This window comes from Vanellus vanellus (genome assembly GCF_965231255.1).
Source record: "Vanellus vanellus genome assembly, chromosome: 2".
Taxonomy (NCBI): domain Eukaryota; kingdom Metazoa; phylum Chordata; class Aves; order Charadriiformes; family Charadriidae; genus Vanellus; species Vanellus vanellus.
The window spans coordinates 155,678,462-155,794,389 of NC_138906.1; the positions used below are offsets into that span (position 1 = coordinate 155,678,462).

A 115,928-nucleotide genomic window follows, 5' to 3' on the forward strand; every position below is an offset into this window, starting at 1 on the left:
AGGCCTGACGCTGCCGGCAGAAACTGCCAGGACAGCACAGTAGCTGAAGGACACCCGATACCCATGACTGTCACAGCCATCTCCTACCATCTGTGGGGAAGCCTGGGCTGGCTGGGCAGAGGAAGGGAAAGGCAGAAAAAGACATCCTAGTGTTGGGGGTGAAAAGGGACAAAACATATTGGGAGAACAGAGCTTTGGAGATGCCAAAGGGAATTTTCCCTTCTTGTTCTCTCTGTTGTGGGGCTTGGGGGGAGGAGACCATCCTTGTGATCTGTAGTCTATTGTCCATGCTCTGTTTCAGTTATACCACACTAGTCCAACATACAAGGGACATTAAAAAATTAAAGCCTATTTAGATGCATTGAATTTAGGTGGTTAAACACAAATGACCTGAGTAATGAATCCTTTTGGACTTGGCAACCAGCTGAGGTTGGGACCCTTCAGGTTGATTTCTTTAAGAGAGGACTTAGATTGTGGCATCAAGCGATTCTTTAGTACAATCCTGTCGTTTACAAAGAATGTACAAAAAATACTGTTTCCCTGAGCAGCGAAAGGAATCCCATTGTTTTGGCTATCCAAGAGGTATTTAAGGGCTTCTTACATTTATACTGAATGAAGGGCCATCAGCTCGAAAGGAGTTGCACCCAGTTTTGTAGCTGTGACCCTTTCCCTCTGTCCCACCCCAGAGCAGTGACCTTGTTTCGAGTTTGCCTGTTGTCTCTACTGCCACCTTAGCTGTGCAGCCTCAGCACGGAAAGAGAGGAAAGCAAGTATTTACAGGTGACAGCAACTTAATTATCTACAAACTGTTGTTTCATCGGGACATTTCTTCTCACCCCCTCATAGTGCCATATTTAGATCCACAGGATGTTTTTTATTTTCTCAGCCAAAATTTCTTTTGGGGATGCAAAGAGAGCCTTTGAGGAATGACTTTCCTGGCCCAAGCCACACACTTAGGCTGCACGAAGCAGCTATTGTCCCCATCTTCCAGATCCAATCATGGTCACCTGCTGCAGGTACCAGACCCCAGCCACAAGCTCATACTGTTACCTGCAATATTATTCTTTCTCCAAAGATGGCTGAAACAAGCCATATTTTCTCTTTATACAACTTATGAAATCTTTGAAATGAAAGTATTACACCCAACATTCTTCACTGATGCTGGTATAGATGGACCAGGCTGCCTTTGGCCTCTTCCCACCATCCTACGCAGGTCTGAGGCTGTGCTGACATACCAAACTCTGGACTGGAACCACTGAAAGGGTGGCAATTAGTTACAGCCCCTGCAGCTGCAATCAGATTTTCTCTGTCCCAGCTTTGGTAGCCCTGACACTGAATTTGGGGCAGGGCTGATCCCCCAGCCCTTCTGCTGCTGCCACAACACGAGTTCCTCACCACCATCCTGTCCCAGCTCCAGTAACACCCACCAGCCCTTGGCCCATTCCCTGTTCTGCCATGGCCAGAAAACTTTTTCAAGCTGTCACATTCATCAACAGCACCAGGCACGTAAAGCTAATAAGACTGGAAAAGGTTTTTCTGCAAGGGGAAATATACAGCAATAAGTAAGCAAATACTCTGTAGATAGTAACTTCTACCTTGAAATTCACTTTATTCTCTTTGTCCTTTCTATCGCTATTTGTCATGAGTGCTAGTGCTTCCTGAGGCACCAAGATCCTGCCTCAAGGACTTGCACTTAAATAGGGCAGTTTGAAGCAATTCTGCAGAGCTAAGCTGCTGGAGGAAAGTCATTGAAAACACAGGGTGTGGGATGGAGTGTCCCTGGGCTGTATTCCTCCCTCTGCTTTGTTATGCTGTTTGCAAAGTGCTGAGGGAAGTCTTCAAATCCTGTCCCAGGTTTGCACGGGGCTCTCCGTAAAACATGGAGTGATTCCCTGTGGAGCCCGTTTGGAAATGTCTTGCCTGCACTGACTCTGACAACTTTTGCTACAGCATGGACAGAGCAGTAGAATCTTCCTTTCTACAGGTCCACACATTTCCCCCTTGCAAACTACCTATGTCTGGCAGAAGAATGACCTGGTGAGTTGGTGTGTGTGTAAACACAAGCATATGGACCTGTCTGGGTGCATCTCCTCATGGGTTATTCCTGGCTAAGCACACATGTGGCCAGGCAGCCTAGGAAGGATGCCCTGCCTTGTCCCCAAAGCTACCTGCACTTCAACATGTGCCAATACAAAGCCAGAAGCTTGAAATTCGGTGCTAGATCAAAAAGCCTGTATGAACAAAGTGGTATTACCCAGGACAGATAATATATCCCAAGTTCTTTGAGCACCACAGGGATGAGAGGAAGGACCTTGGCTGAACATGCTATTTGACAACAAGCAACAAGAAATAAAGAGCTGTAAAGAGAATAAAATGAGAAATCACAGTGATGGGGTTGGGAGGTAGCTGTTGTGGAAGGGAGGGTTTCAGGAGAAGAACGGCAGGAACAACTCCGGCCATGTTCCACAAATGGTGTGCAGGTTTCTACAACAGATGGACATGGGAGGGAAAAATAAGGTTATATTCAAGGATGAGTTCCAAAGAACTCCTCAAAAAAAAAAAAAAAAAAACCAACCAAAAAAAAAAAAAAAAAAGAGAAAGCCAGTGAAGAGTCAAGTGACAGCAAAGCCAGACATTCTTCCAAAACTAGAAGGCTTTCTGGTTAAAATCTTTAAATAGACAAAAATACACGGAAATAGAAGATTGGAGGGTGCAAGTCCAGAAACACACATAAAATTGTGCAGTATTTTTGTAGATACAAGGTCAATATTTAAGGCTTCTGTATTGGGTGTCGGTGCCCAGGCGCTGGCAGTGGGGGCTGCAGGGCGGCCTCTGTGAGGAGAGGCCGGGGCTGCCCTGTGCCAGACACAGCTGGTTCCAAACGACCCACCGCTGGGCCCCGCAGCCAAGGTGGTGGCCCTTCTGGTAAAACATATTGAAGAAAGGGTAAAAATGGCTGTGCAGGTAGTAAGGAGTGAGGGAAAAATTGTGAGAAACAGCCCTGCGAACACCATGGTTGTGAAGAAGGAGGGGAGGAGGTGCTCCAGGCCCATGCAGCCCGTGGAAGAGACCTCAGTGGAGTGGGTTTATCCTGAAGGACCGCAGCCCATGGGAAGGGCCCACAGTGGGGCAGGGAGACGTGAGAGGAGTACAGAGCAGCAGAGGGGGGCTGTTACAGACGGATCATAACCCCCCATGCCACCAGGGGTGGTGGGGAGGAGGTGGAGGAGTCAGGAATGAAGGAGTCAAGTTGAGCCTGGGAAAAGGGACAGGCGGGGGAAAGGTGCTGGTTTAATTTTTGTCTTTGCTTCTCACTATCAAAATCTATTTTACTCAACCCATGAGCTTTTCCATCTTATTTTCTCCCCCTGTCCTGTTGAGGAAGGGGAGTGGTAGAGCAGCTGGGTGGGCATCTGGCAGCCAGCCAAGGTCAACCCACCACAGCTTCCTGTTAAAAATCTCTACAAGATATGAAATTAGATAAATAAAGGAGAACACTTATAGATTAAACTTTTGAGGTACTTTCCAATAAAAGGAATGGAAGGAGAGCATGAAGTCTCTCACAGAAATGAAAAGAGAGTGGCTGGACAGGAATTGTATTTGAAGAGGAGGCATCTGAGGACACAATTTATCTCCCAGTCACGGATGTAGGGAAGGTCCATCTGCAATAGGAGAAAAACTCTGTCTGGCTCAGGGCAAGAAGACAGGAGCTGAGCTTAACATCACCTGCTATTATTTTATATTTTCAATCTCTTTTCATCCAGTTTTTCATGTACGGCACTAGCAACTGGAACTTCTAAGCAATGGAATTTAAACAGTACAGAACAGCAAAATAGTTCTCCAATGCTGATAGAGCCTATATGTGTTTGTTTAAATATTTACATTTCTTTGTGTATCAAAGTGACAGTGCCCCTGTTCTCCTTTACTCTAAATGCATGGAGTGCACACAGTTTCATGGGTTTTAAGACAAAGAAAGCCTGTGAGATCACTTGGTCTAACACCCTGCAAACATAGTCGTCATTTCACCCGGTGATGAGTCCGCGGGAGTGTGCATCCCAGCTGGGCTGGCACAGGCGGCATGGGGAAAGAGGCACTGGGAGGTTCAAAAGCCCCCATCCAGCAAGATGCAGTGGAGGTCAAGGATTCCTTCAGCTTTGCAAGCACATGAAAACCAGTTTGTGTTACTGGTGTGTCAGCAATAACAGGTTTTGCTCAGTTTCCGTAAGTGACCCATTAAATTGGTGAAGCGCCATAGATGAGCACTTACAATAGCACATGGGAATTTGGAGAAGGTGGTGATAGCCCCAGTGCTGCCAGAAAGAGTCTCATGCCACCATCTTTCATTCATCTCTCGCAAATATTCATTACCTCCATTTCCAGTTCAACTGATGTGAAAGGATTACATTTGGCTCCCTTGGGTAAAGGCTGCTTGCGAGCATTGTTATTAACAGCTACAACTTTCAAGAATGATGCTAACATATTGTTGGCTATCTGGCATTCAAACTCGGCTGGCATCCTTTATGAATAATTGGAAACCTATCTGCTGCAGTGACTTCAAACTCATAGTTTAACCATCATGTTACATCCTCTGAAATAAAGCAAGATTGTGTACAAAAAACATTGCTACACAAATGGAGTACTGTTTTGTTTTTTTAACATCCTATACAGGCCTGCTAGGAGGGAATATTTCTACAGCCTTGAACTTCATGAGAAGCTCTTTCTTAATCTAAAAATGTCTGTAGCTGTCCCTGAATAGTTCAGCAGGTCACCTGGGGGTAGCCACTGTTAAGGGCTTTTTCTTTGAGGTACAGGCAGCCTCCCGCTCCCTCTCCCTACCCACCAGGTCCTACTCTGCCGGCCCCCAGCCCACCTCCCCACTGCACGTCCAGCGAGGAGGGATGGGGCACTCCTCTAAGCTGCTGACAGAGCTTCGACACTACTCTGGTGACGCAGTCTTTCCAACGACGGGACCATCACCTGCTTTGCAACAGAAATGCTCTATTTTTGAATCCGACAAGTCAGTGCCCCGCTTCAACGTGCAGAGCTCAGCGTTTCCCTCCCAGATGTGGTGGCAAAAAGGAGCAGCCTGCGGAGCACTGGCGCACACTGACAGGAAGCTTGCATAGATCAGTAGTAATTAGAAGCAAATCACAATTAAAATCTAAGCAAATCACAAGCAAAAGAGAATCAAAAGAGGGACCCAGTGATTAATACTTCAAAATCAGAGTAATCAAAACCATTATGAGTCCAACCATATGGAGGGGAACTACAAGGCATGCACTGTTTTATTAACTCCTTATCAACTCTAATCAGCACTTTACATTTGTGGCACAAGGAGTTATGAAAAAAATTACAGATCCTGGAGGTGTTACTGCCCTGATTAAAGAAATTCATATGTTTCCTTTGGAGAAAAAGGCTTAGGTAGAGGTGCCTGTAATAGGAACCTTATTTAAACAGATCGACTTTAAGCCCAAGAGTTTTTCAGTGAAGCTCCAGACATTGGAAATTTTAATATAAATCAAAAGCCAAGTGATGTGGGAGTTTTAAACTCATAATTACATATTTGCATAATATTAATATTGTAGGAGGTAAACACAAACAGAAAACAAGATACTTTGCTTGTGTCTGTGCTGGATGCCAATTTTAACATTGCTATAAGGTAATTATATATGAAAGGCAGCTTATATCAAAAAGGTTGAGAGAAGGCATCTTCAGAAGACAAAACAAGCTATAAGAGATCTACTATGATTTTTTAAATACACTTTCTTCTCTGTGCATTAAATAATACTTTCTACTTATGAATCAGAGCACTTCCAACATCACCCCTGAATGCACATTGAAAAGACTCCCCACTTGCCAAATCCCAATCCAAGTTGCACTTGGCAAAAACACATTCATGCTACTTCATAGCCTGACTTTGCTTGTAATTATATTTATTTAAGACTGCTTCAACAAGCCAGAAAAACACACAGGACGGAAGGGGAGGGAAGATGCTCCTACCGTACCAGCGGGTCTTTTTTCTCCATGGCTGAAGTTTGACGTGGAACCTTCGCTTTGCCCTGGCCCCGGCAGTGGCTCCTGGCAGATGTGCTTGCCCGGGGAGATTGCGGGCTGCCTTGACCCTGGGCCGGCTCCTGGGGCGCTGCCTGGCCACCCTGGGCCTGGGATCCCAATGCCGCGCGGCTGAAGTCAGGGTGCCAGCTGTCCCGGCGGGACAATGGCTCCATTGGGAGATAGCTGGGGGACAAAGGCACTGCTTTCAGGAATGATTTTATATGCACACATGTGACCTTTGACTGAAATGACTCTATGGAAAGCGTCCCTGTCCTGAAGATCTGCTTTCAAATGCAGCAGTCTGAGGCGCTTGCTTAATTTGTCTTTTTTTTTTTTTTTTTTTTTTTAGCCACAGATGCCTCAGGAGAGGTCACGTGCAGATAACAAGGTGATGCTGAGCTCCTTCTGATCATTTTATAGAGCTATTCCTATAATGGATAGGATTATTTTCTTCACTTTCAAAGGTCTTCACCAGAACCTACTAACTGGAGTGTTTTTAACTCCTTTTAGCAATTTAACTACAAAACCAGAATACCCTAACTTTCAATCCCATGTCCTGAGCCAGTCTATGAGCTGTTGCCAAGCTCAGGCCACCTTTGCTAGAGCGCATGTAGTTTTAAATTTATGCATCCGGGTAAGAACAGCAGAGCTGGGGATTTTTGACGGATTGGAGGGACTATTTATTTATTTATTTGTTTTTTATAAATTCATTGTAAATGTGATGTTTAAATATTTTCAAGGCTTCCTACTTGACTGGATGTAAAATAGAAGCTGTTAATATGTAGCATATATGAAATCCAACTATCTCTATAGATAGGCAGGAGGTTGTGGCGGGGGGGAGATGAAATTTATCACCCTTACATGGGGATACTGTAGCAAACGCTGCAGCTATGGTGGGTCAAAGGAACATCCTTCATAGCGATTCTTTGTTAAGGTTATAGGGAAGGTTAATAGCAGTGTGCCTTTTTAAGGTTAGCCAACATTTTCCTTTGTAAGATCTTGATTTTTGCTGTTTATTACCCCGACAAACTAACATTTGCACTGACTACTTTTGTGCTGGAAAGAGTGGGGTTTTTTAATCTGTTTTTTAATTTAAGGGAAAATATACCAACTATTTTTGAGAATAAAACAAAAGATAAATACTTTGCTGTACTACTGATGTTATGTCTTTTCCATAAACAGATCTCGGGCTTCAATACCCTGGAGCAACAGATTGGGTTTCAGGGACCAGGGAAGAATGGCCTTTGTTAAGTGAATACAGTCATCAATCCCTATCAAATTCCAGACAGATTTTGTCAAGTTACAAATCTTTAAGAGATCTTTGTGTATGCTCAGCACTTTGTGCAACTTGCTCACACTTAACAGCTGAGCTCTCCGAAGATCATCTTCTCCGGGTGTCTTTGAGCCCCTTACAGACCATGGGTCACACCGTAGCTTTATTTCAAGGGAAAGGAGTTTTAAAAGGTGCTCACAGTCACAACGGGATCCAGTAGTGGGGTCATGTCCGTCAGTCTGTCATACACCCCCCTACACACACACCAGCACAGCTGCACACAGAGCCCACATCTCTGCGGTAAAAAGTGTGTGTTTGTGCATGCTGGGGAAGGAGATTCCTTGTCCTGAAATAAATCCTGCACCATCCCCCAGACAAAATTAAACCCCACCGTGAAGTCTCCCCACAGACTCCATCCTCCCTGCTCCCTACAGCCCCCTCCCTCACAATCAGTCCTTCAAGAGAAGGAACACTGAACAGGAGGATAAAATCAAAGCTTTGAGGAGCTGCTGCACAGGCGGTGGGTCCTGTACCGCAAATGAAACAGGGCTGCTGTTGGAAAAGACAGCACAGAGTTTATGATAACGCACAGAGACCATAAGATCAGGCAGATTTCAAGTGTTTGATTTAGAAATCTTAAAATACAATGTCAGTATTTTTGCATGTCAGGTCAAATAATTTTAGATACAAATCCAGTTAGAGTTATATAAGTACTAAATGCAAGCAATTTTTTTTTTTTTAATAAATATTCTGCAATACCTAGAAGCAAAATATCTGAGCATCTTAACACAAGGGAGCAAAAAAGGTACCAAAGAAGAAGAAACAAATTCGCAAACTCACAGAAGGTCTCCCCACCTCACAGCAGGCTGTTCCCAGCATTGTGCTCCCTAGCACTTGTTTGAATTCCATTTAAAAGAAGATGCTTCTCGCTTCCCTTAGAAGCTCATGTGCAGCCTGCCGCGCTGTTGACAATTCTTCATCCTTTGATCCCCATCTGACTTTAATGTAATTTTTCAATTTTTTCATTTCAGCTTATCACTTCTAATTATTTGTTGCCCCAGGAAAATACATTCATTCTACAGCAGAGGGGCTTAGACTCATTGTTAGAAGTGCTCTTCTGGATAAAGACATGTTTACATAACAAAATAAACGCTTTCTCCACATTTACAGAGTTCATATATTACCTGTATTTGGAGACAAGCACAAGCTTCCCCACTTAGTCTTGATTCAGCATGGTTTGGAGGAACTAGCATGATTTAGTATTTCTCAATAAATTCATTGCAATGTAAAAATATTTTGGTAGATCTTTACCCCTGTTTAACACCACAGCATTCTTGGTCAATGGCTATTGACTTCTTTGAGTCATACTCAAAGTTAAAATAAATCTTAGTCAACTGTCTCTCACTCTGTATAAACAAACCCAGGCTATCTAGCAAAACAGACGCTGCTGTCTCTAGATGTCATGGGGAGCAGTAGGTATTGCTTTAGATAATCATTCATCAGAATTAACGCGCACCAACGAGCACAGGTCAGGCAGGGGCAGTGGCCCACAGCAGGGCACGGTCAGAGGAGCACACGGTGCAGCAAGTGGAAGCCAGTGCCCATCTTTCAGAGCCCAAAAGGCACAGGAAGGGCTTTAGGGATGGATTTTATATGTATAAATCTAAACAGGTAGTTAAGACCCCTAAGGGGGGGTCTGTGCAGTGCCACCACCATGCTTTTACAGACTGTGGCTGTCACTGCATTTTACCAAGCATCCTCTCCCTGCGGCGTATCTCCAGTGGGCTCCGGCCAGAGCCGTCGGATCTGCTTTCTGGTCTTGGCTTTAGGCAGCAGCGAGGCAGAAGCTGAGGGCAGGGCTGGCGATGCGCAGAAATACAGCTGCTGCGCTTAGGGCATTGCCAGCTGTGGCAGGCAGCTACTTCCCATTCGAAGGAACAGCTCGGCTGGACAGACAGTGGATTGCAAGTCTTGGATAAGGAATTAAAAATCCAACAACGTCCTATTTTGATCATGTAAAACATCCAGTCTAATGAAAACCAAACTGACAAGTTTCCAGATACCCTATGTTCAGAAATTGGTACTCAGGAATTTGATTTTACAACAAATGCATTGTTGTAAATGAGGAGAGGAGAAGACTTACTGAGGGGCATAGTTTCACGCTTTCATATGTAGCACAGGCCAGGCTATACCGGAAGGTTAATGAAAACTATAAAAAGTATTCTTTCTTTTTCAATATTCAGTATTTAAGGAGATGATAGTGGGTTAGAATGAACCTCTGCAGCCACATAGGAGAAAAGATTATACAGGCTCAGCTTTAAGGCAGCTGTTCTCCTCATCAGAATCAGAAATCTGAACATCTCTTGACCTTGTGCAATCAGAGGGAGTAGCTATATACCTAAATCAGGCCTCATATCGAGCACCTATATATGGATTTCCGGAGCTAACATTAAGATCCTATTTTTAAAAGCTGTGTTTACAGATGCCCCAGCCTGCTAGAAATAAAGACCTTTTGAACATTACTCCTTTTAATCCCTTCATTTTCTGCATTCATTTTTAAACAGTATTGTTGCAAGTACATTCATCCAAAAATTATACTGGCCGTTAAATACGTCATGGGTAGTACAGCACTAAAATCTACCAAAAAAACAGCACTTCAAAAAAAATTGCACTGTAGATAGTCACGAATAAAAGATGATTGTGACTTACAAGAAATATACAACCACTCCTCCTGTTAATCTGTTCCATATTTTATGATTGAGCGTGAATTACAGTTGAAAAATATCCCGAGGGATTACTTAGTATACCGCCTAATCCAACCATCCACCCCCTGCAAAGTACAACCTCATGCGGTTTTGCTTCATTAGGAGTTTCTCTGCAGCTCCAATGTCCCGGCTCGGTTTCACCTCCTGCAAACAGGTCTGAGCATGAAGAAATGGCTTCTGTGGCCGGAGCTGTGCAGAAATATGTAATTCTGTACAAGCATAATTGCACGAGCTGAGCTAATGGAAAAAACATACTTTGGCTGGTTACCTTCTAGGCATGGCTGGAGTTACCCCTTCTGCAATCTGAATGGATGATGTGGTCTTGTATCTCTGGCTTTGCTTTGACATATTTTCCTTTTCTTAACCCTTAGTTTACAGTATTTGGGCTGGATAACAGTTTTGCTCAAACTCCAAAGGTTTACCACTTCTGTTCAACAACACTTTTCCTGCCATTAAATGTTTTATTTCCAATAGACTTTGGACACCAACGGGGATGTTATGGTATCCTTTATCCTCAGTTTATACAAAAACCTATTTTCAGTTTGAAAAATCATCAGATTCAGAACTTCTAAAGAGCCTTCACCAAAAAATTAATCCTCCACCTCTCCTGAGCTCTGTTGACCACAGTATACCAGGCTACGAGCAGCTATAAGATAGCAGCTTTACAAACCTGCACCAGCAGGATCCACATCCTTGAGGGCATCTGCCAGGGGGAGCTGGGGATGGAAGAGAAATGGCCATAAACTGGAGTTGTGGGTAAACGTGCACGGGAAGAAGAAGCGTGGATATATGAAGAGTCATAAAGATCTTAACTAAAGCCCAGTTCTCCCTGACCAGCATGAAGAGCCTCTGCATGGGCTGAAGGTTTCCACTGAGAGAGCATGAACTTGCTGAGACAGCTTAAAGCTGTATCACTCAGGCCATCGTGTAGGGTACTCCAGATCCTGGATAAGGCCAGGAAAGGGCCATAGGGGAGAGCAGAGTATTAGCAGCATCACACAAAATCCTGCTCCTTGGCTTGAGGGCTGACACCATGGCCCCTTTATCTACTTTCCATATCACTAAAACATTGCTTTTTACACCTCCTATCCTTCTCTTCTCCTACTGGTTTTCTTGCCCAAAGCCAATCCCTACACCCTATCCCAAACAACATCTCTGTAATCTAACACAGATACAGCTCCACCTCATTTTGAAGTTCTAAGTCTTCTACAATATATACAAGTTATGTCGAATTCCATATTGTCAACAAAATGTACACATTTCTTAAATGAAATAGTAACTCACATATTGTAACTAGGGAGCAAATTAATAAAATCCTTCAAGAAACTTGGTATATAGATGCCCCGAAAGTGAACACCACAAATCTCAAGGCTGCTCTTACCTGCTACAGAAAATCCAGTGTTGAAATCTGGCTGGCTGGCTGGCTTGAAAAGACATATTCCAATATATATAACAAAATATATGTAGATAACATTAAAAAAAAAAAAAAGGATGAACCAAAATGATAGCTACAGTCTCCCCACAAATTATACCCTGTTCACTAAAATGCAATGCACCAGATGACAACACTGATCCATAGGTGAGAGTAACCAACAAACACAGCCACAAATACAGCCAACATATCCTGGAGAACTGAGAAGCCAAGAAACTCCAGAAAAGTTTCTTTCTGCATGACAACTTCCACGGGGTCCCACTGCAGGACAGGGGTTGGACACACAGATGGATTTGCAGGTCATACAGTAAGACCAGCCTTTGAAGCACGCTGAGGAATTCCAACCACCCACCAGTCGCTGTGCCAGCAAGAAGCTGTTGGTCCAACAGCCATGGCATGACTTGGGTTGTCCATGCAGCAGTTGCAATTCAAGACCAGCAGATTGACCACCATTACTGTAGTGCCTGGATTTTCATCTTCCTGAAAAGAAAGTTATAATCTGGAGGGAACACAAACATTTCAATCTATTGGGGGTCAGGGAAATTGATCAATTTTTTTTTGAAGAAAAAAAAAAAATAATTTCATATCTCTTATTGTCTACAATTGGGGTATAAAAGCTACTTTGAGTGAATGAACAACTCATCCTTGCATTTTGAGTGAAGCCCATACAAAATCCATTGCGAAAGGAAGCCAGAAGCCCAAATGCAACGTGGATTACGGCCTTCTGAGTGCTAGACTGATCACGGTGACAGCTGCTGCTGCATCGAAACACACTCAATTCTGGGGAAAAAACTGAGAGCAAACTGGCCCCTTCAGTTTCGGACGCTGCAGAGAGGAGCCGCTGTGCAGTGAAGGGTTTTGGGCTACACAAATGATGTTCGACTTGAATTTTACATATGACTATTTGAGACTTCTAAAACGACTCCAGTTTGTTCGCAAAGCTCAGTTTATATTCCTGCTTATAATTTATCTTCTGCTTTTGATTCCTCACAACATCTGTGTCCTTTTTCCAGACCCCCCTGCATGGTTTTATTCACTAAAGCTTTCAGAGTTTTGTTTTTGTTCTAACATTTTTGCCTTCTAAGTTGTTTTTATTATGATGTACACCACACTGAGTGCTCTGGCAGCCTGCGAGGGATGTTTTCTAAGAAGAATAAATTATGGGCATTAATAAAACAAAGCACAGAGCTTTTGAACATTTGGTTTCAACGTGGAAGGATTCTCTTTCATATGACAATCATGTTGAGGATTTATTTCTAGGGGGACTTTTTCTGTTATTAAGATCTAACAAAGCAGTATTTTACTGAAGGCTTTTTGTTTTTTTCCTTGCCTGCTCTGTCATGGATATTGCAAAGCTCTTCTGCTGTTTCTCATTTCGCTGCAAGGTACCTATGTGCATATGAAAGGTACACTGTGCAGGGTTTGCTTTCAAGTTTTCAGTTAAGTGGGGGGAGGGAGGGTTTGGGGGTTTTGTTTGAGCTTCTTTTGTGGAGAGGGATTAAGGTAAGGATACGGAAACCAGGGGCAAAGTAGTTCTTTAAAATAAATCCAGATCTCCCCTCTGTAAACACATGCCAACCAAATATACAAATTACGGCAAATTGGTTGGTTGTGTTCACAACTGGGTTAGTGCTAAAAAACGAGCACTATAAGCATGAGTTACAACATTTATTTGGACCTCCTTGAAAAGTCTTCCTTTCAGTAGGCTCAATCCTGCAACATAAGCAATTTAGCTCTCATGAGTAGTCCCATTGACTAAAAGCGGGGCCTGGATTTACAGGGTCACCTAAACCAACAGAAGAGTTTTGAATGCAACATTTTCCCATAAGTCACTTCCCATTATACCCTTTTGCCACCTGGACTCCATCTCCTTAAATCTGCTTTATTGGTCCCATATGCCGTTATTCAGCGAAGTGCTCGAGCTTTGATGGAATGGAAGGGACGTAAGCGAGCACCAAACGGCTTTCCTGAACGGGTGCTGCAGCCGCACTCCCAATTAATGCCTCCTTTCATATAGCTGCGTCCCCGCACTACACGCAGGGAACAGCCTCCCGCTTGTAGTTCCCAAACACGCTGCCTTTCTCTTCCAAACCCTCTCGCAAAATCCACTGCGTCCCAGCTGCCTCCAGCTCGCAGCTTTGCGCCGTTGTCCTTTACAGGATGGAGGCCTTTCGCTAAGTACCATTTAGCGCTCAACACCAGCAAGTGCCTAAATTCCCACGGGGTTCGATCCCTGCTGGTTCCCAGGAGTGGGGTGTCACCCTGTCACCCGCAGCCCAGCGGGTCTGAGGGCTGGCAGCCCCCAGCTGACACCGCTGTCCTCTCCTTCTACCATCTCTGACCCTCACTTGGTCCCCAGGGGATTTAATTTAGGTCCCCAAAAGGCACAAAACACATTCCCCCCCCCCCCCCCCCCCCCCGGTTTTGGTTAGATTTGGTTCCTGGCTATTTAGCAAGCTGACTCACCCCATCAAGGTGAGCCTCTGGCTGATGCATGGGAATCCCCAGAAGTGGAGTGGGAGGAGGACAGGAGTTCAGCAGTACTGGATTAACTAATTGTAGAATCATTCCCTAGTTGGGAAAGAGACAGCAGCAGCTCCATATGTACTTCGCAGCTCCATATATACTTCCCGTAGTCTATCTCCATGCACCTTCTCCTTTATGTCTGCATTTTACAATACAAAAATATGAGAAAATATGTTAGTGTAGACTTCCTGAACACAATGGCAATTTTTGCGCCTAGATGGATTTTCAGCAGCATCTAAGTATATATCAAAGCTGGTATATGTTAGCTATATACCTACTTTTAAGTTAAAGACACAAACAGTTTGATTACATCATACTGATCAAAAAGTGGGGGGTGGAAACCGTAAACTTTGCAATGTTTGACTTGAACTCAAGTGAAAACATCTGAAGGCTTTTATGGGTGTTTGTATTTCTCAGTGACAGGAATCAAGGTAAAAATGATATGATTGTTCCTTTTTATCACTTTCCAGCCACGGTACAAAACCAGGAATCCGTTAATTACTTCGGACACCGATGGGGTCATATTGGCAGCAATGAGGAGCTCTGAGCCTTTTCCTTGTAACCGCTGTCATGAAAAGCCCCCGTGTGTTTCCTTCCTCGCCACACATCTCACAAAGAGATTTACGGCTGTGTTTTAACCACGCGTCAATGAGCCATTCAAGATTTACAGCAGCAAATTTGGAGACTTATATCTGTGACAGAATTTTCCCACTGATAGGCCATAATTTATAATAAGTGCTTGCATATTTAATTAGCTGTATGATGTGATGAAATACTGCAGAACGGTACCTAAACGAAGGAGGCAAGTCAATGGCACTGTCTCCCTTCCTAGGAGGGTGAAGAGTAAGCGGGACCTGAGGAATGAGATCAGATTTCTTAGCTGTGCCATGCTGCTCACAAGCAGCAGCAAAGTAAGTGTATAGAAATACCAAGAAATGGATGTTTATTTGCATGCCCTGAGGTTTTGCTTTAGTTCTTGCAGGATCTCTTACCATCAATGCTACTTCTGTCAATTCGTTTTCAACCAGACTCCCAAACTTCCCAGCAGAGACAAGGACCTATACAGTGAATTTAAGCTGGTGATGGTGTTGACTTGTTTAGCCACCTTCTACTAAACAAAGGGTTCGAAAGACATTTCTCCAGGTTTTTCTTCTTCCCCTTTCTTTTTTTTTTTTAATTTGCAGTCCACACGCACAGCACAGGACAGGGGGTCTGTGAGGCTGGAATAGAGAGAGGCGATCGGCTTGTGAGAGGACACCAAGGAAGAGGCCTGGGGCAGGTGAGAGCTGAACAACCATATTCTCTTTACACGATGTCTCTCGGCACTGTTTCTTGACAGCTCTTAGCCACTTTCACGACAGGCACTCTGGGGACTGGGACAGCACGGCAAGGAGTCCCTGCCGTAGGTCTAAGCAATACAATTTCCTGTTACAGAGATGCAGTTTTTTCTCAGGTCTTCTCCCAGCTGATTCCTTCTCAGTCGATGAAAGCTCAAATCCAGCTAAGGTGGCGTCAGCTCCTCCCTCTCATTTTTTGGCATGAGCCCAAAGCATCTTCCTCCATGTTTCAAATATCAAAGCTTTCATCAGGGCTGTGAGCATTTCCAGTTTAAGTTGTTGTAACCTCTTCTGCAACATATCCATGCAGCCAAAAGAGCATATACAACCCAAACACCACAGCAACTCGCCAAATTGTGTTCAGCTGAGTTTCCCACTTCCATTTGGAGTTTGCTATTGTGGATCACAATATTGAAATCAGCATATGTCAGACAATTAATTAAGAGCTGTTGAGCTGACTCAAAAAAAACTCCAAAAAGCTCTCCATCACAACCTAATTTCAGATTAGATTTCTCTGGTTCATCTCTAAGGATCAGTAACTCCATTCCTCCGGGTCCTTTATTCTTAGTACCAGTGTTGATATTCTTATCACCCCTTTTGGCTCAAAAGGTGGAAACACCTCCAGGCTCAGCCTGCTATGTCTCTTATTATCATCCCACCTGTAAATTCATTACTTGAGAGAGAGAAACATTTTACAGAACAATCCTAGGGAAGCCTGACCCAAATTAGCAGCTGACAGCACCCGTCTTTCTTCCACTTTCTTTTCTTGCTCCATTGACAGTCATTTCCATATAATGTTTAGGATATAAACACCTTGGAGCAAACCCCACATTTTACCTTTTACAAAGCGCTCACAACACCTTCAGAAAACATGTAATCGCTACAGAAGTAGAATTTTGCTATTTGAACTATCAGTCCTCACACACCTTCCAGGAGACCAATATGAATTTCAAAAGTAAAATTAAGCACAAAATATACTTTAAAAGACAGCCTACATTTTAAAGGATTTGCAGAGCACAATCCCATCCTTGTTTCTTTCTCAAGTTACCTGTAAGACACTCAGGAATTCTTGAAGCACAACAAAAAGCCAACTTAGGTATAAACACAACACATGCATAGCAGAAATAAAACAAGTAACCCATTTTTAAAAGTAAGTATTGGAGCACGTACTCTCCAACAGAGTTTCACTGCTCTATTAATTCAGCTCATTCTTTACCAATAGGTAAAAGCAGCGGGATCAATGCGGAACTGTGCAAATAAATACAAAGAGCAATAATATAACTTGCAAAGGGTTCCAAGAAGGTGTCGCCTCTCTCTCGCAAAGCAACAGTCTTCTCTCTCTGATCCCTTATGCTTTCGCCATTCATCTAAGGTTGGAAGTAAGACGAAATTGTTAAATCAGAAGCTGGGGAGCACGCCAGGCTTCCAAGCCCGGGCTGTGAAAGGCCCCCTCTGTCCATTGCAGAGTTTTATGGGGACTGCAGACAGCAGATCTGAGGCAGCCTTTCAGGCCTGCCTTTATCAGTCAAATCTCCTCTTGCGCTCCGGAGGAGCCCCCTGGAGCGGCTTCAGCCCCCCTGGTCGTGCTGGCACGAGGGGGCTCGGCGCTGCGCACCCCCCGCCAGCCGGACTCGGGGCTGCCAGACTTTCCCTTCGCACAGCCAGTTGGCTCTCAAGCAGCACCAGCCTCTCTCTGCTCGCAGAACTTCGCTTTCTTACACCAGTTTCGACGTATGGAAAAATAAGATACCTGTCAGGAGAAGAAATTAAGCCCCTTTCAGCTTTATTACATTCTTTCCATTTTATAGGTAGGCTGTTTCTGTCTTGTTTGCTTTGCAAAAGACATTACAATAATAATTAACCAGTGGAAAGAGTTTGCTTTTGATTCCTTTGGATGAATTGCCTTAGAGAGACTGTGTCTGAAGTAGAAGAGATTAGTACTCTATTTACTAACACGCCACGGGCTCAGTGACAGAAGGGGGGAGTAATCCCTCAAAAAGGGCTGTTTGTTATAAAACCCACCACAAGTAATCAATATACCCCAAAAGAGCAAAGGCAGCGATGGAGCAAACCCTTAATGTGAACCAGACCGAAGAACATGAAACAATCAGCCTGATGGGTGAAGTAGTGATTTGGCAAATGTTCTGACGCTCCTTGCCATGGGATTTCCGGACAGTCATGGTGAAAGTAAGTAAACACGCCTCATCAGAAATAACATTAGCAACAGGCACAGCAGTAACACACAGCTGGGCCGTTCATTCAGAAAAGAGATTCCTTCCTCTACCTGACACTAAATCTTACCCTCCGCGTGGTGCTACAAAGCAATTTGGATACGAACCTTATGCGGGGTTCACTTCCATCAAAATACTTTTGAGCTGGAAGAGCAACAACGGGATGGGGGAGTTCACACCTCATGACCAAACTGAGTGGTTGCCTGAATGAATCCGTATCCATTACTAATGTTTGAGGAAACAATCCAGGAGCTGGTGCTTTCTGGCTCCTAATCTCATGCTTTATCCATTACACAAAGAAATTCTGTGTTTCAGCGGCAGGATTACCTGGGCCTTTCTGGGGAGTTTTAAGCCAAATCCATTTCCTCACCTGGAAAACAAGAATAAGAGGGTTAACGCATGTAAAGGATTTAAAACGTTCACAGTGAAAATGCTAATTGCTATTCTCCATGTAGAAACTGAATCTTGATTTTTTTGTTTATATTTCATTTAAGGAACTCCTCCCATCCCTGGGGAGCACGAACTGTGCAGAATGGAGAGCAGCAGAAAAGGGATGTCTCATTTTGTCAAGAGAGAGAGGGAATCAGTCCCTGCAGGAGAAGGGATATAATACATAAAATCACTTTATAAATCTCCAGCTCCAGAGCTACTAATCCAGGATTCCTTCAATGTCTTCAAACTCAGAAGATCTTCTAATGCCCAGCCCCTCTCTCTGATTAGCTGCGAAGAGATGTGAGCTTTTTAGGGGACACCAAACTTGGGGGGAATTTGAGACAATCCCCTAGACTGGAAATCAACAGCAACAATTGTATACAAAGGTTTGGATTTTTGGATAAAACATCAGAGCCCATGGGGAACATTCATGCATTAAAGTCAGCGTTTGATTCCAAAATTTGACATCTCCAAGATGCTAGAGAGCTTTCCAGAAAACAAGGCCATCACTCAAAGTGTGACAGGGGCTTCTAACTGTTACAACATCATCTCAAACAGGCATTAACACTAAGCTTTAAACACTGAATGCTGAGGCTTGATGCAGCTCCAGGAAAGTGCTTTGCTAAGCTTCAGAGAGGATGTGCTAAATTTGGAACGTTGTCCAAAGAGAAAACCAATTATTTTCACCAGAAGTCCATCTAATGTTTTGCAACGCCCTTAAAGCAGGCAGATATAACAAGGGATGGCAAGTAGCCACTGACGTGAATTACATTTCATCCCAGCTCCAAGGTCGCTTGTCAAATACAAATAGCGATCAAATACTGAGAAGACACATGCTGTTCAACACGCAGCACCAGGCTGAAGGGGGCTTGCAGTACGGCTGAGGGACAGCCTCCTGCCTTCTACAGAAGGAGCTCCCAGCTGGTTGTGTGTTTGCTACTGAGGACCTGATCAAGACAGTGACCAATTTTGTGTTGCAGAAGACACCAGTGTAGGCCAACATTTCTCCTGCACTTTTTAGTATATTCATAACTCTGCAACAACCAGCTTTAGCATGCTTTTAGAGGTATCAGCGTGGTCACCAAAATGCAAAATACATCACCCAAAATGTACTCCAAGTCACTCAAAGCAGGGTAGATTCCCACTCCCACCGGAGTATGTCCTCTGGCAAGACACTGATTCACAGCTCTGCTGCTCTGACTCCACTGTCTCCTGTTTAATCAGGTGCTTTCTGCACAGCTCCTGATGCTGTAAGACCTTTGTTTCAAACTACATCATCCACAGCAACGAGCCAATGTTCTTACAGCACCATCCATCTGCTTCCCCACACCAAAACCACACTGCAAACCAAGTCAGGGAGCTGGTTCCCAATCAGAAGTTTTGAGCCAGATTGCTCTCAGTCCGATCCATTTTGCAATGCTAAATGCTGCTGAGAAGAAAGGGGCACAGTATCCCACCCTTGCTGTTCATACACTGCAGGACCAGCTGAATCTTCCAGGTGCTGCCAGTGACACCATCAGCAACACAGAGCAGCCCAGTATAGTCACCGCATACAGATTCCTGACTTCTTTATGGAGCATCATTCAAAACTGTTCTCTGGACAAGATGATCAAGAGATGTCCTTGCAGTAGAATCATAGAATCATAGAATTGTCTAGGTTGGAAGAGACCCTTGGGATCATCGAGTCCAACCATCTACCCTACTCTACAAAGTTCTCCCCTACACCATATCCCCCAACACCACATCTAAACGTCTCTTAAACACATCCAGGGATGGTGACTCAACCACCTCCCTGGGCAGTCTATTCCAATGCCCGACCACTCTTTCTGTGAAAAATTCTTTCCTAATGTTCAGTCTAAATCTGCCCTGTTGGAGTTTGAAGCCATTCCCTCTTGTTCTGTCATTAATTACCTATGAGAAGAGACCAGCACCAACCTCTCTACAGTGTCCTTTCAAATAGTTGTAGAGAGTGATGAGGTCTCCCCTCAGCCTTCTCCTCCTCCTCAAACTAAACAGTCCCAGCTCCTTCAACGGCTCTTCATATGATTTGTCTGCTAGGCCCTTCACCAGCTTCGTTGCCCTCCTCTGCACTCGTTCCAGCACCTCGATACCTCTCTTGTATTGAGGTGCCCAAAACTGGACACAATACTCGAGGTGTGGCCTCACCAGTGCTGAGTACAGGGGCACAATCACCTCCCTACTTCTGCTGGCCACGCTATTTCTAATACAAGCCAGGATGCCGTTGGCTTTCTTGGGCAGTAGTGCCCAAGCAGTTTCCATAATATTGTGACAACGCTTCTTTGAGGCAAAGGCAGCATTATCGCTATTTTCAGATGAGACATTAACAAATTATTTCCACTAATTTTAAGAGCCTGCCTTAACACTTCAAGAATCCCAGTTTCTAGAATTCACAGCATTATACAGCACTACTACGACAGTCTGTAACAGGCACTACCAGAGACTTGCTGTACTGGATGTGTGCAGCACAGACCCCTCTTATCTCCAGCTGAAGCCATGAAGACTCAGCAGTTCTCCTGATCAGAGTTGTGCATCTCAAGCTGAGTGATGAACAGAGAAGTTAAAAATTACCTTTTCTGAAAATTATAGCTGGAATGACCTGGCAGCATCCCATAATAATCTGTCTATGGAGACACAGAAACAGGATTCAGCCCTCCAGAACAAGATTGAGCTGATCTGAGCATGACCTGATTCCATCTGCAGCCCCATTCCCCACTCAGGACACTGCTTTGAGAGCGTCTCATGATACTTTGATGCCAAGGAGCTGAGTAAAGTTGCCCAGATGGTCTTATCTCCACTTGGATTGCAACCTTAATCATATTTTCCAAAGAGAATACTTTGTGTGTGTTGTCTTTTTTTTTTTTGAAAAAAAAGATTTAATTCGAAGAAGAGGAATTCCTAGTGTATCCATGATGTGATGCATGTTGACTTCTTTTGTGGTTCAACAGCAGCACTGGAAAACATTGGGCTTGCACAAGGTAAGAGACTGGCAACTAAGAGCTGTTGTAGATTGCCATACTTCTGGTAAGTGATACCTGCAGAAGAATAAAGCACACATTTTAGCTAACAGCTATGAAACCTGTTGCCCAGGAGCACTGAGACTCCTGAATCTCTGGTTACAGCCCAACTTCTGGAGGGGATTGTCGTTCAAAGGGATTGTGTCTTGTCGTTTTTGCCCACTGTCCCTCAATGCCCAGCTTCTCCTCCTTGTTGTTGTTCCCTCTCAGATCTTCCTTTGACTTTGTTCTCTGTCACTGGTTCCTTGTTCCAGTCCTTGATCCATTCACTTTGTCCCCTCACTCCCTGGGCTAGCTTAACTTTCTATTTTGTGTTTGACTCACCTTCATCGGGGGTCGGTCTAAACCACCAGCCTCCACTCTGGAACGGCTGAGCTGGAAGCACCCGTTCCCTGCTGCTGCCTCTGCTCTGGGGGCAACGATTCTGTGAACTGTTTCAGCCCTGCATCAAAGTGATAAGTCTCATAGAAATTCACAGGGCTTCAATTTCGCCATGCTGGAGCCTCTTCTGGAAATCAGGCAAAGACCTCTAAAGCACGTGGATGGTTTGGCCAATTCTACCTCTCATGTCTACTGAAAACTGCAAGTCTTTTCATTATTTCAGGCAGATGTTAGTGGATGATTCAGGGAGCAGATACACATAGTTGCCAGCCATGGAGCTGAAGAAGTCTAAGAGAGAGTCCAAGAGATGATAAAGTTGAGCAGAACTGAGAGTTATCCAAAGCTTGTAGCTTGCACTCAGCTCCCCTGGGAACACACAACACACACTGAGCAATGGATTCCAAAATATTAAGAAATAAGATAGCGTGTAAGAAAAATAAGGATCTCCTGTTGAATTAAGGAGTTAGGTCATTAATGCTTGTTCATATTACATTACTCACACTTGAGAGACAAATAACTATCTGTTGCCTCACTAACCCACATATTTATTTGAACAAATATTTCCCAAGAAGTAGAGAGAGAGAGAACCATTTCAACAGAAAAGTTCTATATTATGGTCTTATCATAACAAGCCACTTCACAGTACGCTGATGTGTATCGTATACAAGCATCCATTGTAAAAAGCTATTAAGTGTATCTCATTTTATGGTGCTGACATGTTCGTTCATTCACAGAGGTCATTAGCTCACAACGGGGCCTCTCATTTCCATATGCCCTACTGAGGTTTTGCTAACCTTAATATGAGCATTATTACCGCCAAAGGACATGATTGGTGCCATATAAAGTCAATTTATATAAAAACCCTGCAATCATTCAAAACAAATTTTATATGAAAAAGAAAAATCTAGTCTCTGAATGGAAAGGACATAGTATGTGATTAGCTCAACTTAACATGCTTAATATGTCTAACAGAAGGCTAAACTTTTAAAAAGAAAAATATACCCAATCCTAAAGAAAACTACCTATTTTCCTCTCAGGTGAAAATGCTGCTCAGCTGCCTGTTTTCAGGCCAGCCTGTAAACACGGTACGGGAGGCGAGCTGTGTGCCGAGGTGAATTGCTGCTTATGTTTTGACCAAACAAGTCGGTTCTTGCCGCTGGAGCGCCAGTGTGACCCTCAGCCCAGCAGGCAGAGCCCTGCCAGGCAGCCGCACTGCCCGCTCTCCCCGATGGCTTCCACCGCGCCGGTGCTGTGCCGGCCAGGCAAGGACAGAACGTTATCCATCCCAGCAGTAGAAAAGACATAGGAGAAAGTCAAAACCTCTGAAAAAATAAAACAACAAACTATGGGAGGAGACAGCCACTCACCCACAAGCATACACATACAGTTTTAACCATCTCTGTAATTGTCTCAAGGGCAACAAAGATTATTTGGTGGCACGGACCGATACCTTCTGCATGAATACACTTCCATCTCCTGGTTCTGCTCCTCATCCCAATGGGGTTTGAAACCTCAACATCCTGAGCAGCTCATGTCTGAAGCTGCAGAAAAGAAAAAAAAAATAGTAGAGGAAAAGAAAATGGGGGGAAGGAAAAGGGGAGACACAAGAGCAAAGGGAGGGGGGCATGGAGAAGAGAAAGAGCCTGAGAACTGATGGGGTGCAAGGTGGCCCTTGTCTGTGCAGCGAATTCAGTTTGCGAGAGCTACACATCAGTTCCCCTTCCAGTCTCTTGCCTTCCCCAGCCTGGCAAGGTGCTGGTACAGCATGAGCAGGTGCACGAAATGTCCCGAACAACTCACCGAAACAGCAGATGTGGCCGATGAACAGACTGGTCACCGCGCAGGAGCGGTTGGAGAAAAGGTCCTGGCGGTTATGACCGCAGCTCGGGAGAGCTGAAGTATTTCTTGTCTATTTTATCCTGCCTCCCAGAAAGGGCAGAGAAGTCATTTACATGCAAATAGAGGACTTGAGCTGTAATTTGAAGGAAGAGAGGGATGTTGCCTTGACAGAGAGGAACTCTGCAGATGCAAAAAAAACCCAAACCAAATCCTGAATGATACCGGGATCCAAAAGGCTGGGACAGCCACATCCCTCCAATCAATGTCGAAGCCCCAAGAATATTAGGTACTAGACATGCAACAACTCACCACCTGGACCTTCTTTTAACAGTATAAGGCATTATGGATGCCTTACACTAATTCATTTTTACTCTAAATAAGAGTTTCAAAAAAATGCCCTAAGATTTACAGCTTTCCTGTTTTTCCATAGTAGACAGGGAACTGTCAGGAGTTGCTTCAGGAGCCCAGCGTGTGGAGCAGGATCATCCCAGCCTGAAAGTCTGCCCAGACTGAATCTTTCCGTCATCCTTAGGTGAACCCTCCATCATATTTAAGCACAAGAAAGGCAGATGAATGAGAAAAAACAGCAGTCAAACTGGGGAAGCTGGAAGGGCTCTCAACGGCCTGGTAATATCTGCTCCAACTGGTGACACTGATTACCTAAAATTGGTCCAGACTCTAGGGACAGGTACAAATCACTGGCTCAACTCAGAACCACAACCAGAAATAATTATTGATAAAACTATAGCTCCTCTGTGCACAAAGGCCAATTCCCAACTGTATTTCTGTGCAGCCCAAGTACACATTACGTACGTAATTATAGAACGGGTAAATCAGGCTCCAAGTATATTTGATTTTTGTAAAACAACTGTAAATCATATATTTAGAAGCTTTCCCTATTCATAGCATAAAACATTAAAGGAAAATTAAAAGAGAAAATCCAAGCTCTTAGTTTCAGGTAGATGATAGCTATTCAGTCACGATAAATTGCTGGACTCTGGAAAAGAAATGGAGCTCTTGCTATGTTCTCAATTAACGCTAAGGAATACAGCACTCAAGGACAACAGTAAAAAATTAAGCAGCTTTTATATGTTACACACACTATCAGTGTCTTGTTTTCATTTTATAAATGCATTTTACTCCAACCAAATTGTTGAACTTTTATTGAAAAAAACTGAATTCAACTGCCCTCTCCTCACTATTGTATTTCGATTTTCAGATCTCCTACGTTACAGCAGCAGTCAATAACCGATTCCTTGAAGTCTCTTCTAAATTCTCTTATAATTGCACTCTCTCTTCCATGAAGAGACATACAAAAAAGCTTTGTTCTCTCTCTGTGTCTTGTCCTAACTTGTAAGTGCTGTGTGTTTGATTAAGTGCCCGGAAGATTTTCAGTGCTGTAAAAACAAACCTCTATTTTTAAAAATCTGACTCTTAAAATTAAAGCAATTGAAAGTGTTCAATATTTTGAGATTTGTCAAGTACTCAATAACAAACACATGAACTCCAACATTTTAAAATGACCGCATCCTTTGATAAGAGCATTTGAGATAGAGAAACATTTTCTATACATACTGCTCCAAACACAAGAAAAAGAAAGAAAGATGCCTGCACAGACTCTGGAACTGTAAGACGTTCATAAGGGACAAGGAACATCTATGGCTGGAGCAGAAATAAGCTGTAGTAGCCTGCTGGCCACCCAGCTGGGAACAGACGATGAAAAACCAAGACGAGAGGCTCAAATCAGCGCAGGGCATCATCCTGCTCCAAAGCAGCTTAAACCCTCTGCTTTGGTGAATGTCTTTGAGTGATCTGCCTTTCTTGAAGCTTGGACATCTCTCAGATGACTGTTACATCAATAAGATGGACTAAGAAGGTAAAGGAATAATGGAGGGAAACAAGCGAAGATGGCAGCAGCTCCATGGGTGAGTCCAAAATACCTAAAAGCAGTAGAAACTGCCTTAGGAAGGTGAGCGATAGAACTGACGGAACACCTTTAATCTCCCCAAGTCTCTCTTCACTGTGGTGACAGATCATCTCAGTCCCTCCTCTTCCTTCTTCCCTACTTCCAGTTGTTCCTTCTTCCCTACCTCCAGTTTTTCAGTGTACAGAAAAATTAGGAATTGACTAAAACTAGCAAAACAATGGTGCACTGTCAAGAACTTTCATATCAACTCGAAAAGCTGTACTCAAATATTTCCAATACTGCTAAAACCCTTCTTCCCACATATACTTCAATTCCACTCCTGGGTGGGAGATGAGCTACAGAAAGACCAAAGTCTTTTCTATAATGCCAAAGTTTAAGGCATTAAAAACCTGGGAAGATTTAAGAAAATAAGTTAGGAGCTGAGCCGAACCAGTAGCGTAAGGGAAAACAGGTCCAGGACTGCTTCTACACGGGCCGTAGCTGGGCGCTGCAGGAAGACTGTGGCAGCCTTTCCGTTGCTCCCACGGTGTCCCCTGGGGTCCCGCGCTGGAGCCCACAGCCAGGCAGACCCAGTGAGGGTTGGCACAAGCCCTTCCAGCACCCACGAGAAACAGAGGGTTACTCACATGGACTCAAACAGCTTTTAAATCGAGAGCGAGTTTGAGTCATCCCTCTTTTTCCTGGAAAGGTGAAGAACAGATAACTTCCAGAAGAGGGTTTTTTTTTCCCTGAAATAAGTTTTTGAAAAGAGGAAAAGTCAATCAGGTCTTGAAAAGTGCTTTCATTCCTAATATGCTTTCAAACTTTTTCCTACTTTTTAGGGCATATTTTCACTGAGAAGTTTTATCAGTTTACAGATTTTACAGTATGATTTATATATAAAAATATAGGAAGATTTAGAAAATGAAAAGCGCGTTTTCAGAATGAAATGCTTCATAACAGCACTATTCTGAATTTCAATTCTGTGGGTAAAAGTAAAATAGAATAGTATACATAAAAAAAAGAATAAAAATAATTAAAAAACCTTATTTGACCTGAAATGACCTTTGAAGTAATTTTGGAAGAGTGTTTCTTTTGCCCGTTATTGTTGAGACTGTTCCTTTTTTATTTTTAACAGAGCAAAGAAGAAAACAACTGCCAGTCATGTAAGCTCATCTCACCCCAGCCTTCCAAAATTTCCAAAATTAATCCGATTTAAAACATTCGCTCAAGCGATTCACAACAAAATCAAGACTCCCAAAGAGGCACAGATGTAAAAACTTGCATTCCCCCTATCGCATTGTTTCCTCGGCGTGAAGCCGCAAGGAGCAGTGGAGCCAAACGAACCGGCGTCTGCGGCCGAAGCGGGTTTTGTCGCTGCTCGCACCAACCTCCCTCCCTCTGCCCCCTCCACCCTCGGCTCCACCAGCCGCGCATCAGCCTCGCTGCCTCCGCAGCCTCTGCCCCCCCAGGTTTCGGCTCGCTAAGGCAGCAAGAACGAGCCCGGTCTTATTCACAGGTTGGAGAGCTGAATGGAGCCCCAGAAGAGCCCGGTTAGCACCCATAAAATCCAGCGTGGGACTGCGGGGTCAGGGGCCGGGGCGAGGAATAACTGCTTGCGGCAGCGGTGGCAAGCTGTTCGATCAGCCCCAAGCGTACGCCCCTGCAGTTTCACTTTTACTCAGAAATGAAAAGAAATCTAGCTAAATACGCTTTCAATTGCCGCCGTCACTTTACGATGTTTACCACAAAAATATTCACGTTTTTCTTCCCAAGCACCGCACTAGGCGAAGTATGCCTCAATAAAATACAAAGTCTTTCCAATGAAATCCTGACTCATCTACATCAACAAAGGTTACTAACATTGTAGATTTATCTGGATAAAAATAATAATGAAAGAAAACCTTGGAAATGCGTTTAGCAAAACTATATTTAGGGTATCGGGTGACTACGGGGTAACACAGGCTTTATATATTAGCTGCCATGACTTAGTGTGTATGCAAACACTCATATATTATTATTGCCATTTAAGTTATAAAAGCAGGAAACAATATATATTTTAAGAATAATATATCGGTTTATGCATATATACAAATATATAAAAGTAATAAAATCTCATGCAAAACTTATATTTACCATGTATATTTTAAGGGATTCTATGCAATACTGATGCTGCATTAAAAATCAGGTTCCTAATTTTCTGTGACCTAACTGTCTTAAGGAACAGAGAACATTGGCATGCCTGGAAATACCTTGTATTAAAATTTACATATATTATACGATTTCTGTGAATATGAAGTCGACTAAAACTAAATAGCTTTTATATCCTAAAAAGGCAAACAGTGTAAGGATACCTTGCAATCATTGATGCGAACCCTAACGCCAGCTGGAGTACTTCACGGGACAGCATGATTTCGGCTAGAAGGACAGCACCAGCTTACCCAGCAACTCAGAGCAGCTGCGTCCTGCTGTCCTTCCTCCGCAGCACCGGGACAGACTGACGGGGCCCGGCAGTGAACCGATGAAAGCTGAAGGGCACGCTCACTCAGACACCTAAGGAAAGAAGCTACATCCTAATTAGAGACTTGAGCACATCTACAAATCTGAGATGCAGCAGTTACTCCGTGGACACTTTATTCTATTATTATGCTGAGAAATAAACTGAAAAGAAAAGCATGATAAATGAAGAATCTGCATTGAAAATGCATATAGGTCTTTTGATGTTGCATATTTGCCCTACCTTTATGTGTCTTATAATGTACAAAATAAAGGGATTCATGTTAAAAACTGAGATGTCAAAATAAATTCTGCAGACTCTGACCTGTGTGCATTTTTAACAATGTATACATTTCTATGTGTAATGCACATTTGCCAGTATTTGGATACCACCCCACCTAGAGCAATTATTTCTCCTTTTGTTTCAAGGACAGTGCACTATACACCAGAAGTTTTAACTAAAAATCAGAACCCAGACCACAACCAACAGCACAGTTACAGTCAGCCTACGAGGTTTGAAGCTGGCAAGAATAAAGAGCTTAATCCACTGTCCAATACAAAGTTTTAACTTGATGTCAGGCTATAACTTCGAAATAGTCATCGATTTTTCAGTAGAAGAAAAACCCAAACTAAACTGCCATTGGTGCAAGGGCCTCTGTTTCCTAAGCCTCCCACACGTGCCCATCACATCCAGGGAGCCACCGCTGTAATTTCACCGACAAAAATGGAAGATCAAAGAAACCAGGAAAAAGAACTCAAGCAGTAATGTCCCCGCACTGTGGCAGGGCAGAGCATCCCATAAACATCCCCTGCAGAGGTCTGCCGATCTGCTGCTTAAAAACCTACAAGAAAAGAACTGTCACATCATCATTAGGTGCCTGGTAGAATATTTTCCATCTTAACGTTCAACAAAAATATCTTTTCTTGCAAATAAAGCTAATCCGCTCCTTCCCACAGGAAATATCAAGAACAATTGATAAACATTTCTTGTAGCAAACTTTTAAATACCAGAAGGGAGAATTCCTTCTTCGGACTTCATTTGTTCTAGACCAGGAATACTCAGTTCCCCTTGTTTTTTTTTTAATTACATGCAATGTCATCTATTGTTTCCATTTGGGGGAATTTGCCCATCTATTTCTTAAAATACGTTGCCCAAAATCACTGGCACTTTCCCATCTTATATAAAATTTTTCTGCCAACCCTTAGGTGACTTTTGCTTTTTGCAATAGTATCGAGCACCTCCTGTCCATGTAGTATCACCTGTGGACTTCAAACTGACTGTATTCCAGCAAACACATTAAAGGATATTCTGAACCAGGACCATGAAATCACCTCAAAAACTCCACTGGAAAAATATTTTTAATTTTTTTTTTTTCCCCTCTGATTTTCTATTAATGGTGTATTTGCTGTATTTCCTTAGCTTATATTTAATAGTTCACTTAAAGTCATACAGCCAAACATATGATGGCAGAATTACCGTGTTACTGCTCTGCCTCAGTTCTGTGTCTGTATCACTAAACAATACGTTTCCCCTCAGCGTCAGAGTGTAAATCCACATCTCCAAAAGTCGAAACTCCACCAGCCTAAATTATCCATGAGCTCATTTTTAAAACATAAACGCATCTGCCTTCGCTCTCCCAAACAATGCCAGCTTTCATTGCTTATTAGCCCAGGTCTCCCACAAACACCTTTGGCAGTGTTACCTCACTCCTTAGCCAAGGGAAAAACACCTAAAAATATTTCCATCGAGCTGTTACTATGGCCTCCCAACTCTCCTAGTGATTCACAGTCCACGATGCTAACGTAAGAGCTTGCCGGCTCCAGAGAGGTGGCGAACTGAGCCGCACACATGGCCGGTGTACCCAACACATGCCCAGCCCCTGCTTCTACCCACACTTAGCTGTTTTCCTGTTCCTGTTGCACCTTCAGCTCATCTAAGCTGTATGAGCTTGCAGTCATTGTAGAGAGGAAACAAATCCCACCAAGGTGGGCTTCACCGAACACGAAGAGCTGCTGGCGTGGGAGCAGACGGGCACCGCATCCCACAGGGAGAGAGGCTGTGATGCTGCTCAGGTCCATCACATCCAACTCCAGCCCAAACATCTTAACATGTGCTCTGAGTACAATGATGAGCACAACTATTAGTACAACAGTATTAAAGGGATATGGTATTTGAATAACAAAATAAGTATAGGTGTATTACAAAACACCCGAGTCTACCATCTTTCCATTCTACAGGTAATTTGTTATTACAAAAACTACAGGATTCAACAGCAGGTATATAATATAAAAGTATTTATTAACTTTCATGAAATAGAATATGGCTTAAAAAAGTCTTCTTGTGTCCCTGCTGAACTTTCTCTCTTTGCCCTAAGAAGGAGAATCAGTCTCTCATGGGAATTTGGGAAAAAAATTTTAAAAATGTTTAACCCAAATACAACCTCTTCTAGAAAGCTGAATGTGAAGTGAACTCTGGGCAACAAAAGTCAACCCGTGCATGGAAATAAAATCCCTGCTTCTCCACACAAATAAAGAAAACCCATAAAAAGTGGCAGAGATGATTTTTCTCTATTATCAAAACTTCTAAAAACTTAAGTTTTTAAATAAAAAAAATGCTGGGTGTAAATAGTAGACTGCATAAAACACAGCTGAAGAAATTTAAATGTATCCATCATTTAAAGTCCCAGACCCAGGCTAATCTACTGATGTATTTCTCCTGTGGATTCATGAGCTGATCATATAGAACACTTCAAAAAAAACCACCCCTCAGTAGGAGGAAATGTATATTTTGCTATCTTTCAATTTTTAAGCTTTTCAAAAATATTTTTAACGAAGCCGTCTTTCAAAAGCATATTCCAATGTCAAGCTTGAAGAAAAAATTCTGCCTCTGTCAAAATAATTTGCAAACTTTATTGGGTTTTTAAAAGCCTGATTACAGGACATAACATGCATTAAGCATTTTGCTAAAATTCCAAAAACATAATTGCAGAATGTCATTATATTCAAAGGGTCATGTTCATAATAAATACCTGCAGCTTAAAAGCAGCTTGGAATTTTTTTAAGAGTTTTAGTATCTGAAAAAGGCAAATGTTCTATATACTGTTCTTAAAATTCTGACGTTACATTGCAATGGTTAAAGCAAGAAACAGCTCAACTGAAGACTACAGAAAATCCCTGTCTTCCAAGGAGGTCTACGCTCAGTTATACAATACTACGCTGGAAACAGCATTTCACCAAAGGTCTGGCAATTGGCTTCTGCTTAAAACATACTCTGCCTCGCAACATTCTTCAAAGGATTAAAACATAATTGATTCTGGCAGTACACATGGTCAGCATGATGTGCAGGGGGTTGCCAGTCGACATGGGGCCCTTACATAAAGGGCTGTTTTCTTTGTTTAAAATGGAAAAAAGAGTGGGAGGTGTGCAGAACAGAGAAATACAAAATGACTCAGAATCATAAAACATATTTTTTGAATCAGATTATTTCAACAACCGCATATGCAAATAGAAGGCTTCAAACAAGGATGGTGGCAGAGCTTCTGAATTGCTGAGGCAATTCACATATTCTTATTTCCATAAAAAAAGATAGAAGCTATAGTATATATACATCCTTCTAAGTATTCAGAGAATATTGCAAGTTGAACTCCAGAGAAGCCATTGATATCAGTCTGAAAGTGACGGGGAACGGATTGATCGTGCACTGGCTGGACTGTTAGAGAAAGCAAAAGGATCCTTTTCTTTTTCTTTATTATCATGTTTATGTTTATGCTTGTGCTTATGCTTGTGTTTCTTCTTCTTTTTCTTGTGCTCATGGTGGTGATGGTGATGGTGATCACTATGTTTTGAGGAGTTTGATTCTTTACTAAACACAGACAGTGGAGCTGCTGAGACAGGGTGCATGTTGACCTCCCCCGAAGATTGCTCTTTACCTAAAAAAATGGATATAGGGGGATTAATAAATGTTTAGCTTGCGTTGTTTTCAAACATAAGAAATTCTAAAATATTAGCTCAAACCTACATTATCATTTAAACATGCAAACACAGAATCTATTACTATACTTGCACCATTAGCTTTTTGGTTTGTGAGGGTTTTTTTGGTTGTTGTTGTTTTTTTTTTTCTCCCAGAAAAGGTTCTGAACATGCCATTAAAGCTCCCGTACTACTGACAATTTTACAGAGGAACTCCTTCCTCCCTCAAAAGTATAAATGTATCCTGGACAATTAGGAATTGTAAAGAGCTAAGAATCTGCAAGTTATACTAGCTTCCAGAAATTAATTTTTAAACAGAGTAGGAAGGCCACTATACCGTGAATAATAAAAATCTAACTTCTTATGAAAACTACAAAGTGCAGGACTGGCACGGATCAAAGAGCGGTTTTGGGATGTGAACTCCTTTAACTCAGGAGCTAAAGCTCCCTGCAGGAACATACAAACTTTTTGATAGTGAACAGAAGAATTCAATTGCTTTTTCCAAAAATTGCATCTTACAACCAATTTAGCGTATTTGAAAGAGCATACAAAGTTTTGTTCTTAAACAAAAAGAAAATTCCCATAAAGATAATTACACCATCTTCATTAGTATGTATTTCACAAATACTCTAGAACTACTTATATATTGAGTAAGCCTGGTATTTGAGGAGAGAAAACCCGATCCATGACCTCTCAATTCCTGAACCACTTTCTCATTCTCTCTTTGGGTCATTTAACACTTCGTTATTTCACACAAGCTGCAATAGCTTCAATAGTAGGGATCAAAGGGCAATAATCTAAGAATAACATGTTAATGAGGGCAAACACTTGGAAGGTAGGAGAGCCCAGATTCCTTGAGGCAGAAATTGAACCAAATCACTCACATTGCAAGAATGTGCTTTAACTGTTAGACAAAGGTAGAAAAGCACCATCAGATTTTTGAAGGCAACTACTCTGTTAGGTATTACTTTAAATGGATTTTCTTCACAGCTGCTATGAATGTTGGGATTTCCCTCCTCTCCCTCCCCCCTCCAGTTTTTGTTGAAAATCTCCCTGCTAAATAATAAGGAATTATGTTATATACTTGGTAATTATCTTTTTCTATATATTTGAAAATGGATTTTTTTTCCCAGTTCATCTTTCTGGCTGGTTGGTTTTGTATCTTTAAAGGCAAGAATGATTAGTCTATGGTAATGATTCCTGGAAGTCTGAAGAGCCAGATCCCTGTAGTATGACGAGCAAGCATTGAGAAAGATATCCATGCAATCTTTCTAGCCTTATCCGAAAGATTAAGAACTGATTCAATCAAGCACATATATAGGAAAGTTTCTAGACAGTACAGCTGTTCTGTTTTCTGTTTGTTTTTAAATATGGCTGGAAATAACAAAATCTACATCTGTAAGCAGTGTTTAGAAGTCAGAATAGAAATACAAAACATTTTTACAATGAGGATAACCAGTGACTTACTATGGGACATGGTAGAATCTCTATTGCTTGAAGTCTTAAACAGCAAAAGTGATGTCTTAGAGAAATATGTTTGGGCTCGACCACAAGATGTGAATATGGCCCAACATAAAATTCTGCTGATGTTACGAAGGAGGCCAGACTAGAGTATAATAACTTCCTATAGACATAAAATCTCTACTATGCAAGTATTTTAAAAAAACTTTAATTTTTATTTCATCAGAACTATGCAGCAGTAAGCTCATGTTATCAATACAAAGATTTGTTGTTAGAACTCACACTGACTTTACTTTTTTATGTATATTATGCCAGATAGAAGATATGCACACAAATTCAAACTTCTACTTGTTGACTTCAATGCACAGTTACTACAACTTTTTTATGTTGTTACCCGGAGCAGTTCTTGACAATGCAGACAGCATGCAAGTATACTGTATTTGATGCAAAAAGATACAAGACTGCTTCACAATTTAACAATTTCCAATTATATTTCTCTTAAGGAACTCCTACCTGTACCTAAATCTATCCCCATAACCTGAGCTCATTCCTCTAAAGCATACAGCTTTTCAACAAGTAAGAAAATTTTCCTTAGGAGTTGCAAGCATGCAAAACCAGCCATGAAACAGAAAGACTGAACGGTGGAAAAAGGAGCATATCTGATTTGGGCTATTATAAAATAAATGGTTGGAGGCTGTACCTCAGAAAACCAAAGCACACAGTATTTGACACCATTAAAATAGGCTACAGTAGTTAAAGGTGAACTGCTGCAGTGACACAAACACAGCTCCTAGTAATATAGAAATAAAGGTTGTGGCAAAAAGCCTGAAGAAGACCGATCAGTGTTTGTCCACAAAAGATGTACAAAAGATTTATCCAAGGTATGGAACATATTTTCACATGCTCTCAAACTACTGGCATGCGATGCATTAAAATATACAAGACAAACTAAAGTCAACTTAAAAGAAAACAGAAAACCCACACACATGACACAAACCCTTAAAACTTCACAGCTCCATTTGTTCCAAATTGTGAAGTTATTTTTATGTGGAAACTGAACCTGTAAGTCTAGACACTACATTTGTAACAACCTCAAACCAAAGCTAAGCCTCCGAGCTTTAAATATTTTAACCCAGTATAACTGGGTTAAGGACACGGGCTTAAGTCTGCAGGGATGATGTAGCAGTAGTGCCAAGAGCCTGTGAAGACCAAGGATGCACCCAAACAGACCCTCTCAACTCTGTTGCACCATCTGCCACTTGTGCAAATTTCCTGCTGTCTGCTGAACTACCAGCTCTGCCAAGGCAACAGTCTGCATTATCACTTCTGTGCTTATTTCAGGGAGGTTATTAAAAAAAAAATCTATTCTTTAAAGCAGTTAAACACCATTGACTGAGCAAGTTAGGGAGCAAATACAACAGTAGCTTAAGCAAACAGGACTGAAGGGGTGGTGATGAGCACCTAGAACCTGAAAAAGGCAGGAAGATCTTCAGGAAGCGGAAAAAAGGGATCCAACTGCAACTCAAGGGCTACTAACACTTAAGGAGACAGTCAATATTAGTAATATGGCACAAATGTCAATAAGAAATGAAAGAATGTCACTACAAAAACCTACCCTTACTGAGCCAGTACTAAGAGTACACATACACTTCCTTCACAGAGGTCAACAATAGCTATAATCTGTTGTTTTTTTAAATGCAAAAATAACAACTATCCAGAAAATTTGCCTCTTACTGTTTAAGAGCACTTTGAAATCAGGAATCAAATATATTGATCCTGGACGATGGTTCAGAAAGAATATATGCAGACTACCAAACTCAGTTGTCTGTAAAATGGACAGACCTGTAAAAGCTCTATAAAAAATTTTACAGCTTTGCACCTGTAAAATTAACCATTAAACTTGCAGAACAGTTTTTCTTCATTTGAATTTCTTTTCAATTAATATCTACCTAAAGCCCATGCCAGGATCTTGCCAAACTCGGAAAGCAAGGCTCAATAGGAATTGCTTTCCAGGGCATTAATATCACCCTCATATCAAGAGGGGTAGCAGGACTGCTGCAAGGAGGCACAGAGCACTCCCTCTTCCTGCAGGGAACCCACTTCCTCCTGGCAGAGGCAGCAGGACTGGAACACGGGTTTCTCAAATCACAGAAACAAACAATAAGTGGAGGGTGAGCCCAGGAGCTCACTTCTGAAGTGGTTAGTAGCATTCCTTGGAAGAAAATGCACATACATGTGTCTATCCACTTGGATCTCCTTCTGTTTGGGATGTGGAGATTCCAATGTAATTATTGGCTTTGCGGTGTTCCAGCTAGCGGGAAGGTGTTTAAAATTAGACAGAATTACCAACACAGGGAGAAAGATCAGAAACTTTGTGCACACCTTGTCATTGGGACCAATACAAACGCTCTAGATATTGAGAGAGAATAAAATATGAACATAGGTCTTGTAGTTTAGTTTTAGAATGAAAATGGTTTAGATCTTGATAAACTTTAAAGTAACATTTTCTGTCATAATAAAAATTGCTGTCAGATAACTATAACACCCTGCTCATTAATTATCTAGGGTAAGTTTATTTCAAGAACCACTGGTGCATGAAAATGGAACAATGTTGTTGGGTACAGTGTTTTACCTGTTTTAATCTTATTTTGTTATTGAACCTTTATAATTTGGGAACATGTAACTTGAGACTTTACCATGCCAACAAGCTTTCATAAGATCTTCCATATGGCCTCTCCTTTATTTCTGACTTTGTGTAAAGAGGGTGGGACACCACAGACTTACAGTCTCTCTTTCTTTGCATGTACAATCTATCTTTTAAAACAGCTGGCTTATGTAGGACTTTTCCAAATTGACAGTTGTTAAAAATGACCCCATTTGCACCCTGATTTATTCAAATGTCAGAGAAGGAGAAACCAACTACACAAATCACAGCAAAGGGTAAGGCCCATGGGTCCAGTGTTTCAGCTAAGGACAGGCGCGTGCTCCAGAACCTGACACCAACCACCTCTGGGAAGACGGGGACACCAACACAAGCATGCAAGCACTTAGTAAGTTTCTCCCAGAATCCAAAGAAAGCTTGCTAATGAGAAAAATAACACACTCTCTTTGCCTAGCAGTTGAACTGCAGCTCTGGCTAGCATTTTCTCTAAAGAGAGAACACTAAAAAAAGCTGAAAAGATCTTAAAAACTGTTCTGACAATTACCCTGTTTTTCCTTATTTCTACTTTTCTTTTTCAGGATTACCCTGGAAACATCCAAGACACACTATTTTTTAACTTAATGCTGTGTTTATGCATCTGTTGAACCATCAACAAAGCACACACACAAAGTCACCAAGCATAAATAATCCCAAGCTTCTAGAATGCAAGGGTCTTGTCATTTGTCTTAAGAAGCAGAATTTTCAAATTATATGTTTCTCTGAAACAAGTTACCGATTTTCTGTCTAGTAGAGTGTGCTCTTAAGAACCATATGACAAAATTTAAAGTTTGAGAGTGAGAACTAAAGGTCTAGTTAAAAAAAAACAACCACCAACCAAACACAAAAACACCCAAAAGTTTTCTGAGAATGTGCTAAACAAACTAGTTAATTTGGCTCCAGCATAAGATTTTTAACTAGTTCTAATCTACAGATTCATTTGATTTCATATTTTTAGTGGGATTTATATCCAGATAGATAATTCTTTATACCTATACCAAAGGATAGCCTCTACTAAGTGTTCTAAAGATGAGCTGGTGATTTAACTCAAATACTTTTAACCAGTAACTATTTGATTAATTTCTTTATTTCACTTTCATTTAACAACTATATTGCTTTGACCTTACATTAAAATAATAGCTTAACTGTGGTGTTATTTTTAATACATCTACTTTAATATTCTTGAAAAATCTAGACTATTCCATACTCTAGAGAAAAAGACCATTTAAACCAATAAGTCAATACAGAACACTTTGTGCCTCTACCAGTTTCAGGTAGTTCACTTGAAAATTTAGTTGCTAGCCTTATCCATCTCATGGGTTTGAGAGTGATCAGCTGTTTTGTCAGAGATGGTTACAGCTACAATATTATGTTGTTTTTATTAAATCATGTAATTGACACACTGCAGTCACACAGTGACACAATTCTCATTTACCTTGTCACTTTACATGCTGGGCTTATGTTTGTATTAAAGCCGCTTTCATGCACTTCAGGATAAAGCACTTGAAAACACCCTTCCTTATGAAGGGTACAATTAACCACATACTATTTCAGTGAGGCAAAATTATCTACAGAACCTCAAAGCCTATGAGTTACCAGTTTGGAAGCTGTTATATTTTAGGTAATAAAGTCAACATATGTGTAACGGATACTATCAAGCAAATACTATGTTAATATTATATGTAATTAAAGGGTAGCTGAACAGAACAGTTGTAACAGCTTTTCCCTCCTTAAAAAGTAAAGGAAAAATCCATCATTGCAGTGTTGTCCTCATATCCAAGAAGTGTTCATTTATATATTTGTCTGTGTGCTGATGTTTCAGTAATCCTTTTTAACAGGGAGCCACTAACTAATGGCTGAACACTGAGGTATTGCTGCTCTTATCGCTAACTGGGGTAACTGCTGAGCTGCAGAGGACCAGACTTTTTATACACATCAGACTGAATTCTTATTAATTGCTGTATCCATACTTGAAATGCAGTGACTTGCACCACAGGCTCAAATCTACTGTTGTGAATGTACTGTTTAAACATCATAGCTACAGCAGTTTCCCTCTACACTTCATTGCAGTATGTGCTGTATCCAGTTTCAAATCGTTCCAGAAACAATTCAATCCAGCCAACCCATTACTTCCTGAAACTGCAGACAGTAAATGTGATAAGACCACAATCCAATCAACAGATATGAGTGTGGCCTAGACTTTCAAAGTTTCATGTACACCTACATGGTAAACAGAGTGACCTACAAGGTCAGCAGTGGAAATTTCCAGTTTGATTATCCTGGAAAACATTAAATAGACTAATAGAATGGCCAAAGGTTTTTTCTGATCTGAGTTCGAATGCTCAGGATGTGTCCCCAGGACCCACTGCTCCTGAATGCGATCAGAAAAAGGGCTGCCAGTGCACAGAGAGAACATAGCTTTTTTTTCTTTTGTAGAAATAAAGATATGAGAGAATTGGATACTGCTTTGTATCAACTACCAAACTACCAAAAAAAGTTGGGAAAATGCTAATTAAATGTTTATCAGTGACTGCCTGTTAAGCCATAGCGACATGTAGCTTCACTGGCAGATCACGCAGGCTACAGCCAGGCATTTAATTTGGAAGCACAAAAGAACAGGCCAATCAATAATCACCGACACATACAGCAAAACGTTTTCAAGGTTATGTGTTATACTTTCAGATGAGTGAAATATTAAAGTAAATAAAGAAGCATATCTTAACCTGCTTTCACTGAAGTCAACAATGCGTGACAAGTCACCTTACAGTCTGAAAGAGTTTAAATCCATTGCTCAGCCAAAATTTGATCTTGAAATTCTTTTGGTCTTTAGATAAGAGTAGGGAGCATTAATACTATTCTTGATGATTTAGTAAAAAATAAAAATCTGTTCTTGCATTAGAAATGTGACTTTGCACAGCTTTAGAGGCTCAAAGGCCGCTACCATGTTTCTAGTCCTTAGGGCAGATAAATAATCTACACAACAGCATTCGTCAGACGATCCATGACTGATGCTTTGTTTGTTTAAATAACTTCTTGAAAAATACTCAGAATCCCTTATAACTACCAGAGTCCACAGTTCTATTGTCGTACACAGGATGCTTTAGTAGGATTTAAAACATTTTCTATATGAACAACCACAAAATGTGCTGTAATTATAGTACTGAAACCTGTAATCCTGCAAGAATTGCAGTACAAAACTTCTTTTATTGCCCTTGCAGCATGTCTCAACCCTAACCTTTCACATCTATGCACAGAAGCATACAGGAAAAAAAAAGCTTTTAAAGGAAAATAATATTTTCCTGGCTTTATGGGGGTTACATCAACTTGAACAAATCCAAATTATCATTTGGTGTGGTGTGGGGAGTGTGAAAAAAAAAAAAAAAAAAAAAAAAAAAGAATACACAGATACAGCATGATTTAGACCCAAAATGAACTTCCTCCTGGCAGCTGCTGTTCGCAGGCTGTGTTTGGCTGATGACCTAACCCTTCATGTGACATGTGGGGACATAACCCACAGCTGTGAGAGGAAAACTGAGTATGGACTAAGAGCTTGGTGCTTTCCAAGTAAGAGTCACAGAACTGAGGCAGATACAAGATCATACAGATTTACTAACAAGATATTGACACCATTTCAGAACCTGTTGTCAATCTATTTCACAATAATCCCTCACTGAAGTGTACCCATCCTCTGTCATTGCTGCAAAACATCAAAAGCCCTCAGGAAATATTATCTGTGATTCCTTTGTAAAACAGAACACTCCTATGTGTGAACAATTTTATTTACGTATGCTTTGATTTTTCCCCATCTGTTTGGCATTTCTTCTCAGAAGTATGCCATTTCCTAAAGACTGAACTGTCTTCATTTACTCAGTCTGAAATTCAAACATCTCTGCTTCTAAGAAAAATGCTATGAATAAGAAACAGGTGAAATTTTAGAAGCAAAGAGTATCTGAAGTGGAACTGTTTCTAACCGCACAAACCAAAGAAAATGAAATTAATCTGAAGTGTTTCAAAATAACGCTTTTCAAAGGCTTATTATTTAAAATGAATTCTGTAGCAAACCCCAGCATTTGTCTCATTTATTACTTTGGAAAGAAAACGTATTCCAATGTACTGAATGCCTAAATGGCAGAGGTGAGAAGGTCACTCAGCACACAAGTGAAACCTGAAGTATTTTTTGTCTGTTGTAGGCCTACAAAAGCAGCAGTCAACCGGCCATTACTCCACTCCTGATCAGACCTTACCCTTTCTGAACTCTAGTGCAAACTTAATATGCAACAGCCCTGGAGCACAGAGCTGGCGTACAAAGGGTCCCGTAAGTCCTATTTGTGAAGTATTTGGCAGACTTTCATTTTTGACTTTATATTCCGTAGAGTGTGTAAATCTAGTAAAAAAATATTTGTTGCAAAATATCATGTAAGAGTTATAAATACTAATCCTCAGCGGATCAGCTTCACACTTGCATGCCCTGGATGCGTCATTCTTTGCCGTAACGGAAATGTGATGGTCGACTATAACATTAAGGACAAAATTCAAAGCAGCTCTGAGAGGTTTAAAGTAAAGACTCTGTGGAATTAGGCTCCTAAGTTCATGAGAGCAACCTATACGCAGTGTTCCCCTTCACTCTGCTGAAATGCCTATGATTTAGGCAAAAAGTTGTGAGTTTAGCTACTCTACATATCTAACAACAAATCTATCCTGGTGGAGCTGGCTGTACAGGCACATGTCATTAACCAAAGGCCATCTGGAATCCAGAAACTAGACCTCCCTGTGTTTTATGTCCCCATATGAACTTAATTTGTAGCTGAGCAATGACAGCAGTCACCTTTTATAAAAAAAAACAAAAACAAACAAACAAAAAACAAAACCAAAACCCAACAAAAACCCTTAGTGGGTAGAGCATCTGCCAAAGAAGTAAAAACTAAGTCCTAGGCCCTAAGGGAGTATGAGCCTACAGTTTCCACACCCCCGGCCAGCACCAAGGCACCAGCCTCAGCAGGATACTCAGGGCAGGAACATCCACCAGCCCTTCTCTTAAACAGGGCCATGGAATTGCTAGGTCACAGGGAAAGCAGATGAGGTCGCCTGTCAGCGTAGCTCAGGACCTAGGGCACTCAGGACGGAATCATCGTTCCAGATCCTGCTGCTAAGGTCCACTTCTGTTTTACATTAGGCAACCACTGGATAAAAACAGAAAAACAAGCAACAGGGTAATTACTCTGAATCCTACTTCTAAGGCCAAATACTTCACTTTTAAACATTGCAGTACTGCAACCCTAAAACCTTGTTTTGGATGTGTACTGAAGATCTCTCAAAATGCTTGTTACATAGCCACACTACCTCAGCTTAGCTCCACTAGCACATTCTGGAACTAAACTTAAGAAATGTGGGTAAAATATTTTGAGAAAATGAGACTAACCACTGAATTTCTTTCCTAGTGGCAGATAAGCAAAGAAGGTGGAAGTTCATCAATGAAGTTCAGCTTGCCTTAAGGTTTTTAAGAAATACTATTCTTTGAGAATTTTGCCAAATATTTTATGAAAAAGATACTAAGAGAAGCATCAAAAGAAAAGAAGTGCTCGAAATGAAACCATTTTACTCATAAATGCGATCTTTTCAACTTTGAAAAGCCCTTCTAAGCATCTTTGAGGCTTGCATAGTTTTAACTAGTGATGTTAAGTTATAAATCATTAAGATTAGAGATTTTTTTCCTAACCTGAATAGTCTTGCTGTTTTTCTAAAGATAATCTTCAAATTTTTTTTTTTAAATGAAAACTGTGGCAAAATAAGTTTTACCTAATTGCTTATGGGGTTCTGTTTCAGCTTTATGTTATTTTATTCATTCCCTAACTTTTCACTTTTATAAGCACAATACATACTTGCCTTACGTTTATATATATGAAAATACACATGTATACCATTATCTATAAATACACTGGAAGCTAAATAAATGTTCTTATGCACCCTTTACACACTTCCTTGAATTCAGTTAATGTTTAAACCTTACCAGCATTGTATGAATGGGAATAAGCAGCAGCAAAAAAATCCCCACAACTGAAATAGTTGAAAAATTCATGCTATTGTTGTGCCAAAACAGTTACTCATACCTGGTGTGGATGGTCTCTCCAACATATTCAAATGATGGTAAATAAAGGCTTGACTGTCATGAACCGTGTCCATATCAATTTCCTCCTCTTCTTGCGAGTTTGAGAACTAAGATGTCAGGAAAAAATAAGCAGATGCTAATAATTCATAGGAATATCACTAAACAGAACTTAAAATATTTTATTTTTGAGGTAAATTGGGGGTGAGAGGGAAAGGAAGTGATATCTACCACTGCAAAGGAATAAAACTTCAACAAAATTAAAAAGGGTCAACGTCGTGTCTTCTTTCTAATTTACCATGAAGCTGTGTGAACAAGAGCATTAGCTGTCAATTTTAGTTCTTGCCAGCCAATAAAGAATCTGATGGGAAATGATTTTGCCAAAGTAAGCGTAACAACTACTGTACACATATACACAACATGTCTTTTGTTGGAACACAGCTTTAAGGGAAGTCAGCAGAAGCCACTGCTGTTGTTCTGAATACCCTACACATTGTGCAAGTTGAATTTCCATTTCTTACTCTGATTTTGAGTTTGACTTTACTGTCTTCATTCTTCTCTAGTATTTGCCCTGGCTCCAATGGAGACCCGAGTGGCATATCAGCCTTCCTCTTCACCCCCTGCTGATGACCAGAAATGCTGGATGCTGTTTCCTTAATAAGATGATCATCCTCCTGAAGCAGCATTAAAAGATCAAAATTAGAAGATAGCAAGAGCCATGTTTCAGCTTAAAAGAGACCTGATAGCTGAAAACACTTCTGAGTAAAGTGGGCGATTTGAACAAAGTTTTCCCTGTAGTTCTGGCAAAAAGCATTTTCTAAAACCCTGTATGGATTTGTGCCAACCTCTCCTACAAACATAGTTTCTCTTTACTTCTATCCCTGCTCCCTCTGCATATCTAGCATTGGCATCTTTTCTGTCCCTTCTCACAATCATGGTACTGTTGGTGTGCAACAACATTTGCTGCCTCTGAATAGCCTTTCTATAAATCTGTGCCTCGCAGACTCTCCTCAGTCCAAATCTCAGTTGAAAAAACTGTGATAGCCTCAGATCTACACAGGGGATTTAGCTAAATCTTCTTTTAGATAGCTTTAAAAGCTAATGATTACTTTGTTGAATATAAACCATAACAAGCACTTTATAACTTGGGGGTTTTTGATTTCACTACAATATTTATTAAAAAGAGCTAAGCTGTTTTGTAAATTACTGCTTAGATTATCAACAAAAACAGGGTCAAAGGAATATTAAAAATAGCAGGAGAGTCTACTAAGCTACACATATAGGCATTAAAGCAGGAGACAGGTGTTCCAAGAAGTCCAATGCACAAAATATAGAAGGAAAAATAAAGTACCCACAGAAGCAAACATAATTAAAAGCCCACTAAAAACTAGATAAAAGCCATATCATAGACTCTCAAGAGCATATGCTGCTTCACTGAATTGCTCTTGTCCTACAAAGGGCGCTGTAGCCCCACAAACTTTTGCCCTGAGGAATTCAAATTCAACTGAAGTGGGTAATTTTCACCATCCTCAGCAAATTCAGTGTCACAAGTCTATCGGTACTGATTTTAACATATTTATGCTCTCAGAATACACAGTCTGCTTTAAAGAATCTAGTTAATCTGATGTATTCTATCACCTGTTAACTCTTTTTTTCCCATCAAATACATATTTCTTTTCTTTCACACCTATTATTTAACACAACATACTGCTGTTCTGTTGTGAAACACTTTTGGATAAACTTTGGCTGATGTGAGAGGCAGCCTTTGTTTTCTATTACTGCTTTGTTTTTTTAAAAGGAAAATCAGTTCCCTGAATTTTGGGTGAGTTACAGTGAAAATGGTAACCTTAATAAAGTTAAGGAGTAGGAGAATGGAGATGAGGCATAGGAGAAGATACAAGGGATGAAGCATGAATTGAGGCTTACACTAATGCTTTATTTTCAGACTAGTGTAAGCCAGTACTGGTGTTAAAAGCAGCAGCCTCTTCCCCTTCCTTACACGGATCTGTCCTGGGCCGCCACAAGTATTTGTATAACTACATGATGAACTGGACTAGGAAACTGATATAAAGAAGGTATTTTTCAACCAGGTCGTCCCCTGATCCTGCTCACTATGCACCAACAACAACTGTGCTAGCACAAGGGAGAGGACAGTACAGGAAAAAGAAGAGTTAAGAGGAAGTTTTTTTATTAAGGTAGTCTGGCAGCTAAAAAGTTTGGATGTTCACTGAACTGTAGCCTAAAAATCCGCCAAGAAAATGTCTCTTGCTATTTAATTCTGATGTCTATACGCAGCAAATTGGGACTTACTACATGTTCTGTAAATATGTAGGACAGCTCTAATGATATTTGGCTCCATCATAATTTTCTCCCCCTACTGGAAATAGCCTGCAAGGTACTGTGATAATTTGCACTCTCAATATACTTCTGAAAAAAAAACGATTTAGAAATTAACTATAGGATTGATAAAGTAATAGTAAACCATCTAATTTTAAGGGTATACGGAGTGCCAAACATGCTAAACACATGCTCACATTCTCTTTCAGGATTTACTCCTAAGCAGTTTCAATCAAACGTAGTTTTTGAAACTGTTAAGGGCATTACTTGTAATTTCCATGTCTGTTGAGTTTTTTCCCCTCATAATTAAATTTGCCCAACAAAATACTTAGTCTTGCAGCAGTGGCAGTTATTCTTAAGAAAAGTGTGGCTTGAATAGCTTGTAAGCTTGAATAGCTTTCTAACTACACAACAGATTATGCGTTAGGACTGAAGTCTCCAAAGACAGAAAGATATCAAACTTAGCATATGCAACTTTTCAGAAGTTGTTACAAATCCTTCAGAGCACAGTAAGTAGTCAGATTCAAGTATTCAATGAAGACATGCTAAGGTTCCAACTTTCACATCTCAAAGTTCTTTAAAAAGAGGTATATCTATGTATTTTAAGATGTAATAAATTTACTGATAAAAGGTTTTGTTTTGGAAAATTGCATAACTTGCCTATAAGCAGTAGTCTATAAATCTAATAAAAAAATTTTAATCACAGCATCAAACATTTCTGTGAATCACTTCATGTCTCATAAGCAATATCGAAAAAGTAAAGTTTTATAGGGAACAGAAAAGATGAGACTAGAAAAAACAAGTAAAAAGCTTGCATACGCTATGCTAAACAGTTAAAAAAAAGTCAAAAAAGTTATGGTAGATGCCAGTTTTTCAAGTGGAAGGAATAAAGAGCAACAAGGTATAAAGGTAGCTTAAATAAAGCACAAGAAGCTTGAACACAATATAAAATCAAATCAGCAACCAACGCAAGGACTCAGAGCCAGCTGAATGGGATGTATGCAGATGGTTTGTGCTTACGGTGTTCTGAAATCCTACTGACTGTCCGTGATTGTTAGTACTATTCACAGGTTCCTGATTATTTGCAACTGATTCAGGGATAATCGTTGGATTAAGTACAGCCTTCTTTTCTTTCAGATTAAGAACAAGTCCAAGCTCCGGTAATGGTAAACAAGAAGGTCTGCTGAGGCCAAAAAGTGTGAAATAGAGGTCCACAGCACCACATCGTAATCTCCAGTCATGTGAAGTTCCTAAAGTCCAAAAGAAATTATTATTAATACAGAAATACAATCTTGTTCTCCCCAACAAATAAGACAGTTTAAGTGATCTGGATTCACCACGGTACAATATTTTCTGTGCTTAAGATACACTTCCCTCATTATTCCTACCCTTTACTCATTCATACTCACCTGCCACATCCAGTTTAAAAGGAAGGCTTTAAGTTGTTTGGCTTGTAAACTGGACATGTTTAATAGAACAAAACTTGGAAACTAAGTGCTATAATAACATAATGAAAAATAAAAGGAAAACAATGACACCCATATGCTTTTATTTTTAAAGTTCCACTGTAATTTTTACTATCTGACAATTAAACAGAACATTTTGTTACCAAATTGGCTTCCCGTATCAGTGGATTTGGTCACACTTGCCCATATATTCCTTGAATTATAGTAGGAGCCTTCAGCATGACTGAGTTCTGTACTCTCTGGAAACCTCACTGATGGAGAACACAAACCAGCAATGTATAAACATGCTTTTTGATGTCACATACTTCACTGGACACTCAATACTTTAATTTGTATTCATACTGGAGATATGCATTCTTACTGCACAAAACAAAGCTTCATTGATTTTATTTTTCACTGCAAACTGTGTGCTGCTTTTGTATCTTCATACACAAATTGTCAAAGCACGTTTGGCACCAATCACAACAGAAAGACATCTAACATCTGGTGCAGCGCTGCAAATACAGTGATTCTGGTGTTAACTCAGCCCAGCTCTTGACCGATTGCAAGTTTATTGAACATATTGTTCCACAGCAGGAATAGAACTATATCTGGTAAACAAGACTCAGATGTGCCAACTGCCATGCTAATGTGGCTGTGCAAGACTTAGCACAAAATAAAATTACAAGATCTATCCCTGTAAATACTAAGTTTCATGGGGCTAAATAGTGTTTTGAGTAAGCTTAGCTGTACGTACACTTACCTAGTTACAACTGAAAGGGATATCAATATTAATCTGAGTATTTCTAACATTAAAATACCACCCAAGAGAATGACACATTCACAAATACTAATTTTAAAACTAGTCTAATATTTTAACAATAAATAATTTACTCAACTTCTTAAACTAGTGCATCTTAAAATGACATGATGAATTCCCATTCAGTATCTCTCTCCTTTTCCAGTGGAGCAGCTAAGCTTAAATACAATTGGTTGCTGAATTCCTCTGCAATCTTTGGAACTTGTGAGCATTATCACTTTAATGCAGATTAACACAGAAGAAAAGAAAAAAGATTACATTTATCAATCAGAGTCTGTTTTCTGTTGCATGTGCCTATAGCAAAAGAAAGCAACTCATGATTCTAGAAAATCAGAAAACCTGGCTACTAACTTGTCTCACGGTAACAAACATTTTCTCAAGGCACCCTGGAATGCTACAGTTATTCCTTACAGAAAATAAATTGAAACATTATGTCACCTCGATACATGGAAATTTAAGTACTTAAAGCCCCATGAATCATAATAAAAATGTATACCCTATTTGTAACTTGCAAAAAGAGGTAATGGTTGTAAGTAACACTGCACACACTCTTCTCTCAAGAAAAACGAAAAACAAACTCTCTGATGGGAACATCAAAATTGTTTATTTTCTGTGCCTGACACTTGGCAAATGCTACCAAACTGAACTACTAGTAGTCTCCCCACTTCAGCCCCTGGAGTGTAGCTGTAAACTTTTAAACACTAAAAATAATGATACACAGAGAAGAGACAGCCTTCAATGACCTAAAAAAGCTATATAAACGTTTATATGTAATCAATGTAGTAATGTGCCAGATGTTAAAGGGCAGTTTGTCAGGACTGGATAAAACTGCTTCAGTAATGAAAAACAGGTCAATGGTAAAGATGCAAGCCCTTCTCTCATTAGGATCTTTCCTAATCACAGAAGGCAAATTGAGTCTTAGGTTTATAATACACTTCTAAAAATCTCATTTAAATTATCTATTCAACTGTTATCCTCTCATATTCTCTCAGAGTTTAGTAAAAGAGGACAACGAGAGACTATCTAATCTAAAGCAAACTATAAAGAAAAGGTAACACAGACACCATCATTTGAGGAAACATTTGCTTTGAATGTCTGGGTCAAAGAATCATTCTGTGCCGAAGTACATCAAAGCACACTACAGTAGCAGGCTAATGAAAGACAAGGTTTGATACCCTGTGTCACTGAGAAAGTTCTGCAGGTACACACGTGGCATTGAATTTCTGAGACTGCATTTTCAATTTCTAACAATCGAAAGTAAGAGAGCTCTTATTCTGAAGCAAGTCTTTAACACTGATTTAAAAAAAAATTACAATAAAAAAACCCCAACAAACAACAAAAAAATCCCAAACCAACCTGAATTCATCAGTTTCCAAAGTTGATCTACCAAAGCTTCGTTACATAAAGGGGACTCCATGTTCTTCGTAAAAGGTGGATTCTTAGTCAACATATCCAGAATTTTATGCCTGAAAAAGAAATAGAAAAGATGATCTTTATTAAATCCAAATGAATACACTATAAATACAAAGTCTGTTCAGTTTGCAATATTCTTACAAACTTATTCAAATACAGGATTTCTTCCAAAATTTTAATCAATGTTTTATGCTGTTAGCTCTTCCTTCTGTCCACAATAAGCATAGACACAGATTTACCATCAGCAAAATAACTTGAAGATAAAATGTAAAGTGCACAGCAGCAGGTTGTTATTAGACATAATTTTTAATAGTTAGGTACAAAATTGTAAGCTACGTTATGCTCTTCTGTTTAGTGTGCAAAAAAAGATTGTTACTAACTTGATAATTACAAAGAAGGCACAACATTGGCAAACAAACTCCTTACATAGTGACACCAAAGAATTTTAAAATAACTTTAAATGTCTATGACTGATACAAAATGACAGGACCAAAACCGGTGACTTGCACATCCTTCTGGAAAGGAACACTGTTACATTTGTGTATAAAATTTCTGCACTTACCATGTTTGCTTACAATATTTACATACTGAGCTAAAAGTCCATACATTTTTCCCCACTTTCTTTCTTTAAATTTGGCCTTGAAAACATTTTGTGAATGAGAATATTTATTTGTTCCATTACTTAATTATTTTAACTATTTTCCCTGCATAGCCAGCCTTCCCCTTGCTGTCTTGCACATTTGGGAAAAGAAAACTCTTACAGATTTTTTTTTTCTTTTCTTTTAGAAGAGGTTTACATATAGCACTCAATACAAAATTTAAACTCAGCCTTAAAAAGACACAAATCAAATTAAATCTCCTTCTTAGACTGAAGCTAAACTTCCTCTAGCGAGTCTAACTGTATCTACTTTTATTAACAAGAATGACAGAAATACAATAGAGAACAATCTTGCAGCTACAACCTTTGTAAGAAATCATCTATAAAGAGTAAAAGTAACCTTTGAAACTCAGTATTTTAATGTAAGAAGAAAGTGTTAGGGGAAAACAATTATTATGAACCTCAGCATTTAAGGGTTTATAAAGAACGCCCTAAAATATCCAGTCATTCATTGGTGAAAATAAAGTTGAAACAGGCAATACCAGAAATTACGCCATATTTCCACGTTATCCTTTCACCCCATCTACAGTCTAACAATTGCTTTACACTCCTTGCTGACAAAACATTGTGTGAACTGTCTCAACCTTTGTCTTTTCTAAATATTACAAAGACTTTTTGCCATATGCAACATCAGATTTATATACTTTACTTATGACCAGGAAATTACTTCTAACTTCAGACTTCCACCACAGGGGTAGAACATAAAAGACAAAAATGATATAACGGAGAATAAGAACAGAGTACATTAATTTTTGAGATGTGCACTGTTGAAACATCAAAACACATTTCAATTTATATAAAGTAACAAGCAGAAAAAAAAAACAATTTTGTGAAGAAGTATTAAGCAGTTAAGCATTTGATCTATTCTAGTGATTCCAAGCCAAAAATTTACTTAGTTCCAGCATTAGTAAAAATACCGGCTCTTTATTAACTCACTAACCTTATGTAGGGTACAGGATCATTCTGAACCATAGTAAGCAGCCACTGTAGTTCTTCATAGCTCCTATCAACTGCAAAGAAAAATAAAATAAAATGCCTATAAATATACATAAACTGGAAGGATTTTGATCAGGACCATTACAAGTTCCTGAATCAGCTTGAATCACTGCAACTAGAGTAATTTAATTAATTATATTGCAAATTCAAAGTAAAAGGTGATTTACTTTACACTGAAATAGAAACGTGCACAAAAATCCTTTGTGCCTCAATTGTTCATTAACCACCTACTTGACTATTAGCAGGTAACTGTCACTCATGAGCATTGATTGGGAAGATCACAGAGTAAATGATCACCTTGATATTGTGTGCTTCCTAAAATGAATGTATTCAAATATCCTCTCAACAATCACAATTATATTTTTTTATAGGGAATAGAGAAGATAATCTTTCACAGATAGCTGTATGTGGGAATTGTATTATCTATACACAGGACAGAAAGAAGAAGATTACAGGAACTGCAAGCATACTCCTCTCAGTATACTGCCTTCCTTAGTTTTTTTCATCAGTACACTTTACAATTAAAATGTATTTTGAAACTTAGCAGCACACGCTTCTAGAAAATTGCTGCCTGAAATTGTTGGAAACAAAATCAGCTCGTTAGTTTAAAATTTAAGTTACATTAACAAAATTCCTTTGATTGTCAGAGTAACATTGTAAAATAGGAAACAACGCAGGATATCATCACTGATTACAGGAAAAAAATCAAAGAATTTTTATATAATCTTTTCTTCAGGTGCATAATTGTAAGATTTTACAGCAGTATGCTCTTCTCATTTTCTTAAAACAATGAAGAGCTTGCTTAGGCTTTTGCTTTACTTCAGAATTTGGGGTGTACTAATCATTCCTGTATGGACAGCTCCAAAAACATTTCTGTTGCTTTCCATTTTGTGGTCCTAGCAATGTATTCCTTTCTTCCCCTGCAGCGCCTACTGTATTTTCAGTTCTAAACACCTCAGTTCAACTTTCCTTCCTGATCTCAGGTCAGTTGTCCATCAACAATTTTTAAATATAACTTTTTTACTCCAATCAATTTTAATACCTATTATTCCCTTGTTATTTCACTAGGGTAAATTGCTTTTAAAGGAAGAAGCAATCATTTAAATTATACTATAAGAATTAGCACTTCAGTTCTATTAGAAGTTCGTTAAATACTTTGACAACTAGAAAATAATATCTCTTCCTCTGTTGGGAGGAAGCAGCCAAACAATTAAAAACTACATTATAGTATTGCTTAGAAGATGGCTGAAGAGTCTTTTGCAGGCCACTTGCAAGTCAGCTGTGCTCTTCCTGCAATCCAACCAGAACAGAACTGGTTATACTGGTGAGGCACTGAACTGGGCTGATAAGCCCTGTTTAGAGGCAGGATGTATCAGTTCACATTCTATACCATTTCTACCATGGCTACACAGTTCTGGATGACGCCAGAGCGTATTTGTACCCATACAGACCAAAACTGCAATCTCAGATTTGCCTTAAAAGTTGGAGAAATCTTTGAAAAGCTATGCCTAGGACATACTTTTAAGGGATTAGTGACTGCCTGTGCTCAACTCCATGCACAGCTGCTTTTCCTGGCAGCTACCTTGCTTGGGATAGAAGGCAGCTAGAACACTGCATACAAAAGTTGTTTTGCATGAAAGAAAAATAATATTGTATAACCATGTAGCAAAGACTCACAACATGGCGAACATATTACGTCACAATCATAAGCAATCTGCAATTATTTCAACTGCTAACAAAAGGGATTTTAAAAAGACTTTTGATTAGAAAATGAGAAGTCTAGAAGATGAATCCTTTAGAGGCGAATAGTACTGGATAATAGAACCAAGAAACACTTACTTTTGTGGTTAAAAAAAGTATTTTTTGCTTCTTAAACTTATTTGTGTTTGAAATAAAGTAAGCCTTCCCTGCTATTTGCCTTATAGTGTAAACTAGGCCTGCTAGACTTCCAAAGCTTTGCTACTAAGGCATTTAACCTGCTCTTCAAATTTATATAGCAACTATGAAACATTTTGGGGAGCAATGACAAATTAAACCTGACTTTGGGCAGAACAAATCTTGTTAGCCAGAAAAATCATAGACTCACACAATAGCCCAGATTGGAAGGGACCTCAAAAGACCATCCATTCCAAGTTTTTGTGGGAAAGGGAGACTAGATGAGATTATCTAGCACCCTGTCCAATTGCATCTTGAAAATCCTCAGTGATGGCGACTCCACCATGTCCCTGGGGAGGCTGTTCCAATGACTGATTGTTCTCACTGTAAATAATTTATTTCTTCTATCAAGATGAAACCTCTCCTGATGCAACTAGTACCTATTGTCCCTTGTCCTCGCCATGGGGCTACTTGAGAAGATAGAGCCTCCATCCTCTTTGTAGCTGCCCTTTAAATACCAGAGTATTGTGATGAGGTCCCCCCAAGCCTTCACTTCTCCAGGGAGAAAAGACCTAAGTCCTTCAGTCTTCCCTCACAGGGCAGGTTCTCCAGCCCTCTGATCAACTTTGCGGCCCTCCTTTGAGCCCTCTCCAGTCTGCCCACTTTTTTCTTGAATTGCAGAGGCCAGAATACATAGTATTCCAATAGTATTCCAGGTGCAGCCCGACACACACTGAGTAGAGTGGGATGATTGTGTCTCTCTCTCTGCTAGCAATGCTCCTGCGGATGCAGCCCAGATTTCGATTTGCCTTTGTTGCTGCATGGTCAGCTTGTCCACCTGGACCCTCAGGTCCCTTTCAGCAGTGCTGCTCCCCAGCCCCACAGCTCCTAGCCAGTACTGGCCGTTTTGGTTTTGTTGTCCCAGATGCAGGACCCTGGCACTTGTCTTTATTGAACTTCATACAGTTTTTGCTTGCCCACTCTTCCATCCTGTCCAGGTCTCCCTGTAAGATGGCTCTCCCTTCTGACATATCCACCTCACCGCACAGTTTAGTGTCTTCAGCAAACTTGGTGAGGCTGCTTTCAACAGACAATTTGTCCAGATAATTTATGCAGATGTTTCCTGGGGGACCCCACTTACAACAGGCTGCCAGCCTGAATAAAAAAACATTTCCTACCCATGTCACAGACCACCCATCCTGTCTGTATCTTGCCAGTTTGTCTAGGAGGCGGCTATGGGAAAAGAAAGATGTGCAGAATTTCATACTTCCGGTGGTCATAAAAACAAGTGATTGCTTTCTGAAGTAAAAATCCTCTTGAAATTTTTTCAGATTACAAGAGATGGTATATCAGTTCTCAATTACAGCAGAGCATCTCTGAGACCCTAAACTTTGAAATTCATGAGATTAGCTAATCATGAATATTTATTTACAAGTTTGTTGTTACTTCTTATAAATATGCAACTTTGTTGTATACATATAACTATCAGAAGCTAACTTTAAAAAGTTAATAAAGTCTGTTCCCTTCAAGCAAGTTTAGATCAACTGTCCAAGTCCTTATATGCTGCCTCAAGCATTTTACAGTTACCGTGCCTCAAAAAAAGCCTTACTATTAACAGCAAAGAAAACAACTTATTCAGTTCCATGAAGAAATGATTTCTTTTAAAGTAACTTAAAAAAGGCAGTGCTATTCCTACCCTGAGAGCTGATAGAAAAACATGGGAGTTCCACACTGCCCCAGAAAATACAGACTTTCCTTTTTATGGAAATTACAAAATCTGCAGCTTCCTTTACAAGAACTGTGAAAAAGCCAGTTTTGGCACAAGCAACAGGCATTTGATAGCTGCTGATTTACATCCAGTATGAACTGGAAACCAGGTAACTAGGAACAACTAGAATCAGACCTCTTGGCAATAGACGGCCAATCATTTGGCCTTCCAAATCCAGGTTTAGGGATCTGTGAGACAAATGCTGCGAACTTCTATATGGGTAGCTGAAGAAGTCAGCACACTGAGCTTCCGGATTTACCCCTTTACCCAAAACTTACCAGTCTTACAGCAGGATGAGAAGCTAATGTGTTCAGTGCTGGAAGGTTGTATTTGAGAAATGATACTGATGACCAGTTAGGAAGTAGGCTGTGTTGTGAACTGTAGTGACTTATAGCAAATAGATATTTGCATCTGCTACCTCTGCATCAGAGGAAAAAGCTGTTGGCAAGGGGCAAGGCAGTTAGGTACAGTAATAACCTAATCCATAATTTCCAGATCTCATAGTGAGCTCAGTCAAAAATCACATTCAGCTCAATCACTGATTTCTTCAAGTAATCTTTCTACTACTTTTTACCATTCAAGTTTTACTTTCCAGTAGAGTATTTCCAGCAACTTAAACTATCTTGGTTATACAGCAACCCATTTCATCAGCTGTTTCAAAGATGTACTATATTACTTTGCAGTACAAACACTTTCTTATCAAAGTCAGTTATTACTATAAAAGGTCAAGAATTTAATGAGAAAACATTATTTCTATCAGTTTGTCTTTCCAAAGGGTGGGATGAATTAGTGAGGAGATTATTCTAAAGGAAGCGGGCTGATGAGTAAGCTTTCCATTCTCCGGCAAATCCTTCCACTAACACTCTATGAAGGGAGGAACAAAGCAAGCAGCCTAGCAGAGAGAGAGATGCACAGCACCAGTGGAGTTCTGAGTTCTAGCTGGGTATCACTCACAGAGTCACCAAGTGGTACATGTGCAGCAAGTTATGGATCCAGAATAACTGGTGAATTACAAGACAGAGGACTGAGCCCGAGAGTGACACTCAGTGCACAGCCTCCCTTAAAGTTGTTATTTTTTCTGTATGACAGTCTCGTTTCAGTCTGTAAGCATACATCTAAATTCTGCCAGATGCATTCACTCAAGGACTCCAATTGCCTTAAAACTTCCCACTGCCTATCTAGTTTGAGAAGTCTTTGGACAGAATGATAGCAGCAAGACCAAAGTAATAAAGCCCTTCGAAAAAAGAGAAAACAATTATTCATGCAAAAAGCAAAGGAAACTCTCCATTACCCCGAATATGAAAACATGAAATTTGAGGCAGCATAATTAGAAGTCTAGCATCACCAATCTGCTCACAGAGGAAGAATTGAAGGATTTGGCCACTTTGATAGGGATAACCTTTCAAACACAAGATCGTCACAAATCTGCTGAACAGAGAATGACTAACCCAAATAAATAACCAGGCCAATGTAGTACTAAATTAATTTTATAAAATGCAAATCATTAAAGCTAGAATTTCTAACTGCCTCTAGAAAATCTGTCAGGATTGAATTTCAACTTCAAATGGCATTTAAGAAAGCTACCCAGTATTTTTTTCAAGGACCTGCAACAGTCAACTAAGATAAAGACAATATTAAAAGAATGGAAAGATCTCACAGACATAACCTATGTATAAGGAATGGCAAAGCAGATTATTTTAAGGATTATTGGTTGATTCTGTGTTTCCAAAATTTATAACCATAAGATGCATGCAAAAAGCAAAATAAAGAGATTAGCAAGAAGGTAAAGCAAAACCAAGAACTTTGACTGGCGATTACGGCTGAACACTACTGAATCAAAATCACTGAAAAAGAAGTGTTAAAAAGAAATTACCAAAACCCCTTAACACTACTCATTGTGCTGTCTAGTCATTATTTCAAAACTTAGGTATCTGATTCAATTTGCAAGACAAACAAGCAAACAAAAAACCACCCCTGGGTTTACTGTGATAGGAGAAGCAGTTTCAGGTGGGTCTGATGGATCTCCCAAAAGATACATGAGAAAAACACTGAGTATGATGAGGCTGCATTAACTCTGAAACTCTGAAACTCAGAAACAACGCTGACCACATCTTTGTAAAACTTGCATTCTCTAGGACAAAGCATTAATAGAAATCTCAGGTTCTTATCAATACATCTGCCATCACACAAGCTCTTCTGGTGGACACTATTTCAACCTAGTATTAATAAGGTAAGTATTACATTTTTCTACTATATCACAAGTGTTACAAAGTGTCAAAATACTTGAAAAAAGTACCTTTTGTGTAATCAACAACAGCCTCCAATGCTGCTATTCGGACATCTACGAAGTGCCCATATTCTGCATATGACTTGAAAAGAGAAGGATCACTTGGGACATGACCATTCTTCTGAAGCACTCGAATAGCTTTTAAACAGCTAGATGAGGTAGAAAGAGGAAATTTACATTAGGTTTACGGATGCCAGCCAAGAAGAATAAAACTACTTTTTTCAAAACCAAGTACTGCAATTTTTCTAGAATTATATTGTCCAAATCAACGTGTTACAATTACTTTCACAGCATTAACACATAGCTCTCATTAACTCTGAATTAGGCAGAAACACAAACAGAATTCCCCACCATGTCAAATCCATTATTTGGTTTCAGTAAAACTGTACTAATTTACAGAGAAAACACAGCTCAGATTATGTTGTGCACTCTACAGATACTGCTACAAGGTTACCTTTTGCAAAACTTTCATCAATGCTCTTCTTAAAGAGGCACAAGCATGATCAACTCATGGCTGCTATTAAAAGTCTACATCGATAGAAATTAACGTTGAAAAATAAAGCAATCAAGACACACTTGCACTGTCAGCTTTTGGAAATTGGAAGGAATTTGACATTTAAGATTAAGACACACAAGCTAAAATCTCAAATACTAACTACAGAAAGGTACATAAAACCCCAAAAAGTAGCGTTAATCTGTCTGCTCTCTTCACATGTACAACAATTATTAAACCACACCTGACTGTAATGGTGTGCCTGTAACTGGGAAGAAGCTTCTCCATATTTAGGAATCGGGTAATTTCCTCAAGAATAAGTCGAACATCAGGATTTAAGTTATCCAATGTTCGAACTTCATTGTTCACGCTGACTGCGGGAGTTACAGAGTTGGCTAGGGCATCAATCAGCTCAGCACGATAGTAGTTGTCTGAAAACTAGATAAAAACAGCATTTAAACACAAGCAAATATAACAATATATATTCTTTAAAAGCTAAGAAATGTTCAAGCACTGTTACAGAACAAAACCTTAAAACAAAAAGCTAAACAGGAATAAATTTTTGCTGAAAATGAATTTAAGAGTGATTGAGCAAGCAGACATACTACAAACATTAGTCTTTGCTGTGTAATATGAGCATATTAATAGTAATATATCATTTTATAAAAAATGGAAAAATCAGGCACTGAAAATTTTCCAAATATGGAAAATAAAAGCCAGTATTTCTAAATGTGAGCATCTAAAACTACCTGTTTCTATATCCAGTACCAAGTTTACCGAGGTTAATGGGTGCTTAGCACCCCAGAAAATTGGGCAGTTTCTCTAGATAGCAATTTCACAAGCTTCTGAGGTGAACTAATGGATTCACTGCTGCTTAGTAAGGAAAATCTTGCTTCTTCATTCTTTCATTTTACCTGAGCTCACAGGTGCACCCCTTCCATTGCGCTGGCTGTTGCATTTGTTGGTCACGTTAATTTAGTAAGCAGCAAAATGTATAAAAATAAAACTTAAAAAGCAGAAAAAAAAGTACCAGACTTGAATATCAGTTAATTTAATCTAAACAAACCCAGTATCTCTCAGATCTGGCAGAAGATGGCAAATACATGTGTGGAAGGAACAAGTGGAAAAGTGAGGCAGGATCTCTCCTTTGGTGGTGGGGAGATGTTAGTACAACCATGTGGTGACATTCACCTGTCTAACTCTCTACCTCTCCACCCTCTATCATCCTCTTATTTCAGTATCTTGCAACAAATGTCTTGTTACTTTATGTGTTTCTACACACAAGAAAGTGAGGCTTCAGAGGCTTCAGATTTGTTCCACTTTGGATACTCAATTGGGAAGATTATGCTAGGCTCCTAGCAGTTGTAGACTTCTTCTGTAGATAGGGAGAGGGAATTTTGTACCATCTCAGGATCTTAAAGGTCTAATCATCCTTCAGAGGTGGTCTGTGTTGGAAGGAACTTTACATGACAACACTTCCAACTCAGATGCTTTAATATTAACCTGGGTTTCAGCTGATAATTAACTACATGAAGACAATCCAGTTCTGTGAGCTGGAGCTGACACTCAGAACCCAGAATCCCAGAGTCCTGCATATCATTAAAAAAAGATTATTTCCTTTCCTTGCTCTTTCAAACACTCTTCTCAAGGTGAAAAAAACCCCAACAAATCAGTGCTTAACTGTGCTTGCTACGTGTTAGCCTCATGTGCATTTTCGAATGAAAAAGAGTAAAGCAAGAAAAAGTATGTGTGCAAATGAAGACAGGCAGGTCCTCAGTAAGTCAACAAGCAGAAAGAGCTTTGAAATATCCAAGAAATGCTGCCATAGAAATGTCAGTTACAGAACATTCTGTAATAGTTACTGTTTATTTTAGTGTATCACCTTTTTATCAACTCTCCTAGTCAGATATTTACATTAGTGGCATAAAACAGCATACAGTGTATTAACTAAGACTTTTTTAACAAAATAGTGAAAGATTAAAATAAACACATTTTTTACCTTATTCTTCCTGTTATCGTTATACTTGATCAAATCCAAAATAAACATTAAAACTTCCTTAGGACAGAGGTTGTGAACATCCCTCAGAAGGGCCATGGCAACAGGCATAGTCTGTTTAATAGAATTAATACTTAAATCATTCATACATTAGTGAAATGATAGTTACACCCTAAAAAAAGCTACATCCTGAAAATGAGCAATTAACGATTTTACAAAAATCTCTGAAAAGTTGTATTTAAATGCTTTTTGAAAGTCATACCACATGCTATATAATTTTCAGATAAAATAAACTATGTAATTATTGCTCAATAATTAGTCATAGTGCAGATACATTTGAATAAACTGTATATCCAAGAAAAGACTCTCAAGTCAAGGCACTATCAAAAAGGCAACAAACGAAAAATAACAAAATAGATAAAGATGATGGAACTAATTGTGAGACAGACACTGAATTAGGGTGTTTTCATGTGAACATGATGCCTAAGCTTCCATTACCATTGAGAGGTATAGATCCAATACAGTCAGTGAAGCCTAAAGAATTATTAGCCAGACGGTTATTAGCCTGATTAGGTATTTATTTTAAAATGAGCTAAGAAGCTCTCTTTGGCTCCACTCACACGAATTTAGGACTCTTACTCTAGATCTATAAACTTGGGACATGGGATTAAAGGGAGGAAAGTTTAAGATCTAGTGGGAAAGAATGAACAATGACAAAAAGAGCAGAAAAATACAAAAGAAGGTCCAAGAAAAAGACGTGGGGAGAATGGTGAAGCATTTTCAGAGTAAGAAAACAAAATTTGAGTTTTCTCTGTAGTCAGGAATATGAAATCTGTGAAGTAAGAACTCAATCATCCAGTAATTATAAAGCAATTCTAGGGAGAAAACCATTGCCATTTATTCTGGTATCCACTGTACAACTTACAACTACAGGTCCCAGTAAAAAAACCTGCATTAACATCAAAATAAGCTGCAGCAATACATGATGTTGACAGTTAATAGAAACGAGGGAGCAAGCAGGATTATGCAGTGCCTTGAAGTGAAAAGCCAACCAATTTAAGGTAAGTTTTAAGAGATTTTATTTGCAGCATGGTATCATTGTCATTAATGAATAAAGACAGCTGCTGAATTCACCTAAAAGATAAAATTAGTAGCTTTGTTACTGTGCAATAAATTCTATGTAAGAGAGCTCACAAATATTCACAAGTAATTGTTATACATACTCCCTTCTTCTGAAGAAAATGCTAATTTAACATCAGCTACTCAGAAAAAAATGCTAAAATTTTGTTAACTGATTTTTAACTAAGATGGAACAAACAGATGCCATATAAGAAAGAACTAGTTATTTCAGATTTTTGTGAAGGGGAATAAAAGTAGGACTGTGCTATCCATGTTCCTGTAGTTGTCAACCGTATGATCATTTTTGTACTTTGAAATTTCTTTTAAAATGTTCAGTGAAAAAAATAAAATTTACCTTTTGAAGAAAGTAGCTTTGAAAATTCATGAAGTTGTTGGTCTTCACAATGTTTGGACAAGTCTTACAACAAAACATTCGGGTAAAGAGTGACTTCATGGCTGGTGGTCCTGTCCACGTACTTACCATGGAATTTGCAATCTGTATAATTAGGGGGGAAGGGAAATCATATTAACATCACCACTGCAAGTTTAGTTTGGCTGAAGAAAAATACACATTTCCGATAGTCAAAAAGGATAATTGCCAAGAACATCATGTCCTTCAAATAGATACATATTTTCATCAATGTATTATCTTATATTAGCTAAGTTTCTACTGCCATCCCCAATATATCTTCTCTACATTGAAGGTAAACCTTATGAAAATTGTTCCACTTAGAAGATGTCTGCAACTAATTATCTTTCCACGATAAACTTCTGTTCTTAATTATTTTCTCTTTTATATTTTAGATGAAAATTCTGTGCTTACTAAGCCAAGTTTTCTGACTCTACAGAAGCCAGTGATGGAAGAGGCTTTTGCAATACCAACTTCCCAAATTTACCCTGCCAGTAACCTCAGCCTAGACTTTAAGTAGGCCTCAGCCACCCTAAGACTAAAAGACCACCCCTAAAGTGAAAGGAAAGTCAGCTACCTCTAACTTTAATCTCAATTCACAAAGAGACCGTGCACTGAGACAATTTTATTGCTGCAGTCTGTTTTGGTGTAAGGCAGCAAGATTCCACAAAGACAAAACTGCTTTTGTGCCTTCCCAGCATCCTGGGTTTCAGACATTTGCTGTATGGAGCAGTGAAAGTCCACAGAGAAGAACACCTATGCCTGATGGTGGATTAAGCCTGATGACCGTTTGTGTGTGTGTATGTCTGTGTCTGGGTGTGTGTGGGTGTGTGTGTGTGTGTGTGTGCAAAAACAAATGGGGCCAATGCACCCTACAACATAGCAGGAGTTTCCATTGTCACAGGCACACCACAAACTAAGGAAAAATCTGTTTTCACACAGAAGAAAATGAATTTGATTATTTCCTTCTAAATTATTTAGCTTGTTTCAAAGGGTATTGCATATGCAATAAGAGGAAGAAAAGCAAGAGGCTATGTGAGGACGGGTAGCAATCCATTTCACCATTGCTCTTGCATAAGATGGGTCCATTATTACTGAAAACCACTTTCCCGCTAAGTCAGGCTTCAAAGGAAAGTCAAAGAGAGAGAAAATACTGCGGGGTCAGACTAGATGTCCCCTCTGTGACAACTGAAGTCTTCGAACTAAAGATGCAGATGTAGCTTCTTCTGTAAGCTACACAACGACTCTTCCTGCAGAGGACGCTTAATCCCAACGACTGTTTGGAAACCACCATGATGAACTTAAAACTGCAAATGTGAAATTTATGTAGCAGTGTAAAATAAAACCCAACCCCCAAAATATTATCAAAGTTACTATATTTACAAGATATTCACTATTTCATTACAATTGGGGTGTAAGTTTTTAAATATTATTTAGGTTCCACTTATTTTAAGCATTTCATTTTGCAAAGTCTATAGATGAACAACAGTATTTTCAAATTAAATCAATAGAAGTTAAATCACCATCTTTTCAGTATTATTAGGTCTTCTAATGTGTTCTGACTCATCTGAATTTCTCTGTAAATACTGTCAGAATCCAAGTTTTCCTTATTCTACTGATAAGCTACACACTCTGAATTAAATGTATTTGCACATTCCCCATACCATAACGCAAGTAGCATCCCTCACATTATTTCTACTTAACAAGATGGCAGGTACACTCTATTTCTGCATCCTTCGATTCTGTACAGCATAAAAAACTGGCCTAAGATGTAACTGTCATGCACAGCTGTGAAACTCCTCGGTGTTTGGGGAGGGCGTTTATGTTGCTGCTGTTACTTTTTTAAACCGTATCGCACATCACCAACACTGCAATGGGTCTGAACAGGAAAATAAGCCTGCATACTCAAATACTTAATATTGTGACATTGTTTTCTCCTTTCTCTGTAACGTTATTTGTCATGAACTACTCAAAGTGTACTTATTTATCAATGAGGATTTAATATATTGCCTGGATAGTTTATGCCTGAGAGACTACAGTGCTGTTTTACAACAAAGTTTCATAATTGCATTACCACCTATCATTCCTCTGCATCAACATGAGTACACCAAGAATGTTTTACAATAATAACCACAATCCAGCCATAAATTGCAAATTAGCAAAAAAGAACCCTCCCCCTAACAAACATGAGGGACTTGGCTTTTTTTCAGTAAAGAATACAAATCCTGACTATTTACAGGTTGTGAAAATTAAATTGTGTTAATGACTACAGGAAATGATTCTTACTTAACACCCTGATGTTGGATCTAGTAATGGAGTACATTACACTTTCCTCCTCGGTAACTTACATAAACATATCTACAACTCTGTTCTGCCACGCTCCTTCAACGTGATTCAATATCACAGCCATACTTTTTGCTTAGCTTTATAATCTTTTTTCTTTAAGTCAACAACTTTATCTGTAGACCTGAGATTTTTCATACAATTATAACTGAGCAAAACTGGTTATGATTATCTGCAGCCCAATTGCCTGGGAATTCAAAGTAAAGACAGAAAAAACTATTGCATTTAAACATTGTAACAACTGCTCTTTTAATATTTACCTGTGGAATATACACTTTTAAATATTCCAAGTGAATTCATTATGAAACGTGCGTATTTTAAGTCAGCCACTGGCAATACCAATACTAGCACATGCACTGGCAGTATTACATCAGTGTTTCATAATAATAAAATACTTAGTCCCAAACATTTTTTGGAATTTGATTTTCAACCTCTGGCCAAAGAATTTATTTCTATATAGGTACTGAATTATTCTCAACAGGTACACCGCAGAAAGAAAACTATATGCCAATAATCTGGACTCTACAAATTGTCGATAAGTATGCCTTTATGTCCACAAAAGTATATCAACAACATGCCTTATCAGAAATTCTTGTTCTTCTGTGTTTCCACCCAGTCATTTTATAGGGTTCTCTATTTTTAATTCTTAATGCTAATTTTGCGTCTAAAAAAAAGAGTTCTTCCCTTTTCAAGGCAATTTAGCTTTTCAGTATGTAATTGCAGACCAACATGATGTTTCTTTTTTGCCCCTATTCAATCTGAAGCATTATAGGACAGCAATCCGAATTCACATTAAACAGACAGATGAATTTCAGCACTTCAGAGTTCTCAACAGACAAGCCAAGGAACTTCCCAGTAAAATAAAAAAAAATACATTTTGGCTCTGAAAAAAATTAAACAAAAGTCTTTTATTTCTGCTACTTAATGAAATCTGGAAAAATCCCTTGTGGTTTTCATGTCTGACATCTCAATTTTGACAATTATGAAAGCCTTCTGCAGTCTCCATTTACAGACTAAAATAATACAGCTTTCCTTTCAAATCTGTCATGTTAAAAATACTTGGCAAACACTTTTAAGAGGCTAAATATCAAGCCAGTTTAAGAACTGTGATGAGTTTTGACCCATTTTCAAACGTTTACGATGTCTAGCAGATTTCTTCCCTTACTCCCATCCACACAACCTCACCTTTGCAAGGCAGAAGCAGGCCAACATTCGCACTCGGTAGAAACATTGCTCCTGTTCTAGTATATCAGTGAGTGCAAGCCGTGATGCTGGAGTAGGGAACTTTTCCAATGCCAGAATGGCTTCTTCTTGTGCAACCACATCTCTCTCATATCGAAGCTGATACTGCCACATGAAATCAGATTGTTCAAATTCTACCTTCCTCAGTACTGACATATCAGGGTCTATTCTTATCCAGAGCAAAGGGGAATCAGCACTAAGACAGACATGAAAAACATTAATAGCTTACAACATTCAAGACTGTAGAAATTCAAATGATGTTCTAGCTTGTTATGAGTTATTTTTAAAGTATTTAAAGTCAAAGAACCATAAAAGAATCTAAATTAGAGGGGACTTTTGAAAGTCACCTGGCCCAATCTGGAACAGGCTGCCCAGAGAAACTGTTGAAGCCCCATCCCTGGAAGTGTTCAAGGCCAGGTTGGATGGGGCTTTGAGCAACCTGGTCTAGTGGAAGGTGCCCCTGCCCACGGCAAGGGAGTTGGAACTAGAGGATCTTTAAGGTCCCTTCCAACCTAAACCATTCTATGATTCTATGAATCTCCTGCTTCTAGGATGGCAATTCTGCAGCGTCCCAGGGCAATCTGTCCAAATCTCTAATATGTTAGAATGAATACAGTGTTTTAGTATTTTTAAAGTACAGATCTGAGTTCAAGGTAAACTATTGTACAATCTCAAAATATTTAATTCTACTTCCTTGGACACCGTAACTTTCAAAGTTGAGCAGCACTTTATCACCTTTAAGACTAAAAAAAAAACATCCAACAAAGAAAATCTGGTGGTAAACTCCCAGTTTTCTATATACTGGTTTTTATCAATAGATGTGAAAGTACTTTACGAACATGCACATGCTATGATGTTGAAAGCTGACAAGTGTAACCATGCAAATGCACAGAACTTCCAAGCCAAATGATGATAAAAGTGAAAGGATTAATGTTTTAGTCCTACAGACAAAATTACTTAGCTGTACTCCATCCAAAGAACCATTTCATCCTTTAGTATTCACACAGCACCATGACTGCAGAAGTCATTTATGGGAGCAACAAGCACAAACTATACAATAAAGTCTCCAACTCAGTTTTCCACACTAAATAGCATTAGGAATTCAATGGAATTCAATGAAATTAGGAATTCAGTCGAATTAGGAGAAAGTTTGGAATGATGAAAAGAGCATCATTATAAATATGATGTGTATTTCTATATACATCTGTAGAATACTTAGAATTACTGTCAAGACTGGCTAGAGAAGAAAGGATAATGAAAAGAAGAGTGCATACGTAGGATTTAGACGAATAGAAAAGAATAAACATTATCGTATATACTTGGAGCAGAGGATTCCAAACTGCACAAAAGAATGTCACCATTGCTGATTAGAAGGTTAGCAGATAAACAAAACATAAGTGACTTGCATAAAATCATATATCAGTTCAAAGGTAGTTCTAAGATCATTAAGGTGTCAGCTCAGTGTAATGCAATAGCTACTTAAACATAACTGATCAGAACTACTCACATATATTTATGCTAATTGCTCTTAAATACTATTAAAAACCATTTATTCATCTGTCAACTATCATATAGAAATGATAACAATAACTTGTTCAATTAAAACATCCCCTATAAAATTATTTCTCATCATATTTTAGATGAGGTTATATTTACAAAACTCTCCAACACTTTTAAGGTGACAAGCAATCTATCCTTCTTCAAACAGACACCATTACTTTTCAATAGCATATTATTTACTTCCCTCAGCCAGCAAACAAGGTACCAAGACCTTCAGTATTTCTGAAAGCACCCACTGGTTCCAAGCGAAGGACAGTAAAGTGGGTATTTGAGGAAGAATTTGCTTCCAAAGAGCTAAACATTTCCAACTGCAATTAATGCCAGTATGAATTCCAGCACGAAACATTTCATCACTTATTTTCAATATGAAAGGATTCTTTTGGAATTAACCACAGATTTCAGGAACTTGTCTGTCTTTGTGCTAGCTAAATGGTCTTCATCAAGGTCCAACAAAAATTCTCTTACTTCGTTTCAAGCAAATTCTTGTTTATCTTTTACTTATGAAGTCAGCTGAAAAGTATCATTAGAAATGTGTAAGAAAGAATCAAGTAATTTGTTCTATTATCTTACCATGCCTAAGATTTTTTTTTAAAACTGATTATAGTAGTTAATCAGTAGAATTTATGCTTCACCAGGATTTTCCCAGCTACAGAACAAAAGTCTTAAAGCAGGCAAAGAAATGTGGTAGTCTTGAAATCTGCCAGTCACATAATGAAGTACAACATTACTATCAAATCCTTCAAAATAGCATGCTTTAGACAAGGGGAACATGGCTCAGTCTCACTCCAACAAACTAACTTACTCCATAGCAGAAAGGTCCATGTCCACCTCTTCTCCATTCATCAGTGGAATCTTTTTCTTCTTATTTCTATTAAAAAAGAGAAAATAGAAAAAAAAATAGGTATTAAAAAAAATCATACTAGCAAATATATGTTTATAAATGGAGCTTAAGCCTGCAGAAGTACTCTCTGTGTATTTCACCACACTGAAAAATAATGCTCTCTCCAGCAAAAAATATTGACAAAGTTGAGCTGTGCATTAGGTTTGTTCAAATAATAATCACCAATACTTTACATTGGTTTAAACCTGACTCCCACCATTTTTACAATTACACATAAGCATACAAATTTGAGAAGCAGAAGTCAAAGTAGTTATTAAAATGCATTAGGAAACTGAGAAAATCTGTTTGGGAAGTATGTTACTTGTCTTGCTCATTAGCTTTAGTGAACAGCCCCTGGCACTCTTAACAGAAAAGGAACACTGTGGGTATGCTTCATATATGCCTTCACTTGAGGTACTCCCCAGGCCTACATTTGTCTTCCCTCTAATTTGTCTTTCCATTCAAAGGCATCTTGAGCACTTTAATTAGACTCTTCATTCGACATGTTCTATAGAAATAAGCTCTTTATAAAACTTTTATAAAATTCAAGACCTTTCCTTATGATTAAGGGATAAAGGGTTTTTGCTGCCCATAAACAGTAGTAAATTCTATTTTCCCCCCTTACATCACAGGTAAATCTTATTCAGTAAGATTAACAAAATATAAACACAAAATTTAAAAAGCATATATTTATCACAGTGCACTATATGCTTTCATATATCCATACTAGAAATATTTGCAGTTTGTATTTTAATTCTTACCTTCTGCTTTTAGAATGGCAAGGTATATCATGTTTAAGACTGTTTTCTTCAATCTGCAATGTATGGTTGAATGATCCATCAAGTTCTTGCACTGTCACCTTAAGAGGACCCTTCAAAAGATTTTGTTGGTAACATTAGAATTATACTTACTAATATATACACCACACTTGTATGTGTAGCTAAAATATGGAAAATCAACCTTACCACATATTTCTGAGTCCCAGGAGACGTGTAGTCTTGTTTTATTTCCAATTCCAATACATTTCGTTTTCTATTAAATGCAAAGCTACCGTAAAATTTTACCACTCCACTCTGATCACTAATAAGCAGTATAGGAATTCTAGTGCATAACGCAATATAATTATAGAACTATAATACAATAGAAACTTAATTCTCAATGTTTTAACTCTTTACACTTGCTTTATGCTTCTTTATTACTAGAATATCCTATCCCAACAAAATCAAGAAATGAAAACACGTTCATTCATGAACTTTCAAAGATTTTTTTTTTCTTTCAACTGTTCTTTAATGTATAATCATGTATCTTATGGAAAAAACCTGAAGCACAATGAAAACTATCTAGTAAGAAAAAAGTCATTATGAAAAACTATATCAGACCCCACCACATCCAGTGTCCTCGGCGTGCTCTCAGAGTAATTGAGTAAGACTTCAGTGATTTCAATGTGATTTGTTTTACTATATATTTCAGTTAAATAAAACCCAGGGGAAAATGTAGACATTAGCTTCTGTTTTCTACCCACGCTACATTTAACTCAATTATTTTATTGCAGTTTTTCAAACTGAGTCATTGTGAGTATTCGTGTATGGGTGTGTGTATAAGTTCACATTTACATGAGAGTATACAATACGACTGATAAAACATAATGATCTCACTCTGCATTTTTATCCCAGGCAATGATTTCTTCAAGTCAACTGTTCCTGTGAATAACTTCATCATTCATTATTTGTATGACAGCCATTACTACACTTTATTGACAGTAAAAACTAAAGCACCACAGTGAAGTATTTTAGTCTAATGCATGCTCCCAACAAGGCTCTGACAATATAAGACAAAGGCAAGAAAGGAAAACCTGTTCTTTCATGTCCTGACGTTTAAGTGAGGAGCTGCCGGATTCAAAGAGGCTTCTTATTGTACACGCATTATTAACTTTTCTCTCAATATATGGTCATTTGGCTAGATATCTCAGACTGTTCTGTTCATGGTGGCTGCCTTTATAAAGGTCTGCGACTTTCTCATCAGGTACAGCTCAAGGCATTTTTAGTGGTTTCTTCAGCACAAGGTTTAAACTCAGCATCAACACAGCACTCAACAGCATAACGTAGAGCTAGTTAACAGTAATAAGATATCCTCCCAAACAATACAAAGACCTCCTGTGGTCTTACAAGGTGGAAAATCTACTATGACAAATGTAACAGTGTTTGAAGCATGGTAAGGAGGTTGCAACCAAAGATTAAACACAAATTACAGTTAACAGGATCAGCCTTGGGGCCAAAGTCCAGAGAAGCTGAAAAATCCCCAAATCTGAGAGTTACAATTCTTCCTTGCTTACAAAGTAGATGTAGTTAAGATTCACCCAGCTCCAATAGTAATGCTAACTAGATATAGCTGCAGCCTAATTATATGCACATACAGAACCCCTATCTTCCTCAACTGCTTGGCACAGCTAAGTGTGGAAATTAGAATAATGTGTATTTATAATTTATTAATACTTTTGATGCAGATAAAATATGAACTTCTTATATTACTCTATAAATATTAATTATACAGTGTTTTTTAGTTAATATTGAGATGCATGAACATTAAGTCAGCTCAAATAAATAATATCTAAATTTAAATACCAACTTTTGTTTTCTGTTAGAACAGTAAGGTATGGTTTTGCTGCAATCATGTATGAGTTTAGCCTGCAGTGATGTTAATTAAAACTACCAATTTAACCTGTTAAATGGAGCAAATTTAAATTTACCATCATGTCAATCCAAAATAAGAAACCTTATTTCTTGACTAATATCACTGAATTTTGAAGAATCGACACACAGAAGTTTATTTTACCTGCAATTGTAATATTAACACAAGCTACCAAGCTATTAAATGTTACTGTATTTTAAACTATCAGTCTGTGCTTTAGGTTACTTACTTCATGGTGATTTACTGGAAATCACATCTTAAAATGCACCAGACTATAGCATTTTCCATGTCAGACTTCAGCATATTTCTATGGGCAGTGTCCTCTGGAATCCCTTTAGTATAATTTGGCCTAAAATTCCAGCAGACTTCTTGTGCTTCTTTCAAAGTAAAACTTCAAATCATGAAATCCCTTCTAGTAAAGAACACCCAAAAAAACCAGCATACTCTTAATGAATATCAAAGGAGTGTGAACCTGTGGCTCAAAACTATTTCTAATTCAAAGAATAATGTACTTCACTGTTTTAAGCAAAGATATTTCATACCTTTCTTCACATTCCTTTAATAGTGCCAATTAAAAAAACAAATTCATTCCCCATATTAACAATCCAGACGAAGAATAAAAAGGATACACCCACTGCTTTATTAAAGGTTGGATGTCTTTGCCAGAGACATTTGAGATAGACTTCAAAAACCCAGATGTGGAAACCAACATCTGACTCCACATGTGTGACTGGAACTTTTGTGATGAAGCAGTGCTGGCCAGACTCAGCAACTTGTTGAAAACCTAAAATGATAAAAAGTTATTACTTTCACTAAATACTTCAATACATAAAATAAGCTTTTCTGTTTAGTTGCAGCTGAATTGAACTAAAGGCCAATAAACTCATTCTCTGATAACTGTCCTCAAAAAAAGTATTTAAAAATAAAGACATTTTAGAAAATTATTTGCTTGCCCATACCAGAAATTGTGATTTGCAAACACAAATGTATTTTTACTTAAGGCAAACCATCCAAGATGCTGAGAAAAGCTCTGAAAACCCAGCTTCTTAACATGAGAAATTTTAATGGTAACAAAATTAAACTAAAAATGTCATCTTTGCTCATCACTGCTACAGGTACAACTTATCATGCAGTTTTTTAACAAACAGTTGAATTCAAAGTGTAATATAGAAACAATTTTTGGCATCCATTTTCGAGTTCTAAGATCCTCTATACTTCAGAACCATAGAATTTGTAAGGTTACATCACTGCAAGCAGGTGTGGCCTTTATTTACCAAATTATAATACGGAGGGTAAGGAGTGTGTTTTTAATCAATTCTTTCCACCTGAGCTTTTTGAAAGAACCAACTTCCTCAGTTACATATACACACACAAAATCCATTAAAAGACCATCAGCTTTCAAAAATTATCTAGAGTAAACCAGATCACTGACTATATCTGCTTTTTAGAAATAAAAGTCATCAAGTTCTCTGCTTTGCTATTCCTTTTTAAAAATTGCAAAGAATAATTAAAAATTATGTAAGGAAAACTTTAAAAAAAGTGCATCTGATGTATTTTCAACCTGACAACCGTTTATAATAGCTCTAGCACAAGCACATACATGTTATCCTTAAAAAACAAAACAAACAAAACCAAAAAAAACCCCAAACCAAACCTGACAGAAGAAGGTACCAGTCAGTTTCTAACTGGGTGTTTGTTTATAGTTCCCTATCTTTTTTAAAGCATCTCACAAAACATATTTAGTAAAGAAGAAAAACTACAACTCTGCGGAAGTTTACCATTTTAAAATAAAACGTCAACCTTATATTCAACTGCTTCTTCTAATATAAAGATCTATGCTGCCTCTAGCACTGAAAATTTTATACAGTGGAGAGAACAGAAGCTGGATTCTCATTACTTTCATTATTTATACTTCGAGTAGATTAGCTCACAGCAACACCAGTTAGGGTCAGTAAAACAGGTCCTCAGTGTTAACAATCAATCATAAAAACCCAAAGCAATGAAATACTTTAACATTACAGAGAATATGCAATATATAAAAAGTATTACAATTTATGTATAAGAATAATAGCTAACCTTATCCTAATACAAATCACCTATGTTTTATGTTCTTTCTATCCTGCTAAAACTGAAAATACAAATGGAATTCTATGAAAACCTATTTTGTTCTTCTTTAAATGCCATTTAATGAATAGAAATGCAAATAACGACAAAAACTTGTCTATATTCCACATAATCATTTAAATAGTTACCTGTAACATGAACTCCATGCTAATCCTGTTCTCAATCAGTCTCATAACAAGATGCGCTTTACACTGGAACATAGTGTAGTATTCCCAGGAGAGTGTATGAGGGTGTTTGATAGAAAAATGTAAATGTGATGCAGGGCTGAAAAATAAAAAATAATAATAAAAAAAACCCAACAGCTCTCTATTTTGCATTTTATGGAATGAAGCTTAAAATATACCTTAGCAACCAAGATTAAAGCTGCACCAGCAATTATTTAGGATCTCTTCTACTGCTTTAAAGTTTTAATTTATAACATGCTTAAAATGACCACACACTTGTAAAGAAAGGTAACATGGGTATATGTACCTGGCACACAGTAAGTACCGTATAGAGAATAACGACAGGTAATACACATGCTGTGTATGAATTGACATTCACCCTGCTCCACTTCCATTTAAAAGTGACTGTACATACAGAATACAATTGAATAAATAATTGTGGCAATAAAAGAAAAGTAAATTTTTTAAAATTCACAGCAGATTTTCATGTGATGAGCCAAATGAATTGCTTGGTTTTTATTTTAGTTAGCAACTTTATGCTTCCAATACTTTGGCAAACTGATGTCTTCTAAATCAGATAACATGCCAAGGAAGACTAGGCAGAGCATCATGTTACAGCTGCCACACTGTTTCCATAACTTGAACTACCTGTGGTGCTCCTTCACACATACCCTTTGGGTCTATAAGCAAAATATTTTAAATGGTTTGATTACATTCCATATCAGAACACAGACAGATGGTGAAACCCTGAAACTTTTAAAACCAGAACTGATTTCTGGATAGCCTTAGTGGCTGTACAGCAATAAAACACCAAAAGACTTAATTTTTATGGGCTTTAAAATTAATTTTTTCCACCAAGTTTTATATTTCAGAACACAAACATTCTGATTTATAGTCCAGTTTCAAAGTAGAAAATTAGCTGTAACACTTTACTTCTCAAGAAAAATAAGACCTTTTTGCCCCTCTTCCAATGATTTGAGAAGTGGCAATAATTAGTAGCCTGACTTCATTTTATTGATGAACCAAGGCTGCGGCAACTGTATTTTGTTGTGCTATGTTTTTTCTTGCAGTTCTTTTCAGTGGACGCTTGAGTTTTCCATGAACAAATAACAAACATCCTAAGAAACTGGACCCACACCATGTCAGGCCAACTTCTTAAGCAGCAGAACTGCAGACTTATATTATGTTGGCTAGTGGAGAATCACAAATTAGCCATTGCAACATAGAAAATGCTAGCTACTTGAAATTTCTGCGCTCAAAATTTGATTCTTCCCCTTTGATTCTTGCTTACAGATAACCTAACTAAACCTTTTCAAGATGGACCAGGCACTTGATTTGCCCAAAGACTTTAGAAGAAGACACTGCAAGACAGAACGGAATAATTCATGATAAGCACTATAAGCCTGATCTTTCATATCAGCTACCTCAGGAAAAAACTGACCTTCCAGAACCTTCAAAGACCTGTGAAACAAACCATTTTAACTGACCAATCTTTCTGTGCAGTTAACCGATATATGCCAGCAAGAAGTGTTCTACCAGGACAGGACAAGCACTCGTCTCCTTGTCTGCAGCTCTTAAGATTTCAGGAGATGGCAAGAACCAAGGTAGCTGCAACACCTTAATATCTTTTTCCATCCTTCTATTTACATGGAGACTCCCTTGACTTTAGTCATGAATGTCTATTTAAACATCTTATGAAGATACAAAAAGAAAAGTACTTCTATATTTAAGGAAGTACTACCCTTCTTAGGTAGACTGAGTATATGAATAAGAAGGTACTTAGGTTTACTATGTGCTGTTTCTAGTTGGTAAGCAATTGTTAAAGTTCTTATCAAAATTGTCTTGTTATTTTGGATACTTTCCTATTCTGAGGTAGGGAAGGGTTAGCAACCATGAAAGAATTGAAACGCAAGGAGGAAACTGAGGTTGTGGCTCAGACATTATATAATAATTTGGTTTCAGTATAAAACTATTTATCCAGCTTCAAATTATACAGTTGATTGACTTTGGTAAAATTCTTTTCTTGAAAATTACAACCAAGCCAGCACCCACATTCCTGGCCTTCTTAAAATTTAAATAAGTGTTGATTGATTTTGGTACTGGTTACATTATTTAACTGCAAATCAAAACCGAGACAAGTTCATTCAATATTAATACATTTATTCTGATTATATTTCTCTTCAATCGTTAGACTTCTAAAACTTTTATTGAATTGGCACCAAATGAGAATTAAAATTAGTAATATGGACCAAGAACCTTTCTCAAAGTGAAAACTGAACTAGCTCTTCCATGGAAATTTATAATGCTCACATTCTCGAACACACTCTGGTTGTTCAATGTAAACCTGTCAATATGCTTCTTCCATTTGAAATATTTCTACAAACATTTCCTGATGTTTTTAATTTTTACAACAGGGTGGTACCAGCACGATCAAAGACTTAAGAGAACCAAAATTTGACGGGGGAGAACACAAAATGAAAACGTAACAAACACAAAGCTTTGTTTTGAAACTTTCATCCACGCAGCAGATAACCTGCAGTTTCCTTCCTTTCATTGTCCCAAGCTCTAGGATTTTTTGTTTTAAAATAAATGTTCTGGAGAATAGTGTTTGTGCTTAACTAGACATAAACAGGAAGAATCTGAGACACCTGTGTTTTGCACAGAAATTAATTCATGTGTTTATTTTTTCACAGTGATTTCTTTGCATATTCAGCTTCTAATTTTGTTGAAAAATGAGGTTATTAACTAAACTAATTTTTTTCTTCATATTATTATTAATTGGGACTGCTGTAATGCAAATATGCTTGGCAGGAAACCATATCATAACAACCACAACAAAGCAAAAAAATACATTGGAGAGAAATGTCCTAGACATCATTAGGAAAATACTTCCTTAAATACAAATCATTTCCCTGAGTCAGGAACATACACCTTATTTACACACAAGGGAACTTTGCAATCTACAAGAAACAGCAAGTTGTAGCTTATATTATATTAATTCGAGGCCTCTAACCAGTGGTGTCCCCCAGGGGTCAACACTTGGTACAATTTTGTTTAAGATATTCATTGATGACCTGGATGAGGGGACAGAGTGTATCCTCAGCAAGTTTGCTGATGATACCAAACTGGGTGAGCTGGCTGACACCCCAGAGGGCCGTGCTGCCATCCAGCGTGACCTGGACAGGCTGGAGAGATGGGCAGAGAAGAACCTAATGAGGTTCAACAAAAGCAAGTGCAAGGACCTGCCCCTGGGGAGAAAGAATGCAAAGCACCAGTAGAGGTTAGGGGCGGACCTGCTGGGAAGTAGCTCTGAGGAGAAGGATCTGGGGGTCCTAGTAAACAGTAAATTATCCATGACCCAGCAATGTGCCCTTGTTGCCAAAAAGGCCAATGGAATACTGGGCTGCATAGGGAAGAGTGTGGCCAGTAGGTCGAAGGAGGTCATTCTCCCCCTCTACTCTGCACTGGTGAGGCCACAACTGCAATACTGTGTCCAGTTTTGGGCTCCCCAGTTCAAGAGGGACAGGGAACTGCTGGAGCGAGACCAGCAAAGGGCAACTAAGATGATTAAGGGATAGGAGCATCTCCCTTATGAGGAAAGGCTGAGAGAGCTGGGACTCTTTAGCCTGGAGAAGAGAAGGCTGAGGGGAGACCTTATTATGGCGTACAAGTATCTGAAGGGTGGGTTGAAGGAGGATGGAGCCAGGCTCTTTTCAATGGTTCCCAGTGACAGGACGAGGGGTAATGGGCACAAGTTAGAACACAGGAAGTTCTGTTCAAATACACGGAAAAACTTCTTTACGGTTCAGGTGACAGAGCACTGGCACAGGCTGCCCAGGGAGGTTGTGGAGTCCCCTTCTCTGGAGATTTTCAAGACCCGCCTGGATGCATTCCTGAGTAATGTGCTCTGGGCAATCCTGCTTTGGCAGGGGAGTTGGACTAGATGATCTCTAGAGGTCCCTTCCAACTCTGAAGATTCCGTGATTCCGTGATATTTAAGTGACATTATGATTATTAACAAGTCATAATACGATGAAGTAGTGAAACAGATGTAGAAACAGAGTCTAACAGTGATACATCTCACAGAGGAAGGATACATTCAAGAGCACCAGAACAGGATTTTTTCAATTATTTGTTCTCAAATCTAGAATACATACAATAAAACTAATAAAATTAACAGTTACAAAGAGACTTTTCTTTTAGCTAATTTCCTCTTTTTTAACATGTGCCCTTTTTCTCTAATTTCATCTCATCCTACTAATCTGAATTTAGTTTCTCTGTGTATGTTGCCAAATTGTAATGCTGCCAATTGACAAGACAGACAAGATCTAATTCAGTACCCCAACTTTTCATTATAAATAGACACCATCACCAACAGGACGCCTACAATTAATGCTGCTAGCTGTAACTTGCTTTTCAGAGGTATATGTAACAAAAGCATCTGCTTCACAGTACAGTGAACTAAATCAAAATCCATTATCAGCAGACATGCAAAACAGAGTAATGGCTTGGCATACATACACAAGTTGCACCTGTGACTGTCAACATGGTGGCTGTCGAGCATTCACCTGGCTGGGAAACTAGCCAATATGTCCTATTTCTGATTTTTAGAAACACTTTCTTCTTTTTTTTCACCTCTCAAAAAGATCACTATTCAAATTTGAAATGGGCTATTTGTACACTCAATTCAGCTCTAAATCCAGAGTTTTAATTTTAAATGAATAAAACCTGGATTTGCATGCACTCAAATGCAAGAGAACCACTGCTGCAGACAATTTCAGTTGTATTCTCATAATACAGGGATTTCTGCTGCAGTAAAGATTTTAAGAAATTCACATATTCTCCCACTCCACCTACATATACTCAACCTTACAGTTTTGCACATGCTGTTCCTGAGTTTCCAAAGGGCAACGCTTTGTGAGGGGCTGTGTCATAACTAGATTAATTTATCCAAGAAAAGAAAAACCCAGCCAAAGGCTGTCATTGAAATCTGGGTCAACTTACTGATCTGACTTGTAGTAATATTTTTCTATCTCCAATGGTTAGCACTACTCAGTGGGTAGTACAGGAGTATCATAAAAGAGGTAGGGGGAAAATTCCTAATCTAGCAATACTGAAAGCTACAGTTATTGGGAAAATACAAAGCCAGACAGTTCACAGTTACCGATGGTACTTCACAGATGACTGATCTAATACTTTTTTTCCAATTGATTAAGAAATCTCAGTATAAGATTGCAAGGTTGTAACAGAAAGTGGAAAGAAAAAAGAGCAAAGAAAAAGAAAACTGATGATACTGTAAAAAGCCTAAAGGTTAGTAATCACTCCAGAAATAGCTCAGGTCAAAATTCTGGCTCCATATTCTCTCTTGTCCTCTTACTAAAAAGTAGTTTCATAACAGCATTAAAAACATTCATTATACTTCATTCTCTTAAAGATTTACAGTAAAAGAAAAATAAAAACACAGTGATACTATATACTCAAGATGTACTTTGTGAGACTGGTAATACACATGCCTTGGGCAGCTGAAGATCTTCAGCCTTTGGCCTTGTGCTACACAACACACCCAAGGCATATATTAATGGCCCCATAAAACATAGCCTGTAATGAATTGCGGCTTAAATAAACATACTTGTCTTTCCTCTTTTCCTCCTCCGAATATTGGATGCAGTAAAACTCCACCAGTCTTCAGTTCATATGCCACTATTTGATCTAACTCCTGAAAAGTACAACATACATAAGCAAGCATAATTTCAAAAAGTAGAGAAATTATTTAAAGAAGACAGGAAAGCTTTTCATATCATTGTTCAAGCCATACTTCCTAATTAAATTTGTTTACAAACACAGCATGGCAAACAATAATAAAACAGTAGTAATTAGTAGTCAGTACTTGTTCTGGGTCTGGATTGTGGGTCAAATTTTTAACTACAATATATCCAAAGAGTATAGTTGTTTAATAAATTAGTTGTCTCTGATCAAAAGAAGCAAAGGCGACCACCATTTCCTTGCAGTGGAAAATAATACTGGGTATACCTACACAGTAGACTGCAGCATACAGCTCACCTTGACCCATGCCCAAGCCAGACAGAATCCAGCTCTTGAATGGGAACATGTGTTTGAATTTGCATGGTGCTCTGCACCCACGTTAACAAACACACTTCAAGGCAGGATGTTTGCATGGGCTCACTATCACCCAACAGTCAACACAGCTTTCGAATCAAATCGGGTCAGCTTAAGCACAGGGAGAGTGAATTGATGTCTGTCTGCAATCCAATGTTAGTGAAGGAATTTTCAAATGTTGATACGTATTGATATTTATTGATTCATATCAACTTACACATATTCATATATTGGTAATACATGGAAAGCAGTAAGGGAGGCTCTGACAGTAGCACCCCTTAGTTCTGTGTGGAAGCATTTAGCTAACTCATAGAGAAGAACATGAGCAACTAATATCCAGAAGCAACTTTTCCTGCACGCAGCGGTGAACTCTCAAGACAGACCTTCATCCAGTTTTGCTGCTCTCTATAGCACCCACACCTTTAGCACAGACAACACACAGCTGGTGAGCTGAATGTACATTAGGCAGATAAAGATATGGTATTGGGTCCTCATGGGAGTAAGGGATGTAAAAGGAGCCCATGGGGTTTAGGAATCTAGTTTTTGGAATAGGAAGTCAGAGAACGTGATGAGAGGAAGAAGTTATACATCTTTCTATGACTGGAAGTTACACAAAGAATGAGGAGTGACTGCTGCTATCACTAGAAAGTACCTGTCTTACAGCATTATATTTGGAAATGTAAGGTATAGACAGAAATTTCTTTTCCAAGAAAAGAAATCCCTTCAACAGGGATTTTTTACTGTTTCATTGTTTTATTTAGTACTTAAATGATACTAGAAATACCCAATCCACTATTGATCCAAGCTAATACTGGAGCCCTTCTGAGCTATATGGATGGCCATCACAGCATAACAAATTCACCAAACATACCTCCTTACGTATCCCATATTCTATTCTAAGCATTAAAAAAGTACAATCTCTTTTGACTTCTTTCTGGTTTTGTGCAAATGCCCAAACAAAAAGGGGAAAACTATCTGCACAGAGAAACAATGAAAATTATTTATAAGACTGCCACGAAAATGTATTTTGATTAATATGTTTGGTGTTTTTCCTTGCAGCAAGTGGTAAAAATACGTCAGTTCTAAGTTTTGTCACTACTAAACATTTCTTCAGATTGCAGTGCAAAACTATATTATAGTCTGGTTTTATATTGCATCTTCTTTGATCCAAAATGTCTGAAAGATATAGAAAATACTACTATTATGTTGTTACCTGTTTAATCCAGTGGCGATACTCATTAACACCAAAGGTTTTTTTCATCCAAAGGCCATAAATATAACCAGAGATTCCCTTTAGTACCCATTCATCTGACCTATAATAAGAAAGAAGCATGAATTATAGCACTTCAGAAAGTATTTTGTAAGGGATGGTATTTTTGACCAGCTCAAAATAGCCACCAGTTTCAGCAGGTTATATAACTTCTCTAAGTCAATAGGAGCCTGATGAGCTGTGAACCAATTTATGTAACTTGGCACCTGGATGGGACCGATGAAACTGAAAAGCCAGAAAAAACTGAACTTTTACCACAGAAGCCCAGGTTAAAATATAAACCCAAACTATTTTAGCTGAAACAGTGAAACAGACACTAAAGTTAAAACAACTGCTAATCTATATGATCTCAATTTCTTGATAAACATCTCAATGCAATGCAGAAGATTTGGACAGCAAGTAGACAAAATACCTAACTCACAATTCAGTAGACACCCATTTAAACACCTCTTCCGAGACTTACATTCTAAGAGAGAAAAATATGGACAAAAACTACAAAATGATCATGAATTAGAATTCTAAACATAAGAATGACGCACAGGGTATGATGAAGTGAATAAAATAAAGACCTAAAAAAAGGAAGTCATTCTGAGGGAGGAAAAAATTGTCTTTTCCATGGAAGTAAGCTAGAAATAAGGAAGGGAGCAAGAGAAATTATAACAGTAAGCAAACATCAATTTAAAACCTTGTTGATTTTGGTTTTTTTTAAGCCAAAGATACTCCAGGACACACACTTTTGCCACAAAAAAAAGTAATGGGCTTACTGTCCCTGGTATATAACACGTATGCAGAAGGCTTTAAAATAAATATGGATCAGAACTGCAAGAGCCAGTTGGGGGAGATTTTCTCAGAGATGGAGTTATAGGCAGCGTGCCACCCCAATGAATTTGCCCATTTGACACTAATTTCTGCATTCCCCTCCCCAGACTTCTTCATAATTTATTAGTTCTGTGCTCCACAAGTACTTCCTATGCAGGCTACACTTCTTCATCCCAAATATCTGACAGAAATTTACTGACAATACAAAAGAGTCTGCCTCCTAAAATTTCCAGGTGCCAATGCACACTGCAACATTCAGTAGCAATAATTTCTGAGAGATGACATGTTCAATCTCTAAGGTCTTTGGAACCTTCATATCTCACATTGTCCTTTCAAACAAAAAAACCAAAACCAAAACCAAACCCCATGGATTTTCATTCATTGAGCTGGCTTTATTATTTTTCCTTTTTTTTCCCCCCTTTCTTTCTTGTACAGTTACTGTTTCACTTATTCTTCTGATAAAATGCAACATGCAAATTAAAATTTGAGTTTCCTAGATTTTCCCCATTTTCTAGAAGTACAATGGTAAAATACTTACCATGACATTCTGGATATAAAACATCCAAAGAACTGCTGGGCCAGGGCCTGTGCTAAGCACCTCCTTGTCAGTGGAGTTTCATCTATAATCATTGCGCTGTGTAAGAGATTTGTGCTGGACACCATAAAAAGAAAGTAATACAATATGAGCACCAGCTCTAAAGAAACAAAACAGAGACCTTGCTTTAAAAGCCAAATCAAATCAAATTATTCCTTCACTGGCTTTCCAATGAGATAGTAACATCTTTTTTTTAATACCCTTCACCCAGGCAGATGTAATTATCATCTGTCTGCGTAGAGCCACAGTAGTTTGTTTTAACTGGTGAAACTCTCTTGGATTCCTGGTACCCTATCCTATCTGAAGAAGAATAAAACATAATCAAGTTTCTGCACTTAATTTGATCTTAAATATTTCATGCATGGTGTTTCTAATTCAGAAAGAAAACCACTGCCAATTTTTTCTTAAAGAAGATAAAAATCCAACATCTTTATAACAGATACAATTTGAACTGGTGTTAAAAGCCTGTAATGTCAACAAAAGCCAGCCTTTTCAAAGTAGAGAGCCCAAAACTCAAACTACAAAAATAATAAGAGCTTCATGTATTTCTCAATAGTCTTGGATCTAGAGCTTCTAGGCTTGAGGATTTAGAAGGTGTAATTTTCTCAAATACTAACCTGAAAATACTCATGGATGCATAAGCAGCTACTTCAACATAAGCTTCATCTACAAAAACAGTCTTGAAACAGGAGTATGGATAGCGGCAGGTAAGAATTTCCTCATAAAATTCAAACACCTCATGAAGGTATGATGTGGTATGTTTGAGCAATGGGAGAAGTTGTGGTAAGCAAAAGTGAGTCACCTACAAACAAAGGAAAATTTGGTAGAAGACTGACTAATATATTTAAATCCATAAATATCAAGTATATTACATAACTGAAAAAAAATTCCACAACGCAACAAAAATATAGGTGTTGTAAATTTAACAGAAAAAAGCATTTTCAAGACTATCACGGCAGAAAAGTACAATAGGGCGTCCATCTCAATTGTGAGAGGAAAATAATTTCTAGCAGACAATGCATGATAACAGTGTCTACCTAGTGATGTCTATCATTTAAAAACACATTACATTTTTCTTTGATTTTTCAATCCAATGTCTTTTAGAGATAATATTTTTCTTTTACGCAGTAAAGAATTAGCTAGTTTCAAATCAATCAAGCAGTGCTACTCTTTGGAAGACTTGTTACAACTAACACTACAAGTAACCTTTGCCATTTCTGTTTTTTCCACAGACTTATGATGCAGCCAACCACACTGACTTCAGCAGTGACACAGGAACCAAGCTGATAATGATATGTAACTTCAAGTCAGCTCTATAGAAGACAAACTACAAATATTTATCGGTTTGGGCTTTTCAAATATCATCAACTGATTTTCTTCTCAACAGCTATTATTTTTCACAAGTATGTCCCACCAGTAAAAGTTAACAGAATACCATTGCTGAGAACTAAAATTTGATGTCTGCCTTCGGAAACTTAGCTATTTCCCAGTATTTTCTGATCATTCTTTCAAAAGAAGAATATACAGGCCAGTCTTTACACTAAACCAGTTGGTAACTTAACCTGCCTGCCAAGTCCATCCTTAATCAACCTGAAATTACAGATGTAAATATAAACTGGTAGACTTCAACATTAGGCAATAATCTGTTTGGCATGAAAACTTAATGTCAAATTTAGTTCAGTAGCCTGCTCAATTGTGTAGCAATAATTTTCATCTACAATGTGCAACAGGATGGGTTTAAAGGTATTTTGAGAAATATGCTTTTACCAACTCCAACTAAATTAGCCCCATAAATTACGGCATAAATGGAATTACTACTCATTCAAAGGCTTTACTTTGGAGGTGAACTTAAATACAGGCATTACTAGACAAGTTTTATCATATAATTGTACTAATGGAGGTTGTATCTAGACACATCCATATTTGACCAATATATACTGGTTGTAACATAAAAACAGTCACTAATTATTTAAAAAAGAAAAGAAAATAGAGGCCTCTATGAAGATTATTACCTCATGCATGTATGGATCAACAAGGATTTCAAAAGGTCCTATAGCCAAGGAGATGTTAGAAGCTGCAGTGGGAATCGTCAGCATGTAATGAAAAGTCTTCTTTCTCATATCATGGGTATATACAGTTTCCACCAAATCTCCATTTGAAACAGCCACCATTGCAGCATCTACAGTATACTCAAGTTTCCAGGTACACAACTCAGAATATGAATCAACACAAGGAAACCAAAACCTAGGGAAGTCAGGTTTTGGGGAAAAATGGTTAACAATTATAGTCTCTTTTTCACAGATTATTTTTCTCTCAAGTTCTAAACTACATTCTTAGATACCTTGAATGTCAACATAGTGATTACTACTATACGTTAATTTTATAAGGCACAACACGTTTCTTTGCTGTTACTACCTGCTGAGCTATAAAGACTAGAAATCCTAATTCCTAATCATTAGATGCTACTTCACATTAGGTTTAGATTTTTTCAAACTTCTAAGAATTCAAAGAAATTACTTGTATTTCCTACACCCTGAGATTAAATACGAAATACAGTCTAACATTCAAAGATAGTTTTCTTACCTTGTAGAATTTTGATAACCACATGAAAAGACATGAGCCCCTCTTTCTGCCATGCTGCCCTCCATGTTGGGTACCACAAAATGAAGACCTCCTTTTGGCTGGTCCAGAGAAAAGTTTATATGCACCTTCAGGACTTTTAACTCTGCAGCACCAAGACCGAAATTGAAGTAAATATACACAACTTACATGAAAGTTATTTCAGAATAATCATTCTGATTTGGACTCTTGGTCTTTCAAGATCATGTGTTTACTTCGTTCTCATGGACCTCCAGGTCCACTTACAAAGCACAGCTCAAAAGCTTACAAAACTGACCTCTTAAGCCTTACCTACAGGATATGAATTTATAAGAATCTTTATTAATTAATAAAAACTGAAGTTGGAGTTACATTTCATCTTTCAACTCCCATCAGTAAATAATCTTTATATGCTGATTGTACCCTAACCATGATTTCCTTTGTACCTTGCTGAAATAATTTTCTACAAAAATTGCACGTAACAGGCACATTCTTTAAAAAACATGTTATTGACATTTGCAGTTTCTTAAAATCTCTTATTATAGTTAAATATTTTCTTGTAACTTAAGCGTCTTTGCTTTGGTTTAGTTTCACAGAAATCTCACCTACAAATAGACTGGCAAAAAAAGAAATTCAAGCATATGGTGAAATTTATCCAACAAGTCTCACCATATTTTGGCATTCAAACTTTGAAAAGAAAAATTATACCTGTTTGAATATTCTTCCCTTCTAGGCTTGCAAGTAAGACAACAGGAACTTAAACAAAAGTTAGTGTCTTTCCCATTAAGGTGTATCTGACAACACTGTGTGAGTCAGCTTCATAATACAGTTGCTGTTATTCTCTCACAGGTCTTACAAATCCACAGGAAAAACTGATAAAACCGTGTAAGAAAACAATACAAGAAACTAATAAAATCCATTCAAGAAAATATTCAACACTGGAGAGTGATTTACTTGTTCCAGGATCTAGCATACCAGTTTATAAAGTAATCTACTTTTCACTATGAAATAAATTTTAAAACGACCATTTGTAAAAGTGAGACGGGAAAAAATTAACATAGCTTTTTGAAAAAAGATGTGTATAAACATATCCTTGTAAATTATTTTCTTTGTTGGATCATATATACTGTTAGCAGCTTCAGAGTTACAATTGGCACTCAGTATATTCCATTACACGCACTTCCTCATGTATACTTCTGGCCTCATGACCACTCAAGAGTTGGTTTGTAAAGAGTGTTAAGAACCTTCCAACCACTTCTCCATATTGTCAAGAAGCTTGAAATTGTTTTTCAGACTTCAACAGGAAAGATATGGATGAAGAAAAAGGAAACAGTAACAATCGTTTCATAAAATAATGTAATGTTACTTCTATTTACTTAAATCTACTATCTTTGTGTGCAAACTTGTAGCTAACAACTCAATGACATCTTAAATTAAGCTTTCAGTACAGTCTCTTTACTTTACCATCAACATGTTTCCACAGCTCTGAGGGAACCTTAATGCAGAGTTCTCCATTTCCAGCATCTGGATCCACAGCACTGACTGCGGCAGCATAGGCATTGGAAAAATAGTTGAGATTCCTCCTGTCAGAAATACCCAGTTAATTCTTAAAATACACGCTGAACTACCAGAAACAACTTTGGAAATTATATGATTTCTATACTGAATTTCATGGTGCATTTTCAAGCAAGTATTTTGTTTTGTTTTTACAGGAGTGGAGCAAAAAAGGAGGAGTAAAGATTACATTTCAAAAATCAGAACTTAAAACTAGGCTCTTAAAGAAGTGATCTATGATCAAAAAGACTTAAGCAGTAATTCTCCCCAATAAATTAAATGAGAAATGCTCAGTGTTCTTTTCTTCCCAATAAGAGTAATATTTACATTTATTGGAATAGAAATTAAAAATTCTCTTTTTTTTTTGGAAAATTTTGGTTAAAGTTTATATATTTATTCTAAAGATCTGTCTTGATGATGTCTCCTCATATATTGCAGTGTTGCTTTTATGTTGCTATTCTAAACATTGTATGATTTTAGCTTGGCAATGGTATTTTTCCCCTCTTAGCTTGATGGCTAGGAAGTTTTATTTTATGCACTTGTAAACATCACATAAAATATTAGATACTAGAGTTTTGGCCTTAATACACAAACACAGAAACATGTATTGTACTTTTTAGTCCCCAGAAACAATTTTTTTTAAGTGTTACCATCACTCATTTATTTAGGATGTAGACACAAACTTTTGTAATCAGGTTTGAGCTGTTTAAGCTACTATATCTTAGCTGCTAATTGACTATACATTTCATTTCAAAGTCATACCATTACTTCAGTTATGATGTAGATACCTGTTTCCTATTGAAATAAGCAGGAACATGCATATGTCCACTGTTAATGTGGCTATGAGCAGGATGCTATTTTCTTATCATTTAATGCGACTATGTTCAAATACTGGAGGAGGATCAGTCAAGTTCAAAAATAACCCTGCACCTGCATCTTTATGTGACAGCTTTTATACTTGTTCAAATGGAGTTCTTTAAGTTCTTAAACTGTGTAAAACATGGAGCAAAACCTTTCTGAATTCTAATCCTCTAGTACACAGAGCTCTTGAAAAGCTTGCACAACTCTACAACTGAGGACAATGTGTCTGAATTGCTTATCACCATTTTTTCCAGAATTTAGGTACCACTGATGATTCTAAGCACTGTGGGGGCAGAGCCATAATCAAGCATAAAGCTACCATAGAATCACAGAATAGTTTGGGTTGGAAGGGACCTTTAAAGGTCATCTAGTACAACTCCTCTACAGTGAACAGGGACATCTTCCACTTGAACAGGTTGCTCAGAGCCCCATCCAACATGACCTTGAATATTTCCAGGGATGGGGCACCTACCACCTCTCTGGGCAACCTGTTCAGTATTTCACATGCACTGCAAAAAATTTCTTCCTTATTTCTAGTCTAAATCTACCCTCTTTTAGTTTAAAACCATTACTCCTCATCCTGTCGCTACAGGCCCAGCTCTCCCCATCTTTCTTGTAAGCCCCCTTTAATCCAGTTGCTAAAGGGGGTCTACAGGAGAGCTGGGGAAGGACTTTTAACAAGGGCATTGTTGTGGTTTGGCCTCAGCCAGCAACAAAGAACCACGCAGCCGCTCACTCGACTCCCACAGCAGTGGGAAAAATCGGCAGAAAAGGGCAAAACTCGTGGGTTGAAATATTATAATTTAACAGAACAGACAAAGGGAAGAAGAAAGAAAAACAATAACACCGATAAAGGAATATAAGAACGCGATTACAGTACCACCGCGCAGCTCACCGACCGAACCCGTACCGCCGCAGCCCGCCCCCGAGTGGCGACTGACTTCCTCTCCCCGGCTAGCGCCTCTTATAGCTGGGCATGGGTCACGTGGTATGAAATACTTGCCTCCCGTGCCGGCTCCTGGGGGAAATTAACCCCATCCTTGCCGGAACCAAGACAGGCATATAGTGACAGGACAAGGGGAAATGGCTTCAAACTGGAAGAAGGTAGATTTAGATTAGATATTAGGAAGAAATTTTTCATTCTGAGGGTGGGGAGACACTGGAATAGGTTGCCCAGGGAAGTTGTGGAAGCTCCATCCCTGGAGGTGTTTAAGGCCAGGCTGGATGGGGCTTTGAGCAACCTGGTCTAGGGGGAGGTGTCCCTGCCTATGGCAGGGGGGTTGGAGCTCGACGATCTTTAAGGTCCCTTCCAAACTAAACCATTCTATGATTCTGTAAGTACTGAAAGGCCACAACAAGGTCTCCCTGGAGACCTCTCCAGCTCTCCAGGCTAAACAACCCCAACTCTCTCAGCCTGTCCTCATAGCAGAGGTGTTCAAGCCCTCTGATCATTTTTGTGGCCCTCCTCTGGACCTGCTCCAACAGGTCCTTGTCTTTCTTGTGCTGAGGGCTCCAGAGCTGGATGCAGCACTCCAGGTGGGGTCTCACCAGAGTGGAGTAGAGGGGCAGAATCACCTCCCTCCACCTGCTGGCCACGCTTCTTTTGATGCAGCCCAGGATACGGTTGGCCTTCTGGGCTGCGAGCACACATTATCAGCTCATGCACAGCTTTTCCTCCACCAGTACCCCCAAGTCCTTCTTGCCAAGGCTGCTCCCAATCTCTTCATCCCCCAGCTGGTATTGATACCAGGGGTTGTCCCAACCCAGGTTAGTGCACTACAATGGAGTAAATTAACTTTTGGCTGCGGACTCCTCTTCTATGGAATCTGAAGTCCACATAAAGCAGACATGATCTAATTTCAGCATTTTACTTTCATCTAACCATTCTCTATCCACCACCCACAGAGAAAACAGCATTCAACCCAAATTACAATACCTTACTTGGAAGAATGAAGGGTAATTAACTATGCCAGCATCATCCTTTAAGTCTAGGTATGTCAAACACTATGCTTATATTCCTAACCTTTCACATCTAAAAAACTTTGCTAAAATGCTTAAATATATCGAGAACATATTTTCATGCAGTTCTTGATCTTTGGCAATAATAGTGCACAAATTCCTTGGCACCACTACCAAGACTGAGAATGTTAGGAACAGTAAACTCGTCTACTTTGCTTGGAAGCTTCTGAAAATAGGACGTGAATAGTAAATGGGAGCATATGAGCACAGAAACACCCAAATCCCAAGTTTTAAAACATAATCATTTTTTCCTTTTTCATAGCTGAGGTGTACCTAAAGATAGGATATAATGCCAACAAGTTTTAAAAGTACGAGGTTGAATTTGTACACTGGAATATACTATAGCTTCAGCTATGGTTACAGAACAATTCAAAGAACTTAAACTCCAGCTGAAGTGCTGTCTCCTAGTCTCAGCCACAAATTCCTACTCCCTCACTCATTAAGGAGACTACTGTTCATCTGACCCTGTGGCAATGCAGCTGAAAATTACAAATGGAAAAAAGGGGCTTTTTGGCAGACAGCTTTCAGTTGGTTTAGCTCCTTGACATACCGAAGGGCCAAAGAAGTGCTTCTACTGAGGCACAGGAGAATGTCAATGGGGTCATAACCACCCCAACCAATGTTGCTTTAAGCTGTCTTCAAATGACATTCTAGGAAGGCAAACAAATACCACTGGAAAAACTCTCTTTAAAAACAGAATGCATGACTAAAAACTGTCTTAGTAATTAAAGAAACTAGCAACAGAAAACAACAGTAACGTTCTGTTAGATTGTGAAGTCGCAAAGTTTTTAATTTTAAACTAAACTGGTTCTGAAAATTCACTATTACTGATAGGGGATCCCCTTTCCAATACAACAGTGAGAATTTGTTCCAAGTTTGAGGATTGTGATGAGCTTGTGGTTACATTTTAAACATCAGTGGGTTCACAGACAGGAAAAGGTTATGATTTTATAGCAAGAAAGGTAGACTCCACAGGGCTTAACATTTTATGGAAAACAGTCTATTCTGATATTTCTATTTTTGTGAAGTGTTCCAATTCAAATGGGTGATTCATTGTAAAAGGAATCCATTAAAGGCTCAGTACCAAAGATTAATTTTTTCATAGGTTGAACTATTCTCAATAAACTGGTTATGGCCATTTTAACAAAAACAGAGCACACGCCAAAAGTTACAGCCCAAGGAACAAAGATAAATTTTCCTAATGCTAAGTGTAGATTGACAATGAAAAAGTAATATGCATTCATGGTTTTTTCCTAGTAGAGATACATTTTATTATCAGAATTCACTCAAAACACTGTTAATAACAGCCTAAGTGCATGCTTGTTGACTGACTAGAAACAAGTGATCCTGCAGAGATTTATTTTTTAAAGCTACTCATTGACTCCAAACACCTCCATGTCAACTTTCTACAGCATCTCTCACTACTAGCTGCAGTGGTGCTACTTAACTGTTACGCAGACCAAACATATAGTCTATAAACCACTTTCTTCTTACAGTACTTAACATCAACTTGACAAAGTAAGTTCTTTCACCCCCATGTAATTCACTACTCTTCATTACCTGTAATTAATTCCCTATTCTACTTTGTTTCCCAGACACAACTACCACTTGGTTTTGGAGTCCAATCCCAAAATATATGATATAGCATATATTATATATGGTCTATTTTTATATATACATAAAATATGTACACATATAGGCAGTTTATTAATAAGGCCATGATTTGAATATTTGACACACTGAAAAACCTAATTTTCATTCTTGCCCAAGGTTAAGAGTTTTGCCATCTCTTTCTTCAAAAGTTCTCTACACCTGTGTTTATTTGTAACAAAGCCTATCATGAATTTACAATTAGATAAGCATCATACCAGTGGAAATGAAGGCTACTTATTGCAGCAAAACACCACATGCTCAGTCCACTAGTAAGCTTTCTATCTTGTGCATAGGCTAAAGACTTGATTACTGACTTCTCAGAGAGAATATTGCAGGACGCCCTGAAGGCTACCTTACTGCTGCCTGTAACTAAAGCAACAATGAAGTTGAAGGATATCAAAACACCTTCACATTTTTAATGTTTAAAAACCACAGGCTTCAAGTAAAGTAAAAAAAAAAAAAAAAGCTGAACTAGTGAAGAGACATGCACTGCCAAAGACTAAAATTACACTGAACAGAGTACCTACGCACAGGAAAGCATTCTGGGCACATTAGCTAGCTATACAAAAACATATCTTCCTTTACACTGAAGTAATAATAAAATGCAATAGCTTCTCAACCCTGCACCATAGTTACCACACAAACATGTGAAGCATATAACCAGGCAACAAGCAGGATCATCACAAACTTCACTTATCACAGATTAAACCACTGCATCAAAACTCCAGACTTCCGCTGCAGCTATAATAGAGTTTACAATCTTACCCCTAGGATTAAGAAAGCAGAGATCTCCTTTGCCCATTTTAACATAAAAAGGGGCTGAGATACAAGCAGTTGTCAGAATACACGCTGTGGGAATTCTGTATACTATAGTCCAGAAAAATAAATCTCACTTCCCTGACACTGACAGAATTGAGAAAGCAACAATTTACAAGGAAAAGAGGGAAGAAGGGGAAGACAGAGGCAGCTGTAACACTCAATAACAGCAACCCTAAGACAAGACCCAAACAGACATTCTCCAACAGTATTTGCAGTCTTCGCAAGATTTCAAACTCTTCCTTAAAAGTATGAGCAAAATGGGATCCTCTGCCACCTTGTGTACACATGGTAAAACTATGTGAATTGTTTTACAGCTTACAGCACTGTTCAGATGTTTGCTCAGTCAGGGAGGAAGGGACTGCACTATGCAAGTTCATCCATATAGTTCAATACAAAAAAGCTATGAAGCCTCAGGAGGAAATTACAAGATGGAAGACCGACTTTATTTCTAAATTAAACTTTAAAAGCTCTTTCAGTTATCACCTGAAATTATGGTTTGGGACTGGCAGATAAACTACCAATAGCATCAAAGCTTAAAATATACCTAATGCACTAATTAAAGGTTTCTAACATTTCCTACAAAATTCACCAACTTTTGTTTACCCCGTTCAGTGAGGGTGTTTTTGTCATTCAGCAGAACTGACAATATACAAGACCCCAAAAAAATTGTTTCACCTTCTGCAATGCTGAAAATGTGCAACGACAGAGATCACATGTCAAAGATTTTTGCATCAATAGATAAAACCTGAAAGTATTACTTGAACTGAAAACAAGAATGCAAAGAGCTGATCTGACAGAAGATCTCACCCAAGAAGTAGCAGAAAACATCACGGTGAGACAGAAACAATTTCAGCTGGTGCTGCTTGTATTTCATAGATAAAGCTCTCTGTAATCTTGACCTTCTCGACTCTCTTTTAAGTATGTTTTCTTGCATGCCAAAATTTGCACAACATAAACAATTAAACACTTCACTTGACCTTCACCTCATATCAGCAAACGTAACCTCTTAAGTCACAGATGCTGTAGCAAGTCTTCCCAGAGAAATAATTATAGTGGCTTTAAATACAGAATTTTCAGGTTTTAATTTAATTCCATTGCTAACGGAGTAAGAAGTCTTTATAATATTTTAACTTTGACAAAGAAGGTAGGAAAGAGACCATTCAATGATCAACTTTTTCTACATACTTCAGGTGTTCTTATAGAAATTAACATTTAAGAAAACAAAAAGCATTATCAAAAGCAAGAAAATGTTTGCATACAAAACCTTATAACTTGAACTTTTTTGCTACACACCACAGGAAAGATTAAAGATGTAAACCAAATTATTTTAAATAAACAGGTTGCCAAGAGCCATTTTCATTTCACATTTACTGGTTTAATAGACTACTGAAGAAAAACGTGCAAAAGAACTATCCCCGCAAAATTAGAAACAAGACTTGATGACTAATCTGTGTCCTGTTCAAAATAATTGATACACCAAGTTCAGCTGCAAGGGTACAAAGGACATTATCACTAAACTTGCAACAACAAATGAGAACTTGGATGAGAGGACCAGATGATTAGATACTAAGACTACTACAAATCACTATTGTTTCTACAAGCAGAGGAAACCCACAGATGATTTTTTTTTTTTTACTAATTCACTAATTCTACAGTTTTTAGGTTTCTAGCATTTCTGTTTGTAATCCCGCTTTAAGAGCAGAGATGCTGTATTTTATCAAAACTTAGCTACCATCATGCTCAATACCCAATTGTGACCAGGTATTGCAATGGAAAAAATACATATCTCATCTAATACTTTGTAAGCCATGTAAGCCTTTGACTTCCAAAATACAGAAAAGAGGCATACCAGTTTTTTGTTAGGAATATTTGATGAACTCTGTCTTTCATAACTATGAGTAATACAGGAGTTATGAAATAAAGAGACTTTCTATTAAGTCCAAATAGCAATGTGAAAACCTGCAGCAGTGAAAACCACAGGCCACTGTAGCCCTGAGGGAGACAGTATTTCACTTTGCATGCACTGTCCTCAATTTTCGTTCACTCCTCTTAAACAGGATAATATGAAAAAAAGGATGATGCTTCACTATACCACTAGGACGCTAAACAAAGAAACCCACTTTCTCTACAAAATGATAGAATTATCTCTCCTGATCCCTTTCTTAACATAATGGAGTGCTCACTCTGATAATTTCAAATGCTGCTCCTTTCTCGCATCTTCCGTAAGTTAGACAGGATTCAGTTATTACAGAATCACAGAATGGCTGAGGTTGGAAGGGACGTCTGGAGGTCATCTGGTCCAACCCCTCTGCTAAAGCAGGGCCACCTAAAGCCAGTTGCTCAGAAGCACGCCCAGATGGCTTTGGAACATCTTCAAGGATGGAGACTCGACAACCTCTCTGGGCAAATTGTCCCAGTGCTCAGTCACCCTCACAGTAAAAAGAAGTGTTTCCTGACGTTCAGAGGTAACCTCCTTTGTTTCAGTTTGTGCCCATTGCCTCTGGTCCTGTCAGTGGACACAAGTTAAAATACACGAAATTCCATCTGAATACAAGAAAATGCTTTTCTACTGTGAGGGTCATCAAATACTGGAGCAGGTTCCCCAGACAGATTGCAGAGTTTCCACTCTTGGAGCTACTCAAAACCCAACTGGACACAGTCCTGTGCAACCTGCTCTAGCTGACCCTGCTTGAGCAGGGGGGTTGAACTAGTTGACTTCAATAGATCCTTTCCAACCTAAAGGACTCCTTGATTTCATATCAGCCACTGTTAAACACATACAGCACTTTCACTAGAAGTTCTTTAACAATTCAGCGAACTCTAAATTCAACCAAGCAAGCCAAAAGAGGGTGTGAGAACATAAGTTTCAGTAAAATCAAAAGAGAATATTTAGTGAAAACAATTTGCCCATTGTGCTTCTCTTATCAAAAACCAAACAGACATGAGATTTTTACCAAAGTCTCTTCCCATATCATTTCCCCCAAACCTGTGGGAAGCTACATGTTTTTAAACTTGCTCTTCAATATCAGATGGTGAATAAATTAGAAACTTTTCCTTTCAAATTCCAAAGTGAGTTTAGATAATATTCTAGGGCTTATACTCTCATCTACAATGCTAATAAATAATGAAAGTCTGATTCCTTAGGAAAACCCAAAAGCTTTATTTTCTAGCTCTTCAGAACAAGTAAAATCTCCCCAATGAGAACTCTGATTTTTTGACTTACTGAACAATAACAACAACAACAAAAAAAGATCGTCACAAAACAGACGGGAATTACAGAATTAATAGACTCAAGTGGTTGCATATCAGAACTCCAACAAAATTTCAGAACTCTGATGTGCAATTCAGTGTCGTATATAAATGTACACTGCATTTGCAAACTGAATTACTGAAACTCTTCCACAAGTGACGAATAAAGGAATACCGAGTGTCTGCCATAAACAAACAGTTGAAATCCAAGGATGCGTAACTTAGGATAAAAAGTAGCACCTGAATCTCAGTAAGGGAACAACAAAAGTCCTCTTTAATACTCCAGTTCTCAAACAACAGTCAGAGAAGTTAAGCCAGGCTTAACCTGAAAACTGAGATGGGCTAAGAAACACCTCAAAGGCTATAGTCATCAAGGCAATGGGTAGACAACCTCATAGATCTAGCTACATCATTTGACAATGCCACTATTCTTGCAAATCTAACTAGCAGGACTGTATGAACTTTCTGCAGCTTCCTTCAGAATAAGTCTAGCCAGTTCCTATCTGCCTTCATCAGCTATAGGAGCTAACCAAGGTGATATCACCTCTGAAGCTGCTTACTGAGCCCTCTCCATCTTTTCAGCTAGCAAATCTCTCAGAACAATCATTGTCCAAGGGGACACAACAAATAACTGAAGGACATTAATAAGCATCTCGATTCAGTAGTCCAATAGTTAACCTGATACAGTCACATGATTTGCCTTATTCCTATTTTTTGTTTCAAAGTAATAAGCTAATTATATATAAGGCTATCTAGACTTACTTAATAAAATCAGAAACAATTCTTACAAAATCTTATTAGGAAAATGGGAAATATTTCCCGAAACTTTGATACCATATGAATATTCTTAGGTTTAAAAATAGGAAGGAACAAAAATGATCATCCAATCTGACATTGCACATCATAAAAATCAGGACAGTTTTTGCAGGCCAAATTATCAGAACATGATAGTTTTGGTCTATGTAATATTATACTGATGCAACCAAACTGATCCAACCAATTATGCTGGAGCAAAAAAACAAACAAAAAAGAAACCACAAGAAAACCCACAAAACCCAAAACTAAGGGCAACCCTGTCATGCAACTGTCATGAATGTAGCTGCACCACTGTAAAATGTTCTCTACAAGAATATAAACAAAATGCTATTGCCACAATAATGTAACCAAATTTTCTTTAAATAAATGAGACTAAGAGTTGGGCATAGATAAACCTGAAGTCCATCAAAGATAAAACATTTTAACCAAGGATATGCTCTTACCACGGAAAAAACACATGAGAACGACAGTTTCCTAAGGCACTGAGGATACTACTGGCATCCACCCCTTCTTTCCCCACAAAGTACTTTTTTAAAAGTTTCTGATGCTTTTACAAAACAATACAAAGAAATGTTAGTAAAAGAAATTCTAAAGAATACCCTAAGAGTCAAGATTATTGCCAAAATACTTTCCAAAAAGTCACCATACCTCAAGTTACCATCAGGAAATCACCACATACAACTTGCCAGTACGATAAAATAGGCCACGCTTAACAGCAACAGAAGACACTACATCTGCAGAGTTTTAAACACATCACTTACTGCTTTGACTCATGGTGACAAACCTCCAGCGTTGGATCATTATAGATGAAAGCTGCTTCTAAATCGTTGACTCTTACTCTGTAAATCCGGCACTGTTTACTGTTCAGTTTGATTCTATTCAGGTTTGCAACTGTGGGAAATATTGTCAGTTCCACATAACCCTATGAAAACACAAATCAAAACCTTCTATAAAATCTTTACCAGCTCACAAAGTAGAGATATATATTAAAAAAAATTCTTATTCATGCATTTCAAAGGAAAAACATAGCTAAAAAAAATGTTATTTTTTTATGTAAGAAGGAAATTGGTTTGCCCTTTTAGATCTCTCGAATACATTTTCTTTCATACCATTTAACAGGTGAAATAAAACAAAACATAAAACTTCAACATGACTGACATTTGTGTTTGTTTTACTAGAAATGATCTGCCTCTATTTACTAGATTTCAAGTTACTAGTATCACTATGTTTTTCATCACTATGTTTTTTAGGTTTTAGTATCAGAGCTCGAGACAATGACTTTTAAAACTTAAGCAGATTCCATTTAGCCAGATATCTTAATCCATAAAGACCCTCAATGACTTCAGGCCTGAAATCATGAAAGCCTCTTCAAAGTCCCAGTAAACTCACATGTAAGATAGAAAACTCTATAACCCTATCCCTAACATGAACTAACACTGTGTTGAACATCAATTTTGCATTGCAAATTGCTTTGTAATATTATTTACAATGCAGTGGCCTACTTTTAGAAAGCTTTTCCTTGCAGAGATTAAAGTGTTCACAATTAGAAGGTATTTTATTTGACGCATCTCAAGGAATGACAGACTTGAGAGACATCAGATTAGGAAGTATAAAATATAGAGAAGCTGAACAACGTAATTGGATTGTGTGTGCAGTTGCTTCCTCTAAAAGCATGAAGAAAACCCAGACTTTTAATTTCTACTTCCACATTTTATTAAAAAATACTTACTACAACAGACTTTCTCTGAAAATTTATGTTGTTGATACAAACTACTTGGTGAGTTGTGCTGGAAAAAAAAAATAATAATTTAAAATAAGTAAGGTTTTGCACAAATGCCAGCATTTAAAATAATATCTTAAGCCAGTTTAAAAAAAAATAGAGTGCTCATACAGGATGTATATACATATAGATAAATACTGCATATAGCATGTTTATATAGGGACAACTCATGTGGTCTAAATTTCTTACATGGTCCAAAACAAATAATTAATAGAAATTGCATACAAGGTTAGAAAAGTTCCAATAAAATTAAAGTATAGCATCATATCAGTATGAATATTACTTGTAATACAGTGAGATAACAACATCGCTTCTGAACATCACATAACAATATGTAAAAATATAGTATTACTAATAGCACAGAATCAAGTTCTAACCCTTTAGTGATGTGCAGTATTAGAAACGGCATGCAGCTTTAATATTTGCAATCAGAAACCCATGGAAAATCTACCTGGTGAGTTGACTCTCATACACAATTTATGTAAGCAGGTACTATATATCCAAAAGACATAGTATGTGCTTTTACAATTAGTATGTCGTAAGAATTAATTATTTTAAATAGTGGTTATATATTAATCAAGATAGGTACTTTAAACAAGTCAAATGCATTTGCTTGAATTTTGAATGACGTATTAGAACTCCTGGTAAATAAAACTCTGATTTAAAAAATGGAAGATAAAATAATAATTCCAACTTTTTAAAAAACTTAAAAGTTATTTTTTTATTTTTCTGTAGTAGGTGACATCTTCACCACACTTCACAGTAGTGCTATTCATGACTCAAGATGCAACCTTGTAATAATTCAACTTTTATGTCCCATCACGTTACACGCACATACTTGTGTACCCTGTGCATTAAAAAGTGACTTTGCTTCAGTTGAGCAAGTCCAATAAAAATTCCCACAAGAGAATGGTAACATCTAGTATCCAATGATGGATCCAAACATTACCTACACATTAAAATGTATACAATAACAACAGTGATTCTATTTAGAAATACATTTGTGTTACAGATTTATAAAGAAATTAAGGAAGTATAAACAGAAATACATAAAGACCCATTGAAATCCACAACCAACTGCTTTGCAGCTTGGTTACAACCAAAATAACGAATGTGTAAAAATGACAATTTGCTTAACAAAGCTGCTTGCTGCAAATGCAAGTATTTTTTATATATAAAAAAAAGCCCTTAAGTCAAAAGGGTTTGACACAGAAGTAAGAATGAAACATGATAACATGGTCTGTAGTGCTGATATTGTATGGAGAGATCTCTACGGTTTGAAGAGCACAACGTAAGTATCTTTAGAATATGAAACTGCATGGTTGACAGACTGACTGCCCATGAGTGAGTCAATTTACGCATTAAAACGTACACCTACAATACACATTTTCTGAAGGCAAGCTACACCATAACCAGTAGTTCCAACCTTCTCAGGTAAATAATTACTGATTAGCCTGTGGCCTGTTTCAAATATGCATTGGTCTCAAGTATAGCAACTTTAAAAAAATGGATACTTATAATTTATATGGTCTTGGGCTCTCAAATCCTTTGTCTCCTTTCTTCCTATTCATCCTGAACAGCAGTACTAAACACACACTGCTGACCGTCAGACTGGCATCAACATCATCCTCGCTTGATAGGTCCTTCGATTTTTCCCTGTGTCAGGTTGTCTTTGATCACTCATCTCCCCAGTGGATCTGTGAATCCCAACAGTCAGGCATCTTCAGCTCGAATAAGCACCATAGTTATAACACAAACAACATTCAGTCTGTCAGCATAACCTCTTAGGAGCGCAGCGCACAACCCCTCTCTCCACTGGGGGTACGATACCGGTTCAGAGGCGCTGCGTGCTTCCTTTCCGCAGAAGCTACGTAAGTCAACCGCCTCAACGGACAACGCAGGTGGGAGCGACCGGGTCAGGAAGGCCGCGGCCGGGCAGGCACGGCCGAGGAGAGCCCGCTCCGGGGACAGCCGGCGGGGGCAGCACCCTCCGCTGACAGGTGTCAGAGGCGGTGCCGGGGGACGAGAGAGCCGGGAGAGGGAGCGCAGGAAGCGCCGCGGAGCCCCCGGCGGCCCGGCCTTATGGTCGCTGCGGAGGCGGGCGCTGGTCCGGGCGGCGGCTGGGCTGGGGGCTCCCGCGGCTCGTTCTCGTCCGGAGCAGTCGGCTGGGGCCGGCCGGCATGGAGAGCAGGGGCGGCCCACCGGCACGGCGCGGGCTCCCCCTCAGCAGTGCGCCCGCCGGGCCCCGCCAACGCTCTCTCCCTCAGCAACCGCCGCCATTTTGCTAGTAACCTTTGACCCCTGGCGGTTGAAAGGTCACAGCCCGTTTAACGCAGCTTTCTTTCTTTAAGGATGGAAAGTCTTTTGGAATGTTGTTTGTCAGAATGGTGGTGTGCCGATGTCAGAGGCAGCCATAAGCGGAAAAAAAACCCAAAACATTAAGACAATAAACCCCCCAGAATAATCCAGAGGACGCATACGGGGCCGGGTCATGCACTAGCGCGCATGCGTGCTACGGGCCTCCAGCGCGGGCGCGGGGGGAATGGAGGCCGCGGCTCGTGCATGCGCGCAGCGCGCAGGGGCGGGGCCTCAGGTCGGCGGGAAGGGAGGGGGGGCGGTGCTGCGGACGGCCATCCGCCCTCCCCAGGGACAGCTCCGTGCGGTGCGCGCGGCTCCGGGCCCTGGAACCGTCGGTTCACGTCTACCGCCTGCGGCAGCAGTGCCCGCCGCTGCCCTGCTCCCTGCGGGGGGGCTCCCCTCGGGCAAGGGAACGACAGCCGCGGGTGGGCCGCGGCCCTCACCTCACAGACCGCCGCCAGCCGGGGGCCGTCCGATGCACGAACTAAGCATACCCGAACTTAGTCGGGGGCCCGAGTCCAGGGCAGACTCACCACAGACTGAGGAAAATACTTTGGAGTCAGAGAAGAGTGTAAGACAGCAACGGCGCTGCTGGAAACGAGGCAGAGCTGCAAAACGGGATTGGGTCCAATGACCTCTTCCCACCCACCCCGAGTGGGCTGTGCAGTGTCTGTAGGTACAGCGTCAGGAGGACACAATAGGAAGTTTCTTCATAACTAAGATTTGTTGTATTATGAGCAAGTTTTGATTCATCTATTTTATGTTAGAATAAATGCTTGCAGCAAAGAAGCTAATGGAGTTAGGCCTTTCGGCACCAACAGTTCTTGAAATATAGAAAGCATCATCTCATTTTCAATGTCTAACAAAACTAATTAGAAGCACTGTGAACATGTCGAATGATCACACATGGAAAAATAATTTAGATAAACCTGAATCATTACCTTGGCATTACAATAAAGCACTATCATCTCCCTGGTTTCACCACCAAAGAGTTAAGGATATCCGGAGGAAACTCCCTAGCCGAGTCAGGCCTACTGACTACTACCCTTTATTGATCTTTCAGTTAGGTAATGATGAAATTCCAGGAAGGAGCCTGAGGGAGATGAAGAGAGACTTCAGGGCCCTGGGACGGCTAGTTAGGGGATCAGGAGCACAAGTAGTGTTTGCTTCTATCCCAACAATTGCAAAGATGGATGGGAAGATTAACAGGAAATACCAGCTGATCAATGCCTGGCTCAGAGACTGGTGTCGTCGGCAGGATTTTGGGTTCTTTGATCATGGGCTGCTTTTCAGGACACCAGGCCTTCTGGCAACAGACGGCAAAAGCCTGTCTCAGAGGGGAAAAAGGGTTTTAGGGCAGGAGTTGGCGGGGCTCATTGACAGGGCTTTAAACTAGGTTCGAAGGGGGATGGGGATAGATCCAAGGTTGCTAGCAAAAAGCCTGAAAGTGGGGTGCTGGCACTAGACTTGGAAAAGACAGGGGGCGTAACCAGGCTCCTTAGGAAGATGTCTGGGGATGGCAGAACTTCAGCTCCCTCCAGTAAAAAGGAGAAAGGACCAATAGCCCAGCTGAAGTGCTTATACACTAATGCACGTAGCATGGACAACAGGAGGAGCTGGAAGCCATTGTACACCAGGGTAATTACGATGTAGTTGCCATCACAGAAACATGGTGGGATGACTCGCATAGCTATAGTGCTGCCATGGATGGCTATAGACTCTTCAGGAAGGATAGGCAAGCGAGGAGAGGCGGGGGTGTGGCCCTGTAGGTCAGAGAGTGTTATGAATGTCTTGAACTAAATGATGGTGATAATGGGATTGAGTGTTTATGGGTAAGGATCAGAGGGAGGGCTAACAAGGCAGATATTGTAGTAGGAGTCTGTTATAGACCGCCCAACCAGGATGAGGAGGCAGATGAAATATTCTATAAACGGCTGGGAGAAGTCTCAAGATCGCGAGCTCTAGTCCTCGTGGGAGACTTCAATTTGCCGGACATCTGCTGGGAATACAATACAGCAGGGAGGGAACAGTCTAGAAAGTTCCTGGAAGGTACTGGGGATAACTTCTTAACACAACTAGTGAAAGAGCCAACTAGGGAAGGTGCCCTGCTGGATCTGTTGTTTGTAAACAGGGAAGGTCTTGTGGGGGATGTGATGGTCGGAGGCCGTCTTGGCAACAGTGACCACAAAATGATAGAGTTCTCAATTCTGGGAGAAGCAAGGAAGAGGGTCAGCAGAACTGCCACCTTGGACTTCCGGAAAGCGGACTTTGGGCTCTTCAGGAGCCTGGTTGACAAAGTCCCCTGGGAGGCAGTCCTCCAGGGCAAAGGAGCCCAGGAAGCCTGGATGTCTTTCAAGACGGAAGTCCTAAAGGCGCAGGAGCAGGCTGTCCCCGTGTGCCGGAAGACAAGCCGTCGGGGAAAAAGACCGGCCTGGCTAAGCAGGGAGCTAGTGTTGCAGCTTAGGGAAAAAAAGAGGATATACGGCTTTTGGAAGGAAGGGCAGGCCGCTCAGGAGGACTACAAAGAGGTAGTGAAGCAATGTAGGGAAAAAATCAGAAGGGCCAAAGCTCAACTAGAACTAAACCTGGCTTCTGTTGTCAAGGACAACAAAAAAAGTTTCTATAAATATATTAGCAATAAAAAGAGGACCAAGGATAATATCTGTCCTCTAGTAGATGGGGCTGGTAACGTAGTAACCAAGGATGAGGAAAAGGCTGAGGAACTTAATGCCGTCTTTGCCTCAGTCTTCAGCAGTAGGACCAGTTGTTCCTTGAGTTCCCTGACTCCTGAGCTAGAATACAGGGATGGGGAGCAGAATGAAGCCCCTGTAATCCAAAGGGAAATGGTGAGGGACCTGCTTCAGCACCTGGAGGTGCACAAATCTATGGGGACGGATGGGATCCATCCAAGGGTACTGAAGGAACTGGCGGAAGTGCTCACCAGGCCACTCTGCATCATTTATGAACAGTCCTGGATAACCGGGGAGGTCCCAGCTGACTGGAGGTTGGCAAATGTGACACCCATCCATAAGAAGGGCCGGAAGGAGGATCCAGGGAATTACAGGCCAGTCAGTCTGACATCGGTGCCTGGGAAGGTCATGGAGCAGATCATCCTCAGTGCCATCACATGGCACATGCAAGAGAACAGAGTGATCAGGCCCAGTCAGCATGAGTTTGTGAAAGGCAGGTCATGCCTGTCAAACCTGATCTCCTTCTATGACAAGGTGACCCACTTAGTGGACGAGGGAAAAGCTGTGGATGTTATCTACCTGGATTTTTGCAAGGCTTTTGACACCGTTTCCCATAGCATTCTCCTGGAGAAACTGGCTGCTCATGGCCTGGACAGGTGTACTCTTCGCTGGGTAAAAAACTGGCTGGATGGCCGTACCCAGAGAGTGGTGGTAAATGGAGTTAAATCCAGTTGGTGTCCAGTCACGAGTGGTGTCCCCCAGGGATCGGTGCTGGGGCCTGTTCTCTTTAATATCTTTATCAATGATCTGGATGAGGGGATCGAATGCGCCCTCAGTAAGTTCGCAGACGACACTAAACTAGGGGGGCGTGTTGATCTGCTTGAGGGTAGATTGGCTCTGCAGAGGGATCTGGACAGGCTGGACAGATGGGCTGAGGCCAATGGTATGAGGTTCAACAAGGCCAAGTGTCGGGTCCTGCACTTGGGTCACAACCACCCCATGCAGCGCTACAGACTGGGGGCGGAGTGGCTGGAAAGCTGCCTGGCAGAAAAGGACCTGGGGGTGTTGGTGGACAGCCGGCTGAGCATGAGCCAGCAATGTGCCCAGGCAGCCAAGAAGGCCAACACCATCCTGGCCTGCATCAGGAATAGTGTGGTGATCCGGACTAGGGAAGTAATCATCCCCCTGTACTCGGCACTGGTGAGGCCTCACCTCGAGTACTGTGTTCAGTTTTGGGCCCCTCACTACAAGAAGGACATTGAGGTGTTGGAGCGTGTCCAGAGAAGGGCTACAAAGCTGGTGAAGGGTCTGGAGGACAAACCTTATGAGGAACGACTGAGGGATCTGGGGTTGTTTAGCCTGGAGAAGAGGAGGCTGAGGGGAGACCTTATCACCCTCTACAAGTACCTGAAATGAGGTTTTAGAGAGATGGGAGCTGACCTCTTCTCCCTGGTGACAAGTGATAGGACAAGAGGAAACGGGTTCAAGTTGTGTCAGGGCAGGTTTAGATTGGATGTTAGGAAGCATTTTTTCACTGAAAGGGTTATTAAACATTGGAATAGGCTGCCCAGAGAGGTGGTGGATTCACCATCCCTGGAGGTGTTTAAGAAAAGGGTAGATGAGGTGCTTAGGGACATGGTTTAGAAGTGGTGGTGTTTTTATCAGGGTAGGTTAACGGTTGGACTTGATGATCTTAAAGGTCCCTTCCAACCTCACTAATTCTATGATTCTATGAAAACCCAACATAAAGATACCCTGTCCTATCACAGACTACAAGACCAGTAATTGTCTAGGGTATTTCAACTAAGGAACCTCAGATGGGGCAATGGAAGTTGTTTCCAAGGCTTTCGCATTCGTATTATGGTTGATCTCTCTGAGACAGAACCTTCTGGTGTTACTTAAAGGGCCATAGTTGTTGAAAGCAGACAGCGAACATGGCCATTTCTGCCGGCACAGCGCCATTATACACCAGCTGAATCTGCACAACCAGGTCAGAGCCCACACTTGTGCACCCCAGAACTGCAGAGCACAGGGAATTCATCTCACATCAGTGGGCAACAATAAGGAGAGCTCAGGGAGTCATTTTTATTCAGCTTTTTATCTGTAACAAAATTCCAAGGATGTGCACATTGTTAAGTTTAAAAAAAAATCTGAAAAATGTCTAATATTAAACTCTGGTTCACTGATAAATGCAAACAATCGTTTTTAATGATTACAAAAGTTAAATTTCAGGCACTCCACTTTATGACAATATTATAAAAACAACCTGTTTCATTGCTCTACACAGAATAATATTCCACCCTAAGTTTTCAAGGCACAATTTTTATGTGAAGTTATTTGCCATAACAAAGTTTAAAACAAAAAATCATATTACAAAGTTTTACAAGTTCTCTTTAAAAATCGAAGGTAGTCTTCTGTAAAACATTACTTCTACCACAGATACATTCTAATGGCAGTTTATAGGAAGTTCATAACACAATGTCCAACTATTCTCTCATATCTTCGCACTTGATTGCAATTTGTTTTTCTGTAATATTTAAAAGGTAATTCTGCCAAGTGTTAAAGTGTCAAGAGCTTGTGCCAATGCTATTCACAGAAATGACCTTAAAAAGAACCACCTTCCAAAATTAAGACTAGTGTAGTTTCAGTCAGGAATAATTTGTTCATGAGCTTGTCAAGGTCTGCAGTATTCAAAATGTCAACACTGCAATGAAATCTTCATCTTCAAGAACGCTTACTAATGGGCAAAAGATTAAGCATTCCATTGCTATTGAAATCTACTCAATTGATTTAATTATTATCAAGGAGGTTTTAATTTTTAATGTCAGACTTCAGTTTATGGATAGACACCTAAACTGTATTCAAGAAGTAGCTCAACTCCTGGCGTAACTGCAGACACAAAGGAAAAAGGTGGGAAAAGGCAGGAGGGCAAAGGAAGGAGGGTGTGGGCTGCTGATGCTACAGTTTCTTAGAAGAGGCAAGTGCCCTCACATTCTACTTAGCTGAGCAGAAAACAAAACTTGTGCAAGAAGCTTGGTTCCTGAGACTCAAGAACGCTGTATAATACCGCTTGAGAACTTCTCTCCCCGCAAGGCAGCAACAAGCAACATTCACTGTTACTCCATTCAGTATTCTCAGGTCTTAAAACAGTATTTGTTATGAGATGGGTCTTCTAGAATTATAAACTCTAACACCATTCTGCATTGAGGAGCGAGCATATTTTGTCAGAAGAGCACCAACTGTCTGCTTCTCTGCACATAAGTCTCTATAGAGGAAAGAAAGCAGATGACATTGGCATTAGAGATATTCACATAGAAAATGAATCTGTGAAGTACTTGTAAATATAACAAGGCAAAACTACATTCTTTCAGAACCAACGATTTTTTTTTGGGAGGGGGGGGGAGGGGGGAGGGGAGTTGGCTGGCTTTTATTATTACTGTTCTCTAAAGGGTTTCCAATCTAGCAAAATGGTTACCTTTGAACAACTTAATTATATTACAGTAAACTGAGCCACTCATAAAGGTTTGATGCAGTTACTTCTGGGTTACCATCTCGATCTGTTCACACGTACCCTGGCTGGACCTTCCCGATAGCACTGTGGTGTAAGCGTTAACCACCAAAAGCACAAAGGACACAGTATAGGAAGCACTGCTTTATAGTTCTTGTGTTGTGAACATGGAGACCAATTATAAATGTCAGGAGGTTCATCCTTTGAGCTAGGTCTGCCTTAATCAAATAAGACAGAGTTATCACCCATTTAAATTTAGTAGGATCAGCTTTTTACACTTTTCATGCTGACTTTTTACACAAGTTTAAATCCAACAAATACAGCTACAGTTCCCAGGGGGTTGAATTCTATTCTTATATTGAATTTGTATTAATTTAAAATGGAAAGAGGCAATCATAGCTCATAAGAAGTCAGCTATGCAGAAAGGGAAGAATATAACACTAATTATATTTTAATAAAAAGAAATATACCCATACTGTATATAAGGGGTAATGTCCACTTCTGTCCACTTTTCCCGTATGCTGAATAAGCTGTTGAATCTTTCCTGATTGTCTTCAGGTAAGTCTTCTACTTTTAGAAGAAAGATGGTCTCTGGCCTTGAGGTTTTATCCACAAGAGCCAAGCCCTGTGGATCAGCATCAGAGAGAAAGTGTTAAGTAAAGACAAAACAATTGAGTTTCCTTCTTTCTGGCAATAATCCATACAAGTTGCCCTTTGCACCTCCAAAGCCTTCTAAAACTGCACTACTAGATGCAAAGTGAAAAAGTATCATAAAGGAGCTGTTTTAGAGGCAGTATTTATCATTTCCTTTATGACAAGGAGGGAGGGGGAAATCCATGAATTCCCAACATCTATGTCTCCTTTGAGCAGAAGGATTTCCATAGTGCTTGCTACTCTACTGGCTGTCGCTACAGCCTGCTGACAATAATTCAGCTTCTGTTCTAGTTACATTTACAAGTATTAACTGTACAGCTGCAACTTTTCTTCAAACAGAAGCATGCCAGACCTACAGAAACTTGAACTGTCATGATACCAGACTACTGGTGCTCATAGAGGACATCATAAGAAGTACTTTAACTCAAAAGCTGACAGAAATAGTACAATTAATCCCCATTGATAAAATCTACATATGACATAAGTCAATAAACAGCCTACTGACAAAAGAATCCATGCTTCTTTATGTTTTTACCTTAAGCTGATCAAGCCTTGCTGTCATCCCTTCAGGGACACTTTGTTGCCAGACTTCTTGGAACTCTGACAGATTGAATTTAACTGCATTTTGCAGAAGCATTTGTGCTATAGCTCTGCATATTTTATCTTCACGCATTTCAAAGTAAACCTCCCCTGCTGAGAAACAAAGAACAGTGTATCCTGGGATCTTGCTTTTTGATAAAAGAACACAGAACAGCCTCGTATTTCTATTTTGTTCTACAGTCTTCTACAAGCCCAAGTATCCTGTTTTTTCTTTTCCTCAGGGAGTAACCTGACTTGGTATTACTTTGGATAAATGATGGTATCTTCTCATTCTCAAGAGCAGATTAAGCAGAATATTATGTGTGCGCAGCACTGTGAGCTACAGTATTCATTCACATCAAGAAATGTGATGTGAAACTCCCCATCTTTTCCCCTTTCACAGTAACACTGTTTCTCCTACAGCTTTCTTTCCTATTTCTGAATGGCTTGTGTTAAAATGTTTGCTGTGGTTGAGCCATTAAACAAAACCTTCACTTCCTTAATCACCCTTATAATATGACATGATGAAGGGAATAATGAGAATTTATTTTTTTTCCACTCTGACTTGGCTAAAATTCTCTGAACAACACCAGGCACACACACTTCCTTCTACTTTTTCAGTCATCTGGATTTCCTGCAATTCAATCTTGTGCCTTGTGCAACCTGCCTAAATATACTAAGAAGTATTGTATGAACTTCAGTCTAAAAGTAGGACTATTGTATTAGTCAATACAATCCATGGATCTTGTGGTGCAGTTCAGGGGACCAAAGGCAGCCATCTACTTCAGGCAAATTGAATTCAGGGAGATCCACATGCCGCTGACTATTCACAATAGCACAATTAATTGCTTAAACACATGATACCCAAGACCTCCTGGTGTATCAAAAGAGAGATTCCATGTAAATTTTACAAGTGATCTGTCTTTAGTCACAAAATTATGGCTTGTAGACACCTAATAAATCACTTCAGGTACCTCTGATAGTTCCTGATTTTTCCCTGTTTTGTACACTTTAACAGTCCTTTTTCCTGTGAAGCTTTCTCTAACAATTTTACTGATTTATAGCTCACCGTTTGCTCCCTCCTTTTACTGGCATTGTAGCAAATTCATTTGTTTGGGCCATCCTCACAAAATCTGGATTTACTCATGAATAACTGTTTCATTTATGCAAAATTAAAATACACTTGCTTCCCCAAACTTACCATCATCAATGTATTTCCTTCCATAGCTTAAAAGAATATGTTCTATCATCTCTCTGAAAAAAAAAAAATAAAATAAAAAAAATCAGAAATCAAGTTTTAAAACTGTTCACTAGGACATTACAGAAACAGTTACCAAGTAGAAGATGAAGGAACAGGTAAAGTAAAAAAATCAAGGAGAATGGCACACGTCTTCATGGCTGAAATGAACAAATTGATAAAAACTTAGAAGTTAAAAGAGGAAAAAGGGCGACAAAAAGGACAGATGGGAGTTAATTCAGCATGTCATCCCCAAAAGTCTCTTCCACTTTCTAGTTATAACTAGCAAAGTCTAAAAGGCATAAGGAGAATAAGGAAAAGAGACTCTTGCAATCTCACTTCTTTCCAATGAGAAGGGATGCAAGTTACAAATTTGGCTGTTAATTATCCCTTACTGAATAGCAGGTATTTTCCTAGACCTCTGGCATAAAATTACAGCCTAACTGCAGAAATTAATACTAAAGCAAGATTTCTTTTTGAGCCAAAAGCCAAATAAATGGAAAACACCACATATTGTAAACTTTAGACTTTGTTTGAATGGTAATCTTAAATTATTTCATAACTCCAAATGGCAGTACCATGAACTCAACTCTTCAGATCTGAAATTAGTATTATACCAGAAAATATACCACCATCTCAGACATTACGCAAGAGGTAAACTAAACATTTTTGGCTAGCTGTAGCTTCAGGACAAGTATTTCAAGACGGTCAGCAATTTATGGCTTAAGTACACGCTACTTTCATCTTTTACAATTTGCCAGTAATGTTTCTACTATTGAATCAATGGAAATATTACCAATAGACATTATAATCAGTTTACTGACCTGTATGTCTAAACTACTAACACCCTTCTATATTTTAGAGGCAAAGAAAATGTATCATCAACACCATGGTAACTGGTATCTAGAGTTGTAAGACTATAATTCTAATAAATAATTAATAACTACTGTAATTAGTAACAGTTAATAATGATTGTAGACAATTTTCAGTACTAAAAGTAATTGCTTACGTGGGCTCTAAAGATCCAAGTTCCTCAAGACAGGTACGTAAAGGAACCTTACTTAAAGACCAGGACTCTGAGTCTATTAGCTGAGTCACGTGATTCAACAGTTTCATCTCATAGTCAAATTCTAGAATTCTCCAATATCCTGCCAAATAGAAAACCACGAAACATTAGAAGGAAAACATTAACATCTTAATGCTATTCCCCCGAATGTACACTACAATAGTCTGGACATTTAGGTCACACCTTTAAAGTACAGCAACAGCATTCTGTTCTTTTCAGGATTAAAACTGAGAGGAACAACAAAATAGTAAGAGCTAACATAAAGGGGAAAGAAATAAAATTACCTCAGTTATTCATAATTGGTTATGTAAATTAACTGCCATAGATACAAATACACTAAAATCCCAGCCCAAGATGAATCAGATCTGGTAAAACTAATAATTAATTCAGGCACAGAACTGCACAAACAGAATTGATTGCACTGGCCCTGCAAAGCGGCAGTTCAGGTCCAGCCAAGTCCACAGAAGTACAGATGTGGTATGGCGGTGCTGTGCAGCTGTAAATGACAAGGAAAGTAATCTGTGAGATCCTCACCTACCTAATGGGACAGTATAGAGAAGACTGAGCAGAAGTCTTCCCAGTGGTGCTCAATGATTGGACAGGAGGTCACAATTGCAAGTTGCAACACGGGAAATGCCAGCTGGTTATTAGGAGAGGTTTTTCCCCCTGCAGATAGTCAAACACTGGAACAGCCTGGACAGAGGTTGTGCAATCTCCATCCTTGGAACTCTCAGAACTCAACCAACTGAGGCCGTGAGCACCCAGCTCCAAGTTGGCCCTGTTCTAAAGCAGGGACTTGGATCCGATAACCTCCAGAGCTCAGTTCTGCCCTATATTATTCTATGACTCTAGGACTGCTGCCACCTGGTGTCCAGGTAAGGGTTTGGCCTTGGCAAAGTAAAGGATGAGTAGGACCTTTCCCAAGGTGAAGCATTTGCTCCAGCCTTGCCTCACATGGTAGGAAGACTTCTGAGATAAACCCAGTCTGGGAGGAAGAAAAGACTATGAAAGGGCTGAGGTTACCTAAGGATCAGCTGGTTTTGCCTCTAGGACTGCAGAAAGCAGTACCCACTCATCCATGAAGAAGGCAGCCAGCCAAAAAATATTCATACTATGGGTGGGATACTCTGATGTCAGTGTTTGTAGAAGCAAAGAAGGAATTACCCTGGAGAGACCCAGACTGGTCAATGCCTGCTGATAAACCTTTATGATCAGCTTCACAGCAGCAGAGGATATAGTAAATATGGAAGCAGATCTTAGTACTTTGAAGTAATTTGTACCTTGAAAGATGAGGATGTGGAACGGGCCTTAGGAGACCCAGGTATTTTAGGGAAAAAAAAGCAGGGTTATATCCTCATAGGCAACAATATTCCTTAGAGATGAATACCTTCAATTTTGCAGGCATCTATAACTTGCAATTGGTCCAGTATTTCTTCTTCACTTGCTTGAATCAGACTTAACAAATCTTCAGTTGTATACTGCAACAAGGGAAAAAAAAAGAAGGAAATAAAAAAGGTTATCCTTACTCCTCTGTTGCTTCAGCAAGTATGCTAAATGCATTATAATGAAAGACTTGTAAGATTGATTCCCTCCCCCCAGACTCTGAATTTTCTAAGGTTTACCACACTCTCTGAAACTTTTCCTGTAACTTACAACATTTTCTCGAAGAGTTATTCAATATAAAAACCAGTCTAACTACAGGGAAGTCTTTGTGCCACGCATAAGTAATATACCTGTACTCCTAGGATGTCAAACTACCACAAGTAGGCATCATAAGTAAAGTATCACAGCAAGAATGAAAAGTGAATGTGTTCTATCTTTCCTAAATCACATATTTTAATCTGTGAGATTCAAAGAAAAGACAAAACAAAAATCACTTATCAATTTTGGATAGAAGTCGGAACTCCAACTTACTACCTCCAGTAAATGCAAACCTCCAAATGCAAACTACCAAAAAAATGCAAACCAAAAAAGTTATGTGTCGTGTTTTGGTGTCTGCTAACTAATTAGCAGACAAGTAGCACAGACCCAGCCACAGTACATACAGCTCCTTGCAGAACAGTTACTTGGTGAGATGGAAGGGTGCTGTGGATACTGTCGTAAAGATTTAGAAGACATGGGAGAAACAGAAGGTATCACAGAACCACAGAATGGTGGGGGTTGGAAGGGACCTTCGGAGATCATCTAGTCCGAGCCCCTGCCAAAGCAGGTTCACCTAGAGCAGGTTGGACAGGAATGCATCCAGGTGGGTTTTGAGTATCTCCAGAGAACGAGACTCCACCACCTCTCTGGGCAGCCTGTTCCAGTGCTCTGTCACCCTCAAAGTAAAGAAGTTTCTCCTCTTGTTCAGATGGAATTTCCTGTGTTCCAGTTTGTGCCCATTGCCCCTTGTCCTGTCACTGGGCACCACTGAAAGAAGTCTGGCCCCATCCTCTTGACACCCACTCTTTAGATATTGATAAGCATTGATGAGAGTCTGGAACACCAGACTTAAATCCATGGGAAACAGGGATTCATCAATTCCTTTATACACCTTACAGCCTTTTTAATCAACTCTAATACTGAAGTTTTGTTGATTATAGCATAAGAATACTTCCTATCAGTAAAGAAAATAATTGGATTAAGTACTTGAGATCTATTGGACTATGGAAACACAAATGGAACAAACCAACACTAAGTTTGGAACATCCACGTGTTAAAAAAGCATTTAATAAATACAGAAGAGTATCCTCTTCCCGCTATGCCATTCCTATTAGACAATATGTTGAAACATCATCAGGCTAAGCAGCACTGAACTCACACCAGTATTTCAGCAAGTGATGTCCGTATTACTCATTACCTTAAAGAACATTGCTAGCAATTTAGAGCAAATATATCCCCAGATCAGTATGCAAGTGTGTTTGCGAGTTAGGTACTGCCATTCAGATAAGACCCTGCATAGGAGTCCTTGGCATTTGTTCCGTCTGAGGCCTGGCAAGCACTCTGACAGCTTTTTTAAGAAATCACTGCTCTCAGCGATGACGCTTTTATCAGTTGCATCACCCTTGCAAACATAAAATGGAATGGATTGACCTGCATCATGTCCATACCAGCAATTTCCAGATACAGATTAAATACATTAACTCAATCACATTCAATCATTTTAATATGCCTTGCCATCTCACTGTAAACCCCAGGATTTTCATTTGGTGCATCCTAAGCAAGCTGTATAGTAGCCTGTTTCTAAGTTTTCCTGTAGTTTGCTAAATCACATCACTATGCATCAGGCTTCATTACAGTAGTTCCTTTTTATTATCAGCTTCAGCCAAGCCTCAGTGTAAAATACTTCAGAGCATACGTTTCTGTTTTTTAGAGACAAAAGAAAAACCAACCAAGCTAACGTAACTCCAGGATTTTTATAAGCCTTGATATCTGAGATCATATGCTGCACAGTCCAGATCTCTTCATTAGTAATTAGATCCTCTTTTTACTAAAAAAAAAGGTTGCTTACACCTGCTACTCGTGGAAGTGCTAATAATTACCAACTTGTTTAGAATAGTAGGCTTAAAAAAAATTAACTCAAAGCAGCACTGTGGGACATGGGAGCAAAGGTATTTTTCTAGTTAAGAATGTATCTTCACTCTAATTTGCCCATTATCAATTACAAGAAAGTAATTTACATAGCTGACTTACCTTTGAAAATGTCGAAGCTTGATCTTTCCGACTATCTGGCCCTTCATATGGATCTTCCATTAAAAGCTTTCTCAGTTTCTTCAGTTTAGGTCGGCATCTCCTTAATTCCCAATAGTTATTGGAGAAGCCAGCAATCTAAAAGAAAAAACAGTGACTCTTAAAAAATTTAATCTACCATTTGGATTCAAAGAGGCTTACCAAAAATTATCAGCAAAACGTGTCAATCTAGTCACTGAGAACAAGAACTTATTAATAGAGTAATTACTTCAAAGATGAAAGAATCCGTGTAATATTTTCATTAAAAAAATTACTTCAGACAATGAAAAATAAAAATCCACTATTGGTTGATAAAAATACCTTCATAGTGCATGTGACAAAGGGAAAAACTCATCTTACATGCAAATGACACAATATTGTAATGGGGTATATTCCTGCACAATTCTCATCAACATTTCTTTTCCTCTTAACACTAAATTATATTACTGCTATAAACCCCCTCCTGTATTATCCCGTTTCCATCTTCCCCTCTTCTTCCCATGCTCGGGATCTACTTCATGGTCTTTTTACACCTTAATGAATCATCGTATCACTAAGCTCAAGTAAAACAGACATTAACGAGACAGTAAGCTACACTTGCACACAAGACATCTCTGTTCCTTACTCTCATTCAACACACAAATTTAAAGCATGCAAGAGGAAGCTCAAGTATAATCGATTCAATAACACTAATCTAATAAAACTTTACCTTCAGAGTAATCCTGAAGTGTTTCATGGGGTACAGCTCAGACTTCCTAGCAGATTCTTTGAAGAGGACAGTTTATCAGAGGCCTTTCAGCATTGTTTCTGCTATTTACCAAACCAACAGAAGTGGGTACAGAATGGCAGAGGCAGAACAGGCTCCAGCTTTGTGACTCCTGACCCAACCATTAGCCCATTGTAAAAAAGCCTCCATTCCCTAAATGCTTTACCAGATTACTTTATATTTTTTAAGGTCATCCATTAAAAAAACCCCAAAACTTTAAAATAATGTTCCATTTAAATCAACTATAAGCAAACCACCTATATGTAGAAGTCCTATCCAAATTTTAATACAGAGAAAGCTCTCAGTTTTTAATCTAACTATTCTGTAGCTTGCTTGGCACAAAATTCAGGTAAATACTAATTTCCTGATAAACTTCTAAGCTTTTTTTTTCCTCCATATCAAATAGCATTTACCTAAGCATTAAAATTTTTTCCTGCCAAATTCTTTTGTGAGCAATTTGGTAATGAACAAAAAGGTACTCTGCGTAGAAAAGAAAAGACAAATAATTCTAATTTATAATCCAAAGCTCATAACTAGAGCTGGTCTGTGTGAGGTGAATAAAATGGCAGATGCTTTGTCTATGAGTATTACCCTTACAAGTGGTACAGAAGGGCAATTAAGCCCCAAAATACTGAGTAGACATACTATCTTATGCTATGTTTCACAATTTGCTGTGTCAAAACACCATGTAGCATTTTTGAAAACATTAAGAAAGCTTTTAGAAATAAAACTCTAAAAATACTTCCTAAGCAAAATCACATTTATATTATGTTGACACATGTGACTTCAGAGGACTAGTGAGATCATTAAACATAGCAAAAAAAGAATATGGAATAATATTACTTTCTCATTAAAGTCTTTAGTTTGAATTAACTTTTTCTATTAGCTGAACTGCTGACTTCACAGAAGAAATGACGCTGGTTTGATTATTATGTTCATCTAAGGACAAGCAGGATTACTCCTCAATGATGTCATATATCCATTACAGAAAATAATGACCTAATAATAATATTTGCTATTTATATATCTACTATTTTTAGTAGAATTTTATTAACTATGCTTCAGAAAAAGTAGACAATGAATTCTTTAAACTGAGAACTCTAAAATCATTCGCTCCAACAAATCTTTCCAGATGCTAATTGAAAGAGAGTCACCTTTGAATAGATTTCTATATTTAAAAAATAATATTCAGGCATGACATAGTATAATCTGCCTTTTGGCTAAAGCATGCCTAAGAATCAATTTGCAAACAGCTTATTTTAAAAACAGCTGCTAACACTGAGAAATTAGATTTTCTTTGAAAGCTTTTAATACCTACCACAACTAATTACTATCCTCTGAAAATAAACCAAAGTTTTAACTTCTTAGAAACAATAATTATCATACATTATGGATAAAGCTCAGTTGCCTAAAGAAGGGCTCTAGAGCCACTTTGGACACCCTAAGGTATAGCGTGCCCCCTGTGTATAAAGCATATTTATAAAGACATCCTTCTGGGGCTGTTCAATATACAAAGAACCTACAGGAGACTCATGTCCTTCTAGAGTGGCAGCTTGAAGCTAGACCAATACCACAAGACATCTAAAATGTCATTAGTAGCCTATGTTTAGGCAACTGAATCCCAGACGTGTTTCACATAAGCATCTTGGATAAAATACAAGAAATTACAGAGAATAAGAAAGTAGAGAATTAAAGCAAACAAACAAAAACCCAGAGAGACATACCTGTGAATAAATAATATCACAAGATACTTGATCTGCATTCAGCTGTTCTGGAGTTTTGCAACCAGGAATAAACAGCAACATATTTGAGGTATCTGCTATTTTCATGTCATAGGTTTTATCTTTGCTGCACAACACTGCTTGTTCATCCTTTTCACCACGGATTACCAGGCTGAAAAAAACAGCACAAAAATAAAGATATATTTTTGCCTCTATTTCAGGATGAACACCTATTAAACTTGTCTGATATATTTTCACATTTACGCATTGGTAAGGAAGTTAGAAACCGCAGTTCTATTTGGTAGCAGCAGTCACAGTATACCAAAATATAAAGACATAATTGTCAATTAATCTAAAATATATATCTATTCATCTAAATATATGTTTCTCCTCTCCTTTTTGAGTTTTCCCACTCTGAAAGACAAATATTCAAGGTTTTTATGCAGATCACAGTCAAACCTCCTCACCTGCCATTTCAGGTAAACCCCCCTGAAACACTGATTAGGTGATGCCTGAACTAGTTCACAAATCTTAGAAATTAGATTACAACTAAAATTGTTCTTTAATAACATGCTTTACTTGGTCAGCTCTGAAGCAGCGAGGCAGTTGGACTAGATGATTGTTGTAGGTCCCTTCCAACTGAAATACTCTATTCTATTCTTAACAAACACTGAAACTGGCCCATTGTGAAACAAGAAAGCAAACAGAAATTGTATCTATTGTGCTGCGTCCTTCAGATAATTCCATCTCAAAACCACACACATCTTCTTGCAAGTAATTCCACGCAGGAAAGAAAACCATCTTCTGGAGCATTTTAGTACAAAGAATCAACACAAACCTCCCTCTTGAGCTCACATACTTGATTAAACAGAGATTCTTAGTGAGGACATGATAAAACCGAAGCAGGACCACAACAGGGGAACATTCAGTTCCTCCCAGGCTACACTAAATTAAGTGCTCCCATTCAATTTAATCAAACTGTTCATCTTGGCTTCCAAAAGCTTGCATGCCCCAAGTGGTCCTCATCGTAATTCAGGCCTCGAACCAATGACACTTTATCAATATTGCACAGAGTATGGACAGACTTAATAACATGCATCTCTAAGGACTATTTTCTTTAGACGGAGATCGAATGTTGTATAATTTTAAATATTTGTATTATGTCACTGGCATTGCAGCAAAGAAAGACATTTTAAAACACTATCAAAAGCTTATTTGGAATCTGTTTCTGGTCCAGAGTTAGATGTTCTACCAAATGCCTATGCTGATACTGTACGTCCTTCACTATCCTGTTTGTCTAACTTGTGGGCAACCCTGCTGTCCTCCCGACCTCAAGAGTTCCACTAGGAAAATCTGAAAGTCAGTGGGATTCTTTTGAAGACATAATCTCCTTTCCTAACACCAAATTTTTAAGCATCTATCTTCATAAGCCCTGCAAGAAACTCTCCTCAGTTTTGGCTAGGTCTCCACAGAAGCAATTTTTCCATATGCAAAAGATAAAAAAGGAGAGAGAACAGACACCAATACAACAGCCTACAGAAGCGGGAAACTTTGTTAGTGAAGTTGCTACTCTGATTGAATGCTCTATCAGATTGAACAGTATGGGAGCAGGACCCAAAATTGCTTTCTGGCCTTGTCACTGAGTCACACTGTAGCGATATATAAAGCATCCCCCACATCCCATCTCCGATTTTTTCCTAATGCACACAACAATTATTTTGCTGAAATAATCTAAATGTGGTATAAATACCCATCACAAAGTGCAAGCTATGTTCGCTTTTGTTTTTGTGTTACGAGTTACCCAATTTACCCGAGCCAGGTTTAAGGGAGAGTTAGACTTCCATATCAACCGGATTAGAAGAATAAAACTCTGGGAAAAGCCACGTTTAAGAGGCAGGTCTGCTACTTAACGCCAGAGATGGGACGGGGCAGGCCTGCCCCATCTCCGCCCGACTCCCCCACCCACGGCCAGGGCCACCTCTAAGGATGGAAAACTCCAACCTCCCGCCGCGGGGCAGGCCTATCCCGCTTCCTCAAGCCTTCCTCGGGTTGCCGTGTCGGTTAACAGGCCCCAAAAGGCGATGGGGCGGGGAAGGGGGGCGGGGGGTGGTGTCGCCGCCGGCCGGGCCGCGCCTCGCCTCAGGGGGCCGCGTCCGCGAGGCGCGGCGCGGCCCGGCCCGGCCGGCGGCGACACCACCCCCCGCCCTGCAGGGGGCGCCCCAAACCGCCCGTACCTGCGTCCCGCCTCCAGCTCGGCGCAGAGGCCCGGCTCCAGCTGCAGCAGGCAGCACTCGCCGGCGCCGGCCTGCGGACCGAAGCTAAGGCAATGCACGGCCGGCAGCAGCTCCGCCGGGTTCAGCTTGGCCGTCTGCAGCGTAGCGTCCACCTCCGCCCGGCTCCGCATGGCGCCCGCCGGCTCCGAAAGCCCGCGCCGTGGCGGTGGAGCCGGCAAAGGGCGGGGACGGGGCGGGAGGCGGGCGCCGGCTGGGTTGATTCTCTGGTTGACTGCCGCGCGCCCGGCCGCAGCTGGCGGGGCGGGCGGCAACGCTGAGGGGAATCGGTTCGCCTGCCCGCGGCGGTGCCGGTCCACCGCTGGGTGTGATCCGGAACAAACCTCCCGGTTTCTGTCCGGCTGCACTAGATCCAGGCTGAGCTGCAATAAAATCCCTCTATATGCAGATAAAATGCCATAAAAATCCAGAAAATGCCCTAAGTAAAATAAATCTATAATATACAACGAAAACAGGCCCAACGTGTGAGCCCCTACCCAGCTCTGACTGAGGCAGCACCCTCTAGGTATTTCCTTGACACTGGAGCATGAGATGGAGACCGACTGCCCGAGCTGCCATTATGGGGCCTGGCTGTGGGTGGGAAGGCACTGGCGTCACCCACCCCTGCTCCTTCTGTCATGACAGCTGTGGGGATAGTCTGACCGA

At 39.3% G+C, this 115,928-nt stretch overlaps 2 protein-coding genes across 3 annotated transcripts; both read right to left on the reverse strand.

The window, feature by feature from the left end:
* Positions 1-29,994: 29,994 nt before the first annotated feature.
* Positions 29,995-96,160, reverse strand: TAF2 (TATA-box binding protein associated factor 2). The gene is given in 26 exon segments (XM_082479992.1): positions 29,995-31,636; positions 41,943-42,048; positions 42,460-42,612; positions 45,296-45,525; positions 47,897-48,006; positions 49,552-49,621; positions 55,547-55,686; positions 56,275-56,468; positions 58,030-58,140; positions 59,501-59,641; positions 63,083-63,335; positions 65,502-65,567; positions 66,341-66,450; positions 66,545-66,659; positions 68,897-69,051; positions 70,520-70,655; positions 76,185-76,192; positions 76,194-76,271; positions 77,886-77,985; positions 79,300-79,413; positions 79,974-80,158; positions 81,369-81,600; positions 81,940-82,081; positions 83,419-83,537; positions 93,687-93,847; positions 94,655-96,160. Coding segments are annotated over 26 exon segments (3,609 nt in total). The 5' UTR covers positions 94,769-96,160; the 3' UTR covers positions 29,995-31,370.
* A 6,510-nt stretch (positions 96,161-102,670) lies between these two features.
* Positions 102,671-115,408, reverse strand: DSCC1 (DNA replication and sister chromatid cohesion 1; the record flags this gene model as incomplete). 2 transcript variants are annotated; one of them, XM_082479554.1, is made up of 9 exons in its annotated part: positions 102,671-103,018; positions 103,738-103,886; positions 104,451-104,605; positions 105,696-105,748; positions 106,741-106,879; positions 108,185-108,275; positions 110,470-110,604; positions 112,996-113,164; positions 115,227-115,408. In XM_082479554.1, 9 exons carry the CDS (start codon positions 115,394-115,396, stop codon positions 102,910-102,912), a joined length of 1,170 nt encoding a protein of 389 aa, XP_082335680.1. In that variant the 3' UTR covers positions 102,671-102,909. The 2 variants fall into 2 exon arrangements, with proteins under 2 accessions (XP_082335680.1, XP_082335679.1); XM_082479553.1 differs by having other exon boundaries at positions 104,451-104,608; positions 115,227-115,396.
* Between the last annotated feature and the right edge of the window lie 520 nt (positions 115,409-115,928).